General features: G+C 50.1%; 3 protein-coding genes across 13 annotated transcripts; 2 read left to right on the top strand and 1 right to left on the bottom strand.

Moving 5' to 3' along the window:
• Positions 1-17,056: 17,056 nt before the first annotated feature.
• LOC120383211 (polycystin-1-like) lies at positions 17,057-64,387 on the top strand. Of its 6 annotated transcripts, none has more exons than XM_039501012.1 (42): positions 17,057-17,548; positions 18,254-18,434; positions 19,306-19,517; positions 20,434-20,552; positions 20,993-21,140; positions 23,056-23,330; positions 23,905-24,663; positions 25,155-25,286; positions 26,323-26,498; positions 27,353-27,489; positions 27,740-31,395; positions 31,690-31,839; positions 32,329-32,466; positions 33,180-33,462; positions 34,120-34,342; positions 34,582-34,741; positions 34,930-35,070; positions 35,792-35,933; positions 36,320-36,910; positions 37,485-37,641; positions 38,855-39,113; positions 40,514-40,709; positions 41,308-41,475; positions 42,989-43,132; positions 43,755-43,965; positions 44,775-44,898; positions 46,168-46,317; positions 47,192-47,256; positions 48,301-48,524; positions 48,824-48,941; positions 49,315-49,490; positions 50,086-50,288; positions 50,935-51,126; positions 52,033-52,187; positions 53,373-53,503; positions 55,001-55,091; positions 56,047-56,175; positions 57,282-57,456; positions 57,979-58,266; positions 60,646-60,780; positions 61,234-61,548; positions 62,949-64,387. In XM_039501012.1, the coding sequence occupies exons 1-42, from the start codon at positions 17,428-17,430 to the stop codon at positions 63,654-63,656; spliced, it is 12,258 nt and encodes a 4,085-aa protein (XP_039356946.1). In that variant the 5' UTR covers positions 17,057-17,427; the 3' UTR covers positions 63,657-64,387. The 6 variants fall into 6 exon arrangements, 5 of the variants coding, with proteins under 5 accessions (XP_039356946.1, XP_039356945.1, XP_039356947.1 ...); XM_039501011.1 differs by having other exon boundaries at positions 54,923-55,091; XM_039501013.1 differs by lacking the exons at positions 17,057-17,548; positions 18,254-18,434 and adding an exon at positions 18,601-18,659 and having other exon boundaries at positions 54,923-55,091.
• A 2,048-nt stretch (positions 64,388-66,435) lies between these two features.
• On the bottom strand, positions 66,436-71,850 carry NAT9 (N-acetyltransferase 9 (putative)). 4 transcript variants are annotated; one of them, XM_039501030.1, is made up of 7 exons: positions 71,721-71,850; positions 71,001-71,087; positions 70,151-70,260; positions 68,716-68,856; positions 68,342-68,401; positions 68,016-68,110; positions 66,436-67,911 (listed from the first exon to the last, which is right to left on the bottom strand). In XM_039501030.1, the coding sequence occupies exons 1-7, from the start codon at positions 71,729-71,731 to the stop codon at positions 67,765-67,767; spliced, it is 651 nt and encodes a 216-aa protein (XP_039356964.1). In that variant the 5' UTR covers positions 71,732-71,850; the 3' UTR covers positions 66,436-67,764. The 4 variants fall into 4 exon arrangements, with proteins under 4 accessions (XP_039356964.1, XP_039356965.1, XP_039356967.1 ...); XM_039501031.1 differs by having other exon boundaries at positions 71,664-71,729; XM_039501033.1 differs by lacking the exon at positions 71,721-71,850 and adding an exon at positions 71,481-71,634.
• Positions 71,738-135,565, top strand: TMEM104 (transmembrane protein 104). 3 transcript variants are annotated; one of them, XM_039501017.1, is made up of 10 exons: positions 71,738-71,875; positions 73,824-73,930; positions 78,054-78,175; positions 82,522-82,603; positions 83,636-83,735; positions 84,383-84,463; positions 90,623-90,722; positions 91,594-91,702; positions 112,187-112,280; positions 131,145-131,905. In XM_039501017.1, exons 2-10 carry the CDS (start codon positions 73,886-73,888, stop codon positions 131,903-131,905), a joined length of 1,494 nt encoding a protein of 497 aa, XP_039356951.1. In that variant the 5' UTR covers positions 71,738-71,875; positions 73,824-73,885. The 3 variants fall into 3 exon arrangements, with proteins under 3 accessions (XP_039356951.1, XP_039356950.1, XP_039356952.1); XM_039501016.1 differs by having other exon boundaries at positions 71,837-71,955; positions 131,145-135,565; XM_039501018.1 differs by having other exon boundaries at positions 71,837-71,955; positions 91,597-91,702.
• Positions 135,566-140,674: the final 5,109 nt, after the last annotated feature.

Below are 140,674 nucleotides of genomic sequence, written 5' to 3'. Positions count from 1 at the left end.
CTGCGAACTGAATGGAGAATTTCCTGACCTTTTTGGTGTGTTTGTTTTTCGCACAAATCTTCATTCTGCCCACTGAGCCATGTGGGTGTGAAGACATCTGTCTTGGCCCTTGTCTTAATGACCCATTGATGAGATTGCATAGAGAGCCCCTATCTTCCCCTCCCTCACACACCAGTTGTATGGGCCACCAGTAGCTAAATTCCATGTGTTTGAATAAATATGCTATTGCCCAGCGGACAGCAGCTAATGAAATAACCTATTGTGGTGCGGGTGTGTTGGAGGGTGCTGTGTTAAAGATGATGTTGGAACTTAACTGTGGGAAAATGGCTTGACTCTCACCTGCATGTTAGATTCTCCACTGTTGCATGGTTGGTAAATTTGCAATATCCTGGGCTGGGGGAGATGAGCTGCAGATGGTTTGATAGGTGAGGAGTCTGGCATGCTACAGTAGCTGGAGCTTTCAGAGGACTCAGGAGAAAGTTGGGTGAGTATCTCTGGTTCATGCTTTTGGCCCAGAACTGCAGGTTTAGCTAGTCTTACAAAAGCATTCGTGCACATTTTTCAAATGTGCAGGTTACATTTAAGTGGGTGGGTGATCAAAGCTTTTTAAGGTGAAGGAAACCCAACAGTCAGAGAGGAAGTTAAAGCAGGGTGTTATTTCTAGCCAGAGCTTTATAAACACTTAACTGACACTGGCAGTGTCCCAAAAGGGAAAGGGGAAAACAGACTAAGGTGCAATCAGAGCTAGTTCATAGTCCTGGGCAAAGATCCTTTCCTGCCTTAAAATGACTGGCCCTTTTTTGAGGAGCTATCTCTGGGGCAGAGGCTACCATTGACCAGGACTGAGGGGGGAGAGGATAGAGAAAGGGCTATATACAATCATGACTGGTGTGGAGAAAGTGAATAAGGAAGTGTCATTTTACCTCTTCATGTAACGCATGAAGCAAGGGTCACCCAGTGAAATCAATAGGTAGCAGTTTTAAACTAAAAGGAAGCATTTCTTCACTCAACACACAGTCAACCTGTGGAACTGTATGGGGGGTGGGTGTCAGAGACATTTGAACGTCCATGTTCATTCATTAACATTTGATGGAAAAAACAGGGCAAAAATTCCATGGACGTGCCATCCCATTCTTCCCCCTGTTCTGATCTGGGGCTTCCTTACCGCTTTAGCCTAGCTGAGTGCCAGAGCAATGAAATACTCCTGGTGTGTTAATGCCAGCAGCGGGTTATTGCAATAACCTTCTAGGGAGCGGCTGGGGAGAGGAGCGAGTGTATGATGCAAGCAAACAGCCAGGGTAATCTGCAGGGCAGAATACGTGCCTCCCTCTGAGCCATTCGGGGAATCCAGACAAATAATGGAAACACTTCAGAAATCTGGAGCACCCTGCAAACACGGCATTGACCAGAAGTGGGGCTGGCTTGTAATATTAGCCGGGCCACACAGGTCTTCATTCTGCCGGTAAATTCTAATGAAGTGAACTGAGAAGCAGGCTCAGACATCCACACCTCCCTGAGCTCGGCTCTGCAGTCCACAGCCGTGTGCCCTTTCCTCCCCTGCAATACCCCTGCCCTCACACCCACAGATCCAGGGCTGTAATTTTAGGTTGTCTCATGGAGGGTTCTGCTGGCATTTGAACCCAGGACCTCAGGCAAGAGCCATGCCCTAGGGCTGTGCGGCCCGGCTCCATGGATGATGATTTCCCCCTGAGTCTGGATCTTTTATCTGTCCCCAGAGGCTGCTTGCAGCAGCATCCTGAAAGCCCCAGAGGTGAGGCCCGCTGCTGCCACAATGGACAAGAACAAGGGCCTGCTGGTTAAATGAGTGTCATTCTCGTAAGGAGCCGCCAGGTCGTAAATAGAGGCACGGATGACTGGGGGCATCCACAAATAAACAGCAGCCCTGGGAGAAAAGCCGATTTTGTTTGTAGAAGTTTTGCAAGGAGTCAGGTCACAGCTGCAAAGGGCAATACCCTCCCCTGTGGAAAATGACACGCCCTGACTTTGCTGAGCTAGTGACCAGTGGAAGTAGATTCTGCTGAGGGTAGGTAGATGTTGCTCAAGACCTCGGATTTCATAGATCATATTTCCATACACAGAGCAAATCTCTCCATTCAGATCTTCTCTCCACACCTCCCGGCTTTGGCACTCTTCCGCTCACTGAGCATTGGGGGAATTACTTATTTACTCTCTACAGCTGAAGGCTTAGAGGGAAGATTTCTCTCCTAACTATTGCTGGTGAGGTAGCGGGAAGGAGCTGGTGGACAAAGCACATGTGAGTTTCTCGGGGGGCCCTGCTCTGTGCATGGGGTGGGGTGAGGGGGATAGAGAGAGAAATCAGCCAGCAGGTGTGTTTAGAGAACTCTTGGCCCCAGACGCTCGACTGAATTGCTGCTGAACTCCAGGGTGGAAACAAAGGACACAATAGCAACACCACCTTGAGGAATCACAAACTGTTCCCAGGGCATCTGCAATGCCACAGCCACTGGGTCAGCTCCCTTGACCCATGTCAATCAAGAGACACCAGGTTGGTTTTTTAAACTCTTTTGAGTCCTTCTTTCCAGTGAGTGCCCAATGTGCTCCGGACCTGGATGGAGACAATGCTAGTGGGGGAGCGTGGACAACAGGAGCAGGGAAGGTGCTACATGGTGGAGAGAATCTTGAGGCACTTGACAAGGGTCCTGGATGTCCCGGGGGAGGAAGCACAGAAGGAGATGGAGGGTTTCAGGCAGGTGCCATAGGAGCTGGAGACTGAGGATAGGGTGAGCAGGGTTGGGGATATGCAACAGAACCTCCCTAGTTCATATGCGTGATGGGGAAAATCCCTAGGGAATTGATGCATTTTGCAAATTAGTGAGTAAGCAAACAAGCACGATAGCAAATAATCTGTGTTGACGCACTCTGCCTTTGTTTTGACAACAGCTGTTCCACTTTGTTTCTTTCTACCGGGTTTTCCGAGCTCACTGGCTGACGCACTGCAAGGTGTCTTGCAGGAAGGAGCAAGGTATCAGTAACAGGAGGTGGTTCCTGCTGCTTGCCTCTGCTGCTACAAAAAAATCTCTGCAGGGGTGAAGTGGGGAGAGACTGCTGGGGAAGGGGGGCTGCTTTATGGATCAGAGAAGTGAGATTTATGTAGGAAGTGTCAATGGCCAGGCAGCAAGTGTTCACTGACTGAGGCATTTCACAGTGCTCATAATTGTCTCCGTTGTCTCCACGCTGTCTGTTTGCTGGGTCGTCCCTTATTATTGAATGATTAACTCTCTATGAAAGGGACTTTTTGTGAGCGCACATCACTGGGCATCAAGGGCCTTGATCCCTGCTTGGGATCGCTTGGCACTACCACAATACAAGGTGCCACCATGGTCTGTAATGCTCTAGCTATCTCGGTGCTGCCCGCCTACAAATTCAATATATATTTTTATCAACTCCAATTCCCCCTTCTTTGTTACTTTTAACACCTCAGGTTACCATAGCTGAGAGAAACATGCATTTCGCACCCCCCCCGCACCTTGTTTTTCTTTTTCTCTAGAGTCTGAAAAATCAAACTAGTCAGTATCACTTCTGTTTTCTAGCCAGTTTCACTCCTGCGCTCCAGGCTGCAATGGAAATGCAACAGAAGGGTGTTGGTTTGTTTAGCTGGTGCTGTCACTTTAATGCCAGCGCGGTACAGATGGGCCTGTTTGCAAGGGGAGAATCAACAGCTTTGCTTTAACAACTGGCCTCTCAGGGCTGGTCATGGAGGCCAGAGCTCTCTGCTCTTCCTGGGCAAAGCAGGTGTGTCAGTCTGCCCATGGGGGTGCCTGCAGTTCCACTGCTCTCCTCTTTGGGGCGCTGTTGCTATGCAGCCTCAGCGCGGGGTCCAAACCTGAGGGGGCCCCAGCAGTACAGCCAGCAATGATGGGGCTGAAGGCAGCACCTCCAAAGCAATGGGGCGCTGGCCGGTGCAGGACAGAGTCAGGGCCAGCCAGTGACAGGGAATTAGCCTACAACAAGGAAGGGGCAAGGACCCAGGCCTCAGAAGGGGCAGGAGTGGAGGGGTTTGGCGGTGGGAAGAAGATGTCCACAGCAGCCAGAGCCGGGGGCTGCCCGGGGAGCGAAGAGAGCCCAGCGCTAGAAGAAGCCCCGCCGTGCCTCGCCAGCTGTGTCTGCACTTCCCTGGCAGTGAACTGCTCTCGCTCGGGGCTGGCAGAGGTTCCTCCGGGAGAGCCCTGTGCCTGGCGAGTGACCGTTCTGTGAGTACCCCGCCCTGCCTGGAAGGGGGGCTGCTTTTGTGTCTCCAGCCTGTGCTCTTGGGAGGGGAGGAACCGCCCAGGCAAGGAGAGGGCTGCAGTGTGTTTACAGGTGCTCTGCAGTGCTGGCCCCAGGAGGCGGGGGAGCGCCTGCCCTGGGCCCCACGGCTTTGATGGAATGTTAATGAAATCCCAGGGCTCTGCCTCTGCCCAGCTGATCCTGGGGGCCTGCCAAGGAATGTGCACTCCTCCGCTGGCTCCCTTTGGCCTCTGAACTCTGGGGAAAGGGCCTGCAGGATCTCAGGGAGACAGCAGCGCTTTAGACCCCTCTCCTGAAGCTGCTCCGCAGGCAGATGCTGCGTTCTCAGACCCCTCTCAGAGGCAGCCAGGGAATTACTGCATTGCACAAAGAATCCCGCGTGCCTCCACCAGGATGTCAGCCCTTGACCCAGGGATGCCTTCCCAAGCACTGGGCCTAGTGGTTAGAGCATGGGACTGGGACTCAGGAAACCTGGTTTGTAGGCCCATCCCTTCCACTGACTCAGAGTGACCTTGAGCCAATCACAACTCCTGTGTGCCTCAGCTCCCATAGCTGTAATAACGTGTCACTCACCTTTATAAAGTACGTGGAGATTGCTGGGAGGAACATGCTATATAAGTACAGTGTGTTAATCTTTAGTGAGGCAGCCAAGCCTGTCTGAGCTGCTAGAGCAGGATAAAGTGATGGCAGCGTCCCAAGGCCATTGCCCCCACATTCATGATACCAGTTTAAAGCGAGCAGCATGACTGGCGGTCACATGCTGTGCAGGTTGGCGAGCGTGTTGATTTCCATCGCAGTTCTCGTTGCCCTCTGTCTGGAGGGCAAGGGCTGCTGCAGTAAGCTAGCTGGGCACCTGGCTTTTGTTAACATCCTTGCCAATGACACTGCTTTCCAGATCAATTTAGTTTTTCAGCAGACCGGCCCAAGTCAGGATCTCGAGTGGCTCAGTCAGTTCCCCATCCTGAGACATCCTGCCCCCGTTGATGCATATTAGGTGGCCAACCAACCTCAAAGGCTGGGTAATTTCAGGGCAAGGATGGTCTTTAATTTAAAGCAGCGAGTGTAGCCGAGTCTGAGCCCCAAACTGCTGGACAAGAGAACTGGGTTCTAGTCTTGACTCAGCCACTGCCTCGCTTCAGGCAAGTCACTTAACTGCTCTGTGCCTCAGTTTCCCTGAATGTTTTATACTTCCCCAGGAGGGGTTGTGAGCCTTCCCTAACATGTCCTGATGTACAGGTGCTACAGAAGGCTGGAGCATTTCTTTATTTCTTAGCAGGGTCTGGCACTTCCTGCCTCCGGTGGCCGAAGGGAAGGGAGGGGCTGGTTTAGAAAAGGGCTACCATGGAGAAGGTATGGGCCTCTGGGGGCCCTGTCAGAAGAGATGGTTCTGTGGCAGGCGTCTCTAAGGAGCTCCAGCCACTGGCCCTCCAGACTTATTGACTCCTCAGGCTCTGTCAGCGTGGCAGGATGAAACCCATAAACCAATGTTTATCTCCTCATTCCCGTCAATCACCATGGCAATGAGGCTGACCACCCGCAGTTTGCAGGCACAAAGCTGTATCCTGGGACAACAGAACAGGCTGTCCCTATCCCTACTGGCTGCCGTAGACTTGGGGCTGGTCGCCTGGGCAGCCCCGGTTACCGTCACCCTGCAGGTGGTGGCTGGGCAGGCCTGCAATGCCCTGGCATGGAGATGGTCCTTCCAGAGGATTCCTCTCCACCCGGTCGAGTTGGCCTTACCTCACCGAATGACCTTATAGGGTGAGCTCCCCTCCTGCCTCAAGGGGTTTCCCATTAAAACTCCCTCCAGTGCAGCCTATACCCAAGTGGGGAGCATCCAAAACCCTAGATCCAAGCGCCCCCAAAGTGCAGGGTGGGGGGATTTGATGGCTGAAGCCAGATTGTGCAAACGGCTCCTCCTTATAATGGGCCAAACCAACAGCTCAGATCCCCCCGGACTAGGGCCTGTTGGAGACCCAGGTCTGAATAGTCTGCATCCTCCCAGCATGCTCCAGTACAAGCCCAGTAACATGCTGGCCCAGACCCCCACCTCCTCCCAGTGGAACCTGGTTGGGTCCACTGCAGGGACCCCCCCAGAGAGAGAGACCCTGGAGGGCCCTATGGCAGCGACTGTAAGTACCTGGGGCCTGATGACTTGAAGGGTGAGGCGCTTTAATTAGTTAAATTTCCTCCCAGTGTAACCATGGCTCCCCCCACGTTCTCCTTGTGGATTCTGAGGGAAGAGTCTCCCAGCAGCAGGGGGTGGATGTTTGCTGCAAAGGAATGTTGACTTTATTAAAAACATCCAGCTAAGCTGCGATAAGCAACCCCCCACCCCTTGCTGCCCCTGCCCAACACATCGGTGAGGAACCTGGCAGAGGGTGAGATCTCACGGCAGAAGCATTTAGACAGCGGCTTCCCAGGAAAACATGCGAGGAGGATAGTTAAGCACATTCCCGAGGTTCCCTTCATGGGGTGGCTTCTGGATCCGATTAAAATGCAGGCTCAGGGTCCTGGAGAACCCAGAGCAGGCGTCCGAGCCCCCTCGTCTCCGTGTGGCAGTTGCAGAGAACCCAGGGCAGGTTTCTCAATCCCCCGTCCGAAAATGGAGGCACAGTCAAATTAAATGACCTGCCCAAGGCCTCATGGCAAGTCAGTGGCAGAGCAGTGATCAGACCCCCATCCCCAGCCTCCCAACGCCCCATCTGGCGCTTAATCGATTAGAGCGTGCGGCCTCTTGGGTGAGGGGCATGTAGTTCGGGGTTTCCCTGTGAACGTTTCACACAGCCAGTCGTCGCTAAGGAGCAGTGCGAGAGCCTATGCTAGGTGCAGACAACTCTTTCCTTTCAATGCAGGGACCTGTCCCACAACCACCTGAGCAAAGTCCGAGCGGAGGAGCTTGCTGGATACCCCAGCCTCCAGGTGCTGTAAGTAACTCCCTAGCCAGAGCCCCAACCCCTTCCCCATCAGCTTGCATCACTCGGTTCACAGTCTGATTTTGGTGGCAAGAAAGGGCCCAGCAGGTTTGACTCCCCACTGGCAATGTTCCCAGCCCAGAGGCTCGACAGCCTACGAGCCTGATGCTACCACCAGTATCTGCAGCTGGGCATGGTGGAGCCCCTAATAAAGCTTGCTGGCTACAGTGGGGGCGGCAGACAGGAGCTGTGCTTCTCTTGAGCTCTGCAGCAGCTCATTGCACGCTCTGTGCTAACCCTGAGCTTTCCAGCACCATCCCCCAGCTGCTCCATGCTGAGGGTGAATCTGGGCCCAGAGCTATCTCCCCTCCTTCACCTGGGTCTCCTCTCTGGTCTCTCCTTGGCAGGGATTTGAGCTACAACTGTATCCGCACCATAGAGGAAGGAGCCTTCCGCCACCTGAGCAGACTGCAGTCTCTGTACGGTTATGTGCCTTCCCTCCAGACCTCTCTCTACCTGTCTCCGTTTCTTCTGTCACCCTGCCTTGGGTGTATTTGTCCCTGTCCCTCCTCTCTCCATCCCTGTATGCCGCTGACCCCCTCCCTCACCCACCTCCCCATTTTGGTATCATGAGCGTTTCTCCCAGTTTGGGGGTGGGGCTCTCTGCACAAACAGAGGGAGGTGTTTAGAGGTCCCCGATCTCCCTCCTCACTGTCCTCCCCTTCCTCCACTCTCCTCCCACAGCAAGCTCGTCTCTAACAGCCTCGTGTGCAGCTGCTCCTTGCGCTGGCTCGGGGCCTGGGTGCGAGAGAAGGGGCCGCTCGTGAGCGATGCGGAGCTGCTCCATTGCTTCCAACCAGCATCCTCCAGCAGCATCGGGCTAGTGAGGGCGGATTTCTCAGCTCTGACCTGTGGTGAGTGACCCCACCACCACCATGGCACCCCCTGCACTGTTGGAGAGGCTGGGCTGGCGGGGGAGGGAAGATTTCAGCTGTGGGATGGAATTCCAAGCATGGAACAAATCTGTGAGGTGTCTGCCCCCTCCCCACCCCCAACCCTGCAAGCCCAACGGAGCATCCCAAGCATGTGTTATGAATTTAGGGGGGTGGCGGAATTCCTCAGATAAACACAGTGTTTTGACTGTCCCCTCTGGTGCTCAGTGGTAGTGAGGGAGCTGCCTTCGTCCAGCCCCTCCTTTGTATCTCTGGACTCTCTGACTGCACCTGAGGAAACCGAGAGCTGTGTAACACACAGGCTGCCAACGCGTGCGGCCTCTCTGGCTCTCATCAGTCCAGCTCTAGGGACGCTTCCTCTGTCTCTGTTTTGTTCTCCTTTTAGAAAGACTCTGGGAGTTTTCCCCATGCGAGGTCAGGATGCCCCTTCCCATAGCGACCACCCCTCCGTCAGCCAAGCACAGCTATCCAGGCTCTGCCACAAAGCAAAATCACAGAGCAAAGCTCGATAGGGCGTGGCTCAGCAAGCTGGCCTGGTGGACTGATACAGACACCGGATACTGATTCAGACCAAGAGGGGAGCCGGAGAAGAGTAACAGGGGTGAAAGAAGGGGAGAGAATCCACAGGGAAAGCTGGGGCAGACCAGGAAACTGCTTCAGGGTTAAAGAAAGAAGAGGTGACCCAGAAGGAGGTCATGTAAGGTCCCAGATAGCCTAGGTGCTGGAAGCCAACTCCATGTGCAAAGTGTTGTGTGATGAGGGGTGGCTTAATATAAATGTAGGGCGAAGTCCTGGCTCCACCTACATCACCAAGAGTTTTGCTATGGAGCCAGGATTTCACCCTTTGACGGGGTCTACAAATGTAAAAAGGAAAGTCCTCCGAGCAATAGGGGATTAGGAGAATAACACACCCAAGGCCTGTGCAGTTGCCGAGTTATGCCTAAGAGGCGAGCTGACTTCCCCAAACCTGCCAAAGGCCCTGGTTTTCCCAGGGCAGCAAGTCCATGGCTAGTGTGAGGTCAACTAGATAATAGCTCACCAGGTTTTGCTGAAACTTTAATTTAAAGGAAAAATCACTTTTGGAGTAAAAGGAAGCAAGAGACATTTCAGCCCAAAAGGGAACTTTTAGAGGAAGTTTGAGGAAGGGACCTAGCGGTTTGCAACAGCCGCAGGATCCAACTCCTCACCAGGAGTTCTAACCCCCTGGAGTCCAGGGTTGGGCGGGATTTGGAATGAGCCTATGTGGAGTTCAAAGGGAACGGCAGCAGGCCTGATTCACCAGTGCTGGCACTTTGTGGTGCTCTTTACATCTGTGCCGAGGGAGCGGGTACTAGGTGTAAAATGCCACTAAAGCCGAATTTGCCAAGTGGGAGCAATTTTCCCCCCCACTCTGAGCAGGTGTAAAGGGTGACCCAAAGTCCCAGGCAGTGCAGAACCAGGGGTCAGCGTCCAGCGACGCCTTTGCAATTAGCTCACCTTTGCATTTTGGTTAGTGCCTCTGTGGAGGGTTTGCATTTGGGCTCAAATTTCTTCATGTGATCCAAGCTCCTCGCCATGTTGAGCTCTCTACACCTTCGCTAATAACAGACCAGCCAAGGGTTCACCTAGCTCTGTTTCCCTTTCAGCGGCTGATTTTATCTCCTGTGTGAAGGACCCAGAGACCAGGAGAGAGACAGTCCTGCTCTACTCCTACCTCCACCCTGGCACGCAGAGTCAGGCCTCCTGCCACGCACTCTGCTCTCAAAAGGCGCACACCCATTATGGCCTGGACTTGGAGGACCGCTGCCTGTGTGGGTCACTAGGCAGCAAAGGGGCTGTGGACTGTGGGAAAGTGTGCTCCAATGAAATCCGGAGCCAAGTGTGCAATAGAACGGTTGTCCATGCCGTGTATCCTGTCCAGGTAACGCACCATGAGTTAGGACCATGTCTCGTCCGAGGGTATATCGACACAGCAAAAGCTCTGCATGGGCTGGTCGGCTGAGCTAGCTTGAATCCAGCCAGCACAGGTACCAATAGCAGTGAAGAAAGTGCAGCGCGGGCTTGGGAGCTGAGGACGTACCCAGGGTCTGTGCCACGTGTGTCCTACCCGCGCTGGACCCGAGCTGCGCTGACTTCTCTGCTTTTGTTACTTTTGTTACTCTGCTTTTGTTGGGTGGACAGACCCTGTGTGCGGAGTATTTCTCTTCCCCAGCCAGTGCGGACAGGCTGCTGCACTGGGAGAGGTTTTTAGCTGGAGTCTGTGCTTGCTGGATGTGGGCTTATGGCACCTTCTGTTCTCCGAGAGTAGAAGGAAAGGTGGCTAGAGGAGATCCAGATTGGGGCTGAGGTTGTTGGATGGAGCCCCCACCTGACAGAAGGGTTGGAGACAGGCCCCATCCAGTGTGGGGCAGAGAGGCTGTGGGAGTGAGGGAGATGGAAAAGGGCCCTCCCATGGCAGGCTGGGGGATGGGGATCTGAGATGTGACTGTTATCAGTACCCATGTAGTTCTGTGTCTGGTTCCCTCTCTCCCCTCTGCCAGGTGAGCCTCTCGCTCTCTGCTCGGCCCCATTACAGTCTCCATGAGGTGATCGAATTCACCGCTGAGACCCTGCTGCCAGGGACCCTGTACGCCTGGGACTTTGGAGACGGAGGGGAGCAGTTCTCCAGCAGCAGCCCGAGAGCTCGGCATACGTACGCCCTCCCTGGCATCTACGTGGTGACAGTCAGGGCTCAGGTTGGGGGGAGGTCCTTGCTCCATAGAGCTGCTGTCAGCGTGATCCTGCCTGTGGGGCCGGTGGGCATAGAGTGCCCCAGGGCCGTGGGGAGAGGAGAGAGCATCAACATCTGGATCCACAGCCAGCAGGGCACTGACCTCTCCGTCCTCTGGAGGATGAAGATGCCAAGTGGACAAGAGACTCTGGGTGAGATATTGCAAGGTGTTTATTTGGGATCAGTGTTGGGTTTTGTTTTGTTTTTTCCCCCCCTGAGACGGGGAACTGGTCGGGGAACTTCCATGGCATGTGGCAGTACTGGGTATTGGAGGAAGAATGGCAGGTTGTGACCCTGTCCTTCCTGCGCCTTTCCCTTCTGCCCCAGGATCGCATAGTAGAAAAAGGAGGAGAGAGCAGCAGCACAAGCTCTGGCAGGACAGCCTGGGGAGGGCATAAAAGCAGGGCCAGGACAACACAGTTTATAGGGGATGGGCAGCAGGGGTGTGGCAGGGCAGTCCAGAGGGGGCGTGGCAGCAGGGGGCATGGCAGGGCAGTCTGGAGGGGGTGTGGCAGGGCAGTCTGGAGGGGGTGTGGCAGCAGGGGGTGTGGCAGGGCAGTCTGGAGGGGGTGTGGCAGCAGGGGGTGTGGCAGGGCAGTCTGGAGTGGGCGTGGCAGAAGGGGGCGTGACAGGGCAGTCTGGAGGGGGCGTGGCAGGGCAGTCTGAAGGGGGCGTGGCAGCAGGGGGCGTGGCAGGGCAGTCTGGAGAAGGAGGGTCAGTCTCAGGAGATGGGGAGATGCCAGGTGTACCCGGAGGCATGCAGGAGGCAGCAGGAAGCTGACAGACAGCTTGGAGAGGGGTGCTGCGATCTCAGGGAGTGGAGAGGAATGGCTGAGGGAGTGCCCTGGTCTCAGTGAGTCAGGGAAGCAGTGGAGGAGACCTGGTGGGTTCTGCTGTACAGGGACAGGGGCGTAGGGAAGAGGATCAGGTTAAAACCAGCTGCGTGTGTGTGTGTGTGTGTGTGTGAGGAAAGCTCCCTCCACGCAGACCTTTGGAGAAGGGAGGGCTGCAGCCGCGTATCCAGGGAGATTTGGGGCAGCCACAAAGAAAGGGTTTAAAAAAAATAGTTGCCGAGTAAAGCCCTATAAAAGCTATCAATGTAGCGCAGAAGACAGCAAAGTCAGTGAGGGGAGAGAGCTTGCGGCACCAGGGACACAGAGACAGAGTGAGAAGAGGCTCGGAGGGACAGTGAAGGGCTAACTCCCACAGAGAGAGAGAATGCAGCTCAGCATCGCCTTAGCCCAGATGCTACGGTGATGGGCCTAGTATGAAACCCTAGACAGACAGGTCATTTCCGTGGATCCTTCTCTCGGAGACTGTGATACCCTGCGGAGCTGCATGGCAGGGGTGATGCCGAGCCAGGGCTTGCAGCTGGGCTGGCTGCTCCTCCTCCTGCTGGGCAGAGGGACTGCTGGTACGTGGGGCCTTGTCTGTGGCGCGTGAGTAGGGCAAAGTTTCCCAGCAGTGAGTGGTGGGGAGGCCAGAGGATGGCTGGTGCAGAATCTCTGTTGCGCAGGGTCTATCGCTACTCGGCTGGGTCCGCAGTAGAGCGCAGCGGTGACTCTGGTATGCTCGGCAGCTCTCAAGGGGCTTCTGGGCGGAGGCACCTGGCATGTTTAAGCTTAAATGTTGGTTCATGTTGAGGCAAATGGAAAGGAGAACGCGAGAGCTTAGATTGACTTTGCCATGTGGTCTCCTGTAGTTGAATTCTGCCCTGCAGCATCTTGGACCTCAGCCCCTTGCATTCTCCTTCTCTGTAAAACCAGAGTGACTGAGGCCATCTTGTGCATGCAGCCTGTAAGAGACAGTCCGTGTGAAGAGGCAGCATGAGCAGCCAGGGTGAGGCAATAGGGTCTTTGTGGATGAAGATGATGTCACTATGGTGTCCCCTCTCAGCCCTCGGGGAGCAGACCGATAGTCCAGTGACTCCAGTATCCTCTCTTCAAGAGTGGCCAATGCTGGGTGCTTCAGAGAAAGAGAGGAACCCTTCACACTGCACTTCGTTGTGCTGTACTTTGAAAAGGGGGACATTTCTTCCTGACCTCACCTGGGGATCAGGTCATGCCCTGAAGGAAGGGGTCTGATAGCCTATGAGATTGGAGTCTTCAGCTTGTACAATTGCAGGTGGCTTCTTAATCTTCCACTTACTGTCTTTTTGAAATGCTCTAAGCTCTTGGTTCGCAACAGCTCAGTGGTAGCTGGCAAATGTCTGGCTATGCAGCCCAAGCCATGGAAGGCTCTGAGCATCTCTTTCTTGTCTTGAGTATTCTTCGTAATAGTTGAGCACTGACCCCTCTTCTTTCTGGTTCATCTGGTTTGCGGTGACTCTTCCCACTGGCAGAGCAGCTCCGTGCAGTCAGTTGTAGATACCGCACTGGGCTCTTGCCTTGGTGATGGGCTTCTGGCCATGCCTTTGGCACTGAACTATGGGTATTCTCTAGGTTCTTGGTCGTGCCCAGCAGCATAGGTCAGGACTATGGAGCAAGCCATTGGTGCAAGCCCATTGTATAGATAATTGATATACCTGGCCAATGTACTTCACATTTACTACTAGAACATCCCATTGTAGTGTCCCTGGGGCAGGGGCTCTGGGGTGGGACATACTGAATGCTCCGGTGCCCTGGGCTCTCTGGCTCTGTGTGCTTTGCAGGACAAGTTCCCAGCGTTCCCTCTAATTGTTTATGTCCATGTGCGGAATGAATTTTGTTATGTGCACCAACATGGAGGTGATATGTGACACATCACCTTCATATTGGTGCACATAACAAAATTCATGTGGTGGGGGTGGGGCCGAGGGGTTCAGAGTGTGGGAGGGGGCTCAGAGCTGGGGCAGAGGGTTGAGGTGGGGGGGGTGATGGCTCTGGCTAGGGGTGCAGGCTCTGGGGTGGGGCCAGGAATGAAGGGTTCAGGTGCAGGAAGGGGCTCAGAGCTGGGGCAGAGGGTTGGGGTGTGAGCTCTGGGATGGGGCCAGGGATGAGGGGTTTGGAGGTGCAGGCTGTCCCAGGCCTGCGGCAGGGAGTGAGGACTACCCCCCACCCACCCAGCCCTCTCTCACCTCAGCAGCTCGGGCCGGGGGAGAGGCGCCTCTCTCCGGTGGGGCTGAGCTGTACCGAGGGAGGGGCTCCTCTCCCTGGCAGCGCCGATGGGCCTGGACCAGGCCAGGGGAGGGGCTCCTCTCCTACGGTGGTGGCAAGACCGGGACAGGTCTGTGCTGGAGGAGAGGCATCTCTCCCCGCCGCAGCCCTGAGCCCCAGCGAGGGGCTTAATAGGGAACTTAGCCAGCGCGTGTGTTTGCTTTTGTATTTCTTGTGACTGCAGCTCCATGGCAGATGCTGAGGCCAGACCCAAGGGGCAGAAGGTTAGTGAGGCTTGAGGAAAAGGAGGATCTAGTCACCTTATCCCAGCAGGTCCTTCCCGGAGCGGCAGGAAACAGAGAGGACAGGCTTGGCCATGTGTGTGGAGTGGAACCCAGGTGGCTAGAGTTAATTGTACAGTCGCAGCAGCTGCTGCTGTGTCCTGCCCAGGACCCATCGGGCGTCTTTCACTGGAGGCAGACTAGGGCCAAATTCAGTCCTGGCGTAAGCAGACACAGCTCCCATTAATGTCACTGAGAAGCTGCATCTGCTCCTCAGTCTCAGCAATGGAAGCTCAAACCTCCGAACTTTTCCCTGCCCCCCAACATGCCACTCCCTGGCCCTATAAGTGTAGAGTTTGGGGTGTCCACTGCCACCGTGACCTACTTGCTGTGTTAATTCAGCACTGGCTGGATTCCCTCTCCCCAGAGAGTCCTGGGAGATGTCTCAGGCGTGTAGTGTGCCCAGAGCGGGAACTGGTGCACCATTCCTCTGGGAAGCAAGGTGAGCTGACTCTCCGTGCCCATGGGTGTAGGGACGGGGCGAGGGGAGATGCTGCCCAGTCTCTGTAGCCAATATGAGGTGAGGGAAGCCTGCCCTGGAAGATAATGCTTTGTCCTTATACCTGGTATGGGGGAAGAGGGCTGTGCTGGGTGTGAGACAGGTACCACAGGTTGCTATGTCTTGTCTGGGGGCTGGGTGCCTGTGCCATGTTCCCAGGCCACGAGAGGCTGAGCCTGTGGCATTAGGGCAGTCAGTGCTGCCATCCTACCCCAGGGAGCTGGCTTTGTGCTCCCAGAGCTGGTGTGGGGCAATGGGAGTGAGAAGACTCAGCATCGCACCGGGAGATAGTGTCAGCACTAGGCTGAGCGAGTCCGCCGTAGCAACCTATCAACTGGGGTATCCCTGGTGGTGGTAAGGCCTGGAGTAAAGACTGACCTGGACTCCTCTGTCCTCCCCCTGCACCCCAGCTGCATGGAATCTCCTGATGTCTGAACTGTTTGTGTGGGGCTGCGGCGGGCCGGTTTTGAAGAAAGCTCCCCTGGAGAATGGGGCAGGAGGGACCATGCACTATGCCCTGCAGGTGCATTATTTATATAGTGCTGGAGATGCACCGAAAAGACACCGAGTGAAATCCTGGCCCTGCTGGCCTCAATGGACTTTTTGCCGTTGACTTTGGCGGGGCTGGGATTTCACTCTCCATTTCTGCCTTGAGGAGGCAACACAGACCAGACCGAGCACAGGGCAGCCGTCCAGTTAGGGGAGAGTGCAGAGAGCTGAGTGCTGAGGAGACCAGCCCCGAAAGGTTTCCTGAGGGACTAGGCTTTGGGGAGGGATTGGACTGAGGAGAGAGAGGGCTCTGGACCCAGAGAAAGGATAGTCTTGTGGTTAAAGCAGTGGACTGGGCTATAGGAGACCCGCGTCCAGTTCCTGGCTCTGCCGCCAATTCCCTGTGTGACCTTGGGCCTGTCACTTCCTCGCTCTGTGCCTCGGGCCCTCACAGGGATGTTGTGGGTTGAAATTTGGGAATGTAGATGAGGTGTTTGTGCACTGCGGTGATGGGGCCATGCAGCTTCCTAGGTCGAGCTGGGCGAGCGTTTCACGTGCAAGGGACAACATGAGTGAAAGTGCAGAGCAGAACGTGGGTGTGAGAGGAAGAAATGTGTGTGTTGCAGGTAGGAGTGTGATTATATATTTGCCTGAAGGTGAGAAGGGAGCTGTGCCTGGGAGGACAGACAGTGGAGCGGATTTTGTGATCCTAGTCTTATAGCCTATGTGCAGGCAGAACCCTCTGAGTCATCCTCCATCCCGTACCCCTCTTGTCAGGGAGGAGTGGGAGACATGGACCCGAAACCACCGGGGGCGGGGGGAGAATCCAAACCAAGTGCCCCACCCCCCACTATAGCAAACTTTTCAAGAGATCTTGGTCTATCAGAAAGGCCCAGCCAAAGCGCTGCCAGCAGCCTGCGGATGCAGCTCCTCAGGACGGGGGAGCCAGGAGAGGTTTCTCCCTCGCTGGAGGAATTGATGGGAGCCTGGAACAGATCAAACTTTGTTTAGGGTTGCCAAGGCAATGGATTTTTCTGGCTTCCTGTGGAAGGAGCATTTTGGTTGTTGCCAGGAGACCCAGGAATGCCAGACAGGGCGCTCACTGGCTCCCGGGCAACCACACTGGATACTGTGATGGTCTCATTGATTGGATTGGATTTTTCTTATTATCTTGTAAGTGTTCTCATCTCAGAAGGCCGGGGCTTAGGCCTGCCAACCGTTGCTTAGTTCCCGACACTGGGGTAATAACAAACTCATCATCTCCTACCCATTATGATGCAGCGCTTTAAATCCAAATTCCATTTTCTCCCTGCTTGTCCCGGCTCTCTCTGGGTTAAACATGTTCTCTTTGGACAAGAGAACAAAGGCTTCAGGCTTTGGCCATGAAAAAAGGCAGAGTCTGGAGGCTGGGCCGGGACATCAGCAAATGAGAGATGAGTTCTGGGGTCCTTAACAGCAGAGGAAGTGGGGGAATTGCAGAGACGGGCAAGAAATTGGAGGGAAAGGCACACAGAGAGCAGCTCACTCCTTCCAAACCCCGAGATTTAGGTTGGACATTAGGAAAAGGTCCTAACTGTCAGGGTAGTTAAACACTGGAATAAATTGCCTAGGGAGGTTGTGGAATCTCCATCTCTGGAGATATTTAAGAGTAGGTGAGATAAATGTCTATCAGGGATGGTCTAGACAGTATTTGGTCCTGCCATGAGGGCAGGGGACTGGACTCGATGACCTCTCAAGGTCCCTTCCAGTCCTCGAGTCTATGAATCTATGCAGGATTTCTCCTTTGGGTTACTGCCGGCTTCCACTGCCCCCACATTTGAGGGTTCTTTTGTAATGAAACCTAATACTGACCAGAGATGGCCGTTTAAAGCCCCAGTGTCTTGGCCTAGTTTTCTGCTCTGCTCACTTCCCCAGGCGGTTTCCATTGGATATTCTAGCTTTCCTGCCTAAGTTACTCCTGTGGGCTATTAAGCAGCAGCCGTGTTCCACCCCAGAGGTGGCTGCATTTCAGTGGTGGCTGAAGTGATTCCTGTATCTGAAATCTGTAAAGTGCTTTAGGATCCTTCAGGGTGAAAGATGCTAACTCGATGGAACACTTGGTATCATTTAGTTTTCCTTCCTCCTAAACCCAGGATTTTATGTGCTGCAAAAGTTCCCATCTCCTGTGCCAGGGAGGGTCACTTCTTACAGAACAAGGTCCTTTTACTCCCAGTTCCTTCTGTTTTCTCCTGAGGGCCAGCTGGATGGCAGCACCTCAAGGTGAGGCTTTGGGTTTCTGTTCCTGTCTCACACCAAACAGGCCCCCTGGAGCTGCCGTTTGTAATTCCTTTGCTTCCTCCATGAGGCGAGTAGGTTTGTCCCAGGCCTCCATCGGCTTCTGGAGTGCTGCCAGAGAGTGGGAGCCAGGGCATTAGCAATGCTATCCCTTCTTGATCCTTCTACCTCAGCACTGGGACAACTAGAGCTAAGGTGGTGTGGAAGGGAAGGGAGATCCTGCTATGGGGGGTATCTTCACTATGTTCCTCCAGGCCTGGATGCTGCCTGTGCAGAGGGGGCGTTGTTGGGCATGGAAGAGGCTCGTGCCATGGTGCAGGTCTCTCCTTGCCGTATGTTACACCAGAGACGGCAACGTGGTGCTAGTTCATAGTGCTGGGGAAGGAAACTCAAGAGGCAATGGGTTAGTTACCACCTCCTGACACGCTCCACCAGCCAAGTGTTCCAGGGAGGAATAAGAACCTGCAGGAACACACTCCCAAAGTGGCTCGTAACCTTCCTCAGTCTATGTGGCTGTGCCAGGGCTCGTCTCCTCGGTCTACGTCAGCTGGAGGAGCTGGCAGTGCTGGGCTCTCTGGAATGTGACTCGCCTTCCACCGCGAGTGCTTTGTCAGGCGGAGCCCAGAAGGGTTCACAATGGAAGGTGTGGCAGCACGGGGACCCTTCTCAGCTGTTGTTCTTAATCCTCAGATGAATCCTCTTGCCCTCAAGGTGGACGGATCCATTTGCAGAATCTGAACTGCTACTGGCTCAGCCATGCCAAGGAGACCTGGCAGGATGCGAGAAGGCTCTGCCGGGGGATCCCCGGTGGAGATCTGGCAGTTGTAAGAACGCAGGAGGTGCAGAGCTTCCTGCAGGAGACTTTCTCTGGGTGCGTATCATGCTCTAGCCCCATTGTCTTTGCTCTGATGACAATGGCGATGTCACTAGTACAAAGGTTATTGTTGTTCAGGCACCATGGCAATAATACAGGCAAGCTCCTTGTCTCCCTTAGCCCCATTGCCCAAAGGCAGTGTTGGGTACATTACAGCGAACCAGGCCTCGAGGCAGTCAGGCAATGTGTGCCGCAGTAATAGCCTTTCACCGGGCAGTCCGGGTGTGCTTGGGGAAGGACATAGCTGGATGTAGCTCACACCCTTAAAAAGCACGTGAGGATCCACTCAAAGCAAGGAACAGAACAAGTACAAGAGCCATTCTGAGCCCTAGACAGGGTGGGCTGGATTTTCGGAAGTTCTGAGTGCCCACAACTCGGTTTAAAATCCCTGGGAGGGAGCTGTAGGTGCTTAGCACCCTGGGAATCAAACCTTATGCACACGCTTCAGGGATCCTCTAGGCTGCTGTGCTGGGAATTGTGGGCGAGCTGTAACAGCCCGGGAGCCCTGCGAGTGAACGTGGAGCATCCAAACCAAGATAGCTCGGGCCTTTACAGCCGGCACTGGTTCATTCACACCAGGGCGGGCTGCAGTAGGAGCCATTTCTAGTGCAGAGGAGCCTCCAGGAAATGGGGGTCTGTGTTTTTGGGGTATCCCTGATGGAGACCGAAGCATGGCCACCCATTCTGACATGTCAGACCTTTTCCTCGGCGTTGGTTTGGGGGGTGCTTTTCCTCTGCTGACTGGGGTCAAAGGCACTAACCTGCCTCAAGCTCTGCTCCCTTCCCCAGCCGCTCCCTGCCTTCTGTGTTGCGTTGCCGATGCTGTTTCTCTTTAAGCAGAGGTTCTTTCTGTCTTTCTCCCTGGCAGTGCTGGTATGGTCTGGATTGGGCTCAGCTCCTTGGGTTCCTTGCGCTGGGTCGATGGGAGCCTTGTGGACTCGTTCCAGAACTGGACTCCCTTTGGTCATCCCACGGGCAAGGAGAGCTGTGTCCAGATGCACCTCCTCGACCCAGAAGGGGTTTGGAGCAGTAGCCCGTGCTCTGCAAAGTCCTCGTTCCTCTGTGAGAGGAGAGCTGGAGGTACCATACGTCCTGCTGGCACCTGGGGTGGGAATGTATTTATGGGCTGGACTGGGAGGTTACACTGCTGACCATTGCCAACAGGAATAAAGAGGCATTTCCTTGCAGCCCCTGGAGGAGCCGAGTGCTAAGGGGGGCTGCCGGTATAATAACCCATTGCTTTATACTGCTCTTTCATCCTGGGGGACCCCAATGCTCTGGCCAAACCATGGTCCCATGCTAGGAGAAGCAGAGTGCCTCCCAACTCCCGGTGAGGAGGGCCCTGCCATTAATATGTATTTATGTTACAGTCATGCCTAAGGGTCCCAACGCGCTAGGTTCTCTACGGACACGTAGCAAGAGACAGCCCCTGCCCCAGATTGCTTACAGGACAGACAAAGGGCGGGAGGAAAGAAGTGTTGTTAGCCCTGTTCTACACTGGGGGAACTGAGGCAGAGGGGGATTAAGTGACTTGCCCAAGGGTCACCCATGGAGTCTGTGGAGGAGCTGGGTACACAACCCTGAGCCCCTGAGGGCCAAGTCAGTCCCGTGACCACAAGGCCACTCTTCCTCTCCGCAGTTAGTGCCTGAAAGTTGATGCTCTGTAGTGCTCTACCCCGGACCCTGGCAGACTCCCAAGTACTCTGATGGCGGCTGTATGCCGGGGCCAGACACATGGGTATTTCTGTGTTCGCTCAGCCTGTTAACATGGACCCTATTGCTGCCCCCACATGCCCTTTCCCTCCAGTCCCCACCCTGGCAGATCTAGGCCCCAGCTCAGCTAAGGCACATGCTTACAGACTTGCTGAGTCGCGGCCCCGGGGCAGCCAGGTGGCTCTCCTAGAAGCCTGACGCTTCATCCATGATGCAAGCCTGCAGCAGGGCCTGGCTGAGCTTTAAGCCGGGAGGTGACGGGCCATGTGCTTTGTCTTTGCAGTCCCCCTGCCCAGCCCGGATGTGTTCCTGACGGGCGTGCCAGTGTTCAGCGGAGTCTATGATGTGAGGAACGTCAGCACCGAGCCGCTGCCTCCTCTCCTGGAGCCTGACAGCATTGAGGTAGCGTGAAAACAGAGCCAGACGGCTGGTGTGTGTGAATGCCGGATGGGTCTGCCTGAGACCTCCTCTCCCTTCCCTCTCTAGTCTATATACCTTGCTGAGTAGCCTATGGGAAAGGGCAAACCCATGGGAAGAGAACACAAATCAACCCAGGAGCACCGCCGTGTCAGATGAGGCTGTGCTCTCAATATTTATGGCCCCCGGGATATGGGAAACGTCAGGGAGAGCCTGGCTCTGTATTCCCAAACCAGATAACCGCGGCCACATTTCAGGTAAAGCACTGATCTTCAGGAAGCTTATTTGAACTACACAGGAACATCACAACAGCACAGGTCCCTTCATTACCACCTCACCCCCAACCTCCCCTGCCAGTTCCTTCCAGGGGGCCTTTTTGGACTTCCCACCTTCACATGTTTATTTCCTGGTCTCGTGTCTTGTAGTTGATGCTCTTTCCAGGCCTCTGGTTCAGCCACGCTGGTATTCTAGTCTCCGTAGACTTCGGGGTACAAGGAACAAAGAAGCCTGTTCTGGTCCGGTTCCAGATCCTCCGCCCACATTGCAACCCCAACCAGCACTTGGTTCCTCCCGGTAAGAGTTCAGCATCCATGCCTCTGTCTCTTATTCTCTGATACTTACAGCCCATCTGCCTAGACCAATAGGGTTGTGCTGATGGGTTGGTGGACATTATAAAAGGATAAGGAGGGGTTACAGCTGCTTGATAGTCTCTGTGCTTAAAGCCTCTGGCTCTGTTTGATTCTTGGTGGGATGCTAAGATAGACTGGTGGCTCATCCTCACATTTCCCTCCAGACCTCATCCGTGGACTCTGGGTTGCATGGAAGGGACAGAAGAACCCTGATAAGTGAATCTCCCACAACTAGGTGACTTGTAGAGATGGTCAGGACTTTTTCGGTGAACTGTTTTTTCACTGAAAAATGCAGATTCATCAAAACTAAAACTGGATCAGGTTTGACAAATCTTCCAACTCAAAAAAATTATTGGGAGGAAAAAAGTTTTGAAATTGTCGAAACTCCTCATTTCAAATTTTTCAAAACAAAAGTTTTGGGGTTTTGAGCGGATACAATTTAAAGAGAAAAAAGATCAAACTCAAAATGAAGCATTTTGAAACTTTCAGAATAAAATGTTTCAATTTTTTGTAATGGATTTTCAGTTCATGGAAGTTTTTGAAACTTCCAGTTTGGACCCATATCTTGAAAATGTTCTTGTGACAGGAAGAGCATTTCCTGCTCTAGTGCCCTGTAATCACTGTGCGGGCCATATTTATCGATTCATTGGTCTGTTCCCCTTTCTACTCCTTTTCCATTCTCTGTAGTTGTGTTTCAACCTCCTCCTTTTCACACCCATTTTCCCCTCTCTTTCTCCTTCTCTGCCTCTGTCCGCTCCTACGTGCATTGTGAGCTCGGTAAGGCCAGATCTATGTTAGGAAAGGTTTGTTAGTGGGCTCTGCCATCAACCCTCCAAATGGAGACACAGTTTGTATTGGCAAAAATGTGCTTTTGATGGAATATCTGATACCAGTTTGGTGAGCAAAATAAGTTCCACCGGCCAAAGCACTTTTGTGCTGATATAACTGCATCTACACTAGGGCTTTTGTCAGTAGAGAAACAGGACACACAAACCACTCCCTAACCAATGTTGCTATACCTGCAAACATTTCTAGTGTTGACCTGGCCTACCATTCAAGTTAGTGCCAGCCTTTGGAACCCACAAGGTTCAAATGCTTTTGAAATGAGACAAAACCAGGGTTCCCAGCGCTCTGATTGCTGACACGGTTGTATCTGACACCCACAAGAGGGTTAATGATCTCCCAGAGGTTGCTGGGAAATGATTAACACTGTCCTGCCATTAGGCTATGCTCCCTCAGTGAGGGTGTCCTGAGTAGGATGTTGTGCTTTTATCTGGTGTCCCATTGGCTGGGGGTGTTGTCACTTTGAGCTTGGGTGGAGCTCAGTCTGAACTGGTTGTTTCTGGTTTATAGTAAAAATAAACACACGTAATACTTTCCTGAATCCACAGACAGCAAAGTGCTGTGCGGCAGTGGGCTGGCGTTGTTATCCCTTTGATACCGATGGGAGAAAACAAGGCAGAGACAGGTGGTGACTTGCCAGAGGCCATATAGTCAGTCAGTGGCACAGCCAGGAATAGAACTAACTCCCAGTCAAGTGCCCTGTCCACCAGACCATGCTGCCTTCCAGTTTAGGAAACTCTCGCTCCATCTGGCTTGTCCAAATCAAACTTTGGGCTGTTCGAAATCCAGATGTGGATCCAGCTCTGGTTGCAGAACACGGCCTGGTCCCTTTCTCTCCTTGCTTGCTTGGTCCTGCTAATTTAGTTGCATGGCTTGGAAATGTCACTACATTATAAATGATTTGTTGGAACACATGTCTAGGGGAACACATGCCAGTTACAAACCATAACCCAGTTTGCTCCCTCTTTGAGCTCTCCAAGTCCAGCGTATCTTGCAGCATGTGTGCTTCTTCCCAGGCTGTGAGCTTCTTCACACGCCATTCGCCTGCTGTCACCCCCGGCCGCTCTGCAACACCACGGGTTGGTGCCCCAGCGGGCAGCAGTGGTGCCCACTGAGTGAAGGCTGCTTGAACATCTCCAGTCCTTGCAGCTCTTATGCCTTTGAGAATGTGACTTCCAGCATCCTGCCCATCCGAAACCCCCCACGTTACAGTGCGACCCCACCCTTCTACTCACCAGTGGCTGACCTCCCCCTGCTACTCGCTCCCAGCAGCGCAATCAGGCATGTCCAGGTAAGTGTTCTCAGGACGTTATTCTGCTGCATCTTCTCTCTCCACCTTGTACTGCCCGGTCATCTCCTGCCGTGTGTGTGTGTGTGTGTGTGTAAATCCCCTTGTGACACCATTATGAGTCTCTGTGACAGGGCTTTGTGGCGATGTGTAATTTGGTCCACATCATCATGCTGAGACGCACCGTCATTCTGTGTCAACACCACATGGTGGCGTGAAGAGACAACGCTCACACTTGTGCATTGCGATGCCTGAAATGAACTCTGGGACAGACCCGGGAAAATGAAGGCGTGTCCCAGGAATTTTGGGCAGCCCTGTGACCAGGACCGTCCTTAGCCATAGGCAGCTGCGTAGGGCACCAGTATGTCTGGGGCACCAGTGTGCCTGTCCTTCATCCCCTTCCCCTGGCTTCTCCTTTCCTGCCCTCCCCTGATTCCTCCTTCTTTCTTTGTGCTCTCTTCTCCACCGGTACCGGGTGGGGAGGCAGGATGTTTCATGGAGACTAGGCGTGGACCGGGGTCTGGTTACAGCAGAGGCTGTGGTTGCAGTGGGAGACGACTCTTTCTATGTGTTTCAGGTTCTCCTGCCCAGAGAGGAGATCAGTGTGTATCCGGATGACATTATCGGAATACAGCATAACTCAGAGGTGAGCTCCCTCCTCCGGTGCCTGCAGCAGTCCCATTCCCCCTGGCGACAGAGCTATATCAGCCTCGTGAAGGCTGGCTGGTGGGAGGGAAGCATCAGCAGCTTTACCAACCCCACCTGGGTGGACCATGTCGTCTGTGACCTCCGAGTGACCTTTGTGGGCGAGCCCCGGAGCTTTGCTGCCACGCCGCCGCTGGCCAGGCATTCGGAACGCGGGGCGTACACCTACACGGCAACGGTGAGGAATGCGGTCAGTAGCAGGCAGATGAACTGCACGGTGGAGGTGCAGACCAAGGTTGGTGGGCTGCAGATTATCCACCCGACTCCGGTCAGTGGGAAGCTCAATGTGGCCACCAAGAAAGAGACTCTGATTGTCATCAAGATTCTCTCTGGCTGTCATGCCGTGGCTCACTGGATGGCACCCGTGGGTAAGGCTGGGGTGTTATTTAAGGACACCTGCCCAGGCAGCATTATAGCACTTGTCCCCGCCTGCCGCAGTGACACTGCAGATACCTGGTTCTCCTCCGTCCTGCTTCGCATGGAGGAGCCGAGAATGGAGACGCTGAATGTGCTGGTGTCCAATGAGATCAGCACCCAGAAGCTGTCAGTGAAGATCCAGTCATACAATGCCATCGAGGGGCTCCGGGTGATGCCGCCTGGCCCCCGCAGGATGCTAGTGGATGTGTCTCAGGTAGGTCATCTTGCTGCAGTTATCACGCCTGGGTTATCATCAAGGGCAGGACCCCCATGCCACTCCGTCACCCTATTGGATGCTGGCATATAGGCTGCCTGATGGTTTTACTATAACACCAAACCTGTGGTGACGCAGCTGCAAGATGAACGTGCCCTCATCCAGCAGAAACTTCCAAGGGTAGCCCCGGAGCCTGTCCTACCCTCCCTCAGGATGCACTGGGGCCCCAAAAGCCAGGCTAGCATGGGACATTGTGTGTCTCTTACCTCCCTGTGCCAGTGACAGTGAGCCGGCTGTGTTGTGTTACATCCATTGCATGGCTGCCGGGGAGCAGGCGAATGCCGATGTTCCCTGTGGGCGAAGTCTTCCATCACTTTGCTTTAGGCCTATTGGAACTTTCCACCCCTTAGCCCTACTCAACACAACCGGGAGGAAGCAATCTGAGCCTAGCCCATAGGTCTGCTGTAAACCGCTGATTTTTTGCTTGGCAGGTGTTCTCTGCGGAGCTCACCCAGGGCTCCTCTGTCTCCTACAGCTGGGTCATCGACAACATGGACATGTTTGCCTACAACGGACAGACCTACAGCGTCAAGTTCAAGAGGCCTGCCACGTACCAGCTGAAGGTGAGCAAGCGTGAGAACCAACCATGGGTTCCTTCAGCTGTGGCACAGATCATAAAGGAAGGGAAGAGTGTCTAGGAGTCAGAGCAAGGGACTGGGGAGTCAGGGCTCCAGATGCCTTTTCTAGCTCTGCCACTGCTTCGCTGTGTGACCTTCAGTAAGTCACCTACACTCTGTGCTTTAGGTTCTCCACCTGTAAAAGGGAGATGGTAATTGATATCCCCCTCACAGGCCGGTTCGGAAGGGGTTAAATATTTATAAAGTGCTAGGCAACCCTTCAGTCAGGAGCACCATATTACTCCCCACCCCCAGATGAGTACTTTTGGGAGGAACGATGGGTAGGCAGACAAATATGCAAATTATTATTATTATTTATTAAAATCAAAACACCAGGGTGTAGAAACCTGCCCGTTCAGCCGAAGGCCTGGCAGGACTCCATACACATCAGGCAGAAGCATGGAACAGCCACTGTCAAATAGTAGCAGCTTGACTCAGGACTGTGTACTGTACCCAATTGCCCCAGTTGCTTTTCCCCCATGGAGACGTAACTCCTGATGGGAGTCATTGTATGCCCCACTCTGCCGCAGCTGAGTTGCCAGAGGCTGCTGTCTGGGCAGTGATTAGCCGCCATTAGACATCTCCATGTGTTGCATTTTCCTGACTGTCAGGCCAACGTCTGTTCCTCGCTCCGGTCCCCACCCTCCCCGTGCTCCCAATGAGAACATCACCATAGTGCTACCGTTCCCTGGACCTCTGTCCCCGATGTGAGTGGCAGGATGCACTGTGCTGGGAATCAGTGGAGCGTGTAACATGGGTGGGGCGAGTTGCATTGGAATGCATTGCAGACAAGCCAGGGTCTGTGAGACAAACCAAGGGGGGAGGAGTGGTCCTGGTGCTGTGGGGTGGGGGTGGGCATCAACAGTCCTGGTGGAGTGGGCGGGGGGCCAGGGGTCTGGAGTAGATGAGGAGTCAGAAGAAGGGAATGTCGCCTGTTCAAATTTCTCTGCGTGGTTGATGCCCTTCTGTTCCTTCTGCACAGCTGAGAGCTGAGAACCCTGTGAGTTCGGAGGTGGTGGAAGTGGTGCTGACAGCCGAGGCTATGAATCCACTAGCCAACCCCGAGATAGTGGGGCTCCCTGGGGTGGTGGCAGTTGACACCCTCCAGACTCTGGTGTTCAGGGTGGAAGTGGACACTGCCATGGAAGTCACTGTGAGGTGAGAGTCCCATGGAGTCCAAGAAGGGAGAATTCCTCCCACAGACTAATGATATCTATTTAATGTGGTCTGATCCCAGAGCGGATCACCAAGGAACTTCCTAGAGAGACCGGCCTTCATGGGCAGCACTCCTTGTATCATCTGGTGACATCCTGTACCAGTGCCTCTTTATGTGTGATCTCTGACAGGAGTCCTTTCTCCCGCAAAGCTGGGTGATGGCTGTAAAAGGGTGTTCTAAGAGGTGGCGGGTTGGAACTGGTATCTCCCATCAGGAAGGAGGAACCAAAGTGGGACATGTGGAGATTATCCAAGGGGTGAAAATAGAATTGTAAAACTTGGCTGGGTTTGAGATCCACCCCCAGTGGGCTCAAGTTACCAGAGGCTCCGGTGAGAAATGTTCGCAGGTGATGTGGCATTGGAGGGCCTTGGCCAGCTATGTCAGTAAATGCCAAAATGTTGCCTAGAGAGCGCTCCGCTTTCCGCAAAGCCCACGTCACAAACTAGGCAGAGACTGAGCTGGAAAAGATGCTCTGACAGTGGGACATAGGAATTGCCAAGTTGGATCAGATGTGAGGCCCGTCTCGCCCAGTCTCCTGTCTTCAGAAAAAGGTGCAAAAAACCCAACCCCACTAGAGCAGATGTGAGATCATCTGTTTCCTCCCCCAATGTTGGATTTCTTTCTGATCCTTTCTAGTTAGAGACTGGCTTTAGCCTTGAAACATGAGCTTTAATGTCCCTTCCAAAATGTACATTTGCATTTGTTGTTCTAACGCTGGGTATTCATGACATTCACACAACTGCCCAGCCTCTGACCCAGACCCCTGTCTGTGAGGTGGAGCTGTTTCTCTTTGCAGGTGGGGCTTTGGGGATGGCAGCCCGGATGTGGAGAGCCTGCTGTCTCCCCCCTACGATTCTCAGCTGTCACGTCCAGATCCACAGGGAGAGAGGGTCCAGGTGCTGGCCAGAGTGACCCACACATACGCTCAACCAGGTAAGAAAGGGGCTGATGGTGAGGGATCACCTGGGCTCAGAAGGGCTCTTAGTCCATGTGTTGGAGAGGGACAGAGAATGGGAAAGGAAGGCAGAAGGATGATGGGAGAGAGACACTGTCACAATTATTGTTCAAATGAGTATAGAGGAACAGCCTGAGCACAATGAGAATGACACATTGTCTCTCTAGGTACAAGAGTCCTAGAAACCCCGGTTCCTTCCCACAATGCCTTTCTTCTCTGCTTCCACAGGTGACTACTCAGTGACCGCAGAGGCCATCAACAAATACGATCAAGTGGAGCAGGTGGCTAAAGTCCGTGCGGTCTGCCCCATAGTTTCCATGACCATTCTGGTGACTCCAGTCTCCCCACTGGTGAACGAAGTGACCGAGTTCAAGGCATTACCCCGCCCTTCCCTCTACGGCATTGTTTACTCCTGGAACTTCAATGATGGCTCTCCCACGCAGGAGGGAGTGAATTCGCTGGTGCACCATTGCTTTGAGAAGAGCGGGGTTTACAACGTGACGCTGCGGGCCAACAACAACCTCAGTGAGGTGCCATCTGACGTGGCTGTGATGGTCAGTGAAGGTGTCACTGGTCTCCATGTGGTGGCCAGTGGACCTACTGAGCTGGGTGCAGCCACAGTTGTCAATGCCGCGTTGGCCTCTGGCACAGATGTCCTGTGGACTTTTAACATGGGGGATGGGTTCATCTACAGCAACCTGAATCTAAGCTTCGTCTCTCACACCTTCGCCAAAGAAGGCAACTACACGGTGACGGTGATGGCTCACAATGCCGCCACCTCTACCCGTGTCTCCACCATTGCAGAGGTTTACCGGCTTCAGATCACCAACATCCTAGCACCCATCTGTCTCTCCAGTGGGGAACAGACTCCCTTCCAAGCAGTGGTAACGGGGCCGAGCAAAGGAGTTCAGTTCTGCTGGGATTTCCAAGATGGCAACCCCCCTTCTGTTGGGGACGGGGACCCCATGGTCTTTCACAGCTACCCAGTGGCAGGGAGCTACGAGCTGAACCTGACTGTACGTGGCACAGTAAGCACCACCTCCCGCCAACTGGCCATCTGCGTAGAGGATCGGATCCGCTCGGTTAAGCTGACGGCACCAACGCTGGCTTTAGCTTTAGGGGAACCCACGTGCTTCCAGGCTGAGGTAGTTCCAGTGCCAGACCCCCAGCACCGATATCAGTACCACTGGGATTTTGGTGTTGGTGAGGACCCAGTGACCTCAGGGTCTCCAGAAATCACATTCACCTACCTGGAGGGAGGATCGTACCGGGTGACGGTCACTGTGTGGAACACGGTGAGCCGGCAAAATGCCTCAGCAGATATCCTGGCTCAGAGGGTGATTGGCACCATCTCCATTCTCCACAGCGGTGAAACGGAGAGCTTTCTGGCCCTGGGCACCTCCTATCTCTTTACGGCTGAGGTCCCCTGGGACAGTGCAGCCACCTTCCTGTGGAACTTTGGAGACCATTCTCCCTCGCAGGTAGGTCAGAGCGCCTCCCACACCTACCACACAGCTGGAGACATCACGGTCACCGTGACCGGAGAGAACCAGGTCAGCCGTAGAAACGCCTCGCTTGACATTAGGGTCCTGGCCCCAGTGCGGCTGCTGGCTCTGAGCACTGAGCGGCCTGTCTGTGAAGTCAGGCAGGAGGTCACCTTCCACGCCTCTCTGGCAGCAGGAGACCAGGTGCGCTACCTGTGGGCTATTGGAGAGCCACATAGCTTTCACCAGGGGGCCGCCACTTTCTCCCACGCCTTCCTGGCCGCTGGCGTCTTCGTGGTTTTTGTCACAGCTGAGAATGCAGTGAGCACAGAGAAGGCGAACGTCACTATTGAGGTGCAGGAGCGAGCCCTGGGGGTTCAGATCCACAGCGGGAACGTGGTGCAGGGCAGGTACCTGGCATCTGCTGAGCCCTTTATGCTGACTGCCGAGGTTACCCAGGGCTCCAACCTCACCTTCCGCTGGGTGATTTCTGAAGGGCTGCGCCGAGTGTTCACTGCAACAGGACAGTCGCTCACATACTGTTACAATGCGAGTGGGGAGCTGCTGGTGGAGGTGAGAGCGGGGAACGTGCTGGGAGAGGCTTCTGCTGGCCTTGCCCTGCAGGTGGTGGAGAGAGCCTGCGGTGTGACGGTCCGAGCAGCCAGCGACAGCGTGGCTGTGGGAAAGCCAGTGAACCTGTCTGTCTCTGTGGCCTCTGGGACTGATTTGCTCTATTTCTGGCACATCGAGGAACATGCCCAGCCCCTGCTCACCAACTCCTCCTCTCTGTCCTATGCTTACTCCACCCTGGGCTCCAAGCTGGTGTTCGTCGCCGTCTCCAACGTCCTCGGTTCCAGCAACGGCTCCACAGAGCTGAGAGTCCAGGAGCCCGTTTCCAGGGTGAGCTTCACGGTGGAAGGAAGCTCTCCCCCCTTCTTCTTGATGTCAGACACCTCCAGGCAGCTCTGGGGCTCGGTGGCTGCAGGCTCTGATGTCGCATGGGAGTGGCAGCTGCGGAGGAAGGAGAAGCAGCAGCTCTTCCATGGACAGAACGTCTCCTGCGAATTCAGTGCGGCTGGAGTCTACCAGGTGGGCCTCCGAGCCTGGAACGATGTCAGCGACGACACAGTCCAGCATCCGGTGGCCGTCCAAGACCCCGTGGCCGGGCTGGCAGTGGAAGTGGACAGGCAGGACGTGTGCACCGATGACAGGGTAGTCTTCACGCTCCACACCCAGAGGGGCACGAATGTGAGCTTTGCTCTCACCATCCCCTCTTTGGGGCTCAGCCTGGATGTCCGTGGAGGAACGTATCACTTCTCTTTCCCAGCGGCGGGTTCTCATCAGGTGCTGGCGTCGGCCTCCAACAACGTCAGCACGCAGCTAGCCTCTGTTGTGGTGCAGGTGCTGGAGAAGGTTCGGGGGCTGCACCTCCCCAATTGCTGCCCAGCCGTCGTGGAGTCCAACAAGGAGCTGGCGCTCACGGCCCAGATACGAGCCGGGGAGAATGTCACCTTCTTCTGGATCTTTCACCTCCCTGGGCACCCTGCCTATGAAGCAGCAGGCCAGGAGGTTGGCTACGTGCCACCCGGAGCAGGTAACCTGACCATTCACGTAGAGGCCAGTAACCCGTTCTGTGCCACATCTCTGACGGTGACCGTGGCTCTGCAGGTGCCCATAGAGGCAGCCACCTTGTCCAGCAATGGGACAGGGGCTTTCCTCAATCAGACGGTGGCATTTGACGTGGCGGTCATGGGTGGCAGCGATCTCCGCTCCGAGTGGAAGTTTGGGGACTCGGAGGCGACCTTTGCCGGCAGCGGGGACGAGAGGATGTTTCACCGTTATGGCCGTGCTGGGGATTTCTTAGTGGAGGTGAAGATCTACAATGAGGTCAGCTTTGTCCTGGTGCAGACGACGGTCACCGTGCGGGAGCTGGGGTGTGACAGCCCCATGGTGATGCTGGTGGAGCCGCCCTCCTCTGTACCCAGATCCCGCACCAGCTACTTCGAGGCCAGCATAGACCTGAAGGGCTGCACGGCCTACAAGGCTCTGTATCTCTGGGAGGTGTTCAGCAGTCCCAGCTGCGAGCAGCTGGCCGAGGCCGACCAGGTGCCTCTGCAGCACGCGGACCTGCTCACCCCGTCACTCACGCTCCCCAAGCTTTCACTGGACATTGGCACCCACTGCCTGCGCTTCACTGCCTCTCTCCAGCACACCCCTCTGGCCCGGACACTTTCCCTGCTCATCACCGTCATCCCCAGCAAGTTGGTTCCCGTCATCCGAGGTGGGTCGTGGAGGAGCTGGTCTGCCCAACTGGACCTGGTTCTGGATGGCAGCGGGTCGTACGACCCCGACGTGGGGACGGCTGCAGACCCCTCCCTGGAATATCACTGGGGCTGTGAGGTAACAAAGGGAACCCAGCAGGAGTTCCTGTCCCACTCACCCCGGCTCGCCTGTGGGAGGGGCTGGGGCTCTGAGTGCCCTGGGGCAGAGGGGGTTGGATCAGAGTCTAGGGGAGGGCAGGTGCCGTCTTTGGAGGATGCTGTGTAATTCCAGACCCCCCCACCTCGATCCCATGGCCGCCCCCACTGATCACTCAATCTGCACCCTGCTATCCAGGGTCTGTCCTCCCTCTGGGACAGGGACAGATAGCCAAGGAGTGACGTAACCAGATCTCTCTGTGTGTCTCCCACTCAGAATGTGTCCTCGCCTCGGTGTGCCCCACCTCGCCTGCAGGGCGGTGCCAGCGTCACCATTCCCCGCACTGTGCTCTGCAGAGGCACTGCCTATCGCTTCATTCTCACGGTGAAGAAGCCGGGGAAGGAACCAGTCTCCATGGCCCAGATGGTGAGCACTGAGTGGGGAGGGGAGCCCCAGGAGGGGGGTCAGTCTGGGGAAGGAGGCTGAGGGACCAGACCCTCAGTCTCACTGGGCACAGAGCCAGCCCAGACTAGGAGGCAGTTGCTGCCTTCTCAGCAGGAACATGTGGGCCATGACCCCTCGCTAAGCCTTGGGGCAGCACAAGGAATGGGGTTACAGTCTGGAAGCGTGTGGATTGGTCCATGTGCCTTCAGTGCCGGGCAGATTCCAGCCAGGATCTGTGTGGTTGTGCTACGGCCCTGGGGCCTATTGCCTGACCCCAGCCCCAGTGCATGGGCCTTGTGTCTCCTTCTTTGGGTGCCAGGCACCCTCACCTGTCGCCAAGGGCTCACTTCCTGTGTGCCAGGGGCTTGTCCCCTCTATTACATTGGGACTGCTCCATTTCCACAAGGGTGTACATCAGGGGAGGGCTGTTTTCCTGTGTGGTTTGAATCTGATCCTGCCGTCTGCCTGCAGGTTTGGATCGAACCCGGCCAGATCCTGCCCGTGACCATCGAGTGCCGTTCTTGCAGCGCCCTGTCGAGCTATGAAATCAGCAGGAGTGTCCACGTCACTCTGGCCGGTCAGTGCCAGAGCTGTGACAACAGGACCATGGTGAGACTTGCTTTGCTGATGCATGAAAAGTTCAGTACGGCGCCACTTGTATTTTGCTCACACACCCAGCTCCTGCCGCTTGGGAGGAGGTTTGGTGGTTTGACTTCAGCGCGCATCCCAGTGGAGAGGTCCCCGCTCTCCAAACGCTCCTCTCCTGCCACCCCCACTCCTAGCCCCACCAATACCCACAGCCTCACAGTGCTGCTTTGAGCTTACACTTACGAGTAACCCTGCGCTGACTGGAATAGCCAGCTGGGATCCTGAGGGTGGGATCTCAGCTGATCTGTGGAGCTTGAGGGAACGTGGACTCTGATTTGCTGTATTCTGTGGGCCCTGGCCCATGAGGAAAGGGGGTGTTCCTGGGGAAGGGGTGCCGGGAAGATGACTCAGAGAGGGTAAATCTTACAGCAGAAGGAATGGGTTGAGTGACTAGAGCAGGAGACTGGAAGGCAGGACTGCTGGGTTTTAGTCCTGACTCTCTGGGTGACCTTGGTCAAGTCATTTAACCTCTCTGTGCTTCAGTTTCCCCATCTGTAATTTTAGGGATAATGTTGCTTACCTCTGCCAGCAGGGTGCTGTGAGACTCGGTGCATTGGGATTTGTCAGCTCTGTGAAAGGCTCGGATGACGGGCACTACAGAAGAACCAGCCTGATTCTCTGGGCACCCCTCTTGGGCTGCTCTCTCACCACGTCCCTCTCTTTGACCCTTGCAGTACAAGTGGACGGCTCAGAGTTCAGACGGACAAAATTTGACCCTGGACCATGTGACCACCTCCACAGGGGACTCGAACCGGGACCTGGTGATCAGACAAGGGGTCCTGCGGGATGGGGTGAATTACTCTTTCACACTGTCAGCCTCCCAGCCTGGAGGGGAGCTGCAGGGGGGATCCAGCATCACTCTGACCCCCAACAACCCACCCAGCGGAGGGATCTGCAGCCTGACACCCGAACACAACCTCTACCTCCTGGAGACCCTGATCTCATACCAGTGCACAGGTAACTCTGCCGGGGCATCCTTTGGGCAGCTGTCCCCCACACACGCACAGGACAGAAGTTGATCGTTTGGACACCAAAGAGTACACAGTGCCATCGAAAAGGGAGATCCCAGCCCAGGGCAATGTACATGGGAGGGTGAGAGGGATATTCAGTCCCTGTCCCCCAGCCCCGGTACAAAGCCCCCCGGGGTGGGAGTACATGGACATGCTGACGATGCACCTGGCCTGCCTAACTATGTGACTATGGCAAGATGTGGATCTGGGTTCTGTGCATACAATAATAGAGAGTCTGGTTTACAAGGGCAACGATAGGGAGGTGACAGTCTCTGGGGCTGGCTGCCAGCCTTCTGCCCTCACCCGTTTAAGCCAGGTGATTTTGACATGCTCTCAATGCTCCGTATTGCAACATACGTTAGCAATAGCTGCAGAGCCAGACGCGGCACTGGGAACACCAGGGAGGCCTGAGGCTGAGAGTCCTGCCAAGAGAGGAGGGAGGAATCAGTTGGGCTGCGGGCCGGGTGATTTGGCAGGTTGCACATGCAACCATGCCCTGAAGATGCTCAAGAGGCAGTGACTGGGTGAGTGCCCGTGTTCTGGACTCCCACCTAAGTCACACTCGCTCTCCCTCCGGCCATGTCTCCGTTCCCTGCTCTCTCAGGCTGGGTGGATGAAGACAGCAGCCCGGTGCAGCTGATTTACACCCTGATTGCTGAATGGCGTTCCCCGGACGGCAGGCACTGCCAGCACTTCTGCCTCTACCGAGGGATCAAATCTTCCTTCAGCACCTTCCTCCCTGCGGCCACAGGCGGCAGCCACACCACTGTCAGCGTCCTGGTGGAGCTGGAAGACTCACAGGGAGCAAAGACCCTGGCCCTGAATCGGTGAGCATGGGCAGATCCAGGATGGGCGTGCACGAGGAGATGAGCCTGGCCGGTGTTCGGCACATGCGTGCGTCCTGGAAGCTGAACAATAAGAGAGGCAACCAATGGTGTCTTTGGACTATGCTTCGAATTCGAATGTGGCTCCAGTGGTGGGTCCAAAGCTCCCACTGTCCCCGGCTGCTGGGAGGAATGAGGCTTAGACCTGGCTGGGATAACTTTAATTCCTTCCTTCCTTCCAGGACCTTGACTCTTGCCATGCCGGTGCTCCCGGCAGGCTTCCCGACCGTCACCAGCTGGCTGAAGAACAAGAGCCAATCAGAACTGTGGGGTGTGGTCCAGCAGGGCAACCCCCAGGAGGTGATCCCATACTCCCTGGCCCTCATCACGGTGCTGAATCAGGTAAGGGCTCAGCTGCGGTAGCCCCTTCTTCCCTGACACGTGCGCGCACACACCCTACATCCTTGACCTTCGCATGTGCGTACAAACACACGCGTGTGAACGTGCCTGCACGCGCCCACCCCCTCTCCCAGCAGAAGTGCCTCGCTCACGAGCGCTCATGTATGTATGTGTGTGTGTGTGTGCACCAGAACTCGGGCAGCCAGGGCAATGAGGAGGAGCTGAGGGACCGGATCTCCATCCGCAGCAACGTCACCGCAGCCCTGGCTTCCCTCAATATCTCCAGCGTGAAGGAGGTGGCCCAGCTGAGCGCGGCGCTGCAGCAGTGTGTGGTAGGACCTGGCTCTTGCCTCGTTTCCCCTGGCCTGTCACTCCCGTGGTGGCAGACAGGCTCCTTCCTTTGAAGAAAGCCCCATCTCGTCATTCCGAAGAGCCCTCCCTTTCCTCGCGGTCTGCCTCCATTGTCCCATGCACCAGACTGAAAACCTGCCCTTAGGGTGGGTGTGAATAGCCCCTTTGATCCCCCCCATGCCCTGTGCTCGCAAATCCCCCAGGCTGTGGGGCTCTTTGGTGTGGGGACGGGGCCTCCTCTGGGACAGTTGCCTAAGGAATGGGCCGAGAGGGAATCTGGGAGCCCAGTGCCCCCCAAACGCCTCCCACTGGGGTGAAAGAGCAGGGGGCAGGAGAAGTGGGACAAGAGAGTATGCGGTGATGGCTCCTGCTGCCTGGGTCAGTGGAGAGAGGCCTAGGAGACAGAGACGTGAGCACGTCCTGTGGGTGCCCTGGTGCAGGGGCGGGGCTGGGTAGGGCTATAGGGACAGGGAGCGGCACTCTCTCTCAATGCCGCCCCGGATTAGATGGAAGACGGGAGGAGTGGAGTGGGGAGGTTGGCAGGTCTCGGCTGGCTGTGGCGATGATGGAGAGTGGGAGTCAAGGGAGAGCAAAGTCTGCGGGATACAGCCGTGATGCGGGGAGAGTGAGGTGGGAAAGGCTGAGGCAGGTAGGACAGATCTGCTGGAGTGTGACCCGGGGGCCCCCCTTTCCCATCCTCAGGCATTCCCAGCAGAGCTCAGCCTCGAAAGCCAGGCCAGGACCTTGGCAGCAGCCCAGAGAATGATCGAAGTCATCAGCTCGGAGACAGAGGAGGGTCACGAGACACCCACCTCTGCCGGCAACAGCATCCTGGGGATTCTGGGTAAGCAATGAGCCACCCCAGTGTGATAGGGTGGGACTGGGGTGTGGGAGGCAGCAGGGCCGTATCCCTGGGAGCTGCAATCCATGACTCTGCCCTCTTGCCACCGACTCCCCCAGTGTCTTGGGCAGCTCTCTGACTCAGCAGCCAGTAGCAGCCCAACTCTAAGTGCCCCAGTCCGGCTCGGTGAGCTTGGGTGCTGCAGAGAACACAGAAACCTTCTGCTCCCCGGATTGTCACTCTCAGCAGCCTTGCCAGGCCTGAGGTGAAGTCTGACACTAAGGGGCTCGGTGCTCCTGGTGGGGCTGTTGCCCAAATGAAGGGAGATGTGAGGACAGGAATGGGGGAAGCAGCAGGACTCTAACCCAGGGGTGTGAAATCTTTCCCAGGGAGCACGTTATCAGCACTGGACACAGCTCCCCACCTGCCTCTGTCTGGGGCCTCTGGTCTCAGCACGGCCTTGACCGCCTTCAACCTCACCCGGGCCCTGATGAAGTCCCTGATGAGGTCCCGGGTCCTGAATGAGGAGACCTTGTTGCTGTCTGTCTCGGAGATCCACACGCAGGGCAAGAGGGCTAACTCCCCCAACCTGCTGTGCCTGGCGCCCTCTGAGCGGTGTCTCTTCTCCGTGCCCAGCGCGGTGGCCGGGCAGCTGGCGGGGAGCCAGGAGGTGGTGCAGGTGCTCATGGACATCTCCGTCAACCCCTTCCCATTCAACTACTACGCCAACTCCTCCATCTCCACCCGCCTGGCGCTGCTGGAGTTCACCACTCCCGGAGGGGCACCCATCCCAGTCTCCAACCTGTCCGGGGAGAGGGCTATCGGTCTGAGGCTGCCGACGGGGCAGCAGGAGCAGCAGAGCTCCCCTCCGACACTCATCCTCCTCCCTCCTGGGGAATCGGTCAACTTCACAGTGAGGGTCTTGGCAGGGAGCCATGCCGAGGGGGTGCACATCCGCGTTGGCGTCACCGTGCAGGAGGGTGAGTCGTTAGCAGGAGACGGAGCTGCTCATGGTCTGAGATGGGCAGAGCTTTGCCCAGCTTGTGGGAGACGGTTTGATGCGGATTAGCACTGGGGTTTCCTCACCCTCTTGTGTAGAGAGACCATGACCCTCAGCTGTGGTGTGAGGGATAACAGGGATCCGAGGGATCGCCAGAGACGCTCCATGAGCTGCCCTTTAGGACTCATAGATCCCGTTTGTAGGCCAGCCACTAGGGGGCGACATAGCCACAAACCCTGGAACAAGCCTGATTCCATCAGCAGAGGGCAGGGGTACCCCTGTTCACGTACGCGCACGCCCTCTGGTGCATGCCGGAGTGCAAATGGAGGCTACAAGTGACATGGGTTTGGTGACTCGCAGTCAGCTCAGTTCACTGCTTTCTCCGCACCACAAACCCCCGATTCTCATCCGGGTGAAGGAAGTGACCCTTCCGGATCAGATCCCCTTCCTTGCTGCTGTGCCCTTCCGAAGCACAGATTCCCCATGCCCAGGTAAAGAAGTGCCAGACCTGGCTGAATGTTGCAAACTGGAAGTGACTGCCCATCTCCTTACAGGTTTTGACCCTAGCCAGGAGAGAGAGCCCTCGATCCATTTCTACGGGCACTACGCTCCGGTTCCCAATGAGTTCCACTACGCCTGGAAGGAAGAAATGATCTTTGACAGCCTGCAAGGAGGCAGCAGCAGGGAGGTCACCATCTTGCTTTCATCTCCGTGAGTGTCCATTCGCCCACTGTGCTGGGATTTGCAGGTTCCTTCCTGCAGCATTGCTCCCTGGGGGTTGAGGGCTCCACTTGCCTTATGGGTGGGAGGGGGAATAATGGGTGTCAGTGAGGAACAGCTGACTCCTGCAGTGCCTCGCCAACACAGCATCAAGGGGATGAGCACAGGGGGTGCAGTGACCCAGGCAAGGGCAGCAAAGAAAATCCATTCCCTGTGCGAAAAGAGACTGCTTCACTGGAGATCTTTCCTCTCCAGGAAGGATTAGCAGGGTATTTGGGAGCTAGGGGAGAGGGGAAGATCTGTAGTTCTTAACCACTCCAGGGCAACATCCTAAGTGCACACAGCTGTGATGTCGCTTTGCTGGGGTTGCACGGTGCGCCCCTTTTCACTGGCTTTGTGGAGCTTGAGGACGGACGGGGTTTAAGGGGCCCTGTGCAAAGTCAGGTGTGGGGTTGGGGAGAAGGCAGATGCCCAAGTGTGGTACATTTGGTGTGTGGTCAGGGTGCCTGGCATTACTGCAGGGAGACATCAGCAGGGCTTGGAAGAGATCAGAGTGCAGCCATTGGGCAGGGCTGGGGGAGCCTGGCAGCTGGATCTAGGGTGACCAGATGTCCCGATTTTATAGGGACAGTCCCAATTTTGGGGTCTTTTTCTTATATAGGCTCCTATTACCCCCCACCCCTTGTCCTGATTTTTCACATTTGCTATCTGGTCACCCTAGCTGGATCGGGGGCTTTTCACTTGGGGTTTGGAGATGCAGGATGGGAGTCAGAAGGTTGGATCCCTGTGTTAACGTTTGCTAGCCAGGCCAGCAGGCTGGGGAGCTCACAGGCACAGCAGGCAGGGAAAGCGTGATCATAGCATGGGGTTGGTGTGAGACCCCCTGCAGCCCCACACATGGAGTATGGTGGGGCCAGCCCTGCTTGAGAGACTTGCCTGATCGTAGCCCAGTGTCCTGGCCGAACCCCGCCATGGAGATCTTCGTTGTGCCACCTTCCTCCTGCTGTTTGCGTTAGATACGCTGCCCTTCACTTCCTGTCCTAAACTGTGTATCTGTCATGCTAAACAGTGGCTGCACCCCACCCCAGCGGGGGCTGCACTTCAGTGGTGTGTAAAGTCTGTAAGGGAGGCGCTGGCATCCTTTGTGTTGAGTGGTGCTACTGAACCGTAAGCTCATCCCTGTGCTGTCCCCTCTCCCTTCCAGCCTCAGCTTCAACGGGACGCTCCGAGACTATCACGTCAACATCACCAACCGCTTCGCCAAGACGCCCGTCAGCGCCGCCGTCACGGTCTTTGCCAGCCTCTGCCAGTACTTCCACTTCCCCAGCATGCAGTGGAGCACAGAGGGCCTGAGGCCAACGGCCGCCACCAGCCGGAAGGAGATTGTGTGCCTGACAGAACATCTCACTGTCTTCGGAGCCAGTCTCTTCGTGCCCCCTCACAGCATCCTCTTCCTGCCCCCGGTAAGCCGGGCCTGGCCGTCTGGGCGTGCAAGGAGGAGATGGTTGGTTACTGTCCCTGTCAGCGTAGTGGGGACAGCTGGCATCTTGGCCAACACCGAGGGACCTCCAGAGCTAAAGCTGCACTGCTGCAGCTTGAGCTGATGAGCCAGGCTGGGGCTGTCACAGCTCCTATCCTCTGTGGCTATGGTGGGGCGCATGTAACACACGTGGACCAGCGATTGCATTAGCAGCAGCCTGAGACCCTCTGCCTGCAGAACGCCCTTCCAAGGCAGTGGGGGCTCCCTGTGCGAAGAGCCAGCAGCAGGAGTCGGGCTGTAGAGGCAGGAAGCCTGGTCTCCACACTGCACTCAATGATCAATTGAGCCTTATTGAGCGTGCTGTCCCGTAACTGTCTGCTCACTCCCAGCGCGGAAGGACCCGGCTCGCCTGGGTCTAGAACTGGTGTGTGTAGCGGGGTGAAATTCTCCCCTGTGCAGGGGGGACTAGACACCACCTGAGCCCACGTATGCCCTGATGTGAAGGCTTCAGGGAGACTTAAATGGTGCATAACAAGTCTTAGGCTGTGATGCCCACACCCTGGTGAATTTCCACACCAAAGAGAGGGAGCGGGGAGATGATGAAGGGAAAGCAAGACCCCTTGACCAGTGGCTGGATCCTGGCTAGGTCTGCCATTTTCACACCCCAGGACTGAAGATAAAGACCAGTTCTATTGCCACCAGGTTCAGGTTCAAAGTCAGTTTGGTCTGTTGGGGAATAACGAGTCTCCTATTTGATCACATCACCTGCAGAGAGGTGCATTACCAGATCTGTCTGGGCGCCTGATCTGGGGTAGTGTTTTAGGGTCAGAGTTCCCCACTGCCCCATTGAATCATAGAATATCAGGGTTGGAAGAGACCTCAGGAGGTCATCTAGTCCAACCCCCTGCTCAAAGCAGGACAAATCCTTAGACAGATTTTTGCCCCAAATTGTTAAATGGCCCCCTCAAGCATTGAACTCACAACCCTGGGTTTAGCAGGCCAATGCTCAAACCACTGAGCTATCCCTCCCCCCAGGAGCTTCTGTTTCCAAGTAGAACGAGCCGCTCTCTTGTGGTCAAAGGTAGGAACTTGGAGGAAATACTCCCTCCTGGTCCTTTGGGGTTGTTTTCCTTTTAGTGCTCCCAGCATACCAGATCTCCCTCTAACAGGGAGGGAGGATCCGCAGCTGCTCCATTCATTAATTAATCGGAAGACATTCAGGTGCCCAGATGCCAGGATGATGGGCACGTCGGAATTGCTGTAATGACAACGAGGGTAGCACTGACGCTTCCTGCCCCTTGTGTCTCCGCGGGTGGATGGGTGGGTAGCGCCCGATGGAGCCCCCTCCGCCTGCTTCTACCCTCGCCTGTGTTGGGGTTTCAGAGCAAGCGCGCCAGGCAGGCTCCGCTGGTGGTGATTACCTGCTGCGTGCTCTTCGCCATCTACCTGGGGATGGTGCTGATCGCCCACAAGCTGGACGACATTGACATCACCCGGGTGGGCATCGTCCCTCGCTGCGGCCAGCCCGGACGGTACAAGTACTGGGTAATGGTGAAGACTGGCTGGAAAAGAGGATCAGGTAGAGTGACGGGCGAGAGCTGGCAGCCCATTCCGCTCCCATCAAGGGCCAGGTTGCAGGGGGTTGGGAGGAGCTACATGAACCCCTGGGGCAGGAGACCCTGACCTAGAAAGCATCTGGAGAGCAGGGGTTGCTCTGCATGCTCCATCGTTCCAGCCCAGTGGCATCGGTCTCTTGATGGAGCTGTGTGTGTGAAAAGCCCAGAACAGAATGGACCTGCAGCATGAATTCCTCCCTCGCCCCAGGAGCGGTGGGCTGTCTCTGGAGCCAGGGCAGGGTTCATTGGTGGAGCGGAGTATGGTGCCCGTAGGGGGATAGAAAGGAAAAGGGATGCCCAGGGTAGAATGAATTTGGAAACGATACATTTCCCCAATGCCGGTTCGAGTTTGCTCCTCTTTCAGGCAGCTAGACCAACGCCCCTCTCCCATCCCGTCTTCAGCAACACTTCTGGAGGCATCCAATGGTTTGCACTTAAAGGCTGAAACATCTGTTGTGTCAGCTATTGGCAGCCGAGTTGGGTTGTGGGGGCACAAGCCTGGTGAATTCTGCTGGGGACAATAGACACAACGTCAGTGATCATGTTACACGTCTCTTCTAGGTACCACTGCCCACGTAGGGATCAGCTTATATGGGCTGAACAAAAGTGGCTCTCGCCACCTGGACAAGGGCTGGGCCTTCCAGAGAAACAGCCAGGATATTTTCCAGGTGGAGACCGATGCAAACCTGGGAGAGATCTGGAAGATCCGCATCTGGCATGACAACACTGGTATGACACACAGCGCACGGTTTATGTTTCTATAAGGAAAATCTAGATCATTGGATGTCAAGTTGCTTCTTGTGCGTCCGCTGCATCACAGCTCCAGCACACAGGTGTGACGCACTCGCTGCATGGGTGAGACGGGCTTGCTGCAGGAGCACCCTGAGTGCTGGCGTAGGACTTCAGGTCCAGCGCACACCCCGGCCATGGATTTCTCCGCATAAACTCTGTGCTGCTCTTGCTCAGGAGCTGGCGTGTTCTGGGGCCAATGGGACACGTAGCTGCTTTATGTGTCATTACCGTTTCATTAGTAGTGATTAACTCTGTTAATTTGCAGACTAGCCTTTATGTCCCAGGGCACCATTTTCCCCAAGTGTCTAGAGATTTGGGGTGCCCTTAAATGAGCCTGACGTTTGGAAGCGCTGAGCACCTGCCTTAAGGGGTCTCCAATGGGGTGCCCCAAATCTCAAGTCACTGCTAAAAGTCTTGGCCACCCCAACTATAAGGGGCCAGAGCCTCAGCTAGTGTCAATCAGTGTAGTTCTATTGACTTCAGGGGCGCTGTGCTGATTTCCACCAGCTGAGGGGCCGACCCAGTAAAGTTTCCTTTAAACTGAAGCCAGGCAATTCAGAGGTAAAGCTGAAATCCTATCCTTCATTTCTCTCTCTGCACCTATAATTTAATAGCGCCTCGTATAAAGAGGTGCCCCCGGTTCTCCGTTCTTTGCAAGCCATGTGCAGATCGGGGGAATTGTGAACAGTGATTAGCTTTAGCCTTGAGTTACCCCGATTTGGTGCCTCGGAGCTGACCCATAGCATCAGGACACGTTTTTGTGTTTAACTCCCTCACGCTTTCTCTTCCCGGGTTGTGGCCTGCACGATGCGCATCACGAGGAATCGTCTGGTACGTGCATTTCAGAGCTAAACGCTTCACTTTAATGACCCACACAGAAGGGTGAGAGATCAAAGGCAGCGGTGGTCTTACTAATTTATAAGCCAGCCCATCCCTCACCAGCAGTTCTACAGCCACAGCTTTGGCTCAGTCCCAATAAAAGACAGTTGCAAGCTAGAACGTTAATTACAACAACGTATCCATGTACTGTTACCGTCATTCTATATCTGCATGATAGTAGCATCCACAGTGCACTAGCTGCTGTCCCACACATATCGGGTGAGATGCAGTTGCTGCTCCAAAGAACTCGCAAACTAAGTTTCCAAGCACTTCTGAGCAAGAGGAACTCAATAGCTCACATAAAGTAGATTAGCCTCTGGACATCCATCCTGAGAACTAATCAGCTCCTTAGCTCCTGGATTCAAGCCCTTTGCAAAGCACATATTGTAACAAGATGGCCATGGACTCCTGCCTCAGGTGAGAATGGGATGGAGGCTAGAGTTCTCCCCTCCATCAGAGGCCGACTGAGCAGAGAAGTGAGCAGCAAGGATGTAAATCCATTAGGAACTGTCCTGGGGAGGCAGTCATTAGAAACGCAGGTGCGTCATTCTCTCCTCCTCTGTGTCCCCAGGGCTGGACCCTTCCTGGTACCTGCAGCATGTCATTGTCTGGGACAGACAGACAGACCATATGTATTTCTTCCTGGTGGACGACTGGCTGTCAGTGGAAAATGAGCAAAACGAAGGACTGGTTGAAAAGGAAGTCCTGGCTGCATGTGAGTGTTGTCCCCTGGGAGTATGTTCTAAAGACAATCCAAAGCTTCCCTTAGCATTATTACTGCAGGAGCACCAGGAGGGCCTGACCCAGCTCAGGAGCCACTGTGCTTGATGCTGCAGAAACACATAGTACGTGACAGTCCCTGGCCTAAAGATCTAACAATGTAAATAGATGAGGCAGACCCAGGGTGGGAGGGGAATTGGAGGCACACGGAGGGGAAATGACTTGTCCAGGGTTGCACAGCCGGTCAGCAGGGAATCTCCTGACTCCCAGTCCAAAGCTCTGTCCACTAGGCCACACGCTGAATGTGATCTTGGTGGACAATGGAGACGGGTGTGAGGACACTAGGAAGGGTGGCAGTGGGCAAGGTGTGAAGGTATCTTTGATAGCGCGAGTGCCGCTGGTGCCCATTTTAACTGGGAGGAGTTCTCTAAGTGGTGGTGGCGATGGAGACACCAGAGAAGACAAGAGGGAAAGAACTCATGGTGGTGATCAAGCGAGAAGGAAGGTGTTGGTGATAGCTAGAGGGAAATGCCCGGAGGAGGGGAAGGAGATTGGGGATAGAATCCCCAAGGAGGAAGAGAAGGGAATGCTGATCATTTGCATTATGCTGTTTCCAGGCCCACAGGAGCTGAGATGCTTCTCTCGAGTTTTCCCTGCCCAGCTGCGTCTTGGCTTTTCTGATTGGCACGTGTGGCTCTCCGTCTGGGGCCGCTCTCCCCACAGCCGCTTCACCCGGGTGCAGAGGATTACCTGCTGCGTGCTTGCTGTGTCCCTCTTCCTGGCCATGTGTGCGCTCTGGTATGGAGCCATCGGAGTTGAGGGCTACAGGTGGGTCCCCCTGCATCTCTGTCTCTTACAGGAGGGTTTCATGCAAGTAGACAGAGAAAGGGAGGGAGGGAGGGAAAGTAGTGAGGGAGGGAAGGAAAAGCCACTGGAGCTGGGATTTTCAAATGATTTCAAGGGAGTTACGCACCTAAATACCACTGGATCGCAATGAGATTTGGATGTCTTAACTCCCTTAAGTTCCTTTGAAAATCCCAGCTTGAATGGTGATATGGGTGCTGAGGGAAGTATCTGATACTTTAGACTCATGGAACTGTAGGGCTGGAAGGGCCCTCGAGAGGTCATCTAATCCAGCCCCCTGTGCTGAGGCAGGACCAAGTAAACCCAAACCATCCCTGACAGGTGTTTGTCCAACCTGTTCTTAGCCTCCAGTGATGGGGATTCCACAACCTCCCTTGGAAACTTATTCCAGAACGTAACTATTCAGAATTAGAAAGCTTTTTCTAATATCTAACCTAAACCTCCCTTGCTGCAGATTAAGCCCATTACTTCTTGTTCTACCTCCAGGGACATGGAGAACAATTGATCCCTGTTCTCTTTAGAACAGCCCTTCACATATTTCAAGATTATCAGGTCCCCTCAGTCTTCTTTTCTCACGACTAAGCATGCCCAGTTTTTTTTAACCTTTCCTCATAGATCCTCAGTCTTTGTGTGATGGCTCTGCTCCCAGAGGGTCTGTGCAAAATGTAGGCTCCTACGCAGTATGAATGTCCCAGTGTCCTGGAACCACTCCCTATTAACACAGGACTCTTCGAGTCACCACATTGTCCTCTGGCTTTGTTTCTCTCCCGTAGTGTTCCCTTGGGAAGCCAGGTTTCAGTGACAGCAGAGAGCGTTGCTGTGGGGATGGTCGTGGCTGTGGTGGTCTTCCCGATACAGCTTCTCTTCACCTTCATCTTCAGGAAAACTCGCAGTAAGGTACTGCAGTAGTTACCCTCCACGGACAACATCTAGTCAACCTCCTCCCCCCAGCTACATCACCCATTGAACCTGCTGCGACAACCCCACCAAGGTCCATCTGTTCCCACCCTAAGGGGCGGGAACTTTGGCATGATCAGCATGAAGGACCTTGCGTTGTTGTCACTGCCTCTGCAGTGCCCATTTTGTGCATAAATATTTACAATACCCGCCAGTGTCCAGGGTTGTCAGTCAGATCCCTTTTCACCAGCACAAAATCCATGTAATCATTTCAAGGGTGCTTTCTGAAATGTTGCCATCTTATTTTACAGACACGGTGAGAAGACAAGGCTAAAATATACAGCCAAAGATAGTGGAAAATTAGAGTTGGTCAAAAAATCGGGTGTGACTTTTGCAAAAATGTGTCTGTTTTTCATAGACATTCAAAATTTGATTAAAAAAAACCTTTGTAAAAATTAAGAATTTCAAAACTGGTGACCAGATTTACATATAAGCACCTAGGGCTGTTTTTAGAACAGGATTATAATATTATCATTAATAATAATAATTATTATTATTCTTATTTTGTACTGTATCTAAGAGCCTGTCTTGGACCAGGACTCGATTGTGCTAGACCCTGTCCAAACACAGAACAAAAAGACAGCCCCTGCCTCAAAGAACTTACAATCTGAGTATAATAATAGGAGAACTGGAAATTATGCAGAAGAAATTCTGCCATGAGCACACACAGCTACCAAGCTCTTCCACACGATCTGACTTCCAGAGGCTCAGTTAGGGAGTAATGACAGGACCTAGTGCTTATAAAGCACTTTTCATCACTAGCTCTCAAAGCACTTCACAAAGCAAGCCAGTATCATTCTCCAGATTTTACGGATGGGGAAACTGAGGCACGGGTAGAGGCAGGGACTTGCCCAAGGTCACCTAGCAGGTCAGTGGCAGAGTCAGAAATAGAACCAGGTCTCCCGTGTCCCAGTTCAGTGCACAGTCCACTAGACAGTTGTCTGTCTATTAGGGGAATTCTCTTGATGCCAAACTGAAATTGCAGTAGTAACGCTTAGGATCCGTTTGTCAGACCCCTACCTCTACTTGTGCACGTGCTGCTTTGTATGTGCTCACCGACACCTGGGCACACACTAGCCTCTGCATATGCAGGTGACAGATTCTAACACACGTCAGCGTCTTCCGGGAAGGGCAATGCGCCAGTGCAAAGGGACCGGGTTGGAACCTGGTTCTAGACGCGGCCTCGGTCACAGCCTCTGTTTCTGACAGGTGGTTGTGGAAGACCCCGACCCACCTGTGCAGGACTCTCAGACTGTGGAGATGGATGTGTGCCTGGAGCACGCTGACCTGAGCAGCTCCTCCTTCCTGTCTATCCCAGGGGGGATGGAGTCCATCATGGACAGGAGCTCTGTCAGTGGTGTAAGTGAAAGGCCATTCTCTGGGCATCTTTGGGGGACCTGTGAAGAAAAGGCCCTGGGAGGGGAGGGGCTACATGTCTGTCTCTGTCTCGCTGCCCTCCCAGGTGAGCGCTGTATTTCTAGACACACACCACTGCCCCTGGGCTTTGGGAAAGACAACTTCTCTGAAAACTGAGCTCCCAGCAAAGGGTGATTGAGCCAGGAGTCAGGACTCCCTGGTTTGCAGGTGGGGCGGGTTTGCTCGCTCTCTGGAGGCCAGCACCATTCATCCTACCTGCTGAGTAGAGCAGACTCCTAGACTCATAGACTTTAAGGTCAGAAGGGACCATTATGATCATCTAGTCTGACCTCCTGCACAAGGCAGGCCACAGAATCTCACTCACCCACTCCTGTAACAAACCCCTAACCTATGTCTGAGTTGTTGGCTCCTTAACTCTCCGTGCAGAGCCCTCATCCCTGACCCCTCTGCTTTCAGGGACCACCCTCACTGGTCTAGTAGGGGCAGACCCAGTGTCTCCAGCTACCAGAGGCAGGTCCCTCACAGAAGGGAGAGCCCCTCCCACTTCATCCTGAAGGCTTCTCTTAACCCTTTCGTTGCTGGACTAGAGTAAAATGGGGCGCAATCTCAGCAGCACCCTCTCTCTCTGTTATTGGGATCTTCTGTTTGGTTGGCTGCAAGGAAGGGTGTGTTCTCTAAAGGGCAATGGTCATTTATATAAAGGGCTTCATAGGGGGTTGGAAGCCAAAGGGAAACAGCCATCTTGCTCTAAAGCAGAATGGGTGCCAGGGGACACCCTCCAGGAGTCCTGATGACCATGTGGCTTCTGTCTCCCCTCATAGTTCATCTGCACCCCCCTTCATCCCTTTCTTTTCAGGAGTCGCCTGGGAGTAGGAGGCCAGGGTCCACCCAGGAGAATCTCACCAAAATGGGCAACACAAGGTACACCAAAGGGGGCTGGACAAGGGGATGTGGTCCCCTTAATTGAAAGAGATTCGTGTCCACTCTGAATCAGTTCTTTAGGGGGGAAATGGCTGCAGAGAGGCAGATGCAGGCAGGGGACTGATGGGGTGACCCTCTCCCTTCTTCCAAGATGGGGACGAGAGAACAGCCCTAGTAACGCTCCCATGCTGGCAAGAGAGAATCAGGTCTCAGCTGCTGGAGAAAATTAACCCATCATATTCTGAACCGAAGATTGTTGAAAAACCTGCATTCAGGCATTTGTAACTTAGCGCCCCACCAGCTCTGACTACATCCCATTCACGGAAGGATTCCCCAAGTCAGCTTTACATCGAGGGAGAGCTCAGCCTCTGTGCTTTAATGGATCTGCAGTTGGGCTGGCATCCGGCAGATACAGTAACCCTGGCTGTGCAGGCCCAGAGTGGCACTGGAATGGCACAGTCAGGCTCTTTATGAATGTGTGGGAGACGTAGGTTTGAGTCTCCGTTCCAGTGCCTGGCGCCCCACGCTGAGGGAGCTGAGATAGTGCCCTAGCAGAGCGATTGGCCCCTTGCATGGGAAGTGTCTTGGCCTGATAGCAGTAATCCAGCCAGCAGGGTGGTAGAGGGCTTGGCCAGAAGGATGGGGCTGCAATGCATAGCATCAAGGAGGGGCGCGGTGGGGAGTCTTCAAGGCAGATAAGATGCGGAGACTCCTCAGAGCTTTGGCAAGTCCTTGGAGATCTCTCTGTGGGCGGAGAGGGTCTATAAACCCTCTTCAGCTGATGTCTGGACTGAGGAATTTGCACAGGCCCATAAGATACAGGTGACAAATGCAAGCCCCATGCAAGGAACACAGGGTCTATGTTTCTAGGCTGGTCTGATGGTTAGACTGCAGATGGCAAATTCATTATCGACAACCAGCCAGGCAGGAGGGCGGTTCCTGTCCAAACACAGAACTGTCGCGCTCTGAATGTCCGAACCAGGAAGGGACGTCCTTTGCACTAGGACCAGAGCTCAGGAGTGTGTCGCCCCTTTGGTTCTGCAGGGTCGTGAAACGCTGGCCCTCCTGCGACAGCATCTTCGATGTCCCAGATCTTCTGAACTCGGACCCCCTGGTGAGCCAAAGTCGGATCCTCAAGAGGAAGAAGGCCCTGCTGAAGCTGGGAATCGAGTCCGCATCCAGCTCTGATGATGACCCCCTGTCCTTCTCCTTCGGGGACTCTGAGGATAGCAGGAGAGAGAGCCATGGCCACCGCCTCACCCGCTCTGGTATCCCAAACAACTCTTCTTTCCATCCTTCCCCTCATTCACTCCCTCCTCCCAGCCCCCCTCTGCCAGCCTCATTCTCCAGCCCAGGATTCACAGTGTGGTGGTCCAGCGTTAGTGTGACAAATGCCTCTGCTGCTACAATAGACAGAATGGCCCTGGCTCCTGCTGACGCCGAGGGGTGTTTTGCCATTGAGCTCAGTGAGGCTAGAACTGAGCCCAAGGTGCTCCTGCCTTTCCTCTCCTGCGCCGGCTGCAGAGCTGTCTCACTGAGCGCCATCCTCTCCCTCTCTGCTCAACAGAGGAAGATTTGCTCAACTCCATCGTAGCCGAGACTCAGCGGAGCAGCTCCTCGGACTGCGTCACGTCCGACAGCGGCAGGTTCTCGCCCCGAGCCGAGGCGGATCTGGTCTCCGATGTGTACGTACCCAGGCCAGGCCCTGCTCAGAGCACCCCAAAAAAACTAAAAGTGCGGGGAAGCACAGGCCAGAGAGATACATAGAGGGTAATGCCAGCAGGGACCATTATGATCATCTAGTCTGACCTCAGAGACCGTTTCTCCTGCAGCTGCACTGCCGGGAACGGGACGCCCGTAGACCCTGCCCCCGAGGGGTGGTGCTTTTTGTGGCCAATTAGAATTCAGAGCCCCAAATTATTTTTCTGTTTTCTTTTAGTTTTGGGTCTTTTAATGTCCTGCCCATCTCCAAGGGCTCTGGCACAGCTCCAGGGGCCTCGCCCCAGCCCCAGGCCCAGTGGTTGACGATCATGAACCACCATCTCTCTCCCATTACAGTATGGAAAGTCCCTCCAGCGCCTGGTCCGATGGCATCCCAGAGCAGGGGAGGCGCGGCTGGGGCTTCCTGCACAAGTCCTTCTCCTACATCTCTGCCCTGACGAGCCCTGGCAGCGCGCTGCTCCCCGATCCAGAGCCTCGGTCGGCCCCGGTGTCGTCCTTCTCCACCCGGATCGGTGTGTGAGGCACCTGGGAAAGGGGCACCACCCTTAACTGGACTGGACCATTGGGGCGGGGGGGAGGAAGAGACTTCCTGCCTGTGAGAATGGCTTTGCATTGGGGGATGGGGGCGTGACGCTGGGTCACTGCAGGGATCTAACATCTGTTGGCGACTCGCAGGTCCTGGTTTGAACGCCTCTTTCTCCTGTTCTTCTCTGACTGCTCCAGGCAGGGATTGCACCTAGTTCCCACACAGCACCAGCTGGGGAGGGAAGCCAAATCTCTCCGCTGCGGGCCACACGCCTGCCGCTGAGCCACCACATGCTTGGCGAGAGGAATAACTCCAAACACAGGTTGAGACGGCTGCATCTCCAGCGAGAGGCAGCAGCCAGGGAGGAGAGGGGACCCTGGATCCCAGCCCAGAGGAAGGGAAGCTAACTGAAAGCAGCTGGATTGGTTTCTGTAACCTAGAAATGCCAAACCCTGCTCCTGTGCAAGGGGAGACCGTGGGGCTGCCCCAGTGCTGTGGGCAGGGGAGGGTAATGTTGAGTCTGTGGGGTCTAAGTGATGATGGGGGTTTAAACAGAACAACTCTGGTTGCTTTTCCTGCAGGGGTGTCCCGCAGACCCTTGGAGTGGCTCTTCCCTGGCTGGGTGCTGCCTATGACCTATGCCTTCATCTTCCTGCTTCTAGCAGGCTGCTTCACTGTCACCATCCTCTACGGCTCCTCCCTCCATGACCACACTGCCCTAATGTGGCTCATCTCCTGCATCTTCTCCTTCATCACCTCCTTTGTGCTGCTGGAGCCACTGAAGGTAACGGCCCCTACTCCTCTCGGCACTGCAGATAACCCTCCGGCTTTGCCCATCCACAGCCCCTCCCAGCTGAGAGCCACAAAGCATTTTGCAGACATCATTTAATTCACAGCACCCTTAAGGTGGGATGACACTGCCCCCATTGTCAGATGGGGAAACCGAGGCAGGGAGCGGGCGAATGACCTGCCCAAGGTCACACGAGTGAGGGGCCAGTGGGGAAGGAACCCCGGAGACCTCAGTGCAGATCTTCCTGCACACGGACTTAGAGGAGGGACTATTTCACACTCGCCCATTGGTTTTGTTTGAATCCCTGCTGGCTACTGACTCACTTGTGTTACCTGGGGCAAGCCGCTGGGCCTCTCTGGGCCTCAGTTTCTCACTCTGTAAAGTGGGGGCAGTGTTATCCCAGGAGCTACTGCATACCCTGCTGGAATCAGGCAGGGGCATTCAGTGGAGATTGGGGCCTTTGCCCTCCCCCACTGAGGGTTTATTCAGCACCCCTCCCCCTCCACTCTGGGCATCCCCCATTTCCATCTCTGGGGCATTGCTCTGTGGGTCAGGGTGACCTGCTGCTCTCTGGAGCCCTAGAAGAGTAACAGCCCCTGGCCCGGGGGCTCACACGCTGTCCGTTGTCCTGTCGTGGCAGGTGGTGCTGGAGGCCCTGCGTGCTGCTCTCATCACTAAGCCGGTGGACAGCGAAGGAGAGGGGCTGGTGGAGGAGCCGCTGGTAAAGCCAGTGCCCGAGCGCATTGGGAAGGTGCGAGTGCCCTGTGGATACGGGCTTCTCCAGGCCAAGGAGGAGGCGAGGAAAGTGCGGGCGCTGCGAGCGCTGATGATGGTAACGTGTTCCCCTGGGACTCGCTCCACCTCGCTTGGCTGCTGCTAAGAAGCCTGTGGGGACCCCCATCGCTCAGCTCCTAGAGAGTCCTTGGGATGCCAAGGGAGGGATACAGGACGTTCACGGAGTGCCGCACTGTGCTCTGAGGAACTGTCCAAGGGGAATTTAATCTAGACCTCCCTTTTCTGCTGTCCTCATTCTCCATCCCACCCCCAGCTGCAGCCCTCGCATCCCGGCTGGGCTGTGAACCCAGCCTAAGGGAACCAGCTGGCAACTGAACCCAGCCCCTCCTTCCGACCGCAGTGCCAATGTTACAATGCACCCTCCGTGCTCAGAGCTGAGCTACAGGAGAGCACCAGTTTACTGGCACGAGAAGGAGGCCGGTGTGGATGTTTGTACACTGCCAAGGTCCAGCACCGAGCAGCCTTGGCTTGTGTTTCGTACCAGAAGCCAAAGAGGCGGCGGCAGGGGTGGGGTGGAGGATGTGATATGTATTGAACTGAAAGGTAGAATCACAGCTGTGAGGGCTGGCTGTGGCCACTAGATGTCACTGTGAGTTTGGATTTGCACCGTTTAGCTGCACCTGAGGCTAGCTGGGTCCCGTCCAAATTCTTGGCTGTTTCTCCAAAGTTTTGTGATGCTGCAGGACTCTGGGCCTGATGACTGGGCTGTGAAAAGCTTCTCATTGTTCCAAGATTGGCCATGAGGGGGCTTCTAGCATCTTCCTCTGGAGCATCGGGCTCTGGCCCCTCTTGGAGACAGGAGATGAGGGGGACTGACCCTTGGCTTGCCCTTGTATGGCAGTTCCCCTCCTGCTCAGTCCCCTTTCTCAGCCCACCATCCAGCTTCCCTGGCTGTGCAGCGTTCATTCCTTACCTGAACGCCTCCATTTCTCCCCCTCCCCAGAGCTGCCTCACCCACCTGCTCTTCCTCCTGGTGGTTCTGACTGTCAACTACCAGAGCTGCTTCCACCACCGCAATATCCATCTCCTGCACGCTGCTGTCAGACAGGCCCTCACCGCCCCAAATGACAGAGGACTCAACTTCTCCTCTGTGCGCAGGTGAGGGAAGGGATGGAGCGGCGACTTGTTGTTGTAGCCTGTTAGTCAGCTGTTGGTTGATGCCCTGAAGCCTGAGTATGTAGAGTTGTATTATACTGAAGACCTCACATACTCATGCTTCAGGGCATCAATCACCAGGTGACTAATAGGCATCAGGAAGAAAATTTCCCCATGTGCCGGTTATGACATAACTGCCTTCTGCAGCGATGCTGGTCACTGGAGACGGGCTCATGGGCTAGCGAGACCCCGGTTCTGATCTAAGGCAGGGTCTCTGTCCCTGGAGTGAGATCACCTGGAATCCGTGGAGTTTTGGGGTACCAGGCTGGAAACTTGGTAGTGCAATTTAAATATGAAACTTTTTTGACATGTTACCATGACACTAGCAATGACCCCTGATGCAGCATCCCCTGTATGTTTATACTGCTATTCAGTGTAATTCCTTTTACACCATCCACACATTGTTCGTTTTCTCTGTGCTGCAGGTTTTGAATGGCTGGTGCAGAACTTGTAAACTCTTGGGGGGCAAGGCTTGTTGTTTACAATATATTTGTACAGCACCTCGCACAACAGGGCCTCCAGGCACTATGTAATATACAAATAATTACACTGTAGAAGTAGCCAGGGGGAAGCTGAAGGTTCTGGCACCTGGGAAGGGACAGTTGGGGCTGGATAGGGGTCGGCTGGTGAGAGGTAGGAGGCAGTTTGGGATTGTGGGATAATCTCATTCGAGCTGGATGTTTTTGTTCTGAGTTTGCACAGCACCTAGCACCATGGGGCCCTGGTCCACGAGTAGGGCTGCTAGGTGCTGCCACAATACAAACACTAAATAATAATAATGATCAGCGATGAAATGGTTAACAGTGTTGCTATTTAAACTGTCCCCTTTAGGTTTCAGAGTTAACCCACTGAAACAAAGGGGGCAGTTCACCCCTTTCAGAGCAAGTGTGTCAGGCTCTCTGCAGACTCAGGGAAGATGGCGCTAAGTTGGCTTGTGCTCAGTTCCTGTTTTCACGGTTATCTTCACAACCATCAGGGCTACAGACATACTGACTTAAATAAGGAAAGCTGAGAGTCCACAACAGGACCCCACTCTGCAGGGGTGGGATGGTGGGTACACATGGCACCGGCCAGTTATATTGCATTGGAGTGAAATGCACCTGTTCCCCTGGCCTCTTTGTTTTGCAGTTACACTGACACATGGGAGTGGATAGACTCTGTGTTACTGAGCTACCTCTACAATAATCCCCGACTGACCCTGGTCGGGGTGCCTCGTCTCCGGCAGGAGAGCTCTGCTGGGAACGTACCTCTGGATCTGGGTGAGGGCTGGTAAAATCACCCCCACTGCTGGCTGGGAGAAGGGTAGCTGGGTGGGGAGGACTGAGGGGCCCAAAATGGCACCAGCCAGAGAGAGTCTACTGCTCTATTTTAGCTAGCCGGGAGTATAGACCTGTATAGACCCCCATTTGACAGGTAGGGAAACTGAGGCACAGGAGGATTGTGACATGCTCAAGGTCACGCAGTGTTACCAATAAAATCTGAGGGTTCAGATTCCCGCTTCACTGCTCTAACCACTAGAGAAAATTTAGGGGGGACTGATGTTTCTCTCTACAGTCCCCGGGGTTGAAGCCTAACTGTGTATATAACTGGGTCAGGGGAATCACAGCCCAGCAGCCACTTCCCCAAACACTGAGCGTTGGAAAAGAAGGGGAAGGGGCTGTGATCAGGGATCCAGGCTAAAAACGGGCACCTGAAAGGTGGCGCACAGAGGAATGGAAAAGCAGGAAAGCCCGCAGGTCCAGACGTGGGGCACGGAGGAGGCGAAGTCACCAGGGAGATGGGGACTAAGGGGCATCCCAGTGGCTATGGGATAGCACTGGACACATCCAGGCACGGAATCTCAGTGCAGGGCCAACGGAGGCTGAGCGTGCTGCGAAGGGAGCGCATGCAGCTCCTGCAGAAGGAGGGTGGGGGACATGATGGAGAGCCCTGCTCTTGATCCTGCAGTCCTGCCTCCCTTCATGGGAGGCTGGTCTGAGTAAGGAATGCAGGCTCAGGGCCCCCTTTTGATGCTTTGGAGCAAGCCCTGCTGGCCAATGAGGGAGGGCGAAGATGGGGGAACACCCAGCTGAACCCTAAACAGAGAAGGAATCGGGATTGGGAGGAGGGGGCGAAGGGCAGAGGCCAGGTGCAGAGGGGAGACACCGGGCTGACCTACATCCAGAGCGTTGTTTCTAAATGGGCATCTAAACTTGTTAATGTGCAACTCAAAATCTCGTCCTCCCGCACATAGGCGCCAACCTTCCCCGGCCCTGGGGGGTGCTCGCACCCCCTGGCCACAACCTGACTCCACCCTTTCCCCGCCCCCATTCCAACCCCTTCCTCAAAGTCCCCACCTCAACTCTGCCCCTCCCTGTCCTAATTGGACCCCCTTCCCCAAGTCCCCGCCCAGGCCCTGCCTCTTTCCCGAGTGCACCATGTCCCCCTCCTCCCCCCTCCCTCCCAGCGCTTGCCGCACGAAACAGCTGTTTTGCGGGCAAGTGCTGGGAGCCAGGGGGGAAAAGCAGGCACGCGGCGCGCTCAGGGGAGGAGGCGGAGCGGAGGCAGAGGTGAGCTGGGGCGGGGAGCTGCCAGTAGGTGCAGAGCACCCACCAATTTTTCCCCATGGGTGCACCAGCCCCGGAGCACCCACGGAGTCAGCGTCTATGGACTCCTGCTCTGCTTTTCTGCACCCTCAGTGCTCCCCCAACCTGGGCTTGGGTCTCTCTTGACACGTCACGTCGCTAACAGAACCTGTCCCCTCTGCCACTTGTCAGCGACCAGACCAGAGGTTTCCAGGAGTGGCCAAGTGGACAGAGACGCGTGCTCTGACCCCAGCCTCCAGAATTCATCCCGTGACTCTATCGGGTAAGAACGCTGGCACAGGGTGGAGTGGGCACTAATTGGCAGCTGAGAGCAGCAATGAAGCAGTTATGCAACCAAGAAGCTTGGCTGTGGATTTCTGCTTCTGGGCACCCTGATATTCCCCATCCCATGGGTCAGCTCAGGAGTCCCCAGCTAGTAGCCCCAGGTTGCTTCCCACTGAACCACCAGGAAGGTTCCACTTTTGCTTTCACAAGAAACTCTTCCAGAGGAGTGTCACAATCCTGCAGTGACTCCATGGGGACGTGATTTACCCCAGTTCTTGTCCTCTTTCCCCTTTCTCCACCCTGGGCTGTGGCATCTCCAATTTCCCTGAGTGTTAGCTGACAATCAGCAGTAATGTTCCTTCTGTTTAGATAGCAGTTGTTCGTGGAATCATAGAAACGTAGGACTCAAAGGGACCACGATAAGTCATCTAGTCCGGTCCCCTGCACTGAGGGAGGACTAATTATTCAGAAGGATCCCAAAGCATTTCATAAACTATGGACCTGATCCTGCAAGGAGCTGGGCATCTGTAGCGTCCATTAACTTCAGTGCAAATCCAGGGAGGCAGAATGTGTGCCTCACCGGTTGGAATTTGGCCAGGACACAAGGATTAAAGATCTCTTCTCTCACAGAACAGGCCGTGCAGTCTTTAATGACAAGTGGCCGTGAATTTCAATTCATGTATCACCCAAAGGTCTCCTAGGTCCATGCAAAAGCACTGGGTCACTACAGACTCAGATTACAGGGTCACGTCCTGAATCCCTAGCTCTCCTGTCTGCAGCACCCTGGGTTTTCACTGGAGGTATCCCATCTAAATGGGGGCTGGCCCGTCTCTGTTCTCACTTAGGATCTGACCAGATCACAGCCCAAGTTGGGGCTCCCAATCCAGCCACTCGCTCACTCTGTGTTTCATGACTACATTTTGTGGTCTCCCCATCCCCATTTCTTCGGGCAGGTTTTGGATCTGGGGGCACGTTGGAGTTTACCACACTAACACTGGCTGCTGGAGGGAGCTTGGAAACAGCTCTGCCAAAGCCCGAAGGATGCTGGCTGACCTGCGAGCCAGCAACTGGATCAACAAAAGGCAAGTCACTCGGGGCCTTACCGTTTTCCTTGACAGCTGGGCTGGGAAGTGGAAATTGAAATGAACGCGCTGTTGGCTTTAAGTGCTTACCTGTGGGAGGGAGGGTTATTGCATGGCTATTTCTTTCCTGCAGTAGCTGTCTGTCTGTCTATTTGTCTGAGTGGGACATGACCATCCTGAGAATGCAAGGTGATGTCAGTTGTTCTCTCCCGTTGTGCGGTGGCCATTGTTGTTCTACTTCCCCTGTTCCCTTGCTCTGAAGTGGAGCAGAGCGACTCCACACGACTCAGAGAAAGGGAGAGATCCTCCAGGCCACGGACCTGCACAGTGCAATGGCCAAAACTGCTGAGCCACCGACTGGCACGGGCCGGAGGGCAGGCTGGTTGTCAACTTAACCAAAACCAATCGGGTTGGGGGCACATTGCCAGCGGTGGCCACTTAGAATAAGGGAGCAAACCCTTGGGGACGGAGGGCCTCCAGATGGGGAAATCGGGGTTTGTGAGGACAAAATGCACTGTTATTTCCACTGCATCTGGATCTCCTTGGGATCCAGTAACTCTGCGGCTGACTCACATGCTATATATACACCATTAGCTGGGGTCAGTAAGTTTCACAGCATCATTTTGGGGGTCCCTGACTCTAAGTCTGGCTGCCATGGGGCCCAAAGGCAGCATGGCCAAGACCCTGATTTGGGGGTAGGCATTGAGGTCCTCTGCACCATAAGGCTGAGATCACCCACAGAGAGATGGTTCAGTTCAACCTTGCTTATCCAAATGGCATGAGAGAGGCTGAATAAATGCCGATAATGGCGGCACTGGGAGTTCCTGGTCTAATTTATAGATCGCAGGTGACTTGCCCCTGCTGTGGATAGCTGATGTCGTGTTGTATGTCTGTGCACAGCCTAGGGAAGCTGATGGCTAGGGACCTGCTTGGGACATCTCAACTTCATCCCTGAAAGTGGAAAGTCAAAACAGTGTTTCCCAGCAGTCCAATTGAAATGTCCCCATTAGAAGGGCCAAGAATCAGGCCCAATTACCCAGCATTCCAGAGCCCTGGGAAATATTTCTTCTCAGCCCGCTGTTCTCGACTCTCTCCCTGCATGACAGGACCAGAGCCGTGTTTCTGGAGTTTACCCAATACAACGTTGATGTCAACCTGTACGTGGTTGTAATGCTCCTGCTAGAGCTCCCATCAGTCAGACTGGCTGTTCCTTCCATGTTCATCCTCCCCTACCAAATGCTGCGCCTAGGCACGGGGCTGGACCTTCCACTTGCCCTAGTGGTATGTATCTTGCGTTGAGAGATGCATCCAAGGCTCGGGGCTGGCTCCCAGCAGAATGGAGCCAATGTTTACCCACCCCAGTGGGTGCTCTTTCTTCAGAGATTGTGCCACAAACACAGTCTCAGCAGGAAGAGTTTACTGTATATCATAGGTGTCTGTAGGGAAACCTTAGCTCTGCAGTGGTAGCTAATTATAGTCCAAATAAATGCTTGCCTGACTGCATGTGGGTCTGTAGCAGTTAGTCTCTGATTAGATGAGTCCCAGGAGTGCATTCCTAGTGACAGGGCGGTGTAGCCTGGCTCTCTGGTCCCTTGTGATGTGGCACACAACAGAGTAATTCCTGTGTGGAGTAGCTACTCTGTATCCCTTGGGATGATGCTAGTTATCTGCTCTGTTTATTTAGGCTTCAGAAGTAGCACCATAGCTACCATGTCCCTGCTGTATCCACCTCTGTTCTTGCTACCTAACCCAATGCACAGCAGGAAGGCAGATTCTTTTCTCACCTGCTCTGGCTTCTTTCAGATCTCCTTGCTTGTCTTCAGCGTGGCCTTTCTCCTGCCGGAGCTGTCGCTCCTGTCTCAGGAAGGGGCCTCCTGTTTGGGTCAGAGCCGCTGTTGGCTCCAGCTGCTCCTGGCGCTGCTCTCCATTGCAGTCGGTGCCTTGCACTTTGCGCACATCTGGCTGGCAGATGTGAGGCTTGAGCATTACTGGGGACACCACCAGGCCTTCACCAGCTTCTATGAAGTGGCACTGCTGGCTCGGATGGAAGTCTGTCTCTCGGCCCTGCTGCTGACCATCACCACGCTGAAGGTGAGTGAGCACACGGAGTTATGTGATTTCCCAAGGTCACATGTCACATCAGTTGCAGAGCTAGGGATGGAACCCAGGAGTCCTGACTTCCACTTCCTCTCGCCCCCAGCTCTAACACCTCCCCATTCCCAATGTTCCAAAGTTGCTGATTAACAGCCTGGCCCATCTCCCATTGAAATCTCAATCAGAGCCTTTCCACTGGCTTTCTGTTCAGTCTGAGCCCTAGTTCACATGTTGTGGGAAACATTTTATCTACTCAACACCCATCGCTTCAAAGCCACCTGGGTGTTGTGCATAGGAATAAATCAGGGCCGATCCTGATCTCCGTTACATCGGTGCAACCCTTCAATAATTTTATCATTGCCAGGCTGCATGGCCTAAACACATTCCAGATTCTCATCTGCCATCACCAGCATGAGAGGGCACCTGGAAATGGGCTGGATTTGGAAAGAGATGAAAAACATAAGAACAGCCATACTGGGTCAGACCAATGGTCCATCTAGCCCAGTGTTCTTTCTCTGACAGTGGCAGCGCCAGATACTTCAGAGGGAATAAGCAGTTTCAAATGATCCATTCCTTGTCATCCAGTCCCAGCTTCTGTCACTTGGAGGTTTTAAGGACACCCACAGTATGGGGGTGTGTCCCTGACCATCTTGGCTAATAACCATTGATGGACCTATCCTGTGTGAACTTAACTAATTCTTCTTTGAACTCAGTTATACTTTTGGCCTTCACAACATCCCCTGGCAATGAGTTCCACAGGTTGTGTGAAGAAGTACTGGCTTTTGTTTGTTTTAAACCTGCTGCCTATTAATTTCATTGTGTGCCCCCTGGTTCTTGTTATGTGAAGGGGTGTCTGATAGGACACGTGGACCCTTCAGTAATCACAACCCTTGCTGCCAGCTGTCCCTAACTCCCTTGGGTAACAGTCGCCCCTGCTCACCCCAATGGAGAGTTACATGGGAGCAGATCACAGGGAGAAATTGAAGTCAAAGTGGTTTCTTGCTCATAAATAAATCAGGTGAGTCTGTCTCCCAGTCTCTGGCCGGACATCAATTGCTGATCTTCACCACCACATGGAAGTAGGACAGCCTTCTTCATACAGCAGCCCTTGGGCATGGTGGCAAGTGGCATGAGACGATGTCAGGCCTGAGCTGCTAACAGCCTGAATGATGTATACCTTCTCGTTAGCATGTGTATATTCAATTATGCCACAATGACCTTATAATTGTCATTGGGGCTGCTGCTGCTGAGATGGAATATCATCCTTGTTCCTTTCTCCCGCTTCCTAATGAATTGGGCGAGTGGCCCAGCTGCTGTCTTCCAGGCTTGCTGTATTTACGGTTCACTGTCGACCGTTACTTGCTTAATGCACAGCCAATAAAAGAGTAAGCAAACAAACAGATAAAGGCTGCTGGGAGCCAAAGCTGGAGAGTCAGTGAAGAGAAAGGGACCCCCGGAGCAGCCTTCTGGAGAGCTGAGAAGATGGGGATCTCTGACACAGGAGATCACAGCAGAGAACTGGCCATTCCCAAGACACTGCTTTAATGGACTGTGCGTGCCCGGAGGAGTGCATACAGGGGGTCCTCAGTATACGTCAGGGTTGCATTCTTGAAAAGGGCGACAGATACTGAAACGACGGATACCGGGGAATTTTTCCCCATAAGAAATATGGCCTGCTCTGCCTCTTCCTGCCCAGTTCCACCCCTCCTCTGACCCTGCCCCATCCCTGCTCCTCCCTTTCCCTCCCAGCGCCTCCTGAATGCCAGGGGAAGCACCCAAAGAAAAGCCATGCAAAAGAAGTGACCGATATGCAGATCGGGACCGACGTCAATCGGAACATGTTCCCCTATTGATGAACGATGGATACGCGAAATGACGGATAAGGGGGAGATGTATATTGGGGACCCTCTGTACCAGCTAGCTTGTGTGCGCCAGGATAATTGGTTCAGGGAGCGCTGCACTAGCACATAAGGCCCCCAACTACAGTACCACTGTCCTCTGACCTGTTTGCAACATGGTTAAAATGTAGCATAGATGGGACCTAACCCCATAACCAGGTTAGAGCTCTCAACAGACACTAGCTTTTGGTTGGTCACAGGGACCTGGAAGATTCTGCCCAGGCTGCCGCTTTTAACAGCCACATTGCAACTGGGCCCCTGACTCGGTCATGGCCATAATGAAGGCTGGGCCTTTGAGAAAGACAATGCCCTTGCTCCGCCCAGCTTCCCTCACCGAGTACCTGATGTGGCCACCTTGCCACGCAGACACCCCTTGTGAGACAAAGCAGAGTGAATGTACTCGGGGCGGTTTGAAATGTCACTTTTCTGATAACATCTAACCAGGCTTCCTGCTCACCCATGGACCTTCTCCCCCTAGATTGTACGGCAGCTGCGCTTTGTCCGGAGATGGTCTGCATTTGGGAAGACGTTCCAGCATGCACTGGGAGAGCTAGTGGCTGCCGTGCTCATCTTCCTCCTGCTGCTCCTTGTCTATGCCCAGTGTGGATATCTGGTAGGTTATGCAGAGGCTGGCTCTCAGCTGTGGGAGTGCGTGTGGAGAGTAGGATGGGGTTCTGCATGGTCATGACTCTTACCTGTACAGGGCACTATGCAGTGAATTCTTGTATTTATCCATAGGCTTGATGCAATGCGTTTGTCTCCCTGCCACTCTGCAGCTGGGCATCAGCTCTGTAAGAGGACCACCCTTCCCCAGAGCTCCTCGGTCAGGCTCTCCACTGCTCCCCAAAAGGGACCTACTCACTGCTGAGATCAGATTCTAGTGCTCATTTGCGTTCACGCCTTCTGTTTTGCACTGCTCCATCAGTGAACTGGGAAGCTCTCTGGGAGTGACCCACCCCACATGGGAGTAAAGGAGGCTTGTGCAATTGCTAAGGATGCTGTAGACAGGAAAGGGTAAAGACACCTTTCCTAGCGATAACCCCTACATTGTCTCTCTCACTCCCAGGCCTTCTCTGCTACAGTAGAGGAGTTCAGAACATTCCGATGTGCCTTCTATGTGCTGCTTTCGGCCCTCCATGGGAAAGTGGCTTTCCTGTCTGTGATCCAGGGATTCCCCACCCTCGGCACTGCCTACGTCCTCAGCTTCACGGTCAGCTTGCTCTGCGTTGGCAGCCGTTTCCTTTGTGCTGTCATCCTTCATAGCTACCGCACTGTCCAAGCTGAAATGTACCGCCCCGCCATGGAACCGCAGGACTACGAGATGATCGAGTTCTTTGTGAAGAGGTTCAAGCTGTGGATGGGGCTCAGCAAAACTAAAGAGGTAAGAAAGGAGGAAACCTGGGTGTAGAGCAGCCAGCAATCCAGAGTCTAGTGCTGCAGCGTCAGAGCAAGGTGAACTGAATCCAGTGCTTAATTTGTGCCAGGGCTTGCCCGGGCTGAGCCCGGCAGTTCGGAGCCCCGGCTCCTCTGGGTTTACTGCATCAGTTATGAATGTAAAACAATTGCTTGAGCCCTGGCCCCTCTTTCATTACAAATTAAGCCCACGTTGAATCCAAAGGCCCGGTTCAGTCGAGTGCTCTCACACTATTCTACTCATGGGCCCGTACCCTGACACAGAGGGGCCACTCTCAACTCTTAGGGTGGGGGAGAGTCTGATCTTATAGCAGGGTACATCTGGATTAACTCTTTCCATGGGGACCCTCGGCTTTACAGCAGTGTTACTGAGATTGTACTCCAGTCCCCTACCCTTCCCTAACCTCTATCCTGCCCTGGAGTGACCAGCCTTTTGGGAACAGAAGGGAATGCAGCTTCCATGTAAGAGGGCTCACTTTTCCCCCTTCCTCTCTTTCTGGACAATAAGGCTCAGCTTTTACCCAGCTGCTATCACCCTATCTGGCTACTGGCTGCAGTGGGATTGCATGGGTGTGATTTGATCCTAGCAGGTCAAGACTTGGAAGAAGCAGAGAGTGGGGCATATAACACAAAGCGATCTTGGATTGCTCCTCTCTTTGGAGAGGGGAAGGATGGCCTTGTGGCTAAGGAAGATCTGGGTTCATTTCCCTGCGCTGGCTTCTTGCCTGGCCTTGGGAAAGTCACTGGTGTTAGCTTCCCCATCTGTAGAAGAGGATAATGCTTCACAGTGTTGCAAGAATAAATTCTGTAGGGGCTACGAGGGGCTCAGATGTTACAGTAATGAGTCCCACAGGAAAGCCAGTCCAACTTTATAAGAAGGCTCCGTTCATAAATGCTTAATGGAAGTTATAAGCATGTTAGAGAGAGTAGTAGTATGTTTGCAGTGTTGTAGCCATGTTGGTCCCAGAATATTAGAGACAAGGTGGGTGAGGTAGCATCTTAGATTGGTGAAAGAGACAAGGGGACCTGAAGAAGAGCTCTGTGCAGCTCAAAAGCTTGTCTCTCTCACCAGCAGAAGTTGGTCAATAAGATATTACCTCCCCCACTTTGTCTCTCTAGTATGTGAACAGATGGCTGTAAGCAACCTGTTGGACTCTAACGATTTAAACCAAATTTTAAACCATCCATTAACCCTTCCTAAACCATTATAAATGGAACCTTAATATAAAGTGTGATGGAAACACCTATAACTAACACTGCAGGAAAGAGCGCACTGTTGTGGCTCACGGGCCCTCTTACCCCACCGAAGGTAGCAGCACTGGGCTCTGGGATTCTCAGGGGATTATCTCTTTTTTCCTTATCACTCAGTTCCGCCACAAAGTAAAGTTTGAAGGGATGGACTCCCTGATTTCACGCTCCTCTGGGAACTCCAAATGCTCCCGCCTCCTATCTGCTGGCACCATCTTCCGCTGTGCCAGCTCCACCATCTCCTCCAGCTCAGAGGAGCTGGCCCTTTCGGAGAGCCCTGTCCCGGAGCCGTACAATGTACAGTTTTACTTGGACCGTCTACCCTCTGCAGTCAATAACCTTCTGGACCAGTTTGACCGGGTCATTAGAGTCATGGAGGATGTATACCAGCTGGAGAGCAGTCTGGAACAGGCTCAGAAAAGAATTAATGACAACAAGAAGGGACAGAAGAGCCTGCAGGGGGAGAAGGTGACACTAGCTAAGCAGCTAGAGCTACCGAGGACTTACAGCACCTTCTCGGAGTCTGCCCTGGTCAGATTGAGGGCCCACAGGGCCAAGGTCTCCAACTGCAATGCCACTGAGGGGCACAAGCTGGTCCAGCAGCCTCCAGCAGATGGGATACCTCACCCAGTGGCCGGGTGCACATCCTGGCTGGTTGGCCCAATATCAACTGATCTCTGCCAAAGGCGTAGCCAGGCACCAGGCATTTCGTGCAAGTGGAGACCAAAGAGTGAGGAGGGGCAGGGCTGTCTGTGCCATGAAGTTCCTCAGAGGCAGATCCCTTTAAAGAGAAGAGCATGGCAAACAGAAGGTGCTGGGAACATGTAATGAGACAAAGGTAGAAATCAAGTCATAGAGGGCAAGTCGGACTCCCATCCCAGCCCTGGAGATGAAGGCCTCTCAATTTCCAAAGAGAGTTTCACTCACAGCATCTGCCCTGCTGGGCAAAGGCTGTCCTTGTGAAGGACAACTCTTTGCAGTAGCTGTCCTCCACCCTGCTCCAGCACAGTGCACCAGAATGCCATTGTCCCCAACTCCTCTGGGATTTCAACAGTGGGCGTGTGACCCCAGTTGCTGGGGCAGAGCTGAATCCCAGCAAAATCATTACAGGGCGGTGCTCCCATCAGAAGTGTCCATAAGAGCTGCGAGAGAAATGATGGCTGATAATACACTAGCACGTCCGTCCCTTTCACAGTATTAGTGCTGACTGCCTCCCCCCTTCACAGAAATGGGCTAATCGAAAGGCAGGTGGAGCAACCTCCCCTGAAGAAGCTCTCCCCATATTGCTGCTGAGATTCCCCCAGACTGAGACTTGTCAGTTGCTTCCCAGCCATTAGGAACACGCTCCTGAATGGGCTGAAACAAAGGCAGGTGCAGGAGCTACCCTTGATTAATTCCATCCTGGGGCTAAACTCCTGGATGATTTTTTGTATGGTATTAAAGGATGTACGGAAAATGAGTTGATTTGAATTAATCACTAACACCAGCTGTAGTACACACACATTATAGACACTAAACATGCAATGTACTTAACAAACTAAATTAAAAGAATTATTATAAAGGCAGGAATGGTTGAATGCATTGGTCTGTCCAATCAGCTGTTATGTCAGCTACTTGCACCTGGCTGTCGCATTTCCTGTATTTATTGCCAAGTGCCCATTCATTCCCTTTGTGAACTGTGTCCTGTGCGCTCCCCCGTCTGTTCCTCCTGTAGACACTGAAGCATGGCCACTGGAGTGGTTGTGCCGTGTCTGCTGTTCCTGTTTTTTCCAGGGTCGCCTTCTGAGGCCTTCCCTATCCTCGCTCAATGCCTTTATCTAGGAATCAGAATTTCCTACCCCGAACAACCCACTGCCCCAGCTAACTTTCTTGGTGTGACACATCATAGCAGCGTTAATACAAAGAACCCTGATCCCTAATCCTTCATTGATTTATAGGCCTTGCAGTTTCGGTCCCATCACCTAGAGGCAGTGTGTTCAGGGATGTCTGTTGTGTACCTCTTAGATGAAGCCCAGCAGGAAGCTGAAATGGAAGATCTCCAACCATCTGAGTTCCCTGTTGACTGTAAACTGCATCTGTCCCTCATCCCGTTACGTTTCTGCAGCTCTGTTTCCAGTGGGGTGAAAGCACTTGCTTGGGCAGGAGAGGATGTCATCAGAGTTTATCTCTTTGCTCATAACTCTCACTTGGATATGACTTTGTGAAGGGTTGCAGGGCTCCAGGAGTCAGTGGGGGAAGTTCATGATTCATGTCACATCCTTCAGTCAGGGAAAGAGGCTGGGCCTCATTAGTGCTTCTAGACAGGGTGAGGTACTGCTAAGGGAACCCAGCTACTGGCAGCCACACAGATGCATTAGTCTTTTGTGTTCTCAGCCCCTCAATCCGGCAAGAAGTGAGGACTGAACTACTCAAACACAGGGCAGCAGGTATCTTCAGGACCTTGACACCAGTGAGCAGGAGGAAAGAATTTCTAGTGACACACATACCAAACCACAGGCCATTCTCTCCCTCCCTGTCCGGCACAGTTTCAGGCCCAGCACAAGGAACAGTTGTAAGGTAGAGGGCAGGGTGCAGGGGTACGTTGTTTATATGCACCTCCAAGGGGTGTTTGGGAACAGCAGATTGCCCCCTGGTTTTGTCCATTATGGAGCCTGTTTAATTTTAATAATGCCCGACACGGATAATGGCTCCATTTATAGGGACAAGGGTTACTTATTTCTATTAGAATGTAATGTTTGACTTCAGCTAGCTTCCAGACCCTGAGTACAGGCCTTAGCTCACTTCAATATCACAGAGGAGGAACAAAGTTAGCACCATTCTAAGTCTTTCCCTCCATGCAATGTAATAAAAGTAGGGGTTTTCCCCCCCACTACGTTTCTACAACAGTGTCCAGCGGCCCCAGGCCTCTTTTCAGAAAGTCAAAGAATGGAGGAGGGTTGCTAGCAATGCTTACCCTCAAGGACACCACCTCAAAGTATGAGGCACTTTTTTTCCCCCTCATCCATCTTATCAGAGCACAGTAAGCACAGGTTCCAGGCTCAGCACTGAGCTGCCTTTGAGAACGAGACTATTTTTCCAAGACTGCTTGTCCCACTTCGAAAAGCAGTTTTATACGAAGGGCGAAACCCATTATCACTTCTGATGGGCAAGGAGGGGTGGTCAGAAACCATCCTTTCCATTTCATAAAAAGCTGAGGCTTCAAAATTTGTTTTTGTTCTAATGCAGAAGAGAACTGAGACCTTTCCAAAAAAGCGTGAAAAAACACCACCGCCTGCCCCTCCCCAGTGATTAGAGCATTTACCTGGGATATGGGAGACCCAAGTTTGAGGCCCTGCTCTCACTGATCCATTCTAGAGGGGTGTCTGTTCTTGACCAGAAATTCCATCCTGGAGCTGACAAACCTTGCCAACTCCAGTTTTATCAAAAGTGACGTTTCCACAAAAAGTTCTGGTTTCAACAAACTGGCATTTTTAAATGAAAAACCATTTCGTTGAAAAATTCCCAACTCCAGTGGCGACTACTACAGTATCAGAATGCATGTTCTTATTCACCTGAGCACAAATCCTGGTTTGGAGACTGAAGAAGTGTCAACACCACCTTGCAGCAGTCAGTTCCACAGGTTTTATTTATTGCTCGCTTAGAGGCTGGGTTCCAGGTTAGCCATTCTCCAGTTGTCTTGTAATGTAGATGGTTTTAAATAAGCATCGTAGCAGATCAGCTGCTTTATTCTTTACATCCTCTGTGCAATTTAATTTCCTCACTCACCTTTTTATGGATTCCCTGACACAGCAGTGGCCCTTTTTCAGTACCTGTACCAAGCAGCACTGAGACAGGCATTTCTACCCATCCAAAATCATCCTCTGGTGAAGTCTGATGCACAGAGGTAATTTAGTACTCTGATTCCATCCTCTTTGATTGCCCTCTTTTTACATGCTGGCAGTTTAGCACATTAGTTCCTAACCTTTTAGAAATGTTGTAGGTTACCATTGCTGGCTCAAGGGAAATCAGCCAGGTGTCCCTTATCAAGTACCCACAACTCAAATTCACTTCAGTGGGAGAGGAGGGCACTCAACCCCTCTCACATCTTAGTTGTCTCGGCCTCTCCTATTAAGCTGTCACAGTTCTTGGTTACTGTGAGCACAAGCTACACAATGGGTTTCAGCATGCACAGGTGGATGGCGGGGCAGCCGCCAATGGTGGCACCCCAGGACTAAGCACAGAGGCCAGGAGGGGAAAGCCTGGTGCCTGCAGTACCTGGAATAGTAACAACTTGTCTAGCAGATCCATGGACAGCCCCACTGGTTTAAGTCTTACGTACTTTATTTTTTTTTTTTAAATCTTGTAACCACGACTTTACCAGCCAAGGATGGCAACCGAGCTACTTTACGTACCAGATCATGTTGTCACATTGTACGTGTCAGTTTGTGTGACAAAGCAGGCCAGAGTCTCCTGTGGCTCAGACTTCATTTGTGACACTAGGAACTCTGCTAAGGATGGTGGGGTTTTAGCTAGGAACCCAATCTACTCTGCTCATCCACAGACTGACAGCATTGCTGGTCAATTCACTAAAGTTTATAGGCCCTGGAGGTGTAGACAGTTCCTTCCTAGAACAGGACAGAGGGAGCTTTGTGGCTAAAAGGGCCATTCCCAGTCAAGATGTACGTCTATGCTTAACCTGTTAGCATCTGTTCATTCATGCCAGCTTCCAGGCACTATTTCAGAGGAATGCCGCTGTAGATGCTCTGTCGCGATTGCAGTGGAAGATCAGCATTTCACAGGTTGTACACGAGGTATGTGGAGTAATAACAAAGCAGTTTGTTGGCTGAGTCACTCTTGGGACCAAGGTGTTTTCCATACTTGCATTCAGTAATGTTGTCAAACCCTTCCTCCCTGGAGACTTAGCAGGGGTGTGGACTGCCTGCCTCTGGAAGAGGTGTCAGGTCTCAGAGGCACGGGTCTGTAGGTTCAATGCACTATACTTTTTCTCCTCCACATGGTTAGTTTGCTCCAGGAGCCACTGTCTCTGCTGCTCATTCACATCCAGTTTCAATGTCACCTCCTGGAAGACCCTGTTCACGGCAACCTATATACAAGGTAAGAGAACAACGTAGAACGATCTCAGGCATTAGCTAAATGCTGCTTCAAAAGGGGAGAATTCCATCTCTCCCAAACAGGCTGGTACCTTACCTCCTTAAAATGAAGCTTTTTGAACATGGAGATACTAGCTTCATTTTCCTGTCCGACCTTAGCCTCAAATTTGGTAATTCCCAGCTTTGTTACTCCTACAGGAGAAGCGAGAAAGAGAGATAAGAACCCCTGACTGCACACATGTATCTCCATAACGTTGCATTATGTCATAGCTGCAGACTGGCAAAGATTCCCATGCTCCTTAAATACGTGGGCTGGTATATATCCACCACCCTCTCCACATATGCAGAGCAGCCAATGGGAGCCCATGTGCCAGTGTCTCCCCGTCACATCACTTCCGTCCTCCCACATTTAGCCATCCTTACCATAAAACATCATGATCAGAGTTGTCTCCTTGCCAAACCCTTGGCCACGGCAGCTGGGCTCTAAAAGAGACAAGAACAGACGTTGGTGTCCATCTGTATAACACAAACCCTGTAACTCAGTCATGTGCTGGACTAGCAAAAAGGGGATTGCAGATGAGGACTGAATTGTACTAGTAGAGCTCTGAGCGCAGGAAGCTTGTATGTTATCTGCCTACTTTCCATCTAGCTGTAGCCAATGTCAGATGAGGAGAGTCGTCAGAATCCCCCTAAACCTATTTGCATGAAGGTGCTTTCGTACCTAACAGCTATTGCAAGGCAGAGGGTGGCATTAGGGTGACAGTGGTGTCAGCAGCCTGAGGCTGTGTTTAATGTACCTGCAATCATGACTTCAATCTCTCCCACTGTTGGATCCTCCATATCTGTGAGGAACAGGTTCACATCCCCCACCATGCAATCCTCCTCGGTACCTGCGTGCCCAGACCACCTCTCAGTGTCCAGTACAATAAATGTGCATTCTGGGGAAAATGAGACAGCAGCAGAACTTACAGGGTATGTTTAAGAATCATTCACAAATTACTGAAGTATGACATTAAAGATGGACAGTGGGCAGAGAAGCAACATCCTGCACGTAGTAATAGCCTGTATGAACCAGTAATCAGGGCTCCTGGGCCAGGCAGGAATGCTTGCCACGACTGCCAAATACCAGCAGCACCCTGGAAAATCTATGCTGGTTTCAGTTTGCATGGCCTCAGGGCTCACACAGATACTTTAACTTGATGCAATATATAAAATTAATGTGGATTAGCTTTTCCCCACTTCATCACCTTTTACAGTAAATTCAGGCAAAGAACCTTGAATGTGAACATAAGAGACTGAAGCGACCCATTGAGTCACCCAGTCTCTCCCTTGGCTCCTTTCAGGCTGTCTTCCCATGCTGTCACCACTGACCAAGACAAGGGTTAACCTCAGGTATCTCTCACCCTCAGTGTCTTGTGACTATATATTTGTACTAGATTTTATGGGCAGTCACTCACCCAACCTTTAATAGAACCAGGCAAACAATCCAGCCAATGAATCCAAACCTTGTCATTATAAATTGTCAGATTCCATAGGGAGAACACAACCCCTCCCTCACCTCTTTACAAGGATTGCGTTCTCAGATCTCTGCTCTTTACAGAAATTGACTGGATGGCTGCTGCTCAAGCGATATTAAGAACTTAAATTATTCTTTTTATTAACAGCTGGATAAAGCAAACCTTCAGCAGCCCGTGTTCCTCCAATCCCTTGAATAAGTGTGTGTATACACAAGAGCCATATGTATTCACTACCCAAAAACTTAAGGCTGAGATACGTTTGACCAGTGGTACCTCATACCTTCCAAAATATCAAATGGACCTATACTTTAACTCTGCATTTACTGGTTTTCAGAGGTTCAGGTGATGACAGAGAGATCCAACAATGTTGATGTTACATAATTTTTAAGGGAGGGAGGGTTATATCCTGAGAACCTATTCCTTAAATGACCCCAAATTTGAACCGCTACCCCTACTCCCCATCCCCGAGACACATCCATTTTCAAGACAATCTGATTAAGCACGTGGATTTTAGAGCATTTAGAACAAACCTGGAAATTAAACAGTAAGCTAGTCTCACCCTTAACTCTAGGGGGGGGCTACTGCCCTGCTATAATGGCTCACACCCCTTACAGTACAGGCTTGCAGAATCACACCTGCCAGAAACTCCTAACAACAGTGAGGCGGAAGTGCTCACTACACCTTCCCACTTTTGCAGAACATTCAAATGCCTCACTATCTGCATCCTCCTGCCAGCTGCGTTGCATCTCATACTCCTGCTCCAGGCTCAATGGCTCGGATGCGGTCAGTCGCTGTAGCTCCTCCGATTTCATCCACTCATGGTACCTGATGGAGAGTGCCACAAACAGAATGCAGACCTATTTAGAACATCACCTGTTGTGTTCCACTGAAACCTTTAAGGGTCAAACTGTCCCCCTACCATGAACCTATTCAGGAGACTACAAACTCCTATAAATGCCCCATTGGCCAGGGGCTGCAAGGCTCACTTAACTTCCTGAAATAACACAGGAATCAGTACACAATCTCCTTCACACAGGCACACAAATGAAGGGACTAGTACAGGCGTGCGTGACACCTCACCTTGAGTCTGCTTTGCACTGAGAGTGCAATCATCCAAGTCTGCAGTTTACACACTGATGGCTTAAAATTTAAATTCTTCAAAGCCCAGTCCAGTTTTCATGAGCTGAAGTTTCACTGTTCACAAGCGATTGGGAAAAGGTTATAGTGAGCACTGAAACAGCAGCATATCCGATGGCTGTTTGGTGGCCAACGTGAAATGAACTAGTGGGTCCAGCCCACTTCTAACTGGACAAGTGTCCACATGGAAAAACCAACATCACCACTGACACTTGCTGTACACAGAGCAGAACCAAGCAATAAGGGCAAGCCAACATAGGCAAAGCCATACTGCTGCTGCTTGTGCTGTGCCACTTACACAGACAAAGAGATCATTTCAGTCCCCAGGGCTGGTAAGCCAGAGCCTTCCATGAGCACTAAATTCCCTTAAAAATAAAGTTGAATTTTAAAAATTTAAACAGATGTCAGAGAGGGTGTAAGCGACATACCGGGCTACATGAGCAGAGGTGTATGGTACCAGGGTCACCTTCTTCCCCTGTAAGACTGTGTTCTGGTTAATCTTCATAGTCCTCAACCTGAAAGAGAGACAAAGTAATTTACTAAAGTTTTTAAAGATGCCTGGGGAAAAGTACACCAGCAACAGCGGTTCCTTGAACCTGAGTAACTACAATGAATTTCACTGTCTCATAGAGACCCCTTGAAATAATGGGCTGCAACTTTATTTTTTTTTACACTTCCTTACAACTCCCACACACACACGCACACATTCTTCTGCTCCCCCAATGGGTTTTATCCTGGTCTTTTCAGCAGAGCAGACGCTGGCTAAGTGCCTGCTCTCAGAGGCGAGCTGTGAAACTGACTAGACACGATGTGCGGCAGAAGCAAAACAATGAGAAAATGCAAGAGACGAGCCCCCCACCCCAAAAACCGTCCCCAGTCCGGCGGGTCAGCGCTGAGCAGCCATTTACCCGCACCGAGCCGCGGGGGACACCGCCCCCGCCGCAGGAGGGGAGGCGGAAGGAAACGGGCAGCCTCCAGCCCCCAGTAGGGATGGGTGGCAATTGAGGGGGACACCCAGCCCCGGGGGAGGATCTAGCCCTAGCAGGGAACGGGGTCTCCCCAGCCCGTGGGGTCCCGGGGCTACAAGGCACCTCGAGCCGACGCGCTGCGGACCGGCGTAGTGTGAAAAACTGCTTTGGGTGCCTCACCTAGAGCGCATGCGCAGAAACTACTCCGCTTCCAGCCTACGGGTGCCACCGAGTCGAGTGCGGCCGGACGGCTCGCGCTCCCGCACGTGATCCAGCGCATCCAATCGGCGGAGCAGGGGCCTCGTTACGCGTGCGGAAGGCCTTGCCGCTGCGCGGTGAGTTCGCGCATGCTCTGTATGTTCCACAGTATGAGGGCGGCGTCTGGGGTGTGCCGGCTGGGTCCTTGGGAGCGCAGGTACGGGAGGAGCTAGGTGCCTGTGGGGCGGGGACGTGGTATGGAGAGGGTCTGCGAGATGGGCTCTGGGTGACGTGGGGGTTGGGCAGTGTGGGAGCTCTGGGGTGGTAGTGTGGGGGCTGCGGGGCTTGGAAGTGGGGTGGGGGCTCGGGCAGTGGAGTGGGAGGTGGGGGGCTTGGGCAGCGTGGGGGCTCTGGGGTGGGAGGTGGGGGCTCTGGGGTGGGAGCTGGGGGCTCGGACAGTGGGGTGGGAGTTGGGGGGCTTGGGCAGCGTGGGGGCGTTGGGTGGGAGGGGGGTGGTTGGGTCTTGTGGGGGCTCTGGGGTGGGAGGGCTCGTGTGAGTGCTGGAGGGTTGGGGGTGGGATATAAGGGGTGGGGGTGTCTCTTGGTGAAATGGGGTGTGTCTGCTGGGTGGATGTTTTTCAGTGGGATGTTTCCCTTTCATCTCCCACCCCCCGGGTTGTATTTTGGACAAGGGAGTAGAAGGTATCTCCAAATGAGTCTGTGTCACATGGGTTTTCTCTTTGCTTTGTCTCTCCTTGTTCCCACCTCTATTTTATTGTTACTGGGTGTTTGAGGAGAGTCTGCCTTAGAGTTTCACATTTTTCTATGTTGAGATGTCTGCTGGCATGATAATTCTGGGCTTGGCTCTGTAGCAGTCTTGCTTGGTTTTGATTTGTGTTAGGCTTTGCTGTAGTGTTTTTAGCATCACTGTCTTGGGTCGGGTTGTTTGCTCCATTGAACTGGAGATTAATATTGTCACTTTCAGAACAGGATCGTTATCTAGGAGTGAGTTATATTTGTTAGCTGATCTTAGTTTTTCATTCTCTACTGCTCTGCTGCAGGGGAAGGAGGGGATGTTTACTGTTGTGATTGAGGTGGTGCCAGAAGTTGAATATTCTTCTGTGCATGGGCTTGGAGAAAGTTTGTACTGATAATTTGTGCCAGCTGGCATAGTTGGTTGTTAAGACAGGACCCAAACCTTTTCTCCTATATAGTAGGATGAGTTTGATTAAGTTCTCAAGTAACTGGAGTAGTGATTTTATTGCAAAATTGTAATTATTTAATGGCTTATAAATTCTTCAGAGGGCTTTTTTTTCAAATGCTTTTATAGCTATTGAGAAGTCGCCAAATGCTTTTATTTTGGAGGCCTAGGTATATATAATTCAGTGTATCCTGTTTCTACATTCAGAATATTGGCTGGCTGTTTTTTGTTAAGTATATGGAGAGATTGGTGTTGTTGGATGTTTTTTATTGTAGCAATCTGCAGAATAACTCATGTGGTGGCAGTATATTTCTAAAGCATATTGATTATTATTTGAGTGATAGTATGATTAGATCATCCTTTATAGAACCATTGTTTTCCTACTGAGTGGGTTAGTGGAAATCCCAGGTTTGGTGGCCGTTTCAGTAAGGTTGGTACATTCTGTAAGAGCTGCCATAATAGGTCAGGCAGTCCATCTAGCCTAGTATCCTAACAGTTGCCCATAGCAGAGCTTCATGGGGAGAGTATAGAACAGGACAATTATGGAATGATCCGCTCCTGTCTTGCACTGACGGCTTCTTGCAGTTGGTAACTGGTAGGTATCTGATCTTCAGGGAAAAAGAGTAGGGCTATCTGATAACATTTGTGCGCTTTATCAAAGCAGTAAAGAATTTTGAATGCAGGTGTCAGGACAGTGTGTTGGAGGAGGGGGCATCTGGAGGTGTGCTCATATCCCAGAGCAGGAGAGAGTCCCAACTGCAATTCTGCTCAAATCTTCTTCTGTTTACAGTAATGGGTTGCCCATTGTTGTCCATCGGTCTTTCAGTGGCATCATGAGCAGCTGCTGATAATGATAACCAGTTTTGGACATGTTGTCTCTTTAGGCCAGGCGTAGCAGAGACAGAAGATACCTGCTTCTCCGTTCCAGGCCCCTCTATCCTCAAACATGGCGGGTGGCATTACCGACACAGGGGAGCTGTACTCTCCTTACGTGAGTATTACCATTGGGAGGCACCACTGCTGTTTGTTCACTATCTTCTCTTCACAACCCTGCTTACTCTCAGGGTATGTTGTTACTTATCTTCCTGGTTCCCAGTGAACAGGGTAATCAATGTCAGAATTGCAAGGAATGCTAGAAGATATTAGGATAAGGGCAGTAGAACATGTTTAGCTTGTTGCCCAAGGGATCTTGGTTTGAATTACCACAACAAGGGCCACTTGGGAGTTTGAAAGTATCTAGAGTTTGGTGAGTTAGCTTAGAAAACTTTCATCCTGTCTTTCAGACTTCATATGTTAAGTTTGGCTTGGTCCTTTTTTTCACTTGTATTTATGGTCAGAAATGTGAAAATGGCATCACCTTTCTGCCTGTCTCTGGTCCATATGTCTTTTAAGACGCATCTGTTCACTGATACAAACTAGTTTTAAATAATCAGTTATAATGCTTAGTATTTGCATATTGTTTTACATCGCCAGTTACTCTACAAATCTTAAAGGGACACCGTCAGCCTGATACTTAATCGATTGAAAAAATGAGTTCCAGGTAGTTTGATAGTACACCTGCCCTTGAGCCCTCTTGCGCATTTTTATGGTTTTACATCCACATTTTTAAAAAAAGTTTTCCTCCTCTCCCCTGATCCTGTGTGAAAGACTTGCACAAATAGGTGTAGCTGTGTGGGACGCTGAAATTCACTATCTACAAAGCATTGTCAAATATAAAAAAACAAAGTGAAAGCTTAAGGGAGGAAACCTTTTTTCCTCTGATCTGTTTGTTAGTCATCTTATATATATTAATTGTAACAATGATAAATTAAAAAAAAAATCAGACAGACATGATTTTTCAATGGGATGTCCTTACAGCATCCTTTATGAGAGAGGTAAGTATAATATCCATTTTACAGATGGGGAAACTGAGGCATTGAAGTAAAGTGACAGTCACTACCAGAGCAGGGATTAGAATCTCAGGTATTTCTGTCTCTCAGCCTTGTGCTCAGAACACTAGACCTGACATCTCTTCAACCTGGGCCCTGCAAAGACAATACAGCTATGTGAGCATAAACTAGAGTCTGTTCTTTTTTATGCATAATCTCAACATTAGTAGTTAAATTTGGATTTCTTGATTTATTACAGTGATGATATAATGGCAGCGCATAGCTCAGGAATCTAAAATACTATTCTGAAGTGTGGGATTTGCTGTATTAACTCCTGCGTATTAAAATTGCCTGGCTAGTCTGAGGCACTAGTGACCATTTTAAGATCAGATAGTTCATGAACCCACAATGCTAGCAATTAGTTCTGTACACCACCGGAAATGCTGGTTTTTATATCTAATGGGGTTCACAAAATATCAGATAATAAAATTGTCACTATCCCATATTACTTCCCCAGAGCTTCATTTCTGATGTGATCTTAGTGGTTATCTCAAGGCCCATTAAAGATGGAACAAATACTTTCCACCACCTGAGATCCAGGAATCTCAACTTTCAAATGCTAAAAACATTAATCTTGAGTCTAGGAACCCTCAAAAGCTGAGGGTAGAATTGGGCATTATGCTCATAAGAAAATTGGCAGCTAAAAGCAGGTGAAGGGAGCAGGGCAGCAACTTTTCTTGCAACTATTGACATTTTTTCTTAGTCAACATTTAAAAAACTCATGAATAAAGTAGTTGTCAAGCTCGTTCTCAAGGTCCAGTATTTTGTGACTTGCCAAGAGCAGAAACACTGAGGTCCTGAAAGCTTTAGTCCTGGTTCACCAATGTTGAGAAGGAAAACTACTCTCTTCTTAATGGGTTTTGATTTCCTCATTTTAAGTGAATTTTCAGTACTGACATTGGCGAAGTCATCTTTTCAGTAAGCCAACCCAATTTTATCTTTGCCATTGAGGGGGAATAGGGAACCCTGGGATGTTGTTTTTAGTTGCTTTTCTGACTACGTGCAGAGTTCAAAATGTTAGTGTTGCGGAAATCTCCTGGAGTCTGAGCTCTAGGGAACTGTAGCTATCTCATTTCCTCTTAGGATGCAGGGCTCTCACTGCCCCAGAGTCTGAGGACAGTAACACGATGCCAGTCTTGGCATCTGTTCAACCAAAACCAAGAAAAATCACCTGGGTTTCTGTCCAAGTGTCCTTCATTGCAGAGTGAGTCAGGCCCTTGGGCACTCCAAACACAAGGGGATGTATGCAGGAAATGACAGACTCTTGTCACTCAGTTGGCAGGCTTTCTGCAAACCGGGAAGGCTCCATTTTAGTCCTTTGGTGGACCAGCTGATGTTCATGCTTGCAGTGAAAAGGTGTAGTGTCTCGTTGTGAGTGTAACAAAAAAGGCTTGGCGTTGTGTTTTGTATGATGTCTCCAAGCTTGGCTCCTGTGGTGTCTGGCCACCCCAAGCACTACATGTGGATTTCTCTCTCATTTGCACAAAAATTCTCATATGATCTTACAGGGAAGCGAGGAGACTCTCGGGGTATGTCCTGTACCATGTTTGCATTAAGAAGGGGAGGGCAGAGTCCCCTCCCTTTGCTCAGTCTTCATCTTCCTCCTTTAGCACAGCAGGTAGGGTCTGTTTCTTTTCCACCACTTGCATTATGATGACCCTACGCACTACATGTGACTGAAGTGGGAACAGTTTAGAACAGAAACAGTGAAACAGGAAATGGGATAGGCCAGTCCTTGTGCAGTGGAAGGGAGTAGGTTGTGGAGGAATTGCCCACCATTTCTACGATCCCTGCGCAGTGCCTTAGAGGAAGAAGACAGAACTCAGTCATGTAGCGTAGAGGAAAATTATTTCCTAGCCTCCAATCTGGCAGTCACTTTGACCAGTTTTCAACTCTCTGGGCTTGTCTACATTAAACTAGTGCAAATCCCTGTGTGAACACCCTTACATTGATTTAAAACTGGCTATGGCTGTATCTACATCTACATAAGCCAGGTTAAATCAATTGAAGGGTGTCCACACGCAGAGTTACACCATTTTAACTAAATCAGTTTAAAATTGCATCTTTAGTTAAACCAGTGCAACTTTGTATTTAGATTAGGCCTCAGATGCATGTTGTACCTTAAAACTGCTTGTGATAAAGGACGTGCTTGACTCTGAGGAAACATGAGTGGGCCACATCATGACACAATCCATTCTCTTTTGTTGCAAAGGGCCCCTCTCTCTCTGGGCTTCCAAGCACAAAGATGCGGAGTAAGTGAATTATGTGCACTAAACTGAGGGCTTCCAACCACAAGTATTGTCCAATAGTATAGGTCACATGATGCTTGGAGGCCAGTCTCCTTTGCTCAGCAGATCTGGTTTTGCTGGCTCAGCCATACTTTACGAAGAATGGTGGTAGGACAATGGAAGTTGAAAGTGTCTAGTGCTTCAGGCTATTTCAGCTCCAGACTTTCGGTTTCAGGTTAAACACTGACTTCACTATGGCAGCCTGTTTGTGGTGATGATGCCTCTTGCATTCGTGCTAGTCAGTAAAGATTTAATCCCTGGAGCCTATGAGACTTGTATGTAACCCCACAGTCTCAGTGCCTGACTCTGCCCAGGGTGGCTGGAAGGTGCCTTCTCTCTCCAGCTGTTGATTGGTTATCCAGCCAGTAAATTCCTATTTCCTTTCATTTAAAAAATATAATTAAATGAATTTCATGCTTCATGAAAATCAGGTTGGATCGTTCTGTCCTCAGCTAGGCATAGTGCAGGCAGGCGTACAGACTTCTACCGTATAACTCTATTCGTGCATCCCATTCCTTACCCATAGCACCTCCTGCATGTATGGACCTGGGGCCCTCCTCAGAGGAGATCGTGGTACTAAATTGTCGTAATGTGGGGTGATTGTGATGGAGTCCGATGGAATCTTTAATAGACATTTTTTTTAACATTCCATAAATTGCAAACAGAACCAATTTGGAGGGAGCATCAATCCTGACTAGTGCTGTGCTAGTGCTCTAATCCACTGCACGACCTTTCTGGCTCTGAGTGTTCCCCTCCACTTGTATTTACTTTTACCTTGTGCTTATCCTTCCTAGACATGATCACATTTCCCACACACAACCTGCCATGTCAGCGAGTTATCTTAGCTGATCCCCAGGGCGGCTGCAGACTCTAACGCTGATTATCTGGATGATTGCAGGTCGGCCTGGTTTACATGTTCAACCTTATCGTTGGTACGGGAGCCCTAACCATGCCGAAGGCCTTTGCCACCGCTGGCTGGCTCGTCAGCCTCATTCTCATAATGTTCCTGGGCTTCATGAGGTAGGTTTTTGGTGTCTCTCTTTGCCTGTCTTCAGCATGCTGGGAGTGTGGCTTGGTTTTATTGCAAGGGCTACATGTAAGAAATTGGGAGCAGCACGCTGGTGAGAAGCCCAGCCCGCTCTGCCACCCAGCTGCTGGGATTTCACAATTGTGCTGCACCTGGATCCTGTTTAGAGGCTGTAGTTTTAATATCAACTTTCTGGCTACTGGATGTCTGCAATGTGGAGCTACATCTCCTCTAGCTGGTGGAAGGGAGAGGACTTTGTCTCCACTGCTCGCTTTAGAGCCTTCTGGCTGCTGCATTGCAGAGGGTCTTCATAGAGTTTAAGGCCAGAAGGGACCACCAGATCATCTGTTCTGACCTCCTGTGTATCACTGGCCACCAATGCCACCCAGCACTCACATTCTATAAACCCAGCAACTCAAATAAGACCAAATCATTACAGCCCATGGGAGACTAGTTTATTATGTGCTACAGTCAGAGACTAGGAGAGACTGAGGTGCTCAGCCTCCCCCCCGCCCCCCAAGCAGGAAAACTATGATCCTGGCAAGTGACACACATACACCCACACACTGCAGAGGAAAGTGAAAAACCTCCAAGCTCACTGCCAATCTGACCTGGGGGGAAATACTTTCCCAGCCCCACATACGGCGATCAGTTAGACCTGAGCATTTGAGTAGGAACCAGCCAGCCAAAGTACCTGAGAGAGAGAGAGAATGCTCCATGTCACATCAGAGCTCTGGCCCGCTACACCCAATCTCCCATCTCCAGCCAGGGCCATCCCTGAGGCTTCCAGAATATATTGGGCAGGGAAATCCCCTCCAGACCCCTGCAGGTGGCCAGCTGAAACCCTGAAGCATGAGCTTCTGCCCTTCCACCAGCCTCTGTTTTTGGGGTTGTCCTCCCCCCCAGGGATAACTCCAGTGCTTGTCTCTTTGATAATGAATCTTTCCCAATCAGCAGCATCACAAAGTTGATGTGATTCCTGACAACTTCATGTCTGCTGACTGCATTTTGAATAGTGGCCGTGAAACTGACCTGTCATGTCAATTTCACTTTGGCTCCTGGCAGGGTTCTGAGCAAGGGGCACTGGAGCTCTGTCTGCCTGGAGATTCAGGGAGGCAACTCTGCACTGACCTACATTTGGAAGGTTAACTTCACAGTCTTTGGCACCCATGCTTAACAGGGAAGGCTACTTATTCACCACAGACAAATGGAATTTTCAAATTTTGTTTTGAGTCTGCAGAAATCAGCACGCTCTGGCTTTAGAACTGAACTGAATCTGGATTGACTCAGGTTATAAACTCCATATATGTCAGTCACTTCTGTGTATGGACCATAACCTTTTAGATATGTTGCACTGAGAAGACATTAGAATAATCAAAAGATCACCTGGGTCCTTCAAACCCATCTACCCCATGGCTCTTGGGTACAAGCAATTTAAGCAGATGCCCGAGTAGAGTTGCAGAGGAGCGCAGTTTGGTAGTGATTACACAATCTGTGAATTGCTGAATCTCCCATCTGCTACCAGGAGGAAGTAACTTCCCTGTAAAACTATGCCTACCTCATTCCTCCCCTTCACCAGTCTGGGATCTTGGAAACTCTGAGGCTGACTTGAAGCTGACCAGACTTCAGCTTGGTTTCCTCTGCACTGGTGCAGCAGTTGCAGCACAGGAGGTGGAGCTAAGGGTTGTTGCTATAGTTGTGTGATCTATACATTCAACCTGGAGACTCCAGTAGTTGATGGTGTCATCTTTCTGATGAGATGTAAAGCCTTGTCTGGATCACTGGTGCTCATGAAAGGTCCCCTCTCACTTTTGTAAGAGTATTGGGATGTTAATCCTGGTGTCCTGGCCAAATTCTGTTATGGATAACTCCATTTGCCAATCTCAATTCCTTCTGCAGTTTTGAGTGGATACAACTTTTTCCTGTCCTGCGCTGTTTGGCTATTAAACAGAGTCCATGTTTCACTGCATTGCCGTGGTGAATTAAATTATCTTTGTAAATCCCAGGAGTGTTGAGGCTTAATATTTGTAAACTACAAGAAATCTGAGAGGTGCTCTATAAAAGTCTGGTTAATTATTATTGACGGACATAAACTCTGGAAGTATAAGTGACTGTTGGATTCAGATGCAATCTGTTTTTAAAAACCTTATTTCCAAAGCATGAAGCCCATGTACAGAGCTCCCTACCATCTGCTTTGGTTCTGCCTCAGTTTATATCTTAGTGCCAGCAGGGGGTGCAAACTTTGCTGGCTCGTCCATGATGCTCTTGTGCCAACCTTGAAATGTCGCCCACTGGTGCTAAGTGCTTTGTGAGCCTATTTCCCCTGTTGCTTTCATTCCTGCATTTGCTCTTCTGACTCCCTAATAACCTCTAGAGAACCTTCAGTGCAGTGAGAGTCTACAGGGCAATCATTGTGTGGAGTCCAGGAAGGGGCTGCAGTACTTTTATCCTCGCAAATCTAATTTCTCATTTGAACTTGATAAATGAATTCAGTCCATGAAGCAGTAAGAAACTGTGTTTGAGCCTTAAATAAGATTGATTTTAGTTTTATTTAAAAGGGCGGTAGAGGGGAAAGAAACCTTAAAATGGTCATTTAGCGGAGACAATGACAATCCATTCCTGAAAGCGGCAAAGCAGATTGTAATGGTGAACTGGGACCTCGATGGGTGAGTGATTCTAGCCATCTCCTTGGCATTGAGTTAAAAAAAAGTTCCCTCTCGTTATTTAACTCCTCCTTCGGTCACCGGCAATATTGGTGGTGTATGTCCTATGATTTGCTTGCCGCTCTGAAATATGCAACAATAATAAACCATTGCCCTTCAGTAACACCTTCCTTCTGAGGGTCTCGCAGTGTTTTACAGCCACCAAAAGATTAAGCCTCACAACAGTACTGTGAGGAAAGGAAGTATGTATTATTCTCACTTTACAGATGGGGGAACCTGACTCAGGATTACAAACCCTACCATGTGATGCTCCATCTTCCTCTAAGAAGCCTGCCCCCATTGTAGTGGGATAGCATGTAACCCGTGGGCCATACCCCGTACTGGAGATATAGGCAGATGCCTGCTCCATTTATGCAAATTAGTTGCAGGCTTCATGCTCCTGACAAATTTCCAGTGCATTTTTGGTTGGTCAAATTTTGATCACCTCTGACATAATCTTAGAAATAAAAGGCTCCTTTTATTTACTGATATTTGCACCTAACTGTGGTTTTATTTGGCTGTTTTAACACAAGCATTTTGGGTGAGACTAATGGGCCTACCAGGCCCCAGATGCTTAAACAAAAATACTTTAAAACAACAAAAGAGATCGTCTCCTGGATGTGATGATATACCAGGAAGCAACCACAACTGTCTCCAGGTTTTTAGTTTACAAAAGAAAAAACATACTCTTGCCTGTTTCTATTCTTGCAAAACAGGAATAAGGAAGTACTCTTATGAATATTTACATCCATGTGGTACCTTACATCCCAAATTGCATCATACTGTGCGCCTACACAGCACAACTGAAATGCAACCGTCTCCGGGTTGAAGGACAGCAGCAAGCTGTGGTAGAACTCCTTGTACAAAAAGAGGAAGAGGAGAATGCTGATGAAGGGCGCTGGGACAAACCCCTACTCTTACAAAATATGCTAGGGGATCTTTAGTAGCTACACATAACAGACAGGACTCTGGTTTAGAAGGTCTCACCCTAAAGACCCTTCGCACAGTGAACTACACAATACTTCATTTATCTGAGTCAGAAAGGTGAAGAACTGGGGCAGCCCTGTCAGGATTCAGTCCTGCCTGTGGATCTAAAGAGTCCAAAAATTCCAAACTTCGATGCTTAGGGCTCTGTGCCATTGTTTTCACTACTGCGTGAGAACGTCTAGGTTACAAGATTAGAGTTGTTAAACTCTGTCTCAGTCCAGCTCTTAGCAGAACAGCATCCCAATTGACACCCGTGGGGCAATCTCATCAGAGTCCCAGGGCTGAATGGGCCACGGAGATGCTTGCTTCTAAATATGGTCCCATGTACTAGCGGGACAGTGCAGAATCTTGCTTTGCCACTGTCTGCATTGTTCTCTGTTCCATACAAAAGATGCTTCATTTCCCAGATCTGTCAGTCCAGCATCTCTCCAACACTAACTTCACATAAGAAATGTAAGACTCCCCAAACCCTAGAAAATCTCCTCTGCACTTCTTCATTCTTTACTCAGCAACAGCTTGGAGACTGCAGCACGTACCAGAGCTACGGAGAGCCTGTTGCCCTCGGAAAGCCCAGTCAAAGTAATTTGCAGTGATCTATTCTGCTGTCCTTGTTAGCCATTAGTAATTGCTAAATTTAATTTCCCTTCTAGTTACATGACTACAACATTTGTGATGGAAGCCATGGCCGCTGCTAACGCCCAGCTGCGTTGGAAGAGAATGGAAAAGCACAAGGTTTGTGTCATGGCCTTTTATTTCCCAATCTCTATCATTCTTCAGTCCCTAAGGGTTCTCCTCAGATTACTGTGCTGGCTCTGCCTCGCCTCATTAGTAAGTCTAATAAAGGAATAAATTTCCACTGTACTTAACGTCTTCATATAAAATACAGTTGTTCTCTGTGGTATTGCTCGTAAAACCTAGGATTTTCTTTTTCTGCTTCAAAAATCCCCCACCCTGCCCATATGGCTCCCAATTTAATACCACTGGTCTTGGCCTGAGATGCTCTTTAGAGGAGTTGGGGAGAGCAATCCATCATTCAAGGTGCGTTCAGGTCTATAAATTATGTGAGATCCAGCCGCTGCAGGCCACCGTTGATCCAGCTGGAACGCTCTCGTTATCAGTCATTGGGGTCATATTCTAGGGACTCCTGCTGGGCATTCTCTCTGGCCTGACTGTAGAATTTACTCCTTCTCTGGGTTTGTCAGCTCCTGGGTTTAGTGGCCTTCATGACGCAGTACAAGGCATAATTTTTTGGTCAGACTTTAATCGCGATCAGTAGGTGGGGTGGAATTGTGGAGTGGGTTTTCCTGCTCTGCCTAGTTAGGGAAATGCAAAGGTTTGGGTTTTTAAGAAAATGTAATCTGGTGCCCACACTGTGAGTCTGGACACCAAATCTACAAACTCATTGCATCAAGCTTGCTTTATGATTTTACTGAATGGACTTCCTGCTCTTGTGTATATGTCCCGCCCAGAAAGAGAGTAGCTCGCTTCGTCATTAACCTCATAATGCCCTGCCAGTGTTGTTCTCCATCCCCAGAGTGCCCTCCCCACGTTCCAAGACCAGGAAATATGGTTCCCTGCCATCTCCCCATGTGCTCACCGGTCTGTACCTTCCAGTCCCCCTCTCTTTAGCTATGAGCACATGGAAGTGAGGCTTTTTCATTGGGTTGTTTCAGCCTCCTTGTACTGTTGCCGCAAGCTGTGCATTAGGTAGCAGACATCACAGAGCAGAACCTGGGCAGTTGCACTCATTTTCCTACCTTCTAGGAAGACGACGATGAAGATTCTTCTTCTGGGGTCTCTGATAGTGATGTTCTCCTCCCAGATGGCTATGCACGATCAGAGACGCGGCCTATCCTGTCAGTTCGTAAGTATCCAGCTTTTGCTGCCACTTAGGGAAGGAAAGGTCTCTCCCACTTCTGTGGAAACCAAACCCTTTACAACTGCCCTCTTGTAAGTGGAGTAAGACTCTTCTCCTCCACCTTTCACCCTGAGGGCTAGTCTACACTTGAAAGTTAATTTGAATCAAGATAGGGTGTGAATTTAAAGCACCATAACCATTCCTGAACAGCTCCATGAAAATTGATTAAGCTAAACAGGAACAAGACCTTTCTATTCTAGAATAAGAGTATCCATTCATGGAGCTATTCAAGAACAGTTATTTTGGAATAGACAAGCCCTTAGTGACAGATGAGTTCCACATCCCACGAGCTCTCTTCTAGTTCATACCATTATGGCTTTCAAGATGGACTAGTAGATGAAGCTAGTTTTACTCTGTTGCTTCCAAACAGAAGAAGCTTTTTCTTTCCCTTTTTACCTAGAACAATTCCATCTGGTCACTGAGGCATAAACGTCTTGCTTTGGAAACCTATAAACTGTGTGGAGACTGTCTGGCAGGGGTGTGTGTATCCTGGATGGTGTTAACAGGATAGATGGGATGTCCCCAGATGGTGCCTGTCCTTCCTTTGGCTCATCAAGGAGAGTGAGCGGAACTTTCTTTTTTCCAACTTACAGAGAGACGTGGCTCACCCAGTATCTTTGAAATCACTGAGAGGGTGGAAATGGGTCAGATGGCCTCTATGTTCTTCAATAAAGGTAACTATCTCACTTTCTCAAGGGTTCCCAAATATCTTCCTGAATGGGGTAGTTCCTTAAACCTGGGCACTTGTAACGTGGTGGTGGAAGCAGCTGCTGCTATCAATTCTGGGGTCCCTCTAAACCTCCTGATTCTGACAACTTGACAGTTCCAGCCAAACATGCCCCCATCCCCAAACACCTTTTTGTAGGATTTTTGTTACTGCCTGTCCTCCACTGCAGCTGCAGAGAACGAGATGTTATGGACTCATTTCCAACCCAGCCAAGGGAACTACACCAGAATCTAGGTAACGGAGGGCAGAGAGGCTGTAATAGGTTTAGCCCAAAAAGTCCTGAAGCATAATGGGCAGATTTCCCTTAGCACAGGAGATTATAAAGATTGTAGGAGTAACAGTTGCTTCTGCCCAGCATGACTGCTCTGACCCTGACTCTTCACGCCTCCTCTCTCCATATCCTCTGGTCCACAGCAGCAGAGCCAGCAAGTGTGCTGCTCTCACCTTGGGGACACTGTTAAGATGCAGCACACCAAACATTTCCCTGCTCAGTTAGCTTCAGTCTGAAGGAAGGAGGTCAGTGAGGAGCATTTCTGAGAGCACTTGCCTGTGGCTGGGGAAGTGATCTCTAGGGCTTCTCTGATCCTGAGCTTCAGTCTGAAAGGGTCCCTATGCACACCTGATGGATGCAGCCATCTTGTCTTTGTATCAAGTGCTTTTTATTGTGGGACAGAAAACACATCTATAACTAGAATGAAATAAGAAAACCATACAAAGGTAGCTAATATAGCTTTACATTGCAGTCTCACACTATAGAGATACAAGCCATAGAAAACGAGAGAGATGACACTCTGAGCATAGTGTGTTAGTGAAGAAATACCATGCGGAGCCCGAAAACGATCAGACAGATGCCATGGTGGACAGTTTTGATCTCTTGCAGCCAAATGTCTTGTGAATGGCATGTTCCTTTGTTCACCGGTATTTTTGTTAGCGCACAATGGGCTGCCTTTTCCACTGTATTACGCCAGTTTTATGCTAATGTAATGCCATTGAGTTCAATGGAGAATCAGGATTGGGGGTGGGGGAGCATTTTCAAAAGCACCAGAGTCATTTGCGAGCGCGAGTCCCACTGCCAGTGCATGGGAATCCTTTCAGCGGGTCTTGCGCTCCTAGCTCACTTAGCTATTTTGAAATTCCCACCTTAGATCTCGAAGTGCCCCCACTCTAATGGTGGCGGACGAGCAGTGTGGTCTGAGCCTGGGCCTGGAGCTTCTAATCCCAGCTCTGCCACTGATTTGCTGCACCTTGGGACAAGTCTCTTTGCTTGTGGGTGTTTGCCCAGCTTTTAAAACAAGGCTAATGCTTACCTACCTCACAGGAGTGGTCTGGGGATTAATATTTGTAAAGCACTTTGAAGAGGAAGAGTGCTGTGTACGTGCTGCCTAGCAGGATTGTTTTGGATCCTTGTCTATGTAGCCTGCTAGATTAAGGGGATGTTGCAGAAAGGGGGCAACAGGTCAGCCATTGCATGCACAGATTTCAAATTGCTGGCAAACCCTCTTCAAGTGTATTGGAGAGAAGATGATGGTGACTACAATACCTAGTACTGGAGAGGGGGCATTATAAGGGAGGCTACATTCTAGGAGGCTGCAGCTGATCTTAAGCCAGGGGTTCTCAGCCTTTTGTCCTGGTGACCCCTTTCACACAGCAAGCTCTGAGTGCAACCCCCCCCTTATACATTAAAAACACTTGTTTATACATTTAACACCATTATAAATGCTGGAGGCAAAGCGGGGTTTGGGGTGGAGGCTGACAGCTCGGGACCCCCCATGTAATAACCTGGTGACCCCCTGAGGGGTCCCGACCCCTAGTTTGAGAACCTCTGTCTTAAGCTGTAATCACTGATGTTCGAGGCAGTGTCTCCCACTAGAGGGTGCTGGGCGTACATGTACTTCTCTTCTAACCCGAGTAAGAAAAACTACCCGTACATTTCCTAGCAATACCGTATTACTTGCTTAATACTTTACATTTAATCCCCTTTCTTAAAGTTTTATTTTTAGTTTGCGTTATCAGAGTTGGATGCTAGGGCCCCTTCCAAAAACGTTGAGGGTCCCTATGATGGGATGAGAGCTCTTTCAGGAAGTCAGGTGGTGCTGCCAGAGAACACAGCATGAAAACACTGTGACTTCCAGATAAGACAGGAGATCGACCTAGTTAACTGTTCATGGGGGAGCTGTGACTCATTTCCTGCTTTCCCTCTCTGGTCAGGAGTCATAGCCTGATCCTGTACTATTGCTCAGCTCCTGTTCAAAGGTGCCCCCACTGTTTTTGCTAGAAAAGCTCAAACCTAAGAGATCAGAGAAGAGCCAAGTTAAACATGCTTCTCTGTAGACTGTCAGAGCACACCAGTCATTTGAAAGGCTCCACAGAGATCAAAGGGCCCTGAATGAGGGGGTTGTGCAGTGATCAGTTGGTTATTGGTTAGGGAAGGAGAAATCTAGGCTGTCAGAAGCTGGAGTTTGAAAATACTAGCTCAAAGCATTAGCCTCCGCGATTGTACCATTAGCAACTGTCTCTGATGTTTGGATCCAGATGCTGTGTAGCACAGGCAGAGATGAGGTGTCAGGGGGCTCTATGGCTATTGGAGAGAAGGGGGAGGGGGCTTTGTCACAAATTCCTACCAGTGAGACTCATTGGCCTGTTAGAAGGAAAAACGCCGTTGTTGCTAATGAGTTCTCTGCTCAGTTCCCTTGACTGCTTTAACAATCTGACAGGATGTGAATCTGCAAACCTCGGAGTTAAGCTGGGGATAAATCTTCCACCTCTGATTCTCCATCTGGTTTCTGAAGGGGACGGACTTACATTTGGGCTGCAAGGAAAAATAAAGGGCCCCCACCAATTTCCTTTTAAAGGAGCCTGTTCTGAAGCATGTCTCTCTCTGGTCACAATGTTGAGCTCTCTCTGCCAGGGATCCGGGAGTCATTTATCATCATAATAGATTCTGTGCACATTCATCATTCTCCGTCCTCACAGGAAGTCATTGATCTTTCCGTTTTGTGTCCAGTAATGAAAGTATCGATCAGGGAGGGTCGGTGGCAGTTTATAAACAGAACTGACACTGAAGTCCGCCTGCAGTCAGAGAAGATGGGGGAACCTCTTGCCTGAACTTCGCTGATTAGAAAGTCAAGCTGGGAATGCTGCATGTTCTTTGAGCTGAACTGCCTGAGCACAACACAGAGCACCAAAAGGGACCCAGGATGGTGCACAGTTGCATCCCAGAGATCAGCAAGTCAGACTTTTAAAGATCTGGGGTTTCAAGTTCACCAACTTCTTAACTCTTTATTCCCATAAGTTTCTTGAACTAAGTAGAAAACCTGCATAAAAGCTACTGCATGGGCAGTCATCAGAAGAGGTGGGAGTTGGCACTTCCTCCACTAGGACGGTTACACTGGATGGAAACTGAATGGGGAAGAAGTGGAGGGATTACTAGGAAAATCTGACTTTGATCCCTAACCTTCTCTTTACGTTTTAAGGACTTGTTTCAACACAAAGGGCTGGAAACTGATTTTTAAAAACTGAGACATCTTGGATTAGCAGCTCTGTCTAAAGGGTTAACTTTTTTTTTTTTTTAAACTGTCCTTCCCTCTGCTCCGGGAATCTGATGGTTTTCAGAGTTACACAGTGATTGTCCCTATGTGACCATCTTAAAAATGCCCCAAGGCACTAGTTCTCCTTGCGAACAAGTGGGGGAAAAACCCACCCAAATTGGGAGTTTCTAGGATAATGGCCTGACTCTTTTCTGAGAGGCTGAGCACCTGCAGTTCCCCTTTAATAAATATGACATGGGGCCGGGAGGGAGAGGGAGACGTTTCCGAGAGAAGGACCTCATTTTTCACACTTTTCCAAAAGAAAAACGATCCTCCCATGGCTACAGAACATATATGAGAAACAGCTTTTTAAGAAACTTAAAAGAGAAGGCCAAAATCAGGTTTATAATGAAAAGCTGGTTGGAGGTTGCTTCTGTGGCTCTGTAATATGGACATAATCTCAGCACCAATGTACCTCAGGCATATCATCAAGTTACACGTCCTCCCACTTTCTTCCAGTCCCCTCCCTTCTGTTCCCCCATATATATTCGGAGAGAGTCTGACGTTCTCCTTTAGCTGTCCCCTCAGCTGTGAGAGGTACCATCTTGGAGGATCCAGTGATATGAGGGGGGAATTTTTAAACTTGAGTAGGGGATGCTGGTGCTGTAATAATATTGAGACCATATTTTGATTTCTTTTGGCAGAGAAGGTGCCTTCCAAACAGGAGGTCATTAATCAAGTGGGCCACAAAAGCTAGAATATTTGATTTGGTTTAGAGGGAGACAGAGAAACAATGTACAGAATGTAGCATCCAAATACCACAGTGATGAGTGCAGTGGAATTACCTAAATATATGGTAGAGCTTCTAAACTACAAAGCCTTGTATGAGCATTAATCCTCCCTCCTGCAAGGTAGTCAGTGGTGCTAGCCTCGTTACAGATAGCGTACGTGAGACAGCGAAATGAAGTGACTTGCCCAAGCCACGGGGAGTTAGCATCCCTGGGGATTTGAACTTGAGTTCATCATGCCCAATTCTGTGCACAGACTTGTCAAAACATCGTGTTCTCCTCACGCTCTTCTCTTCTAATGCTTGCTGCTTTCTTTTTTCCTGCTAAAGTGAAACAGTTGCATGCTTTTTCATAGCTCACTTGCCTTTGAACTAAAATCTGTTGAGATTTACTTTGTATTGTTTAGACTGAGGCATTTGGCTCCACTTTTTCAAAGTTGGGGCAGTGTAATTTGGCATCTCTTTATCCTCATTGATTTCAGCTTATAACAGCAGAGTTTCTTGTGTGTGACCCATTAAGATTTTTGTGTGTGCATAAAACTAGCTTTGTTGCAGAGGTTTTCTATTTCGTCTTCCTCCTGCCGGCTGAATGCAGGACAGATAAAACCTGGTTGTGATGAATGGCATTGTGGGCAGGGGAGAATGTGTGAAACTTTTGTAAAACTCAGATTTAACATCATCAAAAGTACTGCAAAATTAGTTTTCACGCTCCACAGGGTTGAAACTAAGCTCAAAGTTTATAAACTCTGCAGGAGCCTTCCAAAGAAGCTTAGCTTCAGCCCTGCAGAACCTGGGAGCTCTGCATGACTAAAACCTCCTGGCTAAGAGGGGGAGGGATAGCTCAGTGGTTTGAGCATTGGCCTGCTAAATCCAGGGTTGTAAATTCAATCCTTGATGGAGCCATTTAGGAGTCTGGGGATTGGTCCTGCTTTGAGCAGGGGGTTGGACTAGATGAACTCCTGAGGTCCCTTCCAACCTTGACATTCTAAGCTCTTGAGGAGATTTGTAGGTGCAGAGTTTCAAGTCAGTGCAATGCTAAAGGGCCACTCTGCAATGAGCAGGTATTCAGAGTATTCTGTGTCTTCAGGCTTCTTTAAACTACCTCAATGCTGTGTTGCACACCAGGGGTGCAACTCTCAATGCATTTCAACTTCACCAGTCGCTTGGCACTTCTTGCCTTCAGGTGAGATGTTTTCCACACAGGAATTGTGCCACTGGCACTAATGAATAAGTTTATTTAAAGAGTGGGAGAGAATGAAGAGAGAACTGAATGGGCTTGGGTGTTCCTCCTTGAATAGGGCACCTTTTACCTTCAGGTTGCTAGCTTATCTGTCCCATGTCAGACGGCCTTCACCACCTGATGTGTAGCTTATGTGAAAGGAGTTGGTTACACTCAGTCCACTTTCTAGCAAGCGGGTGTCCGTGGCACCAAAGCCATCATCACAATTGTCACTAGTCTCCCTTGTGGGCCATCTTAGTGGAGAGGCCAGGGATTTAATGGGCTAGCAGTAAGCTTTGATTCTTTGACAGGGCCGTGGGAGGAAGCTTGTACTGCTTCTGCCTATGCTGTACATCTCCTGTGGGCAGAAGATTCCAGCCTCCAGTGCAGCTAGCTTGGCACCTCTCACCTGCATGAAATTTATCACCAAATAAATACATACATTGGTGGAGAAAATGAAATAATAAAATCCCCTGGCAAGGAGGCGATGTGAACTGCCGACTCCTTTAGGAGCAGAGTCCAAGGATCCACCTGGCCCCAGCCCTTCTGTTAATGCATTTCCTTTTCTTACAGTGGGGATCAACTTGTTTTACTTCTGTATAATCATCTACCTCTATGGGGACCTAGCGATCTACGCAGCTGCTGTGCCAGTCTCGCTCATGCAGGTGACCTGGTGAGTGATGGCAGTTCTTTGTAAGCCCAGGGATCTAGTGCACTAACAATAGAGGATGGAACAGATCCCTTTGCGTTTAAGTGCTTCTGCGATGGAGGGCTAACGAATATACAGCATACCTGGTTTTGCCCTTGAATTCTGAAAGCCAGAGAAGGAGATGACCCAAGAATAGGTCATCGGCGTTTACAGATGGGGTAGTGAGGTTGGACACAGCTAAGCTGGCATTAATTGGCTGAAGAGTCCCTCGACCTGACTTGAATCTAAGTCCTGTTTACCCACGTGGTTAATGCAGCACTGGCTGCAGCAGTGTGAACTGCACTGACCCCACCCATGTGTTTGCTTGTTATTGAAGGACCGTGCCCAGGTGTGATCCTTAGTAAGTTCTTGGCTTGTCGGTTGAGGTGGCCAGCGAGGCTGACAGTCGAGTCCTTTTGTGATATGGATAGGTGTCCATTAAGAATTAGACTGAGACCAATTCCTTCCTCATAAGCATCAATAACTATCCAAGAAGAATGACGTTTGTTCAAGTTCGCTCTGGGCTCAAATTGAAATAGTGTCCTGGAGGTGCAAGTCTCTGTATCCCACTATTAGTAACTTCAAGCATCTAGTCCCATCACCTGCATTTTAAAATAGATTCTTGGACTCTTTGCAGTTATCTCTGGTTACATAATTCTGAGTGATTTATGTTTCCTGGGGCCTATGATAGAGCAGCAAGATCAGGGGAAAGTCTCTGCATGTCTGTCTCTCAACCATGCCCCATTCTCTTTGACTGGAGAGGAGAGGAAGACGCAATTAGTGTGTTCAGAGGGATGTTAATTACTGTTTTCCTTTTGTTTCCCTCTCTTTCCCCTCCCCGCCACCCCATTCTCAGCAGCGTAACTGGCAATCACTCCTGCAGTGTTGAAGATGTCACAAAGTATAACGATACAGACAAGTGCTGGGGGCCAATCAGGCGGATTGATGCTTACAGACTCTATCTGGTGAGTGCTCAGAACTGGATGACTGGTGTGGTCCCTATATCCGATTTGGTCTGAAATGTTGTACGCAGGTTTCTGTGGCATAATGTGTTTAGATGAACAGCCAAGGTCAGGAATTCTGACTTCAGCCCCGTCTGATTTGCTGAATGCTCTCACTGCCGGCTTGATAGCCTGACTACATTATAGTTTGGCTAACTGCATTGTGCTAAGCGAAATTTCCCCTGCATTCTCTTTAGTATGCAGTATTCTTCACTTTCCGTCCTGTGTGCTGTCTATCTCAGTATTGTTTAAACAGGTGTTGTGTTGCAACCCAGAAGTGGCTGCACTTCAGTGCTTGGTGACGTGATTCTGACTTTATATAGAGTCTTAAAGTTTACTGTGTGTATTAGGATCCTTTTGGATGCAAAGCTGTATATGAGTGTTAGATCTGTTCCTATATAGCAACAAGTTTTGTGTGTGTGAAATATTGTAGTTTTATACAAACTTCTGCTTTTTGAGGGGGAACATGTCACCAGACACTGTTCTGTTTCTGTTATGTACCATTTCAGTAGCATGGCTGGCTAGCTTAGGATTTTCTAGCCCATCACCACGGTATCAAAATGGTGTGGCTTTGCTGCATGGCAGAATCAAATTCTTTGACTTGAGTGGGAGTTACATGCGAAGACAGAAACCATTGTTTGGGGTAAGAAGTGAGGAGAAGGAGGTGAAGAGCTTTAATAGCTTTGAAAGTAAAAGCAGCCTGAATCTCAGACCTGTTGGAACTTTAGCTGGGGGTTTAAACAGAAAGCGGCGTGGAAAGAGAGAGAGGAAGGATGCATCAGATCATCAGTGCCAGCAGGTAAACCCAGGGGCAGGAGTAAAGATAAGCAATACTTTCAGTTGCCATCCTAAGGGGAGAGTGGTGGCTGGATCACATGGCTGAGCACTCCTCACTGTTGCAGTAATAACACTGGAACAGGAACTAGATCTCAGGAATATTAGTAAATGTCACAGCCTGGTTAATTATTTAAAAGAAATATTATTGCTTTATTAAATTGCATCTTGGCCTATTTCTTTGAAAACCTACATGATTGAGGATTTTCGCTCTGAATTTCAGTAACTCTTTGACTGAACAGAAGGAACTCGTCAGGAAAGGCAGAAATGCATTAATTACTAACTGTGTCTCCCAGATATTACACCTATAACTCATAAAGATAATTGAAAATTTAAAAAACCCAAACAAACAACCTTACTTGCTGCTGTCTGAGTGGGCAACTTTCATGAACTTTATTCCCCCTGCTTGTCTTTGTTCAGGTTTGAAGGTTAGTTTATCCTCTAACATCTGTGGCAGTGATTAACCCTTTCTCTATTGAGTAATCAAGAAAAAGGTTTCAATGCTTTTCTCCACCTGCCTTCAGTGGGAACAATGCTGTGTGATGCTATGAGATATGGTTAGGTAATCAGTGGAATTGCTCCAGCGATGGGCTGAACATACAGAAAAGCTCCAAACTGTCAGTGCAACCTCTGAGCTCAGTAACATCTTCACTAATATCTCTACCATTTCCCACTAGATAAGCATATTGGCAACATTGTATGTCGAAGAGGACAAATCAGGACTCCTATTCCCAGCTCTGCAGTTCAATTGCTGCTTGACCTTGAGCTAGTCACCTAACCTCTGTCTTCATTTACCCCTCTGTAAAAGGAGGGTAATGTTAAAAAAGCTCCAAGAGTGTTGACACTTAGCTGTCTATGAAGCACATTGAGATCCACTGCAAAAAGTGTTGTTGTCATCAAGGTCAGGAGAGCTATTCTTCATATGGCACACCTCTGAAGGGAGTTTAAAAATTAAACTGACTGTGGTGCTGGTGAATCTTTTTCACTGTTCTGTTACCACTTGTAAACAACAGGTGACCAATGGGTATGTCTGCGTTATATTTGTCTAGGGAAAAAATGTCTCTCCTTCGTGTTGCAAAGTGGCAAATTTTACAGGGTATCATTAAATTATAGCAATGTGCATTTTAACAGTCCAGTGTCAATCAGATGTTACTTTGTAAGGAGCTAGAAATGCTTCAGTACAGACCTGATGGAATATAGGTTTTCTTCTCCCTTTTTAGCTTTGTTGCAGGGTGGATTTGATTTAAAGCAAATTGATTTAAATCACTAGTCAGGAAGACTCGATTTAATCATGGTTTTCTACATAAAAGTCTTCTACATTAAAACTTGTTGGTTGTTATAATCTTAATACATATTCTTCAGAACTCAGAGGTAGATGTAGGTTTCATTTTCAGAAGGTACACACTATACATTTTTAAACAGTGATTTATTTAGAAAACTTTTCAATTAATTATACAGCTATATCAGAAAATGAATGATTTGGTTATTTCATTTACCAAAGGTAATTGAAGCAGATATTTATGAAGTCATCGGGAGGTGAACTATCTTCAATTCAACAGGTTAATCATTAATATTTGGAGGATTTTCTTTCCATGCTGTATTAGGAGGAGAACAGCACCAGACAGACATCTAAATTGTTTTATTTAACTAAAACAACAACATTAAATATTCTGGATTTTTTTCTTCAATGGCAAACATATAATATTTTAACAAAAAAGCACATGTCCCTCGCTTCTCACATTTATCTCCAGACTTCTCCTTGTCCAGATCTGTTCCGCCCCCAAAAATCTTCTATTCATTGAACTTTTTGAAACTTTGCACTTTTAGAGAGCAGTAAGGGATTGACTCTGTGTACACAAATTTGCAGAGGGACAATAGAGTTGAGGTCTGTTATTTCTCACTGCTATATATTATTTATTTATTTTTTTAATAACATTTTTGCTGTTAACAAGCATGTTACCTCTGGGGACACACATCCACAATTTGAGATCTGCAAAACTAAGCATCTCTGATGGTATATTCTAGACTGAGCGCTCAGTCCCATTGGGTAGATAGAAAGGTTAACCTAAATCTATATGGAAGCCTGTGGAACCCCATAAGATTGGATCCCTAATCCATGAACTATTGGAACTCATTTACAAAACTTTTCTTAAAGATTACGTGAATATATTGTCTCAGACTATAGAATTAGAATTTATAATCCCTATTCCATGATGAGATATCTTTGAGCTATAATGTATCTTAATTAAAACTATCTTTAGATTTTTTTCCTCAAAAAGCATTTTATCAAAAAAAAATCTGATTTAAATAAAAAAAATAGGATTTATTTATTTTAGATCATTGATTTTTATCCACTCTGCTTTGTTGGAATTTCACTTTGAAAAACTCCAGGGATGAAAGGATAACTTGTTCAAAACCACAACAATCTTCAAGGAAGTGGCATAAACAGTCTGAAATGTATGCTATAGGAGAGTAGGCTTTGTGGCCAAACAGTAAGACAGAATTGGGTAGACCAGAGTACTGAGTGACACGTTCTCAGATGCAAATGCTTCTACCAAATGAAAAAGGGCTGCTGTTCTTGTCTCTGGTTGCATTGTTTCAAACTCTGTAGTCACTTCTTTTTCCACTGAGCAGGTTGTAGTGCAGTCAAGCTTTTTCTTCTCAAAACATGATGGTGCTTTGAGATGACTATTGCCTGAAGTGTTGGGTTTTTTTTCCCAAGCTTAATTGGAATATTGTATGTAGTACAAAATTAAAACTTGACATCAGCCGTCATGTGAAATGTTTTATACTGCAGAGATCAAAATTTGGCAAAGAGGTTTCCTAATTCAGAGTGAGTGAGTGTGTGTGTGTGTGTGTCTCTACCACAACACTTTACATTCAGCATGGAATAACTATCACCTTAAACTGTCAAGTTTGTGTACAGAAGTGGATCCTCTAGGATCAGCAGGCTAGCCAGAGCCTGGTTGTGCAAAGGGGAAACAAGCCATTTAGAAGTGGAGAAGGGGGATAAACCTCTCAAGAACATAAACAAATGGGACCTTCTCCTCCCTAGCATGAGAAATGTCCCTAGAAGCCAGGGCCCTTTTGTTCTGGAGTCCTAACTCTCCCACTTGTGAATGGGTTCTGAATCAGGCAGCTGCAACCAAGGAGCTTTTCCTCATACTAAATCCTGGTATGGGAAGGAGGAAAAAGACAACACAAGAACTTAGAAGGAAAGGCACACTGTCCTCCAAAGAAACCAGCACTGTTCTTTGGGAGCATCAGACTGTCTCCTGAGCTCTTGTCTCTAGTTTTCCGATCTTTCCTGGCTGTTCCCCATGGCTGAGCTGCAAGCTCAGCTCTGAGGGAGTCTAAGCAGGTCAGCACAGTCCAGCCAAGTTCCCACCGTAGCCAGCACTCTGCTCCCTACCCTCAGTTAGAATGAATCCCCCTCAGCTCCCACCTCTTTCTGTATATACGCAGCCAGCAAATTACTGGCAACGTTTTTACTTCCATTTTTTTCAGACTAAATGGTCAAGTTAATATTTTCTGCGGAATCTGTGGCAACTGCAAGAATCATACCAATTGGGCCTTTTTCACCTCAAATGCCACCTGTCAGCAGAAGGTCAGTCCTGCCTCTCCCCCAAGGACTCTGTTTTTTTTTCCCCTTCCCTTTTTTCTCAATTGCAGTAATCACTGTTTCAAGCACCGAATCTTTAGGCTGGGGAAAGGGAGGAGAGAATGATTGACATAAAATCCTATTTATTGGTTTAATGTCCAAAAACTCCTCTGGAAATGGGCTCCATTCCTGCTTTTTGGGAGTGGATGTTGAGCACCATGTACATAATGAGACTGTTTAGACTGATTAAGTCCCTCTCTGGAGATTTGCCTGCCTGTGCAGCATTTTTATTACTGCTACAGAGTCTAGCACACGTATGTGTGGCTGCAGGGACGACACGTAGCCTGCTGGGCCCACAGTAACCTTCATCCTGCATAAACTGAGTGTTGTTGGTCGTAAATTGCGTCCCAAAATACGGGTGGCTTGTGATAGAAACAGGTCATGGAAAATGGTGCTTTTACTCAGTTGTACTCCCTCCTTCCTGTCCTGTTACTTGATGCTTGCATTTGCCTCCTTGGGTTTGGAAGCTGGGGTTATGAAAAGCACGGCATGAGTACGCTTGGTGCAGCATGCAGGGTGAATCGGCTGGTAAAGGAGGCACGGGCTGCATGTCCTGTAGATGGCAAACGTTGATTGTAGTTAAAGGAAATTGGTAACTTTTTTGCTCTTCCCTTCAAATCAGTTAGTCACAACGCAGTGGCGTCCTCCGCAGCCAGAGTGACTTCTGGGTCAGTTGGCTGTTTTATGCCCATTTTTAAGGGCAGCCTGGAGTGAGCTATAAAGGGAGGTAAGATCTAGGTCTCTGCTGTTGTGTGTTCCATAGTGCAGTTAGCCTACAGATTTAGGGTCATGGTGCCCTGCTGCAATTCCTTTTATAACACTTCCCTTAAGGCCAGTCAAATGTCTTCTGGGTGGACTGAAGGAAGGGACAGTGGATTTAAGATTTAACCCTCTCTGCATTGGACTTGTACCTATTTCCTGTTACAGTCCTGATGTTACCCATCCTTAGTGATATGGTGAAATAATGATTTTGTTGCTAGAGAAAAGTTGGCTGATTTTAATGCTCATAAAAGAAATAAGGGGTTAAATCGTGGGACTCGCCAGCCATCTGGAGAGTCTGATCAAACATGACCGTGGCAAACGTTGCCTCAGTTCTGCACTGGGGCAGACGGAAATGCTTTCGCTTCCTCTCTTCTGTCAGCCCTCCCTTCCTGGTAACTCAGGAGCCCAGTGTCTTCCCATAACAGATTGAAACTCCGAAGTTGGGGAAGCAAATGCCATTTTGGAGGAAGGTGCTGCAAAAGCTCCTCTCCCTAGCCTGGCGTTGCAATATTTAAGGCTATCGGGTATATCTGTTCCATGGGAGGATGTGCTGGTTTTTGGCTTATTGGGAAAGGTACATGGCATCCACTTTTACAGGTTCACAGATGCTGCAGTATCGCAGGCAGCCCAGCGGGTGCGCGCCGACTGAAGATGGGAGCACAGATGGTTTAATGGAGATTATCCCAGTTGGAAACGTGCTTGTGCGGTGAATCAAATGAGCAGGCTCTTAGGCACTCACCATCCCTCTTCAGGAAGGGACAATGTCACCCCAGCCTGACGTTCTGATTAGAATAATGAGCAACCAGAGCAGGGTCTGTCTGAAACTGAGAGAGTCTGGTGTAGAAGGGTGGGGAGATAATCAAGGGGAACAAAGATCTTCTCGTTAGATGCAGAATTTAACCTGAAGGGGCTAACGCTGAATTAGTACATTTTATGTAGATGCATTTTCCCCTCTTCTCCGGTCTCAGCATGGTACTTCCTGCTTGGGTTCTCTTTGATTGCAATCTGTAGGGCTTTTTTTTTTTTCTCTTGTCTCTTCATCTCCCTGTTCCCCCTTCTCCGACTCTAGAGCTGCCCCCTTGGTATCTCCCCCCGCAGCTCTGACTGTAACCTCACATCTGTCTCTGTGGGTGTAAGGCTGCATTTGGGAACCTGTCCCTCTCATCTGGGCATAGAGGTGCCTTTGATTTCTCACTATAGACCCATGTCTCTGTTAATTCGTGTGCCCTCATTCACCCCCCTGTAGGGCTGGAGCCCTTGGCATACCCCATTTTCTGTAGATTCTACTGTTAAGAAACAATGTGCAGCCTCCCTGTTTAGAAGGTTTTACTGAAGGGCATCCCCCATTAAGCCAAAACTCTTCCACATGCGAGCGCCTGAGTCCACAGCCTGCCTTCCTCGCATGCTAATGCCAACTGGAGTGGCCGTCACCACTATTTAACCCAAAGCCCCTGTGCTGAATACAACCCCGGGTGAATAAAGCCTTTTCAGAGAGGGTTTCAAAGCTGCAGCCCCAGCTGGCTCTCAAGAGCTTACACTTAGCACAAACCCTTTTGAGCCGGAAGTATCTCAAATTGCCTTACAAACTATATATAAAGGATCACTTCACCACGCCGTGGAGCTGAAGTGCAGCCAGTTGTATGGTGGAGCGTCTCAGCTGTTTGGTAGCATGCAAAAATGCTTTGCAAAAATTCAAGGCAGGCACACACACAAATTTGAGTCTTCTAGATGGGGGAGGGAGCAGGGGTGTCCACCCTTGGTGGAGGTGTCCCCCAAAACAGGTCTCACTCACTTTATATGATGGAGGGGATTTGTCGCAATGATGTCCCAGCATGAGCAGCTGATCTAACTCTTCTCCCCATGTCCATTGGTATTAGGAACAGTCCTTGAGTTGAGAGGTGGCGCTTTGAACTGAGTGCATCTTCTGAGGCGAGACACGCTCTTGTTCTGAGCGTTCCCTTCTGCAGCTGAGAACACTTTCCCTGTGTTCTGCCACCTTCCACCACTCTGCCCCACAGCAGTCACATCCAGCAATCAGTAGATCATAGCTGCTGTCTCGGGTATCTATTCTTGCGGGTCTCTGTGCTAAGAGTGGCCTAGAGACTTTCAGAGCCAGCAAGTGAAGAACAAGTGTCCGTGGGAGGGAGGATTGACCACCTACGTCAGGGATAGGCAACCTATGGCACGTGTGCCGAAGGCGGCACGCGAGCTGATTTTCAGTGGTACTCACACTGCCCGGGGGGCTCTGCATTTTAATTTAATTTTAAATGAAGCTTCTTAAACATTTTAAAAATGTTATTTACTTTACATACAACAATAGTTTAGTTATATATTATAGACTTATAGAAAGAGACCTTCTAAACACGTTAAAATGTATGAGTGGCACGCAAAACCTTAAATTAGAGTGAATAAATGAAGACTCGGCACAGCACTTCTGAAAGGTTGCCGACCCCTGTCCTACGTCATCACCTGAAAGCAGCACTGCTGCCAAGGGGTATGAATCCACTGTTGGGTGTGCTGAGCCTAAGCCTGCACAGAGGGATCATGAGGAAAACTGTTGGGGGGAAGTTTATTGTGCTGATGTGAAGCCACCATGCCTATTTGGTTACAACAACCACCTAGAACACTCATACAGCAGTGTTCTGTAGTAACAGGCCAAACCACTACAGCTTGCAGCAGGGCTGCTACGGCAGTATAGAGCCATTGCTGTAGCCTCCTCCTGTGCTGTTTTCTCCGAAGGGATGTGTCCTAGCAAGATTCTCTTGCCAACGCTCGAGCATGTTGTTCCTAACTACAAACACTCCAGTGCTTTTTATTGCAAAATGAATGTGGAAATAAAAACAAATGACTGCCAGCGTAAAAGAATGGCAGTTATTACTCCTGTGGGCAGTTACAATACTGGAAGCCAGGAAGAACCTACATTAGTGATCCAGAACACTGCAGTATCGTCACCTTCTGGAATACTGCAGCGTATGTGGGTATGTGAGAAACAGAAGGATTGAAGTCCTGCTTTGTAACTAATCAGTGCAGCCCTAACTTTTGCGACAGATGCCTTGATAATGCAGCACTGTTTGACTAAAAACCCAGTCCGAGGGGCTGATTTCTGGGTCTCTTTCCTGTCTCCATCTCATCAACTTTTTAAAGAGTGAGGTCAGTTTGCCCTGAAGCTGCTGCAAAAACTGGGAGCTGAGTTCCACCAAAATAAATGACGTCTGGGAAATGAAAGCTATTCTCCGCTTTTTGTCATGGAGCTAATAAGGTTGAATTCACCCCTCCGTTCTTGGCCATTCTTCCCTCAGTCTTGTCATTAATTTCTGTCTCTGTCGCAGTTTATTGCCTGCTCATCATGCGTCTTTGACAGATAACCTGGCAGTTTCACAAGGCTTTTTCCCCCTCAACGTTTCCCAACCAAAAAAAAAAAGTAACTTTGGTTCATGCCTAGCCTCTGTGAATGAGGCTTTGTTTTTAATTGATTTGGCTCACGCAATGGCAGAAATCTGCGCAGTATTTCACAAGCGGGATGTAGACTTGTCATGTCAGTATCCCTAGCGCTAAAGTTCTGCTTTTGGTATTGGATTTGCTAGCTTCCTTTGCAGCCGCCCTTCCCTTAGGACAAGGGGAGTATCAGATGGAAGGCGAATGTACCCTGATGCTAGGACTCGGGGAAGGAGACTGATCCTTTGGTACATAGTGGAAGAACTCCAAGAAACTGCAAGGACGTAGATTGAAGTGACTGGCTTTAAAGGATTAGCTTGTCTCTTATTACAGATAAATCGATAGTGCAGGGGACTGGAATGTGTTTTTTTGCAAAGAGCTGTCTGTTCGCTTCACAATGAGAAGTGGGTTTTCTTCTTAAATGAGGCCTGGATTACACTGTCACTCATCCTGACACTGAGCTTTTCCGGAGCGCTCCTAACAAAGGGCCTTAATAATGAGTCCTTCCCTCAGCCACCTCCAGCCAACTAGCAAGGGCTGTGCAGAGAGTGAAGGCATCAGACTGTATCCTACATACGGTTGCCTGATCCTTTCCCGGGCATGTGTGCTATGGTCGCTGGCCAAAGGCTGCCCAACCTAAACAGGAAGTGGTCTGGCTGGTATGACTAGTGGGGGATGTCACTGGTTTTAGGCAACTCAGATTGCAGTGTGACTGCCTTCAGTCCACTTCTGGCTTGCTTTGGAAGTTCAAACTGGCCCACTTGAGGATATTTTCTTTTGGAGTCTCTGTTAGGAATCTAGGCTTTGCCAGATGGGATAACCACACTGCTCCAAGTCTAGTCTCTTGCCTCCAGGAGTGGCAGATTTTTCAGATGAAGGTCGGTACTTTTGATTCCCATAAAACAGCTGGCCAGTAGTGCCATGTTGTATTGTGGGAAGGAAGGGAGACTCCTTCCTGACCACTTATGGCAGCCATTTTATATTCTGAAGCCTGAGATTTGATTACCCGTGTCATAGCATCCATAACAATAAACAATGGGTTTAAGATTTGTCGGGGGTTTTGGCTAGTGAGCAGCTGTCTTGAACAAGGAGAGTGAGAAAATGGGTTTGGGGATCACCCTTCTTCCTCCCCAAGCACTTCCCTTAACTCTGTGGAAATCTCACCTCCAAGGGTATGTCTACACTGCAACGGATGATGCAACCTTCTTTTATTTTGCATTTGTATAGTGTCTAGCACAATGGGGCCCCTAGTCCATGACTAGGTCTCCTAGGGGCTACAGTAATATAAATAATGCCTACCTGAGCTACAATCCCACCTCTGTGTGCAGGGTAAGTTCTCAGTAAGCACTGTGCCTGCATGAGGCCAGAGGGAGGACAGATCCTTCTCTAAATAAAACCCTATGTTGGAACAGAGCTCGATCAGGCAGCGAGACACCAAACATGACACCCTTCTCTCTTGATGTTGGAGACCTGTCTCTCTTGAACTGGGCAGGTGTCAGAACTGATTTCTAGTCATGATCTGCAGAAATCAGGTTTCAAAATAGCGTTTAAGACTCTTCTCAGGCCAGCCTATTTCAAGAGACTCCACTGGTCTGTCTCTCTTTGAATCATTTATGGAACATAAGTTCTAAGTGCTCTTGCTATATTAAGGGTTTAGTTTCATATTGTAGTGACAGCATCATAGAAACCGAAGCTGGAAGAGACCTGGTAGGTCGGCTAAGCTGTCCATGGAGTGGGTCGGTACAAGACTTCCTAAACAGTATATTTTCTAATACTTTTCCACTGTTTTTAAAACTAGAAATAACAGCTCTTACTGCTAAACAGAGCAGCGACTTTATTGGCCTGGCTAATTACATACGAGCATTTCCATTGAGTAGGACAGTGACTTCGATATTTTCTTCTTCCTTCCCCGAAAGTTTCATTAGCGAATTGGCAGAAAAGATAATCAGCCCCAGGGCATACTTGCTATAAGATTGCAAGGTAGTGCCGCTCTGTGAGCATCACGATGAGAGGAGACGGGGACAGTGACTCTGAGCAGGGTAGCGTCTGTCTATTCCGCCCCTTGGGAGCGCTGTTCAGGGAGGTGCTCTGAAGATGGTTGTGGCTTGCCTCAGTGCCGGGTCTGGATGACTCTCAAGGTCCCTTCCAGCCATACAGTTCTATGATCCTGTGAGCTGTTGCTTTTGTTTGGGTGAAATATTTGATGTTATCTTGACCAAAGCTGTGATCTTTAGACCAAACCAGCAGGTACTGATGACAGAATTATAGGCACTACCAAAAATACAGATAACCCAAGACTGGCCAGGTTTGTCCTGTAGCAAGCTGTGATCGGTGTCACCTTTCTGGGCAGAACTGATCCCTGAAGTGATCCAGAGGGTTTATTACACCAGTCTGTGTAGTGTGCACTAGACAAAGTAGGGGAGGGAGAAGGCTCAGAATGAGCCAATTCCACAGGTAGCCCCTAGCACTGCGGCGTACAAGCAGGAGTTATAATTACAATGCGTGGGACACCCTTAATGTGCCTCCAGGCAATGGCCCCATGACCCAGCAAACAGTGAATCGGGATGAGACTCCCTGATTGCCTGGAGGGTTTCATTTCAGGGGCCAGAGTATGTTAAACCTTACTGCGAATTTAGTGCAAGTGAGGAGAAGGAAAGTAGGAGGCAAAGATGATGAAGTGCTAGGCGGGAAGAGTTAATGAAGGCAGATCCCCAGGGACCTCCTAACCCAGAGCAGCTCATGGAGACGCATGCTTGCGGGTCTTCCATGCCTATATGCCACGCTGCGTATCTGTTTCTCCCATCTTAATGCTATCTAACCTGTGGGGGGGGGGGTATATTAAATAGAAAGATAGAGTTAGCAGCCAATACTCCACTATCTGCATAGATGTAGGGCAGTGTCTGTCGGGGGGGTAGTAATGACGATGTTCTCACACTTTATTAGATGAAGCTCATTAATCTGTTTATAGCCCTGCTCACTAATGTTGCAAAAAATCCTCGCGGCTACTCGGTGTCAGGAAGGCTCCTGTTCTATTTCGGCGCCATTTTGAGGTCAGTCTGTGGAGGGCACAGCTCTGCAATTTCGCTCTGCACGGCTGCCACGTATCACGCACCCGACATTCCACTTTCAGACTCTGCTCTCCTCCTGCCATCAGCTTCTTTGCTCCCCTCCCACTTCGTTCGGATGCTATTAGAAGATGCAGAGTAGGGGAGGTCAGGGGTCAAGGAGGCGCTAACGTGACTACAAGACACTGCAGGTGATTGTACCATAAATACCCCATCGATGGCGAATTAGACGGCAGTCACCTCGGGAGAGTGCTGGTCTCCATCTTTCTCTTGCTCATGAAAAATGACTGTGGAAGCATATTTACACCAGAGAATGCAAGCTTGCTGCTGGCTCCAATCCTGCCTGTGTGCGCCAGGGACTGCAATCTTTGCATAGGATGACTTTTTGAAAACACTTTGCCGTGTTTGGATTGTTTAATTTAGGAGGGGAGGGAATTGAGTGGTTGGTTTGGGGGGGGGTGTTGAGTCTTTTTGGCGGGGGGAGGGTAAGTGAACTTAGCGCTCACTGAAATGTGCTTGCTCAGGATTCTGACAGCCCTCTCTTCATCCACATCAGATACAGCCAGGACTGCACCATGCCAACTTCACCGCGCTGCCCTTTCAATGTGCTGCAGCCTTGATGTCGAGGGGCTTTATCTAGGGGCCACAGGGGAGATTCAGTCTCTGATCCATTCAGTCCTTAGTCTCTCTGAGACCCCCGCAATGAGGTCAAGACTTGTGATAGTGTTTTTCGTGGGGTGGACACTTGTCCATTTGGAACTGGATTTAAACAAGCAGATGCATTTAACGTAGGCCACTGACCAGCCATTAGGCAGTAATGCCACCACTGGCTCTGCGTATTCCTCAGGGCACTAAGGGCGATGTCCTCAGCTGGCATTGTAGGCATCGCTCCCCTTACTTCAGTGCAGCTATCCCAGCTTTCACCAGCTGTAGCTCTGGCTCTAGAAGAATATTCAACCTCTGACCCAACCATGTTGTGTAGATCCTGTGTATCGAAGGAGAATGCCAGCTGTGAAGATTGCTCTTTGTACAGGCAATATGTTGCCTATGAGTTATGACTGTAAAAACCCCCATTGTGTATCCTGAAAGCTGCATGTTAATTACCAGCAATGCTTTGGCAGCAGATGTCTGTGACAAAGTAGCTCTCCTTTACTCTGGGGGGTAGAAATGAGGCCAGTTACACTTTATCCATAAGTATTACTCGTGCAGTGTCTAATGGAGGCAGCGTTGTTCCGTGGAACTTCATTACTGCCCGGAGGGGGGAAGAAGAGGTTAAAAACCTTCTCAGCCTCTTTGAGCAATCCCATTTCTGCTGCTGGGTTATCGTTTTAACCAATTTAAATAAGAGAGTCAATAATTACCTGCTTCCTGATAACTTCCTGCCAGTCAACACAGCAGCAGCCTTGGTCCGCACGCCAGCCGCTGGGGGCTCTGTCTCTCCATCTTTCATCTTTAAGCTTTTATAAAGGGTCTGGAGGGAACCTTGTATGAACAATCAGTCTCCTTTTTCGTATATTATATCTTACCATAGATGGTGACGGATGAAGCTTGGAACGCAGCCCTAAGTAAAGTGCCATCTGGCACTTTAGCTGGAGAGCTGAGATCATGCAGGAGGGACGAGTGTCTCCTCTGTCACGAGGGGGGACAGCAGAGGAGGCTTGGAAGGAGGTCTGAGACGGGGAACTGCAAGCAAGTGAGCCCCACAAAGCCTCTCTTCTTGAAATCTGTCACAGATTGGTCCTTATAAGCGTTGCAACCTGTGGTGTGACTGGCTGAGGCTGCTGGGGTGTGGGGATTAGGGTGGTGGGTGCCACAGTGGAGGTGGTGACGCTGTTGTGGCAGTTACCTAGGCTGCAAATGGGTGTATTTGAGTCAGTAGTGGTAACATTTTTAGTGGCTAAACCCTCTGAGCTGTTTTAGCCTCAGTGACAATGAACAGAAACACCATGTTGGGGGGAGCCTAAAACCTGGTAAGTTCTTTCAGGCAGACGTGTGGCTTAAACCATTCTGACTGGCTCCAGAAGAGTCCTTACATTTGCCGAAGGCCTGATCCAAAGCCCCCTGAAATCAGTGGAAAGACTCCCCCTGTAGACTTCAATAATCTTTGGATCAGGCCCCAGATCAGGGGATGAAATCACATCTTTCTGCCTGTGTCGTCAGTGTTAAAACTCAAGTTCCTCTTCCCCTGTTGTTCTCTAAATGTCATCTATAGGAGAGAACCTGATGCAGGCAGGGGCCCTTACACAGCCCTTGGAGCAGGGCCATGGCTCCCGAGCAGGCCAGATGTGTCAGAGCTCATCAGGTATTTCTGCTAGGCCAGCTGGCTGTCAGAGGCTCTTCTTAGCCATGGTGCATTTGTCTCCATCACTTCCAGCATTCACCTAGGCTGCCGGCGTAGCTTGATGAGCTCAGGGACATCTCGCCCAGCGAGACACCAGCTAGGAAGTGACTGCTTTTTCTACTCTGTTCAAGGAGACTCTTTGCTTCTGTTTCTAAACAACTAATCTTAACAGGGACCACTTTCCTCTCAGAGGTGTCGCTTTGTTAACTTCTGCTCTGCTATGGGAATGTTACATAGCCTTGCAGCATCTGTAAAGCATCCAGTTTAGCCTGCCAGCTGAGGCAAAGCAGTTTACCAAAGAGAGTGATCCAGTGGATCTAAATCTCAAGTCCTTACGCATGTAAATGCCAGATTTCTCCATGTTTAGAGTAAGTTTATTGGTATCCACTCACCCCTTTCAGTGGGAAGAAAAGGGCTGCTCGGAACTTGTGATGTGCAGTCACCAATGTCGGAGATGCTGGGTGGAAATCACCATGAGAACAACCTTGCATGTGAGATGTCCGCACTTCTGCCACCAGTCAGAACCAGGAGCCTCAGAGCAAAGATTTGATTTGGGATTGGCTGTTGCTTTGGGTCAAGTTTTTAGAGGGCTGGGGTTGTGAGGTAAGTTCTCATATTAAGCAAACATTGCTCAGAATTTGGGGCTCCTCCAGGCTCTGAATCAAAAAGGTACAGTAGTTATTCAGTTTAATTCTAGTTTAATTCTCAGTAAATGCTAAACATTGTGGATGCTTTTTCTGCAGATTAGATCTTGAAGGCAATTAAGCAAGTTCCAATGGCAGTTGTGAATGAAACTTGTTTTCATCAGTGTCCCTTGGCAGGCGTGTGCATTCACACTCTCAGCACTCAGACATTTACTTGCGGAGTCCGTGGTGCTAGTTCTAGTCCCTGAGACCCATTGCTTTATAAAAAGCTGTGAGAGAAGAGCCAAATTCAATAAAATGTGGTCTGCTTATTCTGAACACTGAGGACTTGAGCAATGACGATGTACGCTTCCTCCAGATCCAATAAAGAGCCTGTTTGGCCAACAAAACCCTCTGACTCTGGCATAAGGCACCTTCTACCCTGATTTGATTCTTGATCAATATGTCTGATACCTGGCAACATTCTCTTGGAGTATCTCAGCGGATCATCACAAGCGGATGTTGACTGAAGCACTACAGCCATCCAGTTTACGTAACCACTTCAGTACTTACCCTTTCCTTCTTGTGATCTTTCTATGTAAGTGTCATCTTATCCGAAGTGGCTTGTCTCCTTCTTACCTGGCATGCGAATTTCAATACAAAGACTGTGTTTCTTTTTCACTTGCTGTGTGTGTTTCTAGCAATAACAGCAAATCCCATCTTGGTCCCTGCAGCAAGAAGGCTCCAAGTCAACAGGCCTGTCTTTCATTTTGAAGTATTAAGGGCTGCCAGAGGGAGAGGCTAGGAAGCCACTGACAGCTGGATTCCTGTTTGTTCGTTTGTTGTAACCCCCAAACCTTGGCAATGTTATAGACAGAAAAAAAAAAACTAGGGGGAGGGAGGAGGCATCCTAACACTTCAAGAACTGCCCAGCTATCGAGTTTGCTGGCCTGCAGGGCACAGCATAACTCAGAGAGACGAGCTGTTGTTTTCCCTTCTGTGCTAGCAAGCTTCTAATTTTCTCTGACTGGAAACATAATCTTCAGTAAAAGCCACAAACACGTTGCCATCTAGTTATGTACTTGGTCATGCTGGCTTCAACACAAACAGGACTTTGGAAGGAGAAGAGGCTTTCATTTTTATTTTTTGCATGACTTCCTACATGACTGCAACAGGTGTGGGTATATTTTTTTTTAATTTTTTCTTTTGTAATGGAAGGGGTTCAAGGAGAGAGATTAGGGAATGACCCGCTCCGATAATTGAGCCAATCCCTTGCAAGAGCATGGTAAGGATTCCATTCTCCACACCCATAGAGGATGTAGGAGCTCTTAGACACAGCACTTCACCTTAGCCGAAAGGCTGACATCTCTTCTTCCTTGTTCAGGTTGAACTGAACGAGCCTCCATTCATTGTCTGTAGTTGTAAACCACCAGAGTAAAATAATCCACTTCAATTAAAGATTTGCCTGTTCCTTCTGCCTCAGGTTATTTTGCTAAAATTTAGTACTCGGGGTAGGGTGACCAGACTGCAAGTGTGAAAAATCGGGATGGGGGTGGGGGGGTAATAGCCCATATTAAAAAAAAAAAAAAAAAGCCCCAAATATCAGAATTGTCCCTATAAAATTGGGACATCTGGTCACCCTAACTTGGGGTGATAGAGGCCTTAGATATTTCTAAGCTAGAAAGCAGGGAAAATGCAAGAGCTCTTCCTTGGTGTGTAATGAGTAGTGCCGTTTAAATTCCATGAGGGTAACAGATGCCGTTTTTCTGTACAGACTTAGGCTTTGTTGGCTGTCACATGTAGTGAGTCAGGGTTTGTAAAACAGCCAGGGTCAGCTCCAGGGTTTTTGCCGCCCCAAGCAGCGCCCAAAAAAAAAAAAAAAAGCCGTGCTCTGCAGCTCGACCACCGCCGCTTCAGAATTCAGCGGCTGGTCCTTCGCTCCGAGAGGGACCAAGGGTCTTGCCGCCGAAGACCCAGACATGCCGCCCCTCACCATTGGCCATCCCAAGCAGCTGCTTGCTGGGCTGGGGCCTGGAGCAGGCCCTGAAAACAGCTCACTTTAGAGAAAGAGCTGAGCCTAGAAAATGTCATTGGCAGATGAGGTGACTTGTGTCCTAGATGCCTGTCTAGGCTCACCTTTTCTTCAGGAAGAGGGTAAAGCGATAACGGCAATTATGGAGTTAATTAACTTCTTGGGGAGGAGAAGCTGGATCAGTGTGAGGACTTGGCAGCTTGTGAGGAAGGCACAATGATTTGAAAAATCCTTGGAATGAAAATATGGCTGACTTCTCCCATCCCCGAGAGAAACACGACTGCCATTTTTTTATTATGGTATTATTTAGGTACTTAAATCTTTATTTTGCGGGGTGGGACGGGGTGGCACGGAGCACTTATTTTTAAACACCCAGTTCTGAAAATCTTGGCCTACATGTTCATATTTATCTCCTCCTCTCCTACACACAGCTTTCCAATAGGCTGCAAGGCCTTGTATCTGAAGCATCTTTGAAAAGGCTGGTCTATCTCTTCAGCTCTCCAATTCTGAGCTAGTCGGGATGTGCCCAGTCACTGGGCTAAAACTGATCTCTTGATCCTCCTTTACCGGTTAAAGGAGGATCAGGTTTGGAACTGATGGCCATTACCTGTCCTGTTTCAAATCTCACTGAACTTGGGGGAGCTTGGGGGGTTGATTTTTGCTATTTAATCCCATCCACTACTCTCTGCTTCTCATTTAAAGACAATTCAGCACGTAGCACTGTTTGCTCTATAAACAGGGTCTGCTCTCAAATCTGCGCAACTTGATTCATCTCAGTCAAAGCCATTGCCTTATTCTTATTGATCCTTGGAAGCCCAATGTGGTTCATTGATGGGAGTTGGATGGGGAAGGTAATGTAAGATTTAGACTGCTCTTGAATTCATCTCACACCTCACTCCTTGAAACCAGGCTTTTATGACGAGCAATGGATAGTTTGTTATAAAAGGGTGGGGGGAAATCCATACGTCCAGGCATGATGATTTGTGTTCATCTCACTCCTAATAAGTTGAGGAGTAGAGTCCTTGAGAGAGAGGCAGCGTTTAAAGCTGTTCGCTGAAGTTGATCAATGGGTTTAGTAGATCAAGATTGCTTGGGAGCTGGTGAATTTATAACCGAGCAGAAGTTAGAGGGGAAAACCCCAAAAGCACTTTTTATATGTTTACCCACAACTGTTACAAAATTCAGTTCCCTGCTTCCTCTCCAGGTTCAGTTTACAAGTGTGTCTAGAGATGGACACACCAATCAGTGCCTGCATCCTCTACTTAAGCACCAAACTGCAGTTGTGCTCGGAGACCGAGACAGACCTCAAACCCTCCTCCTTTGCTACCTAGGGGCCCTTTGTCTGTCCTTGTGTTGGATGAAGGTGCTGTTTTGCCAGTTGGTTCTGGTGTACTCTAATTTGCAGAGGACACCTGTTCCTCAATTATCACCATCCCTCGTCTGTCGTTTTGTTTCAGCTCTTAGTGATGCATGAGCTAATCATCTCTTTTGAAGGGGGATTATGTTAACAGTTTGAGCGTGTGTGTCTGAGAGGCTAGTTGGGCATGGGTCTGTAATTTCAGTGGTGGTAGATTTGGCTTCTGCTTCATTGGTGCTAGTCCAGGTCTTTCACTGCATTCTCCACATGTGCATTGGGCTGCATCTGTATCTTTGATAATGATATCCCCACCTTTCTGGCCCTTGGAAGCTGCATTCTGCTTTGGGACTGAAGGGCAGTCAGTAGAAAGGAGGCTGCTGGCGGGGTGGGGAGGGAGGGAATTCAGGGAGCATAACACAAAAAGGAGATCAAAGGAAAAGGGCAGAGAAAAAAATCTAATTTCTATAACTCTTTTAATTCAATTGTATTAGAACGGAAAAGTCCTTAATATTTCTTTTTGCTGTCTAAGACTTGTCAGTTATATTTGAAATATCTTTTGTGCTTCCTGGGTGATCTCATCCAAAGGATCTTGTAGCATTTCTTAAACCTTAATCCTCACCCAAACACCCGTCGGCATTTCTATTTTGCAAACAGGGAAACCAAGGCACAGAGAGGGTAAGTGGTTTGCTCAGGTGTCGCAGCAAATCATTGACTGAGCTGAGAATAAAACCCAAAAGTTGTGACTCCCAGTCCCGTCCCTGGGTTTATTTTGGCCACCTGGCAATATTTGTGTTGTGAAATTATTCCAGTTGCATAACGTATTTTCTGGAACGGGTTTAGAAAAGTTTCCTGGAGTTGTGCGTGTCTTTAAATAACTTAGGTTCTGTCCCAGCTCTTCCACGGGTTCATTGTGGGACCTTAGGTAAGTCATATAGCCTCTTTGTGACTCAGTTTCCCTCATCTGTAAAGTGGAGTGCTACCTTCCTTTCTAAAGTTCTTGGAGATGTATGGATGAAAAGAGCTATATAAATGCTAAGTATTTATTCTGTTTATTTTTTAAAAAAAACCTTACTAGTTGCCAAGCAAATGGACACAGCATGTGCTGGTATTTTCTGGGCCTTTGTCCTGGTATCTTCCTGTTTGCACATTGTTACTGATGAGAGTCTGAGTCAGTGCTTGATTGATTGTCACAGTCTCCATCCCCACAAAAACAAAGGGTGTGCAAAGCTCCCCTCCTGTATCACTCCCTTCCTCCTCCCCCGAGCCTTCTCTCTCTCGATACCACATTAGCTTCGCCCAGTGGGTGCTCAGAACTCTTTCAAGCCCTTGACATTCTGTGTGTGTTCTTAAAGTGCTTCCTGTTATCTGATTTGGCTAATTAGTCTGTTAGGTAATCGGCACCTCATTTCTTCCCCCCCCCCCCGCGCCGCCCCCCTCAGTGCCACTGAGGTTGCATAGGTTTCAGAGCACAGCTCTGTCACCTATTTAGTCTCTGTTGCACTGGGAGGAGAAGTAGGGGGAAGTGTGATGTCTAAGGAAATGTAAGTCTTTTCAATTAGTCCTGCTTTCTGCCAAGTGACTATGGGTGTGCGATGGGAAGCTGTAAGATATTCAGCAGATCCTGGTACTACAGTGTCCCCTAATTTAGCCTTTAGAGACCCCTCTGCGGTCTGTCTGCAAGCTGTGATTAAAATTGCTGGATGCCTAATAAGGGCACTTGCTGGTGGTAGCTTTGGTTTCCCACTCTGCATGGAGTGTTCCTTAATAGCAAAGGTTCTGTGGGGCCCTTTATCTTCAGAGTTTTCAGTTCATGGGTCTGGTTTGCATATGTCACTTTCTGTTAATGCTTCATTGTCAAAGTGAAAATGTAGCACATCAGGGATTAGTTTAGCTGGAGCTGGTTCACCCTAGTCACTTGGCAGGTTCCACTGTTTTTCAGGCTAGCACACCTCAAGGCAGGCCCATCAATGTTAATTCAACCAGACTGGTCACAGCTACAGCTATCAAGACCTAAACTGAGCATGTACCCAGACACAAAGGTTTAATATTTAATGTTCTGTAGAGTTATGCTGATAGCTTCCACTAAAATTTGTCAGTAACAGTGTGCTGTACAGGTGATAGCAAACATCAGGAAGCCAAGAGGATCCTGAGCTCTGTCTGCCTGAGGCATATAATCTGACATCGAGCAATTAGTTTGTCCCCTCCTTGTGTCTCGGCCAATCCAGCTTTAAAACTGACTAGTGAAGAAATCTTGGTGTCAAACAGAAGCTGATTTTTGGCCTTATTAGCAAAATTCTGATTTTTAGCCTGATTCCTGTTTGTTTTTCAATCTTTCCAGGCAGCATTTACTCTACTACTGGGTCCTTTCACCTTTTTTAATGTCCAGAAGACCAAGTATCTGCAGATCATGACATCCCTGATGAGATGGATAGGTGAGTCCGTGAACTTCTTCAGCTTTAGCAAGTCTTCACCCCTATCACTACTGATGGAAACTGAATCATGGGTATTGTATATAGATGTTGGAGTAACTCTGTCATGGCCTACACATTCTGCCCTCTCAAAGACCTGAGTCAACCATAGATTTTTTTTTATTATTATTTTTGAGCCAGGGTCACCTTCATTTTAGACACGAGTTTTATAAGTGAACGCTTGCTAAAATGGTGCTGAGTCCCAAGTGTCTTGCCATTGGTGCACCATAAGCTGCCTCAGAAACTTCGTAACAGAAACAAGCTGTTTTCAATAGGCACTCTGCCTTCTTCCCCAAGCCCCTTGTGTGTCTCTTATGGTATCTCACTAAAAAGTGAAGCTTTAAAAAGGTTTATTTTTTTGTTGGAGGGATGTGTGGAAATTCTGCTTCTTGTGATCAGAGTACTGTCCATGTTGACCGACTGTCCATCTCACAACTGGAACACCAACACTTGGATTTTCCAGTGTCAAGGCAGGGGAGCATGGGCATATAGAGATTGATAAGGCTATTGGATTTTGTGGCTTGGTGTGGCGGATCTCCCAATGGACGCTCCTGAACATCAGGTCAATTTCTTCAGGATCCTGGTCTTGGAAATAAGTGGGATGAATCCATTCCATCAGGACAGAGTTCATTGTGGCAGGAGGTGACTACTTTAGTTTGCTCTTTGGAGCACTGATGCTTTTAATGGAGACCCCACCCTGAATCTTGTCAGTCATCCAAGGACTGCAGTGAATCTGGGCCACGTACGTACGTTTCAGGAAGAGGTTGCATACCTGCACACTGTGTTTTGCCCAGGCTTATAGTTCTGAGTGTTTATCTCAGTCTACTCAAAACCCAGATTTGATAACTGATACCTATCATCAGCCCCTGTCAGGAAGGAAAAACAACTTTCCCTAGTTCAGCCTGTGGGACTTTGTCACCTGTTCAGTATCACCTCTGTATGCAGTAAAGGCCAATTTTGGTTAGCCAAGTTCAAAGGCCTGTGATCCTGATCTGAAACCCCCAGCAGTACTTAAGGGGAGCTGGATGAGAATATCTGAGCTGAGGTTTATCGGTCGTGTTGCTTAGGGAAATGAAGCTCCCATGGTGGATGAGAGATTAAGCTGCAGAACCTCAAATGTTGAGCCGTTTGAAATAACTAACACTGACCCCATATGGTGTGAAAATCTCAAATGTCAGTGCCTCTCCTTTGTTGCCTGAGCACATGAAAGGTTTGAAAGCCCCATGCTCCCCAGAAGGAGGGGTTATCTCATTAAAGGGGTATTAAAGGTAGCAAAAAATATAATCCCTTCTCATCTCACTGGCCCATTTTCAATCACCCAGTCTCCTCTCTTCCTGCAGATGCATCAGTCAAGCCTCCCGTCTCTGAGACAATCTGGCTGGCCTGCCATTGGTCTGTCCCTAGCCTTGGCCCAAAGGTTTTCTTTCCTTGACAGCCGTAGTGTTTGGAAAGGTGTAGGGGAAATTCATGCTTTAGCCTGATTGATTCCCGTGTCAGGCCATTAGGGGATGTCTGTCCCAGATAATGATGTTTAATGGCCCCGGTGGTACCTCAGTGGCTACTTATTACAATGGATTCAACGAGTAATAGATTTATTAGAGAAGAAGATTCTTTAAAGGAAAATGGGTTTATACAGTAAATAAAGAGTAATAGTCCTGCTGCAGGGCTTGGGTTTGGGGGGGTGATTCTGCCACAGAGCTTGGGGAGGGGATGAATCCACGTGGTTGGGTTGGGGTTAGGCTCCTACTGCAGAGCTTGTAGGAGAGAGGGAACTGCAAACAAAGCTTGAGGAAGGATTAAGCCCCTATGCTTGGTTTGCGCTTCCTGGTGTGCTGATTGTATCCTTCTGATATACTAAGGCCAGGCACTGCTCCCTCTCTCCAGGATCTGTGACTGCATTTCCTGGCCTGTTCTAGCAGAATGATGAAGAAGTTGTTTCTGGAACCTAACCTGAGTATCAGAGCCCAATTCTGCAGCTCTACCAGGCTGGCCGATCCACATTGGCTTTTACGCAGTTAAGGGGACACATCTGCTTCTCCTCTTTCAGAAAGTGCTGTCTGCGCTTCACCTCCCCTTTCACATAGGCTGACCATGGACAAGTGCATGAACTTGCGCTTGCCAGGAAGCCAGTCCTCTGCACAGCTGTCCCACCTCTACTCTCTGTCCTTAACGGTTAATATTAGCCTCCAGTGCGTCTGCTGCAGGACGTACACTGCTCCCTTTCCCCCCATTCAGTGGATTTCCCAGCCGCAGTGGCTGACATCAGTCTGCACAGCCCCAGGTGTACTGAAGATTAAGATGACAGTAGCGGAAAGGATGACTCTTGGCAGCGGAGAGAGAGAGCTGCATGTGAAGGTCGTCTCTACTTGTGTTTGTAACGGTGTCATCCTTGCCTTTGAAAGTTGTTTCCTCTCTTTCTCCTTCTGATCTGAGTGATAATCAAATGTCACTCGCCTCTTCACCGAGCCATACGCTCTCAGAAGCAATATTTCAATTAACAAAGCCTACAGCGGTCATTTTTCTCCATGAGATGTAAAGACTTCATCTCTCCTTGAAAAATAAGCTACCTTGAGAATGCTAGCACCTGCATCACAAAGAAAAATTGGTCCAGGTCAGAGAATTCAGAGGAACAACCAGGCCTGGAGCTCAGCGTCCTCTGGCTGGGCTGCTGCATCCAGCTGAGGCATTCTTTATTTTTTTGATGTTGCAGAAGCTCTTTATGTGCAGCTGAGGCAGACACATACTGAAGCACCCAAAAGGCCAAGGGGCCTGGGGAATCCTTGAGATGATCTGAGGCTTGAAAATACAAGTGCAATAACATTGGCGATACCGGATGGATGGGAATCTATTGGTTGGGCCTGTTGGGCCCAAAGAACTCATCTGAAAACAAAGACTAGTATGGAGAAGCATTTCCCTGTGTTACCTTGATAAGAGCAAGGAGGGCACAAGTACATTTCATCAGGTGGAGTAGAACATGCAATGGCTAAAGACTCAGGTTATATGGAGACCTGAAACCGTGTTAACACCTCTTGAGAGCCACGACTTAAACACAGCTCATTACAAAGTTGTAAGCATTGTTTCAGATCACTGTACCAGGCTTATGAATAGGAATAAAATAAACAACACTTCTTTACCCTCATCATTTTCAGAAATTCCTCCAGAATTGACCGTAATACCAGTGCTAGCCATGGTGGGAGCAGTAGCGTAAACCAAGCTCAGATGGTTTTACCAGTTGTCTAGTCCTGCTCTGAACAGGTTACATAACAGTGGTTAACATTCCCGTAGCCCAGTTTATATTAGTGTTCTCACTGTTGCTAAGGCCAGTGAGTTGCACTGACTCTAGACCAGCTCTCCGGAGAATTTCTGAATGTGCTCCAAATAGATGCAGTCTCTCATAAACTGAGTAGGAAGCTAGTAGGCTATAAGATGGTTATCTAAAAAATTTCCTAACCTAAGGCCTGGTTGTGCTGTTGATATGGTTGTGGTATAATATGGTTCTTTTTTGCCAGTATATACATTTTTCTGTATTTCTGTTCACTGTCCATGCCATTGGGAAGCTGGAGGAACAGCCAAAAGGGGCTGACTGAAAGAATCCCTCCATGGAACACTACTTAGAGGAAGAACTTACTGCCCTTAGCAGCAAAGGGAACATGCAAAGAATGGCCCAAGGTTTGAAGGCCAAGACTATAACAGGATTCAAAAAAGAACTAGATAAGTTCATGGAGGACAGGTCCATCAATGGCTATTAGCCAGGATGGGCATGGATGGTGTCCCTAGCCTCTGTTTGCCAGAAGCTGGGAATGGGCGGCGGGATGCATCACTTGATGATTACCTGTTCTGTTCATTCACACTGGGGCACCTGGCATTGATCACTGTTGGAAGACAGGATACTGGGCTAGATGGATTTTTGGTCTGACCCAGTACGGCCGTTCTTATGTTCTTAAGATAGACAGGGATAGTGGAGCCTTATTTATGCCCTAAGCGACATCCGACAGTGCAGGAAGGATCCAGGTTCTGATTATAGTGTTTTAGCCTAGGTCTTGAATTGGGCTAACCTTTAAAACTTTTATTTTCTAAGCCAGTTGTAGAATAATGAACACGGTTTCATCTTGCCAGCAGGCTAGTGTGCTAATATTTGGGCCATAGCTCTCTTCAAATATCATTACTTTTATAGACAACTGCAGGTCAAAACTTTGCTAGTTGTAACATTGAAATGTGTTTATTGCGAATAGGATGCTAGTACGAATTCTTGCATCAGCTTGGCCAAGGATTCTTTACCGGGAACTGTATTGTAACATCCTTTCCTATGCGCATTCGCCCCCAAAGTAACGTAAAACCGTTGTAAAATTGTCAGAGCGATACAAGAAGATTGTTCCCTAGCCTGATTAAAGCACTCTTGGAGTGGATCCTTTAATGCAGTTTGGCTAACCCAGTTCTTGGAATATCATCGCTTTTACACCCTGGTCAAGGAATCAGCCTTGAGAGATTTGATTTTTATCTAAAACGTCCGGAATATCCCAAAGAAATACTCTGATCTTCATTCAGTCTGTAGTTCCTCCTCCTCCTCTCTGTTGGTAGAGGACAAAGGCTGGAGGCAATGATTTACGTTGGTCTCAGCGGCCTGACTCGGTCCCCGAAAATTATGACCACGTAGAATTTCTCTTCCTCTACTTCTAAAGCTGACCTGTTTCCTACTGCATTCTCTTGGGTGCAGGTGACAGGGTATTCCCACCCACATTTGCACTTATCGATGACCTAATTAGTGCCTCAGCCCATCATTTACCCAGGAAGCCAGGTTCACGGTGCCACGGTTGTGCCTTATCCCCACCTTCTTCAGCAATATCCCACATCCTCCCCTGGGTACTGGTGACTGTCTGGGTACCACAGCGCACAGCTCAGAATCTGGCAAAGGCAGAACGAAAATCGCAGGGTCTGAAGCCACGCAGGGGAATGCCGGGTGTTTCACCAGTGGGCACCGTGGGGCACGCCAGTGCACACAGCAGTGCTTTGCATTGTTGGATGATGACTATGTCCAGCAGGGTCATGGGAAGGATATGGATTAGGACAGAGAACGAAAGGAGAGCGTTTGGGCTGGAGCTCAGTGGCAAACACTGAGCTATTGTGTATTAAGCAGCTAAACCAATTTAATTGCAACCTGTTACAGCCTGGACCTCCCAGCTTTATGAGCAGAGACCTCTGGCTTTAAAGATTGTAGCAGCGTGAGTATTGCCTCGGTTATTGCATCATCACTGGCAAATGTTCCCAGACAGCTTTCACTCGGGGCACTTGCTGCATGCTCTGCTCCAGATGCTCCATTTGTAGTTATTAGAAAGTATATTGCATTTTAATCAAGATCCATTTTGGAAAGGAATAAACATCCTTCAGTTTTGGCTGTTGCTGGCTTACAGTGTTCCCTCTCTCTCTCCTCCCCATTATGCTTTGCGGTGCCTTCAGATCAGACAATTAGTACATCAGTCCTGGTCACTGCACTTCTTAAAGTGGGTCAGTCACAATCCTGACCCAAGTTCTGGGGATAAATTTGAGACCATTAATTAAATCTCTTCCCCCTTTCTCTTTGCCTCTGCTGCCTCCTCCTTCACTGCCTCCGCCTCACAGAGACACTTAATACCCAGCTATAGCTTTTGCTGCTCAGTTTCCACTTCCAGGCTCAGCGATAGAGATCTTTTGCCAATTTTTTCCTTTTCTTAGATAGGCATCTTAGAAATACCTTAGCTAAAGGATCTCAAACCACTTTAGGAACCCTGAGTGATGACACCTCCCAACACCCCCATGAGGTAGGTAAGTTTTAGCCCATTTATTACAGATATGAAAACTGAGGTCTAAGATCCCACAGTGAATCAGTGGCAGAAGCAAGAATGAACCCAAAAGTCCTGACTCCCGATATGCTGTTTTAATCCCTGCATGTTATCTCAGGGCTTGCCATTGTTCCCATCCCAAACGCCAGGGCATTACTGTAGGGAACAATCTTTCATTGACTTGAGGGCATGCACTAAGATCTCATAAGTTCTTTCCATCTGTAATTTCAATTATTTACGATATCTTCTCATGGGCAGACTTGCCTTCTGCTAAATTTGCCCTGCCTGTAGAAAGGTGCAGTCTCTCGATAACCTGCCTTCTTCCACTTCATTGCAAAAAAGGAACTTGTCATACTGCTTTACATATCTCTGTTTACCTGTTTCCATCACTTTAAGTAATTAAACAATAACACAAAGGGTCATTTGTCCGGGATTTAATTTCTCACCACCACCATCCTCTCCAATCTCAAAGGCCCAGGCTTCTCTGAAGGAATGTCTCTTATTGTCATTAGCTCCAAAATACAGTTGAAGCCATGCTGGCAGGGCGGTAGACCAGTTTGGTTAGGGCGGTGGTTTCTGAGAATTCTGCTTGTCAACCCGTACTGGAAACTAGCACAGTTGTCAGAAGAAGCTGTGTTGTAGATAGACTCTACTGATGTTGAAATAGCTTAACCTTTCACTTTCAGAACCGGCATCTGTCACTTTGGCATCCAGTTGACCTCTCAGCCACCTAAAAAATTCCCTTCCCAGTCCTTGGGAACCATGGAATTTAGTCACCTGTTTTGGGTTGGTTGTGGGTTTGTTTTTCTCTGTCTCCCATCTGAATTTAGTGCTGGTGCAGGATGCCTGATTCACAGCCCTGGACACTGAAGTCCTTTCTGTATCCACAGAACAGATACAACTTAGGCAGCAAAGAATAACCTGCCCAGTGTTCCTCATGCTTTGAGGGCCAAGACGGTACCAATTCCGTACCAATTCCATCCTTCGGCATCTCCACTTTGACTGCCAGTGGTGTAACAATTGTGATGGAGGCTTTTAGACCGGACGTTTGTCCGTTAAGAATTAGTCCAAGATCATGTCCCATAGACCATTAAGCGGAGTTCAGATGTTGTGGTGACTTTTGGTCACTGCTCTCCTGATTCAAATTTAAACTGGCCAAGCTGGAGGTCATCCATCCTTAAATCCTTGGGCCAGCTTGCTATTTTTTTTTTTAACACGAGTTCTAGCAGATGGGGAAGAAGGGAGACTGCAAGACTTATAGCCATGGCTGGTGTAGGGGTAGTGACAATAACTGAAGTTTTTATATTTTCAATCTCCTGCAAGGAGATTAGTTTGCCACTGTACAGTCCTCTAGGCAGCTGCTCTTCTGGTGATTAAAAACAGAGCTTACTGTGGCAGCTTAAGGAAGGACCAGTTAGACCTCTGCCCTTAGTCTCTTCTTTGCACCCTCCATTGGGAGGGGGAAGGAGGGAGTTGAACTATAAATCAGGACATTGTATTGCATTTTTGATTGCCTTAAGGACACAGACTGTCATTCTTTCACCAAGTCCTCCTGCTTTTCTTGGTCCCTTTTGGAGAGGAGAAAGCCGCTTTAGGAGTCATCTGGGATAAATAATTCACCAAGAAGAGAATATATTTATGAAGAGTTAGTTAAAAGGCCATGCTTCTCTGCTGTGTCTGCTTTTAAACATATCTGAGAAGCTTGTTTCAGTGTTGTCTGCAGGGTGGGATGGGATGAAATGGTGCTGGCATGAGTGAACGCACCCTGATAGCTTCAGATGCAAATTGAGAGTGACACACAGTGCTGGATGGGACTGGTAAGATCCTGCGAGAGGGGTTAATGTTCCTGAAAAGAACGTCGTCTCCAGTCAGGAGGAGATAAAGCAATGGCTGCCTGTGACGACAGGGTGCAGAGCCAGTTCGGAAAGATCTGTGGAGCAGGTTACTACCCATTTCCACATTCTGTGAAGGCATCCTGAATGAGGACACCTGTGCAGATTTTGGGATGGAGGGAGTGAACATCAACAGTGAGAGCAACTGTGCATTCCACCGAGTCTATAAAGATGCTTAATATAGAGTATTATTCAGACGAGATGTCAAATCACTGGCAAATGGAGTGACACTTCATTGGATGGGGACCCTAGTAAACCAGAGCAGGTGCGGCTGTGGAGCTTCAAGACAGATTCACTGGCCTCAGACACTCTGCACTGCCCTCGCACCTCCAGCTGTGCAAATGTTAATCGAACCTCACAATGACCCTGTGAGGTAGGAAAGTATTATCCCCATTTTACAGAATGGTAAACTGAGGCACAGAGCAATGGAGTGGATGGTCCAAGGTCACATTGCAAGTCAGTAGCAGAGCAGGAGCTAGATACCTGAAGCAGAGCTGGGACTAGGTACCAGGTGTAATGACTTGAGGACACTGCCATAGGTGATCCAAGGAGTGTTGGCAGAAAATAACTTTACATGTGATCTCTAGCGGAAGTGAAGAACGTCCCTAACCAGTTTTCCTCTCCCATGTGTACAGATGAAGGAGCAGTGATAACACCATGGTACAAAACAGTTTGTTCTCTCTTCGAGGTGCCCCGGGATGCAGCGTGTGTACAGCATGTCAGCTGATACAGGATCAGAGAGACGAATGGTTCAACAGAGTTAATGGCAGGAGTTGTGATTGGAGGTGGTTACTGTAAATCTGCTCAATTATCTTGTAGCAAACATTGCCATGAGCAGGGATGAAAGAAGCAAAGAGTTGGTGTTTTCCAGCAGTAAAATCCTATCCTAGAGCTTTTGACAGCTGAAAGACTTAATACATTTTTTTTTAAATTTTTTGTTAGTGAAACAGTCTCTGCATCTGGCCCAGAGCCAGGGCAGCAGTAATCGCTGGCAGCGTGGCAGAGGGTATTAGTGAAAGCTGCCAGCGTAGGTGGAACGTCAGGGTGATCGGTGTTACAGATGAGATACACTAAATGCATGGTTTCTATTCCCCGACTTCCTTTTTTTTTGCCTTTCTCCACAAGTCACACTCCATGTTGTACAATCTTGAGAAGTTCAGCGTGTGTCATTGCACTTTTGCTGCCTGGGTGAGCTACAGTTCCATGCCAGTGGACTGAGCCTCAGACTTCAAACTAGTGAAATAACTGTCCTCTAGCCAAAGTCCTGCTTTACCTTGTATGAACTGTCCACGCTGAGGCCATTTACTGCTCTGTAACTTTTTCTAGAGCCAAAAACTCTTCCTTCCCCCTCCTAGTCTGAGGTCCAGTAAAACACTCTCACCTTCCTCCAATGGCTCTGACATCATAGGTGCCCATCTGTATTCCTTACAAGCCCCCACGGCTCCCCAGAGATAGGGACACTCTTGCCTGCATTGTGCTTTTAAGGCTTCACCATCACACAAGTCAAAGATTCTCGACAGCCTCCTAGCTCCCACTTCCACAGAGGCAGATCCACTCATAGCCTCTATAACTGTCCCCAGACCACTATGGTTCCACCTCACATTGTTTTTGGCATCCTCTTATACAGAACCGTTCACTAAAGTGTAGAGCAGCTTGTCCATTTCAGCTCCAAGAGGCTTGGGGCTCATGAACTCTGATTGGGTGACATACAATTTCTAGGGAGAACATGTGGGTTAATTCAGCGTGAGTTAATAGGAGTCCGATCAGGGCTTATTTTGGAGGTTTGTTTTACCAGCGTGACTGGTAATAGTGAGCTGTCTTAACACCTTACGTGTATTGTACAGTTCCAGCATCTTCTGATCCCAAAGGATCAGTGGGTTTAATCGCACCGAGCATGGCTGAAAGGCAGCCCCCGCCGCCTCAGGTCAAGGGAAATAGCAAGGTGGCTAGTGCCCTCTGTGGCAATGGGTAAGCAACAATATTGGGTAAGGACCTCCCAAGGCAAATCTTTGCCCTTCCAAAAAGTGCCATTGGGATTTTTTTATGTCCACATGGAGCAGACAAGGCCTCTGTTTTTTTTATATCTCCTCCCAAAGAACCACACCGTAAGCTATGTGCAACTCAATGACTCTACTTGGGAATGATGAAGTGACTTGAACCCTGTCTTGCCAGTGTCTAGGTATTTCAGAACCGAGGCTTAGACAGCTTAGCCGTCCTTTGCTTTTGTCCAGTTTACTTCCCTCTCACTTCTCAGCTGGAATGGGATAGAGCCCTTCCAAACTCCAGGGCTTGCCTGCTACCACCAAGCCCCTTAGGACAACCTCGCCGCCCTGGGGCTCCCAGCCAGTGTGCTCTCGTTCTGCATAAAATGATGCCCTTTGGACTGGCAAGGGTCCAGGAGATCACTGCAGCGGATGAGTTAGGAAAAGGAGGTGGTTTCTTCTCCCGGAATCGTCTCCAAAGGGAGTTGGCGCAGGGAGACTATGCCTACTCCCCTCCTCTTCCCCTTTCGGTGCCACCTCCCTCCCCGAATCCATCACGCTGCCTTGCGTATGAGATGGGAAGCGAGCGGTGTGCATTGCGCGAGGGTGATTCATTATCGTTATCCCCTGGCATATTGATTCTCTGCTTCAAGAGGAAAGCTCTGTCACACCGTCAGCCAGAGCTGATGGATGGCTCTGCTGCAAATGTGTCAAAGCTGTAACAGGGCACCTGCTTAAACAAACAGTTCTAAATGGGCAGATGGGGGCAATGAGGCATAGGGGGCCTCCGTTTATAGCAAGGCGGTGTGGCAGCATTTCGCACCCAGCACTGCTCCGGTTCATTAGAAGGGATGACATGTAGAGCAAGATGTCTGCGTAACCTGGTGATGCTCTTTAGTGCTAATCATGGTTTCCAGGCTGAGGGAATGGATGTTGTTGGAAAGGGCACAACTCATGAGCTGCAGCAAATATATGCAGTTATCCACGTCTCGCTGACTGTTTGTATCCCTGTTGCCGTCTCTCTTCCGCGAAGGGGATAATGCCGGCCGAAAATAGAAATGGAGGTTGCTCTGCAAAGCTCGACTGCTTGCCGCTGGTCTGCAGCCTGCTGCCCCTATGAGTGCTCGGGAGCAGTTCCCCAAGATCATTAAGACATTGCTGCTTGGAAGTGCCTGAGGAAGGAACAGTGTTTGGAGTCAGAGTTCAGCACAAAGCCTAGTCCGCTGCACTGGCCCTTGGCTGCTGTCCGGGCATTATGGGGACCTGTGCACACTGAGTCTGTAGTACAGCACCTTTCAGATTGTCACCGGGAGAGCAAACGCTCCGTCGCCTAGCACCAGTGAGGCTTGACGTGCAGCATGGTCCTGGCCAGTTACGCTCTATCTGAACAGTGCGACTGACACATCACCTGGCGTTTCTTCCTCCTCCTCGGTGCACATCTTGACTTGGGACCTTCCTGTTTCCTTCTGCGTAAGGCTGATCTGGAAGCAACTTCTCTACCTTCCAGGCAAAACTTTCTCTCCAAAACTCCTCTAAAAATAGTGCCTCTGCTGCATCAGTCCTACCATGCAGAGCTGCACCAATGGGCTACAAGGAAAAGTGAAGTCAGAAAATCATCGTGGAGCACGATATGGGGGCAACAGCTCTAGGGGGACAGATTTACTGCTCAAGGGCAGATAGTCTTCCCCTCCCCAATATCCGCAGCTTTTCAGGCTTGACGGGGTTTCTGTTGCCTTATGAAAGCACCAGTGGAATCGAATTCTTGGGAGGATTCGCAGCTGTGATTTTTATGTATTTATTATTATGAATGTTGAAAACCTTCCTTGGCAACTAAGTCAAATTAAAAGCACTCCAGGCACCCGACTCCAGGACACCATGCCTCAATCATCAAATATTCATAATGAGTTTAATGGCAAAACGGAGACATTGTTTTCTTCTGACCTCCCTAAATTCTGTCTCATAGCAGCTGTAAATTTAAATATCCAGGAATTGGAGAGACCCAGGTCCTGTCCCCTGGTGAAGGCTGCTACCTGCTGTGCATCGGCGATGTGGCAGGGACAGAGGAGCAGCAGACTGGTGAATGCTTTGTTTCCACACCTGCTCCTTGTGGAGGGTGAAGAGCAAACTTGGTGGAGGAGAGGGGTGACCCAAGACCGGCCCGTTGGCCACTTCTCTCCATGTGGAGGGATGGAGTATGAACATGGGAGGGCTGTGTTTTCCCACCACCATTCAGCGACAGAGATCCAAGTCCCAGACTTGCTCCGAGCACAGAGAAGAAGGGAAAACTGCATTTCTGTCCTTGCTCCTAATGCACTGAGGATGGCATCTGAGCATACCACATTCTCACCCCTCTGCCTGGAAGGAGAATGGGAAGGAACATCTTGAACACCTAGGACAACGAGCCAACCTGAGACTGCTGTCTTCCAGCACTTGCATCTTGCAGGGGGATGGAGGGCAAACGTGGGAACACCCTATTGGTGCCTCCAGCTCCTCGCATGGAGTGAGCCTGAGACTTCCCAATTCCCTACTCTACTGTCGACCGAGATCAGCCCAGCCCAGCCCCCCTTCCCCTGTGAAGGAATGCAGGGCAGGCATGAGGCTAACGGAGGGATCCCAGTTGGGCTCTGAGGAAATGAGTTCAGAAAGACTGATTTCACTTTCTCACTTCCCTGTATGGCTTTGTGTTATCGATCCACTAGCGCCAGCACAGATGGAATGTTAAATATCCCTAGACTCCCAGATTTCCATCAGTGCTGCTTTTCGGATATAGGCTCATGTGTATTCCTCCCTCATCTGGCCACGACAGCTTGATAGCGGAGCTGTCATCTTTCTAAAATCTTCCTCTTTGGTCAAGGAGTACAGGCAGCCTTAGCTTTCCTCTCAGCAGACGCCTGTGTCCTCCAGGTTAGAGAGCTGGTGTCCTCTCCCCATGAACAACAGAAAATCTCAGGCGGGGGTGGTAATTAAAAAGCCATGTTGTGTTTCATTTGTCACCTCTTTTCCATCCTTCACCAGTAAGATGTGCTCTCGAGAAGGTGGGATGTAACCCCTTGAAACCATGTAATCTGCCTCTGACTAGTGTAACTGTTTCAATCAGCCATAAACACTGTTTTCCAAGGAAGCTGCAGTTCACATGGGTGTCGGGGGGTGGGGGAGGAAGCAGAGGCGGGGTGCTGCATCATATTACCATCACTTTACAGTTGTGTTTCATTTTTCATAGTCTCTTGTGATCTTTCTGGCCTTCCCTCCTTTCTGCTACCCCTTCCCCTGGTAGGTTATCTCTATGGTTCTCATCACATGGTGTAGAGAAGGCATTCTCCATCTCCTTTCATTCTCCTATGCACTTACTAAGAAATGTTCTCATACAGACATCCTTCTCCCAGCCCCCCACTTCTAATTCCCACTGCTTGGGTCTCAAAATGTTTCATGATGGAGCTCACCAGGAGTGCTCCATGAAACACTACAGGAGAACCAGTGGTGTACAGGCATCTTACATATGCCCTTGACATTCTTGAGGCCTGTCTCCAACTATGAAGGTGTCTGATCCTCTTGCTTTTATCTCCTACGTTCCCTGGAGAAATGGTTGCAGTTTTGGTGTTGTCTGTGCAACAACTGAAAATCATGCTAGCGGCAACTGAATTTCTAAACGAGGTTCTAGCATAGTTTCCTGGATCAGCATAAGACCAAGCTATACGCTACTTTGGGTGGGGTGTGGATGGTATAGGCTATAGCATGGTGTGACAAGTGCAGTATGGTTTGACAAGTGCAGTTTTCAGAAAAATAACCCCAATCCATGCTGATTGGAGAAGCTGTACTAGATTTCTGTCATCAGCCATTTTTTGTTTGGTGACTGCTAGCTAGTGTGGATGGGACCAGAGCTATATTTGTCTTCTATATTTCTCTGGCTCTCATCCTTCTGAAGTGGTGTTTGAAGGTCTCTTCCATCCCTGCTTCATATTTCAGTCCCTCCTGCCCAAACCTATTCCTTACACATGAGCAATTTTCTTAACACATTTTCTCTCTGCTAACCAGGTTCCCTCCAGGTGCAGGAGCACCATAGGAATGTTAGTGCTGGAGCCGTAGGCTACTTTAATGGAGTATTTTGGCTTTGCCTTCAGCCTGCTAGCCCAAGAATAGAAGGATGTGAACAGGAAGCTTCATGCATACACACGGGATCCTTTTCTTATCTGCTCGAGACTGCTTGTCAGTCAGAGGCTGTCATCCTCTTTTCATCTTGATTTATCATTGGGCATAACTAATTTCAGAGTTTTCATTTGTGTCTTGCTTCCTCCCAGGGACAGGTAATAAATCTAATATGTGAACATTTAATTTTCCAATTTCAGCAACGAGGACAGGGGAGAGACACTGTTCCACCCCAATGGCCGAGAGAGAATACAGCTGCTGTGGAAGCATTGCAATAGAGATCTATCTGTGGTCGGGACTTCTGTGGGGGAGTCTCCCAGTTCACCCAGCCAGCCCCATCCCCCTCAAAGGATGGGAGATGGGCACGCTACGAGCCCCTGAAAAGGATAACACTCCTACATGTTGCCAACACAGAGCTAGGGGGACATTTCATTTGAGAGCTTCTTGCAGAGCAGTAGCACTTCTGCTTTGACAAGCTATTGCTAGATTTTTAACCTCTCTTGTTAGACTTGCATCACTGGGATAGCCATGTCAGGAAGAGAATTCATTTAGGCAATACAGCCATTCTATGGAGCATAATAGCTTGCTCTTCTCTGCAGTCTTCTATCCAAGGTTCTCTGAACACTTTTGAAATATTGCATCAGTAGTTCTAACAGATTCTACAGTCTCCACGGTGGGTGGCCTTGTGCTGGGGAACCCCATCATTCCCCATTAGGGATCTGATCCAAAGCCCACTGAAGTCAGAATAACTGGAGTAGGCTGACATGGGCAGAATGTGAAAGTGGGGGTCTGTACACAGAACCCTAAAAAAGTAGGGAATCAACTCAGGTTCTGCCTCCAGCAGTTTTTATTCTAAACCAAAAAATCTTAACGGTCCAGAAGCAAGTTGGAGAATTGTTTTTTTGTCTCGGAATTGGAAGCAGCCTCTTAGCCTCCTTCCACAGCTTGGTGTTTGTGTGCATGCAGGTCACCTGCGTAGAAAGCTGTGCCAGGTCTCATGTGGCCCATCTCCATAACAGGCATGGAGTGTGGAGGCGGGAGTACCGAGGGGATTGACTCTGGCAGGCTGCGCAGTGGAAATGTGATTCTGCACTGCTCCCCTGCTGTAAGAGCGTATACTGGAAACAGAAGCTAGCCTGCAAGGCTCTACTGCTAGAGTCCTGTGTGAATAAAGCTCCTGGTGCTCCGATCCCCGCAGAGCAGCTGACTAAGGTTACCAGTCTGCCATACAAAGACTCTGAAAAGGGGTGCAAACTCTGAGGCTCACCAGGGCGTTCAGCTGATCCCGCTGTGCATTGTTGAATGAGAGCTGATAGGTCAGCTCTTGACTGAGCAGAGATGGTAGAGATTTGTGCTCTCTTCAGCGGGGAAAGAGGTGCAGGGCTCTTGCAGTTAAAAATAGTTAAGATATGACAGAGATATAAGACTGGGCTTCATGAGTCGAACGCTTCTCCCAAAAGAGAGAGAGAAATGTCTTCTGTTTGCATTTCCCAACAGTGTAACCTGTCTTGCTCGTTCGCTTCGGAGTCTTGTGTCCTCTCCTGTCTTGCGTTTCCTTTCTTGTTCCTGTCAGTCTGTCCAAGCTCGCGCTCAGCCCTGCTGAGTATACTCGGTGTCCCGAGGCAGGCTCTGGATGACTTGAAGGTCTTTCTGCTTTTGCTAGAGTGGCTAACAAGCATTCTGGAGTCTTTCTGTCAGTGATCATTTGGGGAGCAGGGACACTTTACCAGAGAACTAGAAAGGCCTTTCCTGTGATGACTGCCTTTGGGTTTGTAATGCATCTTTTTCCTTGGCTCAGATTAGAATTGGAGAAAGTGTGTAAATACCCAGAGGGGAGAGAGCTCTGAATCCTCACAGCTTTCTCCACTATGTCCGGTTTCGGGGATGGATGTTGTCTGATACTCCAAATGTGATTTTGCTCGAGTTATGCCTTTATATAATAGGTCTGGTGTAGCAGCCAGTTTATATTCTAGACCCCCTGCAAAATTATCAGCAGAATTGTCGTCTTTCACTTGGGGGTGAAAAATCTAAAGTGGGTAGCTCATGCGGCCAATAAAATGCTAACTGCAGAGGGGTGGATTGAAATGTGTCATGGAGTCTGATAAGGCCCTACCAAATTCAGTCTATATTGGTCAATTTCATGGTCATAAGATTTTAAAAATAGTAAATTTCATTGTTTCAGCTATTTAAATGTGAAATTTCATGGTAGTGTAATTGTAGGGGTCCTGACCCAGAAAGGTGGGGTGGGGGTGGGGAGTTGCAAGGTTATAGTAGAGGGGTTGTAGTACCGCTACCCTTACTTTTGTGCTGCTGCAGGTAGCAGTGCTGCCTTCAGAGCTGGGCAGCTGGAGAGCAGCGACTGTTGCCCGGGATCCCAGCTCTGAAGGCAGAGCCGTCGGCGTCAGCAGCAGCGCAGAAGTAAGGACGGCATGGTATAGTATTGCCACCCTTACTTCTGCACTGCAGCCTGCAGAGCTGGGCCCTCGGTCAGCAGCCACCACTCTCCGGCCGCTCAGCTCTGAAGGCAGCAGCGTAGAAGTAAGGGTGGCATGGTCCGGTATTGCAGGGGGGCACTGCCTTCAGAGCTGGGCACCCAGCCAATAGCTGCCACTCTACGGCCACCCAGCTCTGAAGGCAGTGCAGAAATAAGGGTGGCAATACCACAGTCTCCCCCTCCCCCCCATAACCTTGTGACACCCCCCTCTGCAACTCCCTCTTGGGGAAGGACCTCCGGTTTGAGAAACTCTGGTTCCCCCCTGTGAAATCTGTGTAGTATAGGGTAAAAGCACACAAAAGACCAGATTTCACAGCCCATGACACATTTTTCATGGCTGTGAATTTGGAAGGGCCTTACGGATAGAGGATCAGTTCAAAGAGGACACTCTTTAAGAGGGAATGAAAGGGTGAGCTGTAGGGGAATGGGTGGAGCTGGTGGGTAACTAGGGATGATAAAGGGTTAGGGGATGAGTGTGGGTAACTGCTTATGATATGGGGTGAAATGGGTAATGTGTACCCTGTGAGTTTAGGAGTCGTCATCCTTGGGTAACGAGTCTATGGCATTAGGCTCTCTGCAGTAGGGCACGTATCAGAGTTTGGCCAGTGAAAGGGGTAAATGGATGTGTTGGGGTGCTAGGCCCAGTTACTGGCACGCTTAGTGCCAAGGCTGTGTTGGATGCTGGGAAGTACAATTGCCCCTGGCTTAAGAGAAAAGACGTTCCAGTTCTGCATCAGTGGAGGCTTTGGATGAAGTTGATCTGTTCCCTTCTACGGACTGGATAAAGCAGAGTGCTTGTGAATGATTTCCTTAGATCTACTCCCACCAAGGGGTCGTCAACAACACCGCAGAGTCTCCAGGCGCTGGTGGGTGTAGGAGCCATTACAGTTGCTGAACAAATGAGCATCCTTGTTCCCCTGTGGCAGGCACCCAACGTTTTCAGCACACTCATGGCCTTCCTGCTATGGGCTGCTCCGCGCGGAGACTTGCTGCTTTCGTTTGTCTGCTGTTTTACTTAATGACATTCAAAGCTGTGTAATAGGAACGTCAGCATTTTATTTTATTTTTTGTATGACCTGGTAACTCGTTGCTGTGCTTTGGCTCTCAGTCAGAGACAGAGCTGTACAAGAGCCAGGGCCATCATGTCTTCCCAGTCGTTACCAATCTATGCCCTGGTCTGCACTGGGGGGGGAATCGAATAACGTAGCTGAAGTCGACGTACTTAGATCGACTTACCGTGGTGTCTTCACTGCGTGAGTCGACTGCTGTCACTCCCCCGTCGACTCTGCCTGCGCCTCTTGCAGCGCTGGAGTACAGGAGTCAGCGGGAGAGCGCTTGGGGGTCGATTATCGCATCTAGACTAGATGCGATAAATCGATGCCCGCTGGATCGATCGCTGCCCATCGGTCCGGTGGGTAGTGTAGACATACTCTCAGATTGCAGATACCGTCTGTCATTGTCAAGCAGGCAAAATGCTTCACCCTTTGATAACTCAGCCAGTGACCAGCTCTCTCAGGCTTCCGGTGACTTCCATAACACTAGGATGTGGTTCTTACCGTGCCTATTGCTCGGCTGTTGTCCCTTGTACGTGGCTAACTGCTTTTAGCCCAGGTTCTACTGCTGGAGTGTGATACAGGCTTCATTTCCTGCCTAGACTTTAACCCAACCGTTCATATTTCTTCTTGTCCATAGCAAGTACCTTGTTTTGACAGGCTAGTAAAATATCATTAGTTGAGTTTTTTCCCATTATCAGGGTAAAGGGCAGGCAAATGGATTTTATGCCTGGAACTGATGAATTTTAATGTCTTTTTTTTTTTTCAGTGCTGCTTTAGTTTCTCTCCCTCCTCTGGGATTAGCAGTAGACAGCCTGTTCTTCCTGCCCAAGAAATAGCCAGTGCTAGTGGTTGTTCCACCCACCTTCCCAGGTGATAGTGCAACTCTCACAGGTGCTATCCCCAACACACACCCCACAGGCTAATGCTTCAGGGACCTCAATTAGCAAGTCTCACAAGTGGCATTGGGGTCTGTGGCCAGGTTAAGGATCTTGCCTCCTGCACAGAGTAATCTCTCTCAAATACCCTTTAGGCTAACTTCATGTGGGGGGAAGGTGTTTCACATACCTCTGCAAGGAGGCTAGGAAGAGGGACCCTGAGGTGATGAATGACAGCAGTGTTGGACTTTGCAGAGCACAGCGTGCCCATTTCCTGAGAGAGGGTGATGGTGAGAGATACTTGCTAAAGACCAAGTCAGAAGGCTGTTCCCATATGGATTCTCTCTGATGTACAGCCTCATGTTGAAAGCCAATAAAGTGGTAACTCCCTTGTATATTCTTCCTTGATATGCACTGCCACATTCTCCACAGGGAAGTAGTTTTCCTTATCTCTTGAGCTGTAGACATGTAGCGAGATCTAGTGCAGAGATTGTGCTGCCGAGGAGAGCTGTGTTTGGGAGCCTGGACGCTGGCATGACTTACCATATTCTCTCTCTCACTTGTTTTGCAGCTTTTGTCGTCATGATTATTTTGGCCCTCATCCGCATCGGCAAGGGTGAAGGGGAAGGTCACCCGCCTCTGGCGCAGCTCTCGGGGATCCCCAACCTCTTTGGGGTGTGTGTCTACTCCTTCATGTGCCAGCACTCACTGCCGTCCCTCATCACTCCAATCTCCAAGAAGCAGCATGTAAACAAGCTGGTGCTGCTGGATTACATCTTAATACTGGGTTTCTACAGCCTCCTGTCCTTCACGGCCATCTACTGCTTCCGCAATGAGATCCTCATGGACATGTACACACTCAATTTCACCAACCCTAACATCACCAACATCGCCTTCATTCGTTACTTCCTGGGCCTCTTTCCTGTTTTCACTATCAGCACTAACTTCCCGATCATCGCTGTGACCCTGCGGAACAACTGGAAGACCCTTTTCCACCGGGAAGGTGGGACGTACCCATGGGTGGTGGATAGGATTGTCTTTCCAGCAATCACTCTGATTCCCCCTGTGCTGGTGGCTGTCTGCACACATGATTTGGAGTCCTTGGTGGGCATCACGGGAGCCTATGCTGGCAATGGGATCCAGTACATCATCCCAGCTTTCTTGGCCTACTGTAGTCGGAAGGACACTCAGCTGATCTTCGGCAGTGGCACAGTCAATAACCATCTATCCCCTTTCCGGCACATCTTCTGGATCTGGTTTGTGCTGCTCTGGAGTCTTTTCTGCTTTGTGTTTGTAACTGCAAATATCATCCTGAGTGAGACAAAACTCTGATGATGGGGCAGCAGCACTCTTCATCCAGGGCTCTGGAGGAGATTCCAGGATTTCAACTCCTGTTTCAGACTCAGTTAACAAAAACCCAACAACCTGCTCTTTGCAAGCAATCAGCTTGTTGATGCAGGTTTGATCTGGACATTAGGACTTTTTATCCTCTCTTCCCCTTGGGTGCTGATGTAACTTGCTCAACCTCCTTTTGGTTCTGGTTCTCAAACTGAACATGCGAAGCCAGGGTTGGGAGCTCTCAGACCGTTTCTGCCTTGAGTTGGGGAAGTTCCATTACAGAGCATCTTCCTCTCTGTCCAGGAGCAGCCTCCTTATGGTGCTGCAGGTTTCGGCACATGGAAGGCTGTCTGGCCTGCATCCGCTCCCCATGAGAGCTGGACAAATATCTCTGCCAGAAACAGGGAACTGTTATAGCTGCTGACACAATCCAACAGCAGTTCTCTGGAGGGATCCACTTACCCCTCACCAAGGAAGTAGCAGACTTTTTTGGTTCGTTAAAGAATTTCGGGTACACGGTGAGGGAGCCGGTTAACTAGGGATGACAACTGGTGGCATGTCTGGAGGATGGGTCAGGAGACGGTAGAAATCAATGGGCTTCTGTGTGGTTACTATGACTGGTCCTGTTACAAATCTTTCTCACGGTTTCTCCATTTCTGTTACTACCTTTTCAGAAAACATTGGCCTTTGTTTTATTTGCTGTGTGGTCCGTGGGGTAGAACGTGTGGACTCAATAGGTCTGGATTAGCTCATTTGCCTGTTTGATAAGATTACACCAACCCTTGGTCCTGGAGTTCTGCTCCAGCCACTTTTTCTGGTTGCCTTAACTCTCCCTCCCAAGGCAAACCCATTCTGCGAGGCTCTGGATCCCAGTCGCTTCCTCACTTTGTTAGCTCTTTGGTGCTGCTAAGTGGCCTCAGCTGTCAGAACAGATCTCACAAGTGCTGGAGCAGCAGGGCAGACTATGGCCACAGCAGTCAGGATCTGTGTGGCCTTGGGAGGTGCTAATTACCTGTCGGTGACATGCATTAGACCCTCGAGCACTTGCTGGGCGTACTGACATTTCCAGGCTCTTGCTCTGGGTAATTAGCCTTGAAACAAGCTGGGTGTTAACTCAGGGGAGAATGTAGTGCCAGCTGGAGAATTCAGCACTGCCCCACTCACTGTGCCGTCTCACTTCAGAAATGGAGCTCAGAAGTATAAGCAGAGAGAGGGAAAAACATGGAAGATGCTCTGGAAATAGTCCATAATGCTATTATCCTGCTTCTAACTTCTCCCTCTGCCTAGGGTTAAGAATTTTTCTTGCATCTGTTCGAGACAGAGTTTAAGAATCATCCACCCTCCAAAAATTCGGCTTAGCACACCATACCCCAGCTTACAGGCAGAGACACTTCTCTTCTTGCATGAGAACTGTCTTGTGTATTGGACACCGACAGGCTTTGATTCAGTCTGTGCTGTTGGGGCTGCTAACTCTCTTACTGCAAAGTGACACGTTTATTACTCTAGCAATCTGAGGGCCCAGGGTCAAAGGTCATAAAATAAAGGCTTTAATAACAGGAGGCAGAACTTTTACTGTTAAACTTTTTACCTTAAATATTTTAAGACATTCCCCCCCCTGTGATTAAGCCAGGTTCAAAGACAGCTGCCAGTCTCTTGCTCCCAGTGCTACTGCTATATTAAATGTCACTTTTCACCAACGTTGAGCTTGGGCAAACCGTCTTCTTTTTTTAATCAAGCTTTCTTTTTAATACAAGCTTCAGGTTTCTACGTGACATGAAGCACTTCCTGCCATGGAAACATTCAGGTGGTAGGGGCTGTGCAAAAGCAGCTTTCTTCAAAAAGCTTGGGGGGGGAGGAACCTCTCACCCCCCTTAAGCGACGTGAAGATGTCCTTGAATGTTGCATAAACATAGGATGTGCCAGTTGGGTGGAGGGGAGTCGGTTCCAGCATAATAAACCTGACATCCCCTCTCCTCCCGATCATAAACAGGATTTGGCAGCCCTTGCTGGTGCATCACTCAGCTTACCTACACGGCCCTAAGTGCTACAAGGAAGCTGATTTGTCTCTTTTGGTGCCAGGTTACCGAGTGGGCTGTGTGAGTGAATTGCTAAGCCCGACACTCTGTTCTGGGTTAGGGAGAACAAAAGCACAGATGCAGTTTGGAGGGCAAATCCATAGTACAGCTGAGCTCGGAGCCACCTGCCGGGACTAGTGCAGGAGTTTGCACCTGCTTCCTTCTGTTGCTCATTCTCAGGGCTGTTATGTCTGACAGCCAGGAATGGGAGAGATCATAGATGCCGTGGCAGGGCACACTGGGCCCGTCTGTTCTTGTACAGCACAGGGGCAGGCACTGGTAGGAATAGCTTTGCACATTTGCAGCAAAGAAATGAGCCTGTGAAGGACCTTAGAATGGATGGAAATGCTACGTGGCACAAGGCTCCTTTTGGTAACAGGCTTCGAGGGTCTTTCTAGCCGTTTCAATCCCTCAAAGCAGTGAGCTGATTTTTCTCACCTTGTGTCCCACTGACAGCACCAAACCAGATCACGTCCCCAAGTGCCCAGAAGCTAACAGGCAACTTTAATCAGCCGTTTATTCCTTCTCTGCTCCAGGGCTGCCAAATGCTCAAAGACCCTGCTGTCCTTTTCCCTCGCCCACCCTTGGCCTGTCCAGGTCAGGGAGCAGAGTTGCTAGAAGACCTCGGCTCTGAGAATGAGCCAGTCTCCACCTTGGTACAGCTGCGAACGTCAAGCTCCGTATACAGTAGTGTGCAGAAACTGCTGGCCCAGAGCCTGAGAACTGGGCCTGAGGCAGCATAGCTTGGTTCATGAGCTCATGGCAAGCGCAGTGACCCTCCCACCACCACCACCAGCCCAAAAAGGTCTGACAACGGTGTTTGTCAAAGCACAAAACCATGGTACTGCCTCCCTTTTCCCCACTAACCCCTCCTTGCATGGGCACCTAAGATTCCACAGCTCTCTGCCTTCTGACAGGCAGAATTGGTTTTAATGGACTTCAGTTACAATGTGCCTTTTCTCCTCTGGCTTAGATTAACTCCCCTCCTGAGAAGCTTCCTTTGGAACGTTGAGCAAGGGTGGTTTCCGTGGGGCCCCTGTGTAAACTGTGAACCGCTGTGATCTGAGATGTAGCTAAGCAGCGGGGGATGTCTGGCTCATTGTAGAATGGGTGTCTTGCCTGGCGTCCCACCAGGGAACACTCTCCTCCCTACGCATGAAAAGCAACATCGGAGAGACTTTCCAGACACCTGCTGTCCTCGCTTGGTGAAAGAATCAACCCTCCTAATGGGAGGAACTCCACCGTGAGGAAGGGAGGCAGAACATTTTTCATTTAAAATGTGAAACAAGAAATGCCTCAAAAAGTTGAAGGAAAACGGGAAGTTGGATGGATCAAGCCAGAGCAAATATCTCCACTAGGTCCTTGCCCGCCTCATTAGATGCAGAGCCGGCAGGGGGTCCAGTTGCTGTACTGGCTTGGTGTGGCATGATAACTCGTCTGCTGTCTGGTTTAAGAATAAGGTTTTTAAATGGCTATTATGACAGTGGGTTATTTGGATCCTCACCGCGCCGTACTCAGCTTGTCCCAGTGTGTAATTATTTCTCCAAAAAGCATACAAATAAAACACACATTCTGCATATCTCTTGGTTTGGCCTTTTCCTGTGTGCGTAAGAAATGGTTTCTCCTGGTGGTGGCACCACTTCTAATCAGTCCATGGGAGCAGCAGAAGGCGGGGAGGTGGCAGACAAAGAGGGTAGGGGTGATTGTGACAGCTTAGAGAGTAATTGAAGCCCTAGTCTGTCCCTATTTATTAGCCTCCTGCCTCCTACATCTCTAGATGTTCTCTGAAAACTCAATTAAAACATCTGTACTTTACCCTTCTCAATTACATTCCCTTACGCTTAAAACTAAACAAATTGAATCATTCCACCGCCTCTGGCAGCAAATGAAGTTTCTGCTGGCAAATTTATTAGCGTCATAAAACCCAGCTTGATTTATCTGAAAATATTAGAACACATCTTTACGATGGAAATAAACACTTTCTCCTCCCATGATTCTCTCTAAGGACTCAGCAGACAGGAGGATTTTTTGGCTGGACTGTAAATCTGAAATCAAAGTGGCATTGGGGATGGATTCAATCTTCTGCCACGCTTCAAAGAGCAGCAACAACAACATGGGAGGAGGCTGGAGGCGGGAGGGAGGCTGAAGTATGAAACAAGCTTGGGACAATGTTACCTATTTAATAAATGTAATGGTGGTAAACAGAGTGTGCCACTTAGACAGCCCCGGGCTGTGAAGTCCTCTTTCCACCATGTAGCTACGGCATGGGCATCAGCAGCAGTGCAAGCTTCATTCCTGTGGAGCATCAAATCTGCCCTAGCCCTGAGCTGGGGAAACCACTATCAGGGTATTTTAGTCTCCATGGCCATTTAATCTTTGGCTTCTCTGTAGAAGATGCCAGTTGTGGCAGTGGTTGTGATGTGGATGCTTCTCTACTATAGCAACAAGCATGAGGCCAAGCCATTTCTCATAGGCTACTGAACAGATGCTACATACGAATGACTTACAGCCACTACTAACCAGGACTAGATTATAAGCTTCATTTCCCATAACTCTTCCCCCCCCCCCCCCACACGCACACATACCCTCTTCATTTTAGCAGGTCTGATAATGCCTCCTTCCTTTGGCTGTAAACCTCTATGGTACAACCCTAATCACAGACATGTAAGTTCAATAGAGTCTGCGATGACCTGTAAGCTGCTTTTGTTGACAGAGTATTTCATGCCAGTCGCAGATATACGGCTGCTTGCGCCCTCGCTCTGTTCCTGTGCTTGGGTGTTCCGGCTCGTGGCTTAGGTACAGATGCTCCTGTTCTAGCCCAGCCGCTTGCAACTGGCCGTCGCTCCAGAAGCCTTGATCGTTTTTCAAAGCTGGCCCCAGAGACTGTTTTTTACGATACATTTCACACAGATGCATGATTCATTTTAACTTCCAAGCTACTTGGCACAAGGAGCATTCTCAGTGGTCGTTGAACAGTCCAAAAGGCTGGATTGTTAGCTGGAAGCCAGCACAGCTGGACTCTGCATTTATTAGCAGTGGCACTGGCCATTATCCTGGCCAAGGCAAGACCTTAGCAGTTGGGTAAATGCAGGGGGTGTAAGGGGGGAGGACACAAGGGCCGTTCTGCAGTGCATGCTAGAGTGCTACTTCAAAGGCTGTTGTTCTGCTAGAAGGAAGTGCCTTGTCGCAGAAACCTGTTTCCTTTGGTTAGCACCAGCGTAGCAAGTTCTCAAGAACCTTCTCCGCTAAGCTCCCATTCCCTATGAATAACAAAAACCTGCCGGGAGCCTCCCCCATTGAAAGCAGGAGGCATAAGAGTTAATTAGAGGGGGCAGGTGAAGACAGAAGGTAGCTGACAGCAATGCCAGGTGGTTAACAGTAGCACTGTGCCAGGACTATCAGCTTACAATTACTGCTCTTCAGAGACGGAGCTTTGAAAGAGGAGATGAGAGGAACAGAGGGATTGGAGGTTTCAAAGGGATCTGTAGGTACAAGCAGAGTCACAAGGGAAAGGGGATGATTTCCTAAACAACCAAGGAAAACAAGCCTAAGCTGATCACTCCTTTGGATGGAAATTGATAGAGCCTGACAGTAGCACTTGCCATCTTCAAAGCCCTCTGAAAAGCATATTCGTTCTGCCAACTCCCATGTGAGGCAGCTAAGGACTTAGCCCCACTTCACGCTAAAGAGAGATGAAATGATACTTCAGCCAGCAGCAGAGTTGAGGTGGAGTGAGGCCTTCCGGTTCTTGTGCAGAGCCCATGATGCAGTGTTGGGTTGTTCAGGATATAACAGATGGCTCCAGCTGAAGGCCCTCCATTAACTTTCATTCCAGGTGCCACCTACAACAGTATCAGCTCCATCGAGCTTTACTGCTGTTGGGGAGCCAATGGGAAGTGCCTCGTATCTGAGAAATCCTGGTGGGTGTAGGCCAGCTTCCTAGTCACGCAGCTGGCCAACTTCCCCAAATAGATGCAATTTGTCATGGTCATTCTGACGGCTCCCAGCAGCTCCTCACTCATTCTTTGCTACCTCTTTCAGCCCTGCTTCCTTCTAGGTCGTACCTGCTGTGCCTCAACAGGTTTCTGTTCATGTGCCATGGCTACTTACTACTCAACCACTGCATTTGTCCTGAATAGAAATCTGAAATCCGTGTTACCCCCGTCCTCCACACTACTGTTTTACTTTCTGCTTCTTCCATCTTAGTCTGAGGAACACTGAGATGAGTGCTCCAGCATCCTGGCAGCGTTCTCCTCTCTCCAGCCAGGAGGTGTTGTTTTATTCTTATTTTATTCTTATTAATTCTCTATATGACGGCTGCACGTCGGAGCCCTAGGCATGGATCAGGAGACCATTGTGCTAGGTGCAGTACAGACAGAACAAAAAGGTGGCCCCTGCCCTGACGTGCTCACAATCTAGAGAGCTGCCAATAGGCCAGGTTCCAGCACATTAAGTTAGCCAAGGCTTCACAGCAAATCAGTGGCAGAGCTGTGAAAAGAACCCAGGAGTCCTGCCTCCTGCTGTAACCATAGAATAGTGCTGTGCGGTGATATACAAATAATGCACATTTCCTCCTCCATGCCAAGAGGTTTTCTGCAGACCTGCCAAACCTGTGGAAGAAATGCAGAAAATGGGCTTGCTTTTGGCTTAACTGGCTTGTGAGTTGCTTGTAGCTTGTTTGGCTTGTGTCTCGTTGTCTCTCTTTTTTGGGTCGGCTCCCAGCAAGCAGAGGGAAGGGGGGGAGAGAATGAGGGGTGCACAGTGGGCCCACCACAGTCCCAGACTGCACACCAAGGGGATCTAGTCACATAGAGTGTTGGGGTTCTTAGGGATTGGCTTGTTTTGAAATGGGATATGCTTGGTTTCTGGCTTATTGTGAAAGCCGGGGTGCTTATTTACCATGTGAAAGTTGGCAGCTGTGGTTTTCAGCTACAATCATTCTATTGTCCTGTGGTTCATCACACCAAGCCCCTCTTAACATCTCCTGCCCGCAGAACATACATTTCAGTCTAATGTGCAGATGCGTTGGTCCCAGGGTCCATAGGAAAAGGATTTTATCACAGCCCTTTTTTGGAGACAATGCTGACTCTCTGAAACTCTCCCAGGGTCTCTGTGAGAAAAGATGGGCTAACGATGAGCTCATTCTATGAACTGCTCAGAGGCCTGTGGTCCCCAGCGCTTGTGAAACTACAGCAGCGTCAACCTGCCTTTGGCTCAAATGGCATCTGTATGCATGGACAGTCGGACTTTTCCAAGCAGTGCTTTAATTAGATTTTTTTTGTATGCAAATAAAGCCTTAGATCACTTAAGCAGCATACTTGATAGAAATTTCAATATTTGTCCAAGGTCAGCTAGTATCTCCTGTATTGTCCAGTGCGTTTTTAATTGAAACACAAACATTCTTATGTTTTCTCTCGTTACATTTCTTGCATTCAAGTTAGTTTAAAGAATTTGTTGGAAACCCAGTCGAAAGTGCTGTAGCTGTGAGACTCAAAGCTGCTCATCCCCTTTAAGAGTTGTTGGTTTGGATTTTTGACCCTAGACAAATAGTTTATAGAGAGTGTTGTTAACATGGTATTGGCTTTCCCCCTTAGCTTGTCAAAACTAGGAGGGAAGTGTACTCCCACGATTACAACAAGGGGCTGGCATGCAAGGGACTCCTGGGTTCTATTCCTGGCTCTGCCCACTGGCCAAATATGACCTTTCACCTCTCTCTGCCTCAGCTGGAGTCTGACTGTGTCTACACTGTACCAAAATAAATAAAGTGTTCTTAACTTGGGTTAAAATAACAGTGAAGATGGGATGACTCTGCTTTTCACTCTGGTTAGCAGCTCAGGTTCAACTCCAGCCTCAAGCCGCTAACTCCAGTTAAAAGCTGGATTGCTGCGTCTTCACTCTTGTTTTAACCCGAGTTAGTTAACCCGCATTAAGAATGCACCTCCCCCCGTGTCCCCCTCCCCCATTGTAGACATACCTTGGGTGGCCAAAAGCATCATGATTCCGCTATGCAAGCTGCAGCTGGGGCTGCTGGCTCCAGCGCGGGTGTTGCCCTATGTGTGTGTGTGTTCTTGAAGCAAGAGGTTCCTGGGTAGCTAACTAAACAAACCCCATTTCCCATTGACGCAGGATGATTAAACCAAGGCTGTAACTGTCGGTACCTCGGGGTTTCAGTACCCAGACAGCATCCTGCATTTTCGGCACTTTTATTCATGTTGTGAGGATTCTTTTTATTATTTTTCAATTTCTTTGTTGCTAATGAACTTTTGCAGTGAGGGCGGGGGGAGTTTATTTTCTCTGGAACCAGCATTTCAAACAGATGACTCTAGGAATGAGTTTTATGAATTGCCTTCGGGGTCGATGACAACTGCATGGTGACGATTAAAGATTTAGAGGCATGGGAACCAATATTAAAAAAGGAATGGTTTCCAATGAGGCAGCAGCTTACAGAGACGGCTTTCCCCAGGTGACCCTTTCCTGGGCTGCGCCGCCCAATCTGCTACGAGAGCTGCAAAATGCTGCAATGTTCTCAATGCAACGTTGTCTCACAACTCGCTCTGCTGGCCAGTGGAGCAGAACCTCAGCCGTGTGGCTATAGAAATCCAGTCCAGATTCTCTCTGGATGGTCTAGTTTGCTCCAGCTGGGCTGGATTTCTGTGGTGCCCAGGGTAGATTCTAGGTAAGCCGTCTG

Source organism: Mauremys reevesii, linkage group 15 (genome assembly GCF_016161935.1).
Source record: "Mauremys reevesii isolate NIE-2019 linkage group 15, ASM1616193v1, whole genome shotgun sequence".
NCBI lineage: Eukaryota > Metazoa > Chordata > Testudines > Geoemydidae > Mauremys > Mauremys reevesii.
The sequence above is the reverse complement of the archived record's forward strand: the minus strand, read 5'-3'. Positions and strand labels throughout refer to the sequence as shown.

Excerpts from the sequence above, each read along its gene's own strand:
- TMEM104 (XM_039501016.1), top strand. The coding sequence starts at position 73,886 with ATGGCGGGTGGCATTACCGACACAGGGGAGCTGTACTCTCCTTAC. Across the intron at positions 82,604-83,635 it reads AGAGAATGGAAAAGCACAAG|GAAGACGACGATGAAGATTC; the intron begins GTTTGTGTCATG and ends CCTACCTTCTAG. Across the intron at positions 84,464-90,622 it reads CTCTATGTTCTTCAATAAAG|TGGGGATCAACTTGTTTTAC; the intron begins GTAACTATCTCA and ends CTTTTCTTACAG.
- NAT9 (XM_039501030.1), bottom strand. Across the intron at positions 70,261-71,000 it reads ACCTCTGCTCATGTAGCCCG|GTACCATGAGTGGATGAAAT; the intron begins GTATGTCGCTTA and ends ACTCTCCATCAG. Across the intron at positions 68,857-70,150 it reads CTGGCAGGAGGATGCAGATA|AATGCACATTTATTGTACTG; the intron begins GTGAGGCATTTG and ends CATTTTCCCCAG.
- LOC120383211 (XM_039501011.1), top strand. The coding sequence starts at position 17,428 with ATGTGCTGCAAAAGTTCCCATCTCCTGTGCCAGGGAGGGTCACTTCTT. Across the intron at positions 18,435-19,305 it reads CTGCAGGAGACTTTCTCTGG|TGCTGGTATGGTCTGGATTG; the intron begins GTGCGTATCATG and ends TCTCCCTGGCAG. Across the intron at positions 55,092-56,046 it reads TCATCCCGTGACTCTATCGG|GTTTTGGATCTGGGGGCACG; the intron begins GTAAGAACGCTG and ends TTCTTCGGGCAG.